Source organism: Canis lupus, chromosome 8 (assembly GCF_048164855.1).
Source record: "Canis lupus baileyi chromosome 8, mCanLup2.hap1, whole genome shotgun sequence".
In the NCBI taxonomy this organism is placed as follows: domain Eukaryota; kingdom Metazoa; phylum Chordata; class Mammalia; order Carnivora; family Canidae; genus Canis; species Canis lupus.
The window spans coordinates 13,170,061-13,314,239 of NC_132845.1; the positions used below are offsets into that span (position 1 = coordinate 13,170,061).

The 144,179-nt window shown below is 36.3% G+C and overlaps 1 long non-coding RNA gene across 1 annotated transcript; it reads left to right on the forward strand.

Annotated features, from left to right (window-relative positions):
* The first annotated feature begins 9,270 nt into the window (after nt 1-9,270).
* Nucleotides 9,271-92,771, forward strand: LOC140637541 (uncharacterized). Its single transcript, XR_012034635.1, has 3 exons — nt 9,271-9,577; nt 9,814-9,910; nt 92,518-92,771. It is a non-coding gene; the product is annotated as an uncharacterized lncRNA (long non-coding RNA).
* Nucleotides 92,772-144,179: the final 51,408 nt, after the last annotated feature.

Consider the following 144,179-nt stretch of genomic DNA (forward strand, 5'->3'; position numbering starts at 1 on the left):
CCAATCTGGATGCCTTTTATTTCTTTTTCTTTCCTGATTGTTGGGTCTAGAACTTCCAGTACTATATTGAATTTAAGCTGTGAGAGTGAGTGTCCTTGTCTTGTTCCTGATCTTACAGTAAAAGTTTTCAGCTTTTCTTTGCTGAGTACAATGTTAACTGTGGGTCTGTCATATATGACCTTCATTATGTTGAGATACATTCCCTCTATACCAAATTTGTTGAGAGGTCTTTTTTTTTATCATAAATGGGTGTTAAATTTTGCCAGATGCTTTTTTTTTGCATCTATTGAAATGATCATGTGATTTTTATCTTTCATTTTGTTATTATGATGAATCACTTTTGACTTGCAAATGTTTAACTATCATTGTGATCCTGGAATAAAGTTCACTTAATCATTGTGTATAATCCTTTTAATTTTTTTTGAATTTGGTTTGCTAATATATTGTCGAAGATTTTTGTATCTGTGTTCATTAGGGGTTATGAGCTTATAATTTACTTTTTTTGTGGTGTCTTTGATTTTGGTATCAGGGTAATGATGGTCTTGTAAAATGAGTTTGGAAGCATTCCCTACTCATCAATTTTTTGGAATAGTTTGGAATAGGTATTAACTCTGAATGTTTGCTAGAATTCACCAGTGAAGCTGTCTGGTACTGGACTTCTGTTAGTTGAAAGTTGTTTTTTGTTTTTGTTCTTGTTTTTGCTTTTGTTTTTGCTGATTCAATCTCATTACAGATAATAGATCTATTCAGATTTTCTATTTCTTCATGATTCATTGTTCGAAGATTGGATATTTCTAGGAATTATATATTTCTTCCAGGTTGTCCCATTTGTTGGTATATTATTACTCAATTTAGTCTCTTATAATTCTTTGCATTTCTGTGGTACCAGTTGTAACTTCTCTTTCATTTCTGATCTTACTTATTTGGACTCTCTCTCCTTTGTTTCTTGATGAGTCTGGCTGAAATTTACCAATTTTGTTTATCTTTTCAAAGAATTTGCTCTTAGTTTCCTTGATCTTTTCTATTTTTTTTTAGTCCTATTTCACTTATTTCTGTTCTGATCTTTATTATTTCCTTCCCTCGACTAACTTTAGACTCCATTTTTTTCTTTTATTTCTAGTTTCTTTAGGTATAAAGTTAGATTGTTTATCTGAGATTCTTCTTGGTTCTTGAGGTAAGCCTGTGTCACTATGAGCTTTCTTCTTACAACTGCTTTGCTGCATCACATAGGTTTTAGAATGTTGTGTTTCCACTTTCATTTGTCTCAAATGATTGATTCCCCTTTTGATTTCTTTGTTGACCCATTAGTTGTTTAGTAACAATTGTTTAATCTTCACATATTTGTGGGTTTTTTTCCCCCAATTTTCTTTTGGTAATTGATTTCTATTTTCACATCATCATGGTCAGAAAAGTTAACGATTTTAGTCTTCTTAAATTTATTGAGGTGTTGTTTGTTTTGTGTGTGGCCTAACCTGTAATCTATACTGGAGAATGTTCTGTGTGCACTTGAGATAATGTGCACAAAACAAGATAACTTGTTTTGAAATGGAATGTTCTACATATATCTGTTAAGACCATGTAGTCTAATACGTTGTTTAAGACTGATGTCTCCTTATTGATTTTTTTTGTCTTGATGATCTATTGATATAAGTGGGGTATTAAAGTTCCCTACTATTACTGTATTGATACCAGTTTCTCCCTCTGAGTCTGTTAGTATTTGTTTTATATATTTAGATGTTCCTGTGTTGGGTAAATGTTTACAATTGTTATATCCTCTTGTATTGACCTCTGTTTCACTATGTAATGTCGTTCTTGGTCTTTTGTTAGTCTTTGTTTTAAAGTCAATTTTGCATGTTATGTTGCCAACCTCAACTATTTTTCCTTATTATTTATTTATTTATTTATTTATTCATAGAATATCTTTTTCCATCCCTTCACTTTTGGTCTGTGTATATCTTTAGATATGAAGTGAGTCTTTTTTAAGCAGCTTAAGGATGGATCTTGTTTGTTTGTTTGTTTGTTTGTTTGTTTTAATCAGTTCAGCCACCCTATCTTTTGATTAGAGCATTTAGTCCATTTATATTTAGAGTAATTAATAATAGGCATGTATTTATTGACATTTTGTTGATTATTTTTATGATCATTTTGGAATTCTTCTCTGTTCCTTTCTTCTTCTCTTCCTCTCTTCCCTAGAGGTTTAATGACTTTCTTTAGTGTTATGTTTAGATTCCTTCCTCATTATTTTTGCATATCAATTATGTTTCCAATTTGTGGTTACCAAGAGATTTATATGTAATAACTTATAAATGTATAACTATCCTTTCTAAGTTGATAGTCACTTAAGTTCCACTGCATTCTAAAAGCACTACATTTTTACTTCTCCCTCAATGTTTTATGTTTTTGATATCATGTTTTCCATATTTTTATTTCGTGTATTCTTTAGTTAATTATTATAGTTGATTTTACTTTTGTCTTTTAATCTTCTTAGTCTTTAAGCAGTTGATGCATTGTCTTTACTATATATTTGCATTTATCAGTGAGATTTTTATCTTTCATATATATATTTACATTTGTTTGTGTTTATATCTTTATATATATTTCTAAAATTTCTAGTTTTGGCCTTTTCCTTTTAGCTTAAAGAAGTCCTTTTAATAATTCTTGTAAGGCTGATTTAGTGGTGATGACCTCTCTTAGTATTTGGTTGCTGGAAAAGTCTTAACCTCTCTTTCATCTGAATGGACAACTTTACTGAGTAGCATATGCTTAGTTCAATCTTTCTCTCCTTTTAGCATGTTGAGTATATTATGCAACTCCTTTCCAGCTTGCAAAGTTTACGCTGGAAAATCAGCTGATAGTCTTATAGAGGCTCCCTTGTATATAAATGGTTGTTTTTCTCTTGCTGCTTTTAAGAGTCTCTCTTTATTAACTTTTAATTATAATATGTCTTCATATAGATCTCTTCGGCTTCATCTCATTTGGAAATTTCCATGCCTCCTGTACCTGAATGTCTTTTTTTCCTTCATGTTAGAAAAATTTTCAGCCATTATTATTTTTTTTCAAGTAAGTTTTCGGCCCCTTTGCTCTCTCTTCTCCTCTTGGGATCCATGTCTTGTGAATGTTAGTATGATTGATGTTGCCCCACAGATCCTTTAAGCTCTCCTCATTTAAAATTGTTCTTTTCATTTTAATGTTCTCTTTGGGTGGTTTGCACAACTCTGTCTTCCGGGTCCCTAATACATTCTTCTTTGTCATCTAGTCTGCTGTTGATTCTCTTTAGTGCATTGTTCAGTTATGTTATTATATTCTTCAGCACTATGAGTTCTGTTTGATACTTTTTTATATTTCTATCTCTGTTGAAGTTCTTGGTAATTCATCCATTTCTTCCCTGAGATCATTGAGCATCTTTATGACGATTGCTTTGAACTCTTTACCAGGTAAATCACTTATCTCTTTCATGTCCCCCCTCCCCCCCCCCGGGATTTTATTTTGCTTTGTCATTTAGGTCATGTTCGTCTTTTTCCTCATTCTGCTTGACTCTCTGTTTGTTTCTGTGTATGAAGCAAAACAGCAATTTCTCCCTATCTTGAAAGAGTTGTTCTGTGTAGGATATGAGCCTTATCATTTAACCTTGCCCTATATTGTAATTGAGCTGTCTCTGGAGTTTTTCTGACCAATGGGGTCCAGAAAGGCAATCTCTTCAGCAATTTGAGCCTGGAACTCAAGAGTCAGCCTTTGTGAATTGTGCATCCTCATTTGTATTGATAAGACCATGCACAATATATTGAGGGGTGCAGGGCTGCTTACCCACTACATATATCTGGGCTATGAGTGGGGGGGGATGGGACAGTTTGAGTGCTGTGCCTGGTAGTCCCATGCCTATACAATTGGGAATTGGGGCTGTTCAACTTATCCTGTTGTGCAAGCAGGACTGGTGCATGGGAGGAGCAATGGTCTTGACCTATGGTCTAGGCTTTTCTCAAATGGCTACTTTTTGGACTAGGTCCCAGGGCAGTGGATCTGTGTGGGAGATCTTTAAGAGCAAAATCTTTTTTTTTTTCTACAGCTCTTTGTTCCCCTGCACATAATTACTGTTGGTTTTTAAAACCAGATATTTTGGGGGGCTTGTTTCTCTAGTGCAGGACCCAAGGGCTGGGGTTTCTTGCTCTTGGGAGAAGATCCATTCATATTTTGTTTTGTTTAAACTTCTCCTAATTGTGGGTTGCTGCACTGTGGGTAAATTTTGGCAAGAGCATGTCTCTGCCTCTCTTACTCTTCTTGGTGTAGTCCTTTTACCCTATGCTCTTGAGCAGGTGCTCAGTTAATTTTCAAGTTCTTTTTACAGGGAATTGTTCCATTTTTAGCTATATATTTGTTGTATCCATGGAAGCAAGTGAGTTCAGGATTTTCTTATGCTACCGTCTTGAGCCACCTTCCCAGGCATTATTTTTCTGTATATAGTTTTTTCTGCCCTGTTATCTCTCCCTTCTCCTTCTGGGATTCCAATTGCATGTATTTTAAATAGTTTGATATATGCTTATCAAGTAACTGAGGCTCTGTTCATTATTTCTTTTTTTTATCATGTTCTCTGTGCACCAGTCTATTAATATCTATTGATGAGTCTTTAAGTCCTTTGATCCTTTTTTTGTGCAGTGTCCCAATTTGCTTTTAATGTTCTTGAATGGATTATTTTCATTTTAGACACCCTTTTTAATTTTTTCTTTTTTTCCCATTCCTTCCTTCTTTCAGTCCTTCCTTCCTTCCTTTCTTCTTTTCTTTCTTTTTTACTTTCCATATTGATCCAGAACTCCCCATTTTCAACCATAATATATATCTTTACCTATACTTTCTTTAATATATTTTAGTAGCTATTTTAAAGTACGTGTCTGATAATCAAAAAATCTGCAATTGTTTTTGTGACTTTCTCTATATCTTTCTACGCAAGACATAAACATTAGAAATACAGAGATCATGACTGGTTGATTATTTTCCTTATCCAGAGAGAAAAGATCTATTTGTATTTATTGAGAGATCAGACCACCTAAGTACCACAGTTTTGTGAGAACAATGCCATTTAAAAAATGCCATTTAAAAAAAAAAGCTCATAAATACACTTGTAGCAAAGTTTTGAACTAAGAACAAAGTATCAAGATGGTTCCAATGGCATATCTGCCTTTCACTACCATAGCTATATAATATTGGATGTCATTTTATTCAAAGTATTTTTAATAAAGTTTTCATAGTTGATCTAATATAGAAAGGGATTTTGGCAGATAGAGTCAAAGATATAGCAGAATAAAGCAAGACAAAGCCCTTTTTAATTCTTGTAACTTCCTTAAAATTGGGAAACAGTAGTTATTATTTTTATGATTCCCTTTTTCTTGATCTTTCACAATATTTTCTAATGGTAATAAATCCCATGTGACTTATATATAAATAAACTATTAAGGTTAAGGCCATGAAACTGCAAAGTGGACAGTTATTCTTTCTCTGCTTCCTCCCTCCTTCTTTCCCACCTCCTTTATTTCCTTCCCTCCTTCCATCCATATTTCTCACACTGTCTCTCAAAACCTAATTCAACTGGTAAAACAATAGAAAGCAATACAAATCTGAGTAAAAAAGTCATTTTGTGTACTTGACCCTGGAAAATAGCTACTTCCTTTAAATCCATTAAGAATTTAACTTGATTGACAGATTTCAGAGTCACAAATAAAATGCCAAGTGGAAGTCAACCTTTTTGAGATATTCTCATAAATGTCTCTGTAGACTACATGCAATAAGAGAAGTTAAAAAAGAAAACTGTGTCAAGTAGAGTCAAATGACAAATCTCCAGTATCATTTTTAAAATGTTGCTGTAATTCAGGCAAATTTGAACAAAAAGTATGGAGTTGGGAAATCCCAACAATGAAAATGATTACATCCGTAACCATACATAGTTACAACTCAAGGAACCTAATGCCTCCAATTACTTTTATTTCATAATGTAGACTTCCTAAGAATCTTAAAAAATAAGAGACTGTATTTTGTTTTTGCTTCGTTAGAGTTGGGTGTAGTTACTGTTTATAGAATATCAATAATGCAGTTTGTAGCTCTGCATAATTAAAGGCACCCTTTATGTTAATAAAATAACACAAAAAGAAACTGCACAATCCAAGGCATAAATATGTTGATGCATTTGGTCTTATTTCAGGCAAGCTTAATTACAAGACATGGGTGCCTGCTATACCTATAAAAATATTTTTCTGTCACTTAGAGCTATCAAACCTTACACCTATTTATGATATTAGTGAGAAAAAGCAAATATCATCATAATGGCCCACCAGTGAATACTTGCAGCTGTGGCCGTCTAGACTATGAATCTGCAAATAGAAGCATATGTAAATGGAGAAAGGTTTTCCATACACACACACATGCAAAAGGAGACAGTAAATTATTCTCTGAGCCTATTTTAAAATGCCAACCAACAGAAAAAGCTGAGGAAATACATCTCTGATGTGCATCATTAGTGTCAGAGGCAGCAATTGTGATAATGCGAAATCCGCAGGACTTGAATCAGAAGACTGAGATGGAGTCCTAACTTCACTTGTTCTCAGCTGCATGCTATTGGGCAAGTCACTTAACCTCTCTGAGCCTTAAATTCATAATTTCTAAAGTCAAGATCAATAATTAATAAGTCACACATTTGGCATTAAGACTATCTGTGTCACAGTTGTTTATATTATATGTGAATTTTTTTAACGTCTAAGTCTAGCACCTACCGTGTAGCTAACAAATATTTATTCCACTAGCCCCATAGCCCCTATCTGACAGAATTGTGGTGATCAAATGAGATAGTGTCTATAAATGTGTTTTATCTAAGATGAATATCACTACTTTTTCTTATTTGTGTATCCAAAATTATGAGCTCATATTAGCTTCTTCCTCAGACGAAATTGTTGAATTGTAATTCACCTTAAACTTGGAAAATAACTCAGGAATGAATTGTCAAATAGAGAGCAGGCAAGTCCACATATAGTCAGACAAAATTTAATCCTGAGCATCCATTCAGAGAGTCAGCTGATTCTGAGACAATCATAGAAAGTTGGAGTAGCTTTTGGGATTCTAATGTTCACTGCAGTCCCAAGTAGGATAGTTTTATAGACATGCAGAATAAACAATAGCCTACCTCTGATTTGAGAGGTACTATTGCAGTCCTTGCATTTCCATAAATAGAGAGGTTCATTATCATTATCAAGATGACTGGATTTTTCAGTTAAGGCAGAACAATTCCTGGGTTTTTCACATCTGAATCACTAAGATATCAAATACAAAGTGACTTCCTTGGTCAGTTATGATGTACTTAGGTCATGGTGCCTTTGAGAACCTAAGCTATCCAAATTCTTCATGTATGTAGACTCAGTCAATGATACCCAGTTAGTATAGTTACTTTATGCAAATGACCAGTGTTTTCTTTAATGCTTTAATTTTCAGAAGAGAGGAAAAGGAATTAAATATGTTAAATCTATATTTGGATCCATATGATGGCACAGCCAGTTGTATGGAGGTGTTACTAAATGGCATTTTAACAGAATGGCTTAGTCCTGTTGATTCATTTTAGAAAACAGATTACCATAAAATATGTGGCAATTTGGAGAATCTCTGTAATGACTACTTTAAATATTTTCCAAATAAGTATTTACATGACTCTTTTCCCTTGAAGCTGTTAGTGCCTGTTAATTAGTACCTGTCTAAGTGTTCTAGCATAAGCAGCTGTACACCCAATGCTAAATGCAATAAAAAACACGACACATTTCATTTCAGAGGAGTCTTGACTTCTTCTCACGTTTTTACAGATTGAAGATTATTCTGATTTTTTCCCATTACATCAAAAGAGATCTTTTTTTTTTCTTCAGACCAACCATCAGGCATTTTGAGGAAGAAAAAAGATGATGATGATGATGATGATGGTGATAGTTACAATGATGATGATACTGATACTGATTATGGTGGTGGTGGTATTCCTAGTGTAGATGTTAGTGATCATAACTAATCTTCATTGACATACTGCCAATCTTCATTGACACACTACTATATCGCAAGCTTTAAGTTAGGAGCTTGAACTACATTATCACAACTCTGCAAAATGCCTATTATTTACTCATTTTGCCAGTAAAGAAGATAGAATTGCTTTAGAAGATTAGCACATTAAATCACTTGTTCAAACTCACTTGGTTAGTAAGGCTAGGATCTGAATATTGGTCAATGTAACTTCAAAGCATTTCATTCTTTTCACTTTATCATCTTGTGCATCATCTTGTCTCAATTCTCTGCCTTTATGCCTTTCACACATCTATGTTTAAAAGCAAATGAAGATAATTCCTAAGTCAAATGTGTGTGTATATGTGGGTTTAAATTCCTAAGGATATAGCACCAATTGCTATAAAACCCAAAAGAAATCTGGCTTTGCAAATTGTAGCAGATGCCTCATCTATAACACCCCAGGCCTCACTAAAGGCTCTATTGGACACCCAGTTGCCTACATCAGATTGGTAGTGTTAAACTGTAATCTCTTCTCCCCAACCAATGATAGATTCAGTATACAAATAGCACAACTCCTTGGCTCCTGGACTGAAATAACTGTGGAAGAATCTGTCCTATAGGGACCCCAGAGTTCTGGTTTGTCCCAGTGGTTTGTCCCAGTGGCTTGAAAATTTACCCTTTACTTTGTGCTTTCCCTTTCTTGCCTCGTTTTTACCAATGCCTAGTCTTCTACCAATGTTTTCTGAGATCACTTGCCAAATAGCTACTTCTCAGACTCTAGCCTTAGGGTCTACTTCTGAGGGAACTCAAATTAATCATGGACTTTTTTTTTTTTTTTTCTAACTAGGATTCTTATTTCTCATATATGTCCATGCTTTCATTCTGGCTTCAAAATTTTGGATCACCTATTGAGAATGTACAACAAAGAGAATATTTAACAGATTGCAGGCAATGTTGTATCCGCCATGGTAATCTTTCTTCACCTTTAATAAAATAAAGTTTCTACCATGCTCACTGCAGTCAGCTCTCAATCCCTGTCTATTAGGTCTGGGACAGCTTTACTTTCCAACTAAAGGTTATTTGCTTTTTGGCCACTAACAGTGCAATGCCTGGAACTCTCTATATTTCTCTAGTGCAGTCCTTTATGTGAAGTAAACAAGAGTCTAGGGCACAATGGAATCTCACTTTTCGTCGTGGTTGCTATAGCACTCCTGACCTCAGCCTGGAATTTTCAGAGCACAGGGCTATTCCCAAACAAGTGTGGTTGAGTTATTTCATTTACTTGACACTTTTGACAGAAGAGAGAGTGTTTCATTCTTAAGGACTAATTTCTATACATGTTTGATATATACGGTGTAGCACTTAAACATAATTCTGAATGCTTTGGGTTTACCTTCACCCATGTTTCTTTGTTCTACACAATTTTGAAAGTAATTTTATCATTTAGTTTTTAAATTAGCTAATGGATGTTCATTACCTTTTTTAGAGTAGTGGACAATGGTTTGTTTACACTAAGCTCATTTTGTGCTGCTGTATAATTGAAGAGTTTTCTTTTCTGAAAGTAAGTTTCCCTGAAGGCATTATTGGAGAAAATGCATCTGCAGTATTTGCTTTTTGTAACTCTGTTTTTAATTTACTAACACAGAGAAATTTTATTCTCTTAGCACATCTCGAGTTTGGTTCCTTCCTTTGTCTCTGAATCAAATAGATATCATAATTACTAGAATGTTTAATGTCCCATATGAATTTCTTATGTGCCTTGCTCTCTGAGAATTCATATGCATGATTTAACCACAGGAAGAAGTAAACATTTCTTTGGATCTATAAGAAGTAAAACATCCAAACCTTGAAAAAAGAAACCTTCCTATCATCTGAACATGTTCAAGTAGAAAAGGTAAGCCAAAAACCGTCCACTGACCCACAAAAAGCAATGGTCATACCTTTCATCTTTGGGTAGGAAATTACTTTCCAAGCAATGATTCCAACACCTAAAATATAGCTGCCATCACATTAACACCAGATATACAGCACTCTGTGCTAAAAGCATAAAGTGTATACATCTTGCTCTTCAGTAGCTCTGAAAAGGAAAAAGGGAGCAGGGTCAACAAGAATCTCTCCTGTGGAAGAGAGAAGCTACTCAATGAGAGGCAATTAAGGATATTGCTAGGGTGGTCCTGTTATTTTGTCAAGGTGTGACATAAACCTCTTGGGAATCCAGTGGGAAGACTTTCTTCTGTATGAAGAAAACTATTTTGTGTAGCTTTTGACATGCCTTGAAGGAGGGGCAAGATGGGGAAGAGAGAATAAGGAGAGCTAGCATCAAATATAACTCCTGGCTTTGTCATTTACAAGCTGTACAACCATTTGAACACTTGAGGAGCCACTTAAACACTTGATCCTTGGTTTTCTCAAATGTACAGTGGAGGATCATCATAACTTCTTTAGCCTACCCCCACAACGGTTTTATGGGAATAAATGAAGCGTATGGGGAAAAATTTTGTATATTGTAAAACTACATGCAGTTACCTTTATTGACTCTGTAGTGTGTGCTAGACATTCTTCCCAGTATTTCACATATAGCATATCATTAAATTTTCGTGACAACCTTTGAAGAAGGTATCAATGTTATTCTCATTTTACATTGAAGTAACTTGACCAAGGTGAGTGGAATCTAGCAGAGATGGGATTTGAATCCAAGCAACTGAGTACCAAAGACTATACTATACTTTAAAGCCATATTACTCAAAGAATGGTCCATCAGCTGGGGCATGTCCATAACAAAATAAGTGCAGAAACTGAGCATAAGTTTTGAAAACTTTTGTAACTATTTGATATAGTCTCAACATCCAAGTATATGATTATTTTTATAGTAATTTGTGTTTATTGTATTTTTACACAATATTGGCTTGCAGCGGATGGGAAATAACAACTACCTTTTCATCACAGATAGTCTAAGAAACACTGTTCTAAGTCACTACACAATGCAGTTATAGTTGATTATTTTATTGGAATATTGTGGAAAATTTGTAAGATAGACTAGCTATGGAAATTGAAAAGTAAGTTTTATAAATTACTATACCTAATTTAAGCTAAGGAATGTGCTTATGAATACTATGGAAATAAACAATAATTCATGAAGCTAAAGCCAGCTCCTTGACATCAGTCTTCCTGGTCTAGGCAAGGCTCTCCTCTTTCTCCCTCTGTCTTCCATTCTGGACATTAGGTAGGGTATTACCAAAAAAGTAGTTTTTTTATAAAATAAATACCTTATCATACATGGACTATATGGAGAGTTATGTGGGAGATTGACCTGTAGGAGAAAAGGACTTGCATATGCCAAATATTCCCCAAATCAGAAAAAGAGAGAAAATTGAACAGCTGTGGTTGGAAATCCTATATTTGATCAATTATAGAACAAATGAAAAATATCTTAATTATGCTTAGAGGTTTTATAGCAGCACTTGGAATTATATTGAAATTGCATTTTCTCACGAGATTGTTTCAGGTTTGACTTGTTAAGGAAGGATAAGTGTTACTCTTTCATTGCAATCTTTATACCAATTAAGTTCATTTCACTTTGAATATTTGCCATTTTCTTTTTTTCTTTAATTTTTGTCACAAACTTTTCTCATGAAAATCCTTCTCAAAGAAATAACCTCTGATAAAGCAAGAAATTCCAAGAAATTACTTTAATTCTCTTCTTTGGGTTACATATTAAGCCCATTATTCAGGTCTTGGAGGCACGTATGTGAAAACCAGACTTATGTTTAAAAACTGAACTCAAGACATGTTTGATAAATAATATGAAATCTGATTTTCATAAGAAAAATAAAGGGATGTTGGGGCACCTGGGTGGCTCAGTTGGTTAAGCATCTACCTTCAGCTCAGGTCGTGATCCCGGAGTCCTGGTATTGAATCCCAGCTCAGTGAGGAGCTTCCTGCTCAGTGAGGAGCCTGCTTCTTCCTCTCCCTCTGCCCCTCCTCTCTCCTTCTCTCTTCTCTCTCTCTCTCTTTCTTACTCACTCACTCTTTCAAATAAATAATAAAATCTTTAAAAAAAAAAAAGAACAACAAAGGGATGTGTAAGCTTCTTGGATTAAAAATAAATATTAAAACTTGTGAAGTGAGTTACATTTGGACATTTTGATCAATAATAAATGTTTTCATGCAGGATATAGAAATTTAATGGAGACTGATTCTTTGAAATATCAAGGTTTATTTTTCCCTTTCTTTTAGAGATACATAGTTTTACTTAGCACAACAGTCAAGACAACAGTTTATAATATCAGAGATGATAAATTCTACTTCCAAGTGCTCTATTAACTCAATACATGACATTGAGAATTCCTCTAAAATCCTTGGTGCCTCAGTTTCCTTTCTTAACAGACACAGATATCTGAAGTAACTAATTCACTTCACATTTTCTTTAGGAAAAATAGAGAAGGGAAAGAGAGGAGTAGACTGTCTGAGATCAATGGAAATTGGTATCCAAGTACTGTGTATCAGTCAAATTCTGAGATGTATTAAATTTAAATGGGAGTAACTAACTAATATAGAATTATTGTAAAATATTTAACAGAGTTTGGCACATGGTAAGCTTTAAAAAACCTTAGCATTTGCTTTTGTTTTTATTACCACCATTACTATTATTGGAAGGAATATAGGAATATAGGAATCAGAGGAGCAGAGTCCCTATGACTATTGTGGGGAAGGCAGTTTATCCTAAGAATTAGACCTTACACAATAGTTTAAGATGCTGAAGGAATTAAGGTTTAGAAGGGGAGATGGAGGCTATGAAAGTGGATCATCAATTAGTCAGTCTAAGAACTGATCACATAATCCACAAAAGTTAGAATAGTCTGATGAAGTTAAAATAGAAGCAAATGAAAAGTACAGGATTCTTTAATCAAATTGGAATTTCAGAAAAACAGTAAAACAACAACAAATTTTTAAAGGATAAGTATGTACTTACAGTAGAGGATACAGTATCAAGATTAATTTTCCAATGCATTCAGGTATATTCTCTATTATGGGATATTAGATTATTACCAGTTTTTCACTACTATAATCAACTCTTGAAGTAAGGGGACATATTTAGGCAAAAAATTATTTGTTGTTTATCTGAACTGTATTTTATATGGCAACCCTAGACTATGAAGGGCAAGTTCTTTGTGAAGTCTATGAGAAGATATCTTTTCAGTCTAGGTCTTACCACTATAGGTCTACAGACCAGCATTTAGTGGTAGGCCTGGAGCTGCTCTTGGTCAACATGGTCATCAGTTGTGAAGGAGAGCTGGACATGGAATAGAGGAGAGTAAGAAAAAAACAGGATCCCATTTCTGCATTTGTCCATCAAGACATCTGACTAAAACAGTCTTTAAAGGATAATGACCGGTGCTTCATTTCCACTTTCCAAATCTCATGCAAATATCTCTTTTTGGCCAACTGTAACCCAGAGAAGGGAATTTAGAGAGTAGTATATCCTGGCTTAACCAAATTGACAAAGTGAAAACCACCCCTTTGATGATGGTGATGATGATGATGATGATGATGATGATGATGATGATGATGATATAGGTGTTTTCTCAAGGGAAGCTACTTCTTTGTAGCAGTTCTAGAAAACATAAAGAAGTTTTACTTTACCCAGCATATGGTAAACTAAATTAATGTGACAGAGTTCAAATTATGTGATATAATAAAATCGCATTATGTCAAAAGCCATAGGACAGGAGTCTCGAATGTTTTCATAGGCCTCTGAATCTTCTATCATCTAGTTTCTCAATTCAAGCCTTGACTTGGCAGTTTGGAGATTCTACTTCTGAAAGCAACCTTGAACCCTGCAATGAAATGTTATATGTCTGAAGATAAATTAACAAAATTAATTTTCCAACCCACTGTGGTAATCCTCTCATGTGGGATATTTGGATTATTACCGATATTTCACTGCTATAATTAACTTGAGTAAATATCCTTACAAAATAAATATACAGAAAAACAAATATTCCATTAGAGTAACTTTCTTAGTATAGAAATGCTAGGATAAAGGTAGCAATGTTTGCAAGACAAATGAGCAATGTTTAATGCAAAATATCTATTACAAAATTGTTCTCCTGTAAGATCTTACCAATTATACACACACCAGTTCAGCAATGTAAGAGTATAAAATTTCTGACATCCTCACCCACCGGGACTTTTCATTAAAAAATAGATTTACTATTTAAAAAGAAAAAAATGTTTTAATTTTTATTTATCTGGTGATTTTGTACATACATGAAATATGTTCATATATCCTCCTGTGAGATATTTGTTATGTTATATACTGGTTTTCTATTGTAGCATTTATTTTCTTGTTAATCCACAATTACTTTCTCCCTGTTTTCATTCATTTGTGGCATTTGGTAGCATAACACTATCTTAAATAAGTATTCATAGTCAAATCTGTTAATTTATCTTTGTTTTTATCTTTGTTTTCATCTTGTAAATCCATGCATAGGAATGCCTCTCCCCTACTGAAAGTATTCTAAAGGCCATTTGTGTGTTTTCTACTTTTTAAGGATTTGCATTTTATATCCAAGTCTTTAGTTCATTTGACGTAAACCATAAAGAAAAAAATTATTTAACATTTTTCAAATAATATTTTAATCATCCTTTTTTAAACTAAAACTTCCTTATCTTGTTTTAAAGTGCCACCTTTATCATAAGATATGTTGTACATAATCATAGTTCTAGCACAGAGTTTGGTAGTATGGCCCCAGGAGACAGACCACAAGGTAATTGCAGTTACTTACAAGCTGTGTTACCTTAATTAATTTACTTAACATCCCAATGACTAAGTTTCCTTGTCTGTAAAATTGGAATAATGTTAGGATAAAATTGTCATGAGAATTACAAAGGTGAATTGATGCATGTAGAGCTCATAGAAGAGTTCCTGGTATATAGTAAACACTCAATAAATGTTGGTTGTCATTGTTGTGTGATGGGATATAAAATGAAATACTAACACAAATCCAGATGAGCATTTCTGGTTGTTAAAGACTGAACCTAAAAGTCAACTTGGAGATAGTCGCACATCTACCCTTTGTCTCATTGTGATGTGACCCCTCCACTTTGGTATGATGTTGTCACTTAGAGAACTTGTTATGTCTTCCATGGTTAGGGAGTGCCATAGACTAGAGTATTTGGAAGTGGTTTTTAGATGGAGTGTGACAGAAGAGCTAGGTCAGAATGAGAAACAAAGAGGGTTTGATACTTACCTTTTAATTAATTTATAGTTAAAAGATGGAAGGAAGAAAAGTGGAACTGTTGAAGAACATAGGAAACAAGAGTCCTTTGGGTTGAGCACCATTCTGAAATGAATTATGCCGCCTCCCCCCATTCATATGTTGGAGCCCTAATTCTCAATGTGACAGTAGAGATAGGGCCTTTAAAGAAGTAATTAAGGTTAAATGAAGTCAAAAGCAAAGGGACATAATCTGATAGGATTTATGTTTTTAAAAGAAGGGAATCCATTGATACATTATATTAATATGGATACAAATGGTATTTTTTTTTCAAGATTTTATTTATTTATTTGGAAGAGAGAGAGAGTGCATAGGCGCAAGCATGAGCAGGGGTAGGGGCAGAGGGAGAAGGTGAAGCAGAATCTCTGCTGAGCAGGGAGCCCAATGAGGGGCTCATCCCAGGACCCTGAGATTAGGGCCTGAGCTGCACGTCAGCACCTGGGTGGCTCAGGGAACAAATACTATCTTTAATAAACGGTATTGGAATAAATGAATATCCCAATAGAAAAAAAAAAGAGCCTTGGCCCTTATCTCAAACCATACACAAAAATTAACTCAGAATGGATCATAGACCTAAAAATTAGATCAAAAAGTCGGTTAAAGAGTTATACCTAACAATTTAGTGATATTTTAAATCTGTTAGTGTATATTGCTTATTTTCCCTCTCTCTATATTTTTCTTTTGAAAACTTCATTAATATGTACCTACCTGATGAACATTTTTAAGTTAATTGGATTTTTCAATATTCTTAAATCTCAGATTTATAAATCAATTCTATGTTTTTCCTTTTGTATTAATAAAATTCTGCTTTTATCAATTCATTATCATAGTTCGAGAAAATGATACCTATATGCTTTTGAGAATTGGATATAAGCCTCTTAGAGAAATATTAGAATTTAATAAAGTGATGGAATGGAAAGTTAATATATAAAAATCCCTAGATTGCCTATGTTCAAATAATACCAGTCAGAAAATAAAATATGAGAAAAAGTATATTATTTCAAAAAACAAGGAAACATGGTAAGATACTTAGATATAAATTTTATAATTATGGTATTAGACCAGATTTTAAAATCTTTTAAAAATCTATGAAAACTCAGTAAAGAGAATTTAAATAGCTGAAAAGATATATGCTTTTGGATTGGAAGATATAATCCCTGGTTATGTCACTTCTCACTAAACTAATCTATATATTCAACACAAACCTAATTAACAAACGAGGAATTGTTTGCATGCTTCTTTCTTTGTAGTTTTTAGTTTGGGATTTGATTTTGCCTGCCATATGAAACTAAACAAAATATATTAAGTTCATCTTGTAAAATAAATATGTGAGGATAGCTAGGACATCTTTTAACAATGAAGAAAATTAGAAAATTCTAATAATAGAGACGGATAGATATACAGCTTTAAAATATATTTGAAATATAAAGTTTTGAAACTTGAGCACTAGTGATGAATAAATGTTTATAATAACACCACAGGTAAGTTAAGCCAAACAATGAAACTGAATAGAAGGAAAATAAATAGATTCAAACATGATTGACTTACCTTTAAGGTAATGATGGTATTTCAAATTAGTGGCGAAGGCAGGGTTAATTCTATAAATCATCTGAGATAAAAGTAAAGCTGGATCCTAACCTCATTCCTCAAAACAAAATAAATTTTGATGGAGCAAAGACTTAATCTAAGCATAAAAGGCCTAGAAAGAAAGCACTGTTTATTTATTCGTAATATTGAAATAAGAAAGGCCTTTTTAAATTGGACATAAAATCTAGGAACCTCAAAGGAAAAAGAATATAGATACATCAACTACATACAAATAAAACATATGTTTAAGAAATTACCCTAAATGAAGTCAAAAGACTAACAGCAGACTGGAAAACAGTTTTTCAAAACACATAACAAACACAAAGTAAATTTTCAAATTCTCAAAATATATGTATGAAATCTCAAAGAGGAATCAAGAGCTACAAATAGGCAGTGTACAGAAAAACAATTACAAATGTACAAAAATATATGACGCAATATTGAGCCTCACTCATAATAATATAAAATAATTAATTCATTCAGCAAAAGTTATTGAGCACCTCTTCTATATGTTGGGAAAACAGCCATTAACAAAATAAACACAAATCTCAGCCCTAATGGAGCTTATATTTCAATGAGCTAACTATAGACAATAAAAAAAATGAGTAGACGAAATAAATGATTTGAACATAGTTTATTTGATGAGGATTGAGTGCTGTGAAGAAAATAAAGCAGAGAAAAGAGAATGTGATCTCTAAGAGAAAAGGAGGAAGATTGCAATTTTAAACATGGCACCCAGAGATGGCCTCCAATAAAGATAACAATGTAGTACTAAATTTTGCAATTTCACATCCAACAGAAATACCTGTGTGCAGCAAAAATATGTATGTGAATGTTTATAGAATCATTATTTGTAATAGTAAATAACTTGAAACACCTCTATCGAGTATATCAACACTAGAATAAAGAAGAACTTTAGGGGTGCCTGGGTGGCTCAGCAGTTGAGCGCCTGCTTTGGCTCAGGTCCTGATTCCGAGATCCGGGATTGAGTCCCACATCATGTTCCCTGCAAGGAGCCTGCTTCTCCCTCTGCCTATGTCTTTGCCTCTCATTCTCAGTCTGTGTCTCTCATGAATAAATAAATAAATAAATAAATAAATAAATAAATAAATAAATTTTTAAAAAAAGAATTTTAGTATGTTCACATGGTACAATTATATACAACAATGAACCTGAATCTACTACAATTATAATAAAACAAGTTGGAACCTCAACATAAAGGTAAGAGAAAAAAAAAGTATATGAGAGCTTCCATTATGTCGTTCCATTTATACCAAGTTTGAAACTAGGCAAAACTGATACAGGTTTAGAGGTTAAGATGGTGATTACCTTTGGGGAGGAGACTGCATAAGGATATCTTTAAGGGTACTGGGAATGTTCCATTTCTTAGCCTGAATCGTGAACACAAATGTCTTCTCATGGGGTAATTCATTGGGGTGTTCAATGATAATTTATACACTTTTTTAAATGTATATTTCAATTTCAGGAAAGTAAATTTTCCCTTTCTGCATACCCAGGTTTCTTTCATTATTCTTGAGGTTTTAAAATTGAGCCAGGATATATCTAGACATTTTAATCTTTTCATTAACTTTTCCTACTGCTCAGTGAGCATTTTGATCTCTACACATGGGCCTTTCTCAGACCAAAAGCTTCTTCAGTGTTTTTCCTCTCATCTTTATTAAGAAATATTGCATGTTTCATCTCCTGTCTCTGGTGTTCAGTAGCTACTGTATTCATTCTTATTATCTTTAGGGGTTATTTAAAATATTTCTACTGTACTTTGGGAGTAATTATCATTTGTCATTCAAATAAGTCATTTGATTTGCTGAATTTACAATTAATTTCTGAATTTCTACTGATGATTTTCATTTTGGATTTGCTTTTTCATTCCCTAATATGATATTAAGTAATTAAGGCTATTCACACATAGTAAGTCTTCCATTTTTGGTTACAGGGACTGTATTTTTTTTTTTCCCTAATCAGATTGTCATGACCATATCATTTGGTTAGACCCATGAAATGTGAGTGGAAGGCAAGCATAGATCTTACTACTTAACATGGGTTTAAGAGCCATGGGATATTTGTCATGTTCACTTTAAAATCCCTGTGCCTCTGTGATCAGCAATACTATAGGGTCCTAAAATGAAGACAACTTGGAATAGAGCCCATTTTCAACCTATGTTAAATCTGTGGAATAAACAAAAAATCAAATCATCCTGCTTTAGATCACTGAGATTTTAGACTGTTACTGCAGCAAAACCCTGCCTATCCTGACTAGCTTACCATATAACCATTCCTAATCTTTTCCTAACATTTCAGTAAGTTGTACAACTTAATTCTGTTGATTATCATAATTATTCTTAAATTGTGATCTGTTTCTTCATAATAACTGCTATTAGCTATTTTCTTATATTGTGAATCTCTTCACTGGTTCCCTATGATATTTATCTAAGATACATATATCTCTAAATAGAGCACATCTTGTCCCCCCTCACTATATGCCTGGCTATACTTAGAATTTTCAAACATGCTAACAAAACCAATAGATCTAAATTCAATTAATAATTAAGTTATACAACAACCTGAGAGGAGACAGTCCAAGTTGAAGACAGTCCCAGAGGAGGAACATTTTCTATTCTCATTTCCTCCTGTGTTTAGTAAAGCTACTTCACCGACAGTCAATTTTTGGTATCCAGTTTCTTTGGCTGGAGTGGGTTCACACTGGGTCCGTGGCCAGTTGCCTACCTGTCACCCACCACATAAGAGAGAAGCCCATGTTACTCCAATATTAAGCCCTTGCTTCTCTGCTGAGATTTGTGCTTTGTAAGCCTCCCAGGCCAAACTTGAAGCCTTTTGTTATTGCTGCTTTTATTTTTGTCATATTTTAAAGATATGTGTGAACAAATCAAATAATAATGTTAGCGTATCATAATTTCTATACCTCCCCATCCGATACCTGTTCAAACTCATAGTCCTACTCCCCAGGAGCAACCTGTTTTACTTTCTGTTACCTTCAAAACACTAAATAACATACATATATCTCTGCCTCAGTTAAATATTCCAAATAAATATTGATTTTCCTAAAATTAAAAATAGTTTTCCTTAGTAACCTTTTAATCCCTCTTCCCCTTCTCAGCACTTGATAGTAGCATTTGTGTGTGTGTGTGTGTTGTGTGTGAGTGTTGTGTTGTGTGTGTGTGTGATTCTTCTATTGGCTATTATATTTTATTTCATATTTTAAATATTAGTGCACCTCTATTCCCTTTCATAATTCCTCTGTCCTTCCACTTCCCATTGACTGTGTGCTATTATTTTACATGTATACTGGAATTTTGTTAGTATTTACATTCCAAGTTCTGCATTTACAACTAAGTTTTACAGAGTTTATCCATGGGCTGACTAAAGCTGAAAACCATTAAGACATTATTATATTATTATGAATAAGCACTAGGATTACATTCTTTTTTCCTATGTAAACAATACCATAACTCCTGAGCCACTTAGACGAGAATATTAAGAGCATCAAGACAAAGATGAATTGTCTTACATTCCAACAATTGCTTGAAATCAATTGTTTATATACAATTTAATTTTTCTCTTGAATTCTGTATTGTTTTTCCTTTTATCTTGAATAACACGCTTTATCTCATCTCAAATTTGTTCCATCCCCTTCATGACACAATTCCTTTTAAGACTTTTACATTAAGAGACCACTGTCACAGAGCCCACCATTCTTCTACTCCATTCTAAAAGAGCCTCTCTTAGACCTAATAAACCATTATCATCCCGAGGTGTTTTTTTTTTTTTCTTTATAACTGTCTGTTTCGTTGTTAGTATGTCTTTTTTCTTTCTTAATCTACTCACTCATTTATCTAGAGTACAAATTCAGCTAACTTTACAGAATGAGATTTGGGAGGCGTGGCTGCTCATTAGATGGTGTGGGACCTAGTGACCTCAATATCTACCCTACCTTCTTTACTTAAGAGCAGAGTCCCAATTTATTTTTTTAGACTGAAAAGTGCACAAATAAGTGCAGCTAAGTAATTCTAATAATTTAAGAGGGCATTGGGTGCAACTTCAGGGAAGACCCTTTCAATGGTTGAAATAGCTGGTAAGCACTCAGCAGACACACATGCACCTACTTCTAACCGGAATGCAGAAGTGACAGGAGGAACTCCAGCAGTCATTTGAAACATGAGGCAGTCTTGAGAATGGAAGCCATGCACCAAGAACAGCACAACAAAAAGAGGGGAATCTGTGTCCTTGTTGACATCATAGAACTGCTATACTAGCCGTGTTACAATATATTGTACATACAAATATGGATACTGACTACAAATACATTTGACAAGGAAGACAGAAAAACATATGCCACTTGAGCAACTGCTATTTCTGATCTCAGTTGCTAGCTACTGAATACAATTATATGTTGAAAATCATGGTAAGGTTTTTAGGCTCTTACACGTCTATAAATATCTTAGTTTTGTCATACCTGGTTATGGCTTTCTGTGACCTTAGAGTTCAAGGTTGAAACTTATTTTCCTTCGGTGTTGTAGGCATTGCAGACATCTTTTTTCTTTCTGAAAAATTTTAGAATGCTTTAGTTTTTCTTAATACTCTAAGACTTTACAAGAATGTGTCTGGATGCGGGCTTCTTTGATCTTTCATTCTTTTATTTTTGTGTATAGAAGTGCACCATCTTGCCCCAGATTTAAGGTATTTTCTTTGTTTGTTTGTTTTTCAGATTCCGTTTTTAAATGGAGATGATTCATGGTGGTAAAGTAGAATACAAGGGTATATTCCCTTTGTGTTTCCCTTAGCTCCAGCCCTCTCTTTTCGCCAATAAACTTTTCATTCTATGTAATAAAAACCCAACAAAAAGTTATTGACTTACTTAATTGAAATATCTCAGTCAAAATTCAGACATGGCTCTATTCCAGGCTTAGATGTTGTCAGTCCTCATCTCTCCATCTGTTAGATCAATTTTCTTCTTTGGCGTTTCTCTTATGGTGTTATGGTGGCGTCCAGCAGCTCCAGGCTTATGTTGACCCACCATTAAGTCTAGAAGAAGAGAGCTTCTCAGAATTTAGTCATATCTGTTTGGTCTATTTACCATTTCTCTTAAAATCATTGATACACTTTGCAGTACACAGGCTTTGGATGTGAACCTATCTCTGAACCAATCATAGCAGCCAAGAGGATACAGTGCTCTGATGGTCACTCTAGAACCAAGAGCTGAGTGGCAGAGATTGCTAGTTTCACTGAAAATCTATTCTCCTTTTTTTACCTTACAAAGACAACCCTTGGATTTTAGTTGGCCTCGTGGCTTAATTTTCCAGCCTCTATTGCAGCTAGATGTGTGCTTGTGGCTGCATTCTGATCAACAGCAGGTAAGAAGCGATACATGCCTCTTCAGAAAAGTGAATTTAATGGGACAGGACAGTAGATCAACAGAAATGGTGGAGCTTAGATCTGTAACATCATAAGATACATTGCCTGTCCTGGTCTTTCTGCGGTCTTCATTTGCATGAAAAAATACATTTCAGCCTTGTTTTAACTGTTATCTTGGGTTTTCCATCATTCACAGCTAAATCAAGTCTTTTTTTTTTTAAGATTTTATTTATTCATGAGAGAGAGAGAGAGAGAGGCAGAGACATAGGCAGAGGGAGAAGCAGACTCTGTCTGGGGATCCTGATGCAGGACTCATTCCTAGGACCCCGGGATCACGACCTGAACAGAAGGCAGACACTTTACCACTGAGCCACCCAGGTGACCCAAATCCAGTCTTTTTAAATACAGATATTACCAGCACCACCCCAACCACATGAACTAACAATGGAGATAAGTGGTTCACTGAAAAAAAAAAAAAAATGGTAGAACTGCTAAATTCGTTCTAAAAGTATAGGAAATTATCTCTGGTCAAGTAAATACAAAAGATGAATATGCAAGGAATATAGACAGGAGTCCTAAGTTAGGAGGGATTCCTTACTTAACTAGTGGTGAAGTGATTGCTTTGTAGTAGGATGCTCCGCATTCAGCTGTCCCTATCTGCATACACTTAGATGTTCCTGAAGGTTCTGCCATGAGGAAGGCAACCATCTCTAGTTTCTCGTGTAGATGCCAGCTCCTCTCCACTTCAATACTATTTGTCATTATAAATTGAATTTCAGCCCATAACCTCACCCTCACCTGGAAGTCTACAAAACATTTTCCTATAAACTTTTATAAAGCAATTCAATTAATAAAACCAATTGTACTGTTTAAAATAAAAGCCTTTAGAAGCTGGTCAGCTATTTTGATAAATATAATGTTTGAAGGAACTTCTTTCCTTTTTAGTTTCTTTAATGTATAATTAATTTTCTTAAAAGTGTTCAGATTTGGGGAAAAAGAAGCTACATTTTTTAATGTGTCATTTAGAAAACTATAATAAATTTTTTTCACTAGTTTCACATTTATCTTTTTCAAATGATATGTGTTTGCCTTATTATGATAAATTAAACTTTATATATATAAATATGCTTTATAAGGACGTTTTATACACATACACACACACACACATGCATATGGACTTTATAAGGACCAACCTGTAAATACATCAGCACTGACAATTTAAAAAGCAAAGATTTATAACCAGCTCTTATTCACCATCTGTGTGACCATGTAAGAGTTATTAGAGGATCCAAGATACTTCACGTCCATGTCACCTTTTGTCATAGCCAGAATCAAACTCCTCCAGCCATCTGTCCTCTTCTGTTAGCATAACACCCATACTACTCTGAGCTTCCTCTCTTCGAACCTCCAATCTTAGGTCTCTCCTCTCTTGGTATGCTATTCTGTCGAGATCCCTATTTTTTTTTTAAGATTTTATTTATTTATTCATGAGAGACACAGAGAGAGGCAGAGACACAGGCAGAGGGAGAAGCAGGCTCCATGCAAGGAGTCTGACATGGGACTTGATCCCGGGATTCCAGGATCACGCCCTGGGCCGAGGCGGCACTAAACCGCAGAGCCACCTGGGCTGCCTTCAAGATCCCTATGCAGATAAATTCTCTCATATTCTCAGTTTTCACAAATGTTTCCTTCACCTTCTCACCTTGACCCTATTTCACTCCTCCCAGAACTAGGCTATCTTTCCCTATGACACACACATCTCCTTTATCCTACATTTGTTCTTTGGGCTCATGATCAGATCGCTGATTCTTTTCTCATCATTCAGTTACTCTATTCTCTTCTTTGTCCTTTTAGCTTAACACCCATGGCCCATTACCCTGCTCAATACACAAATATCTAATCAACACACACATATCCTCTAATGTTTCATTAAACTACCCTGGAGCACACCTTCTTTCAGCACATCACTTTCTCTGATCTATTCTCCTTAATATTGTCCAGAGGTTACTTTCTAGGGCGCAAATATGTGTATGTCCCTCCTGTCTTCATATTTTCCCAGGATTCTGCATGGCTTTTAAGTTAAAGTCCAAATAGCAAAAGCAGGCCTCAACTGGCCTTCCCCCTGCTTTCCTTTCCATGCATCCCTCACTGTTTCCCCCATCAGATTCCATGTCTGATTTTGCCACATAAGCAACTAATCTCACCTCCCTGAACCTGTCTTGTTCTCTTCAATTTCAGGCCATTGTTCATGGATCTCTGCCTAGAATATCAATACACTTCTGTCTTGTCCAAACTTCAGCTTAGGACTCATTCCTTCTACCATTTCTGTCACTTCCCTCTTCCTCTCACCCTCTAGTCTGGAATAAAATCCTTTCCATACATAGCACCTTATTCACTCTTTTTCTAACACCAGTGACACCTGATTAAATTGTTTATTAGAGTCAGTCCTCCCCACCTCCTACTAAACAGTAAGTTCCTTGATGGCAAAAACTGCACTTATTCATGTGTTTTTTCCTCCTGTTTGTATAGTGCTCAATAAATATACAAGGAGCGAATTAATCCCATCTCTTCAGCTTTTGTTCTCTGCATGGTCCGATTCTCCCAGATGAAACAGTCAATGTTTTGGATTAGTTTCTTGCATTTTACTGTCACTTTCCAAATAAGTCTGGGTCATGGAAGATTTACTTAATGCAGGAAATGAATAGAATAAATGTGTACATAGATTGCATGCCATGGTAATTAAATCATTAGTGCTGAACACTAGTATTTAGACTAGAGCACGTTAACATATGTTTTTATTTGTCAGAAGCAATAAGTAAAGATGAAACCTAGTAATTATAGACTGTGAATAAAAAGGCATTTTCCGGGTGGTCTTGAATAAATCTTGAAGAAAAGAAAGCAAAAGGCAAATATTCACCAGTGTTTCTCCTGACTTCTTTATTAAATGTAACAATGACCTTCTGATATTCTGTGTTGCTTTTAAAAATTGAACTGATAGTATTTTTGTATGTCTAATAACATTGTCTCAGATATTCATCAGCAGTTTTGTTCACTTTTGTTGACTCCCTCTTCCATGTTCTCATGCTTCTCTGCCTTCCAATTACCTGTTCCCCACTTGGATGGTCTCAGCCAACCCCTCTCAGCCTCTCTTTCCCATTCATCTCCTATAAGCCATTGACCTCCTGCCATCCCCCTTTGCCTTTCCTCCATCAAATGATACTAGATTCATGTGGTGAGACATTTGTGTGGAAATATAATACATAGTTACTTTCATTTTTTAAAAATTGTAAATTGTGAACCTGTTTGTTACAAAAATACCAATATTTCTAGTGATATTTTAGTATTGCATGAAAAAAAATAACAAAATATTTAGTGTTGTCATTTCTTCTCTGGTATTAAAATCAACAACCCCATCCACAGGACAGGCATTGTTATGGCTATGGAGGTATAGTCTATTGTGGATTGAGTAGCCACGCATTCTTTTCTAGAACAGCCAGAAATAAGCATCCCTCCACATGCATATAGACCAAGCAGATATCTAGTTACTGATGCAGTTGACTGGATATTTGATATTGAGATATATGCTTTATTAGTGACTGAAATATTCTCGCCCTTGTTTAGGACATCACTAGGTAATTAACAAATTAGCATTTTTTATTTTTAAAATAAAGGGAATTTGTTTGATATTTCAGCTCCTTGTGAACTGTGCCCTGAACAGACAGTAGAGGAGCTTCCTCATCTGGGGCATTGAAATGCACCAGTAAGAGACTCTCGGACTATACATATTACTAGAACAGTATTCCCAGTTACATGAATGGGAGAATTTAGGGTGCAATAATCTAAACCTAATCTCATTTTAACCATCCTAAACCTAATCCCTCTGAGTAAATGAGAGAATTTTTCCCTTTCTAAACTTCTAAAATATAGTTTCTTCTTTATAGCTGGAAAGGCTATGACTCTGTTTGACTGCATATTACCACTTGGCTTTGAGAATGACCAAAGCTCAGGGTGTAGAGAAAGTGGGGTGTACACTGCATCCACTCATTGCATAGACACAGTTTTCTCCTAGCCTACTCGGTGATTTAACAATTTCTGGCTCAATACATTATAAATCACACATGACATCTCTTCTAAGACTGCAGCATCAGGGTGTGAGTTTGGGCCTCTGAGGAGAGTTGTAAGAAGAGCAAAAAGTTGTGAGCTGTGGACCTGAACAGCTGCTTGGTGGTGGCAACGGCAGCTGTTACCAAGAAATGCTTTTCCCCCCAATGTGCTTCTCTTGCTCTCCTGTCCCCTTTCTTGTCAATAGCCAGTCAACATTTATTGATTGTGCAGAGGCTAAGGGCTAATTCTTCTGGGGAGGCTTATCCATCTGCCCCTTTTCTTTTGGCTTACATTGTCTCTCCAGGGTTTTATTTTGTTTTTATAAACATCTTTCTATCTGCCTTCTCCTTCTCGCCATATGGCAATTCTGATATATATCTTTTTGTTGGAGGAGGAATGTGAGACAACAGGAGAGAAGAGGTCCCTAATGGAAAAAAAAAAAAAGATTTAGAACACTTATCAGAGGAGTGTATAGTTTAATAAATGCTGCTTTCTTCAGCATGATTTTAATCACATTACGATTAAACATTTTCCCCTCAAAACAAGGAAGACTGGTTTCCATAAATACAAATATTGTCTACAACCAGTGTCTCCAATTCTCTCTTACCTGTCAACGTGAAGCAATTCAATCAGGCATCCTCCCACAATAATAAAATTGTTCTTGCCTAAGTCACAAAAGACCTCCACATCTCAAATCTACAGAGTATTTTTCAATCCTCATCTTACTAGATTTCTCAGTAGCATTCAAGTCATTCAGGAGCATTCAGTCCTTCATGAAATACCACATGGCTCCCATGACTTCAGCCTCCTAGATTCCACTCCCCCACCCACTCTGTGACCAGCCTTTCTCATTCTCCTTCCACAGCATTATTGCCTCTAGCTCCATGTCCCAGAGTATTCCTGGCACTGAACTCTTCTCTAGCAACACCTGTCTCTGAGCTCATCCAGCATCACAGGTTTAAATACCATCTATTTGCTTCCAATTCCCCAAATTCTACCTTTAGATAAGATTCTTGTTTTTGAGCACCAGATTTTTCTATCAGACTGTTTTCTTGACAGCTCTATGAGGTTTTAAATTGAATAAAACCAAACTCAAACAATCCCAACACCATTTTACTCACTCAACTTTCTCATTTGGGGGGAACTATCAAAAACATGGGAGTCCTTGATTTATTTTCCTTCAATCCCTATATGAAAGCCTCATTAGTAAGTCACTATTGCCTCCTATTTGCATCACATATTCACATTTTCTCCCCCACTGTTTGTTATCACGACTCTAGTGTAAACACTGTTTTCTCTGGATTAGAATATGACAATAGTTTCCTAAGTTGTCTCTGCCATTCTTACCCTCTCCATTTTGTTATTTAGGAAACATCTATAATGAGCTTTTACATTTTAAACCCTCAGGATGTCACTTATCTGGCTTATAATCCTTCAGGTCTCCTATTCCACGTGTAATAAAATCCACTGTTCTTCACTCACCTGCAAGTTCCTGAGGGATTCAGCCCTCCTGACTTCCTCATTTTTGTCTTGTGGCCAGCTCCAGCAGACTCCCTCGCCATTCTTCATACATGCTGTCCCCTCCACCTGGAAGGTTCTTCCCTCAACTCCTCACATTCAGTCTTCTTCTCATCCTCCATCTGCCACCTTACATGCCAATTTCCCAGAGGGGCAGTTCTTGATAATCCTGTCTCCATCAGTTTCTCACAAACTGTCTTCTAGTCTCTATCATTTGATCCTATTCTTTTCCTTCATAGAACTCATCACTGTGTGTGTGTGTGTGTTCTCTCTTGTTTAAGGCTTGGCTAGCTGCTAAAATGCACTCAACCTTGCAATGGAAGTTTTTATTTGTTTGTTTTGTGACAAGAAGAAAAAAATGTAGGTTGGAGTACATTCATTAATTTATTCCTCCTCATAATCTGCCATCAGTTAATTGTAAGACATTACATCAATAATACTAGTTATAATTTTAATAACAGTGATAGAAACACCAACAGTAATAGCAAACATTTATATAGGTCGTATATGTGCTGAGCACTATTGTAAGCACTCTTAGCATTATTGCCTCCTTCAATCTGAATATAAAGTAGGTATTAGTCTCCCACTACTGCTGACAAGGAAATCAAGGCACATCAAGTAAGTGACTTGTTGCTGGCCATCATGCCTTTAAGTCGAAGAGCCTGTTTTTAATTTGACAGTTGAGATCTAGAACCTGGGGCTCTTAAGTACTACCCAAAACTGCAAGTTATTGTAGGACTGTAAACCGAAGGAAATAATGAAAAATTGATTTTGTTTTTCATGGCGCTTATAGTTTGTTGTGTTCTCTTTAAGCCCAGCAATAAGAATTCTTGCTTCCATTTTTAAGTACAGTAGAGACCATGTCTATATCATGTTATATATTCAATAATACTTTTGTGTCTGTTGGTAATTTCTTATTGATTGCATAGCTAATATAATTTTACATTTATGATACCCAACACTGCTTCTTATTTTCAAACTACATTAAAATAATAAAGAACATATACCACAATAAGCATTTCTAGGGAATCTAATACTTTCGTTATTAATTTAATCCTATAAGAGGATGATATATGTTTCATTTAAGGTTTTAATTATCAGGAAAAAATCCTTATATTTCATTTTCCAAAGACATATGAGGCAGTTTTTACCACATGAAAACCTAAGTCTCCTCTAAGAATCAGTGAGGAAGGGATTGTTTCCTGAGTCTACATAATGCAAGGCTAAATTATTATTCATAAAATCATTCAGGAAAACTTCATGTGTGACGGTATGAGCATGTAGATTGTAAAATAACAAATATGACTCTATTTAATAGGCTAACAGGGCTAGGCCATCATACAATTTAACCTAGGACATTATATAGGCTTGAGTGTTTTGGACCAAAGTGAGGAAAGACAATGCATTAAAACCCCCATAAGCCCCTTCAGACATTTGAATGTGGCATCCCTGTCATCTGTTAGAGTGGATGTAACTATAATTCCCCAGCTTCAGTAAACATTTAAATATGTTGGTTTTCTGCTCCCAGAGGTTTTCCAAGCTGCTCTGCCAAATCTGTTAATGTAGAAAAATGAAGTCAAGAAGAAAAACTTAAAAGACCTGAGAGCAAGTCTGAGATGTAGGAGAGAAGACAGGAGTAAGAATGGGAGTGATTAAAGATCCATTTATCATCATCCACAAAACTGGAGTCTTCCCATACAAGGAAATAGAATGGAAATGCTCCTTAAATTGGGAAAAATATGCTAGTCATTATGCATAGATCCCAAGAGAAGAGATTTTACATATTGACACTGCTTCTTCACAATACCACCCCTTTCTTCCAGTGATTAATATTAGAAAGATGTATTTTTAAAGCTCAGAGAGGTTCTTGGGAATACAGAGACTTTTAAAGATAAGCTATGATTGGTGAAGAGAACATTGGCTAAGTACTAATTAAAATTAGTTTCTTTGAAAAGTCTTTGTTGTGGCTGTACCAGTCTCCCTGCACAATTAACATGATCAGTTTATCTTCTAGAAGTCCAAACATTAAGTTCCTATATGATTCCCCGGGTCCAACCCAGTAGCTGTATCCACTGCTACCAAGGAAGTTTAATTCCTATTCCTTACAGTGAAAAGAACTCCTGAGTCAGACTCAGAAGCTATAGTTTACAATCCCATTTCTGCTCCTTTTAACTGTTTGATTTGGGCTGGGCACTTAATTTCATAAAGCATCAGTTTTCTTACTTGGAAAATGGCCTACTTCCTTCACAGAAGAGTCTCTGAAATACATGAAAGCATAGACCTTTGGTAGGCTTGTAAAACATGTTATAATTTCTTTCTTCCTTTTTTTCTTCCAAACGTGGGAAACAATTCTGGTCTTAGAATAGTAAACATTAAGGAAAGTGGATTATTTTTACAGTACTTTCCATCCAATCATTGTGAGTGTTGTTTTACTTACACTTTCCCATTTAATTATTAAAATAACCACTAAAGCGGTTGCTGCTTTTCCTATGTTACATATCATAAGGGTAAGACTCAAACAGTTTTATTAACTAGGCCATTTATTTATCTAACAGTATTTGTTAACTGTTTACTGTGTTCCAGGCATTAAGCCAAGGACCACAGATGCAAAAATGATTGTGGTTTGATTCTGCCCTCCTTGAAGTTCCAGTTTGGGAACAGAAAAAGATGACATACAACATTAATACTCTATTAATTTCCAAAGCAGTAGAGGCAAAGCCTTCTGGCCCTTTGACTATGGCAGCCCGATTTTTAGGTTCAGTAATGGGAAGTCAACCTCACTTTCACCCACTTTTATAGTATAATTGTGATCCTACTATTTCCCCCCTAGAACTCACCCCACAGTTAGAGAGTTATCTTCTCAGGATATTATATCTTCTCAGACCACACTGCCACACTTTCCCTACAGCCATTATCTGGTTTTGTCTCTTTCTTGGACTGATCCATTCAATGCAAATTGACATGAAGAACTTTCTGTGTGCCAGATCTTATACTGTATGCTGAGGATAAAATATTTACATAAGGATAAAAGAGAATAAAAATATTTTTTTAATTGCTGCTCTTGAGAAGGTTAGAATATAATAAGGGAAGACTGTCATTGAATAGAAAAGAGTAAAATACTATAGATGCTAGGATAGAGGTCTGCAAAAGATAGATGTGAAATGCAAATAAAGCACGGAGTATATTATCTGCTTGGTATCAGGATGGGCTAAGGTAAAAGATGAAGGGTTCAGTACATGTGGCACAGAGAAGGCCATCCCCAGGAGGATATTTAGACCGTGAGCTTAGGGGAAACACTTTGCTTAAAGATATATCTTTTCAGGGACTCCTGGGTGGCTCAGTGGTTGGGCGCCTGCCTTCGACTCAGGTCGTGATTCCGGGATCGGGGATCAAGTCCCGCATCAGGCTCCCTGTGAGGAGCCTGCTTCTCCCTCTGCCTATGTCTCTACCTCTCTCTCTCAGTCTGTGTCTCTCAAGAATAAATAAATAAAATCTTTTAAAAAAAGAGTTTAAAAAAAAGATATAACTTTTCAGATATATCAGATATATACAAATATCATATGAAGCTATGAAAGCTGGATTGTCCAAAAAGAATGTCTAGAGTGAAAGAGGAAAGAAGACCTCAAATATGGTAGAACTTGGAGGAAGAGCAGAGCTAAGGAACAGGAAGGGATAAGCAAGAACATAGACACCAGTTCTTACAAAGACATCCTCATCTCTTCCTGAGAAATCAGACTTCTTCATTCCTCAGATCTTTGCAAGAGCTATGTAACACAATGACATAACAGAAAAGACTTGAATAAAATCTGTTCACAATACTCTTAAGAAAACATACTGTCTAGTGCCTGGGTGACTCATTGGTTAAGCGTCTGCCTTTGGCTCAGGTTGTGTTCTTGGGGTCCTGGATCTTGCCCCACCTTGAACTCTCTGCTCAGTGGGGAGTCTGCTTGTCCCTCTCACTCCCCCTCTGTGCTCTCACTCTCTCTTTCAAATAAGTAAAATCTTAAAAAGAAAGAACTTACTGATTTGGCATCCCAATCAGAACATTTTTATAAGATTTTTAATTAAAGCAAATAAGGATAAAAAAACAGATAAATGGAACTGGAGGGTATTATGCTGAGTGAAATAAGTCAATCGGAGAAGGACAAACATTATATGTTCTCATTCATTTGGGGAATATAAATAATAGTGAAAGGGAATATAAGGGAAGGGAGAAGAAATGTGTGGGAAATATCAGAAAGGGAGACAGAACGTAAAGACTGCTAACTCTGGGAAACGAACTAGGGGTGGTGGAAGGGGAGGGGTGGGGTGGGGGTGAATGGGTGACGGGCACTGAGGGGGGCACTTGACGGGATGAGCACTAGGTGTTATTCTGTATGTTGGCAAATTGAACACCAATAAAAAATAAATTTATTATAAAAAGAACAGATAAATGAAAAAAATATGTCCTTCAAGAAATGAATAAAGGAAATGTGGTATATATGCAATGGAGTATTATTCAGTCCTGAGGAAGAAAGAAATCGGGCCCTTTGTGACAACATGGATGGATCTTGAGGGCATTAGGTAAGTGAAATCAGTCAGAGAAAAACAAATACTGTATGCTATCACTTTTATGTGGAATCTAAAACAAAACCGAAAACATATAAGAAACAAACAAAATGCTGATTTCATAGAGATAGAGAATACAATGGTGGCTGCCAGGGGCAAGGGGAGGGGCAATAGGGAGATATAGGTCAAAGGGTACAGATTTTTAAGTTACAAGAATAAATTCTGTGGACCTATTATACAGCATGGTGACTGTAGTTAATAGCATGATACACTTGAAGAGTGGCTGAGAATAGATCTTAAGCACTGTCACTACAAAAAAAAAAAGAGAGAGAGAGAGAGAGAGAGAGAGAGAACTATGTGAGGAGGTGATTATGCTGATTACTTGATCTTGGTAATCATTCCACAATGTATATGTATGTCAAATCATCACATTGTACACAAAAATATATATACAATTATATTTGTCAATTATTTCTCAACAAAGTTAAGAAAAAGGGAAAAAGTGGAATAAACCCATGAACTCTGCACCTCAATTCATGTCTTAATGTTTCATGAGAGCCTTAGTTTATGTGTTAAATAGTGATGTTTTATGTCAAGGTGATATCTTCAGAAGTTTTAGAAATATTACTAGATTACCTAGCTATATAATTCAATAGCTGTTATCATTTTAGCACCTTCCTCATACAATTAACCTTTTTTCTTTCAAACCATCAACATTTTTTAATACTACAGTGATTGCTGATCTGTTTAATTCTACTCTCAATTTATTTTGAATAAATATGCTAATCTTTAAAACAGATGCATTGTATTTCTTATCTTTCAGTAATTAAAAGAAATCATCTAATAACTATATATTTGCTATACATATATATGTATTTAACTTGGAAACATATTGCTAAGGGAAAAAATGTTCTTGTTTCAACCTTTTTATCAAGACCTTGCCTTTGAGAGAGACTTATGGGAAAGAGGTTAGTGGGGGTTTTGAAGACTGCTTAATGCAGCAGTTCCTAGAATGTGATACTCAGATAATAAGCACCAAGGGATAGTATTAGGGAAGATTTGAGGTGAAACACGATTTGTGGTCAAAATAAGTTTGGAAAACTCTTTGTTAAACTATGTTGAAGAGAGTTCTTTACTGTAGGACTTCTCAGAGCCTACAAACAAGGTTCGTTTTCATGGAAAATACTTTAAGAAAAAATTGCCTTACATACAGTGATCAAAAGACCAAAAAAAAAAAAAAATGACAAAACATGGCAGAGATCAGCATGGATGTGACAGGGAGTGCCACAGTTGAAGACCGACTGCATTACTCAAATCAGGAAAAATGAAAAGCAGGAATGGAAGGAAAACTCTTGCTCAGGTATACACCTGGAGAGAAAGAAAAAAGCAGGTGAAGGTAAATTTTTCTGCAACACACATAGAGCCTACCTCTGGCTTTCTGGAAAATTGCTACTTGCTTCACCAAAATTTCTCTTCGAGTCTGCTTCCTTTTCAAAGTAGAAGGACATGGTCTCTTACATTGCCACTGTAACTCCAGTGTGTAGAAAAGCATCTATCACAGAGAAAGTGCTAAAAAAATCATTGATCCAATTGGGCAAATAGTAAATCAATGGCGGTAGAACCATAAAAATAATGAAAATTCTATTTGGAGACTTTCCAATGGTTGGCGCACATGCAGAAACCAAGAGTTCCAGGTGTTTCCTAATCCTGTCTCTATTCTGAGAGATTACGCTTAAGGGGTTCCCCACAGGAAAACTTTGCAAAACCTTGGCAACTTGCCACTGCACATGAAGGCACAATCAAGGTTGGCTATTAATAGGAAAACAATACAATTTGAAGAGAGGCTGACTGTCCTTTGTGCAGTTTCTTCTAATTTATTAAAGAATGTTTATTATAAGCCTAACCTTAAAACTTGGATTTTTACATTAATAATGCCTCATATTTGTAAGATAGTTTTCAAGTCTCTTCAAAATTATCTAACTTTATTAATCCTGAAAAAAGTGACAAGTAGCCTGTCATAGGAAGACAAAAATTAAAGCAGATCAGATGAATGATTTGCCCAAGGTCACAACATTATTTTATGGAAGATCTAAGATTAGAACCTAACCAACTCTTCCATCTTTTATTCCTTACAACACAGAGAAGAGTAAACACTAATTCCATCTGGTTTGAGAAATCCCCTGACTTGGAATGGAAACTTTCTTTTAAAAATACCCTCTATAGAAAAAATTTAAAAAAGAAGTCTACATGACTAATTCTCCTAAAATAATAAAACAATTATAAGACCACATAAAAGTAATCTAAAAAGCTGGGTGAAGAGAAGATCAAAGATGCTTATGTAAGGACAAGATAGAAGCCAAGCTTCAAAATTCAAAGCTTTTGTGAGCTCTAATCATTTTGCTTGCATTCATAAAATCTTAAACATTTTCTCTCCACTTTTTGATGTATAATATTCAATCGATTGTAATGGAATATAAGTGGATATTACTTGTAATGGTCTCTGAGCTTGAAAGTGAAAACCATAGCACATGCACAGCACTGCCGCCTAGAGGAGAGTGGGCCTTTTTCTGCCAGTCCAGATGCTTTTAGAGAAGAAAAGAGAAGGGGCGTGTGATTGGTGCCATTGTTATTCCTCTCCTTCTAGATTATTTAAAATAGAAAAATTTTGGAGTTTCCTCTTTTCCATTCTAAAGACAAAGGCAATGATTAGATTTACTGCTAGTAAGTCTCTGTATGTTTCCTTTTCAATGGATTTATAAATTCTATTATGTTAATATTAAAAATATATAAACGACATAAAAGGGATGAAGGACCCTGCTGTGACTTCCTGGGGAGGAGCATGTTTCCAGTTTATTGAGATTTTGAATTATTGGTGGGGCTAAAGCTTCATGACTGACCTATGCTATTACCAGTGCAGAGAGTTGGCACTAAAACTCCATGTGATTAAAAAATTCTTAAGTCCTTTAAAATCATGCATTTTGACAGATAAAAAGAATACAAAAATATTCACAAACTACTTAGCTAGTGAACTGTGAGCTTTTGACAGGAAAAGAAAACCAAAGGAGGCATCCTTTCAAAGGTTTGACTGTATCTAACCACTTTCTCAATTTTTCTGGTGTATATTTGTGAGATTAAATGTATAAAAGTGCAGATGAAGTGTGGTGGTCTTCAAACAGTTAAATAGCACGTTCCTCTTGAGAAAACACCTTGTTGTAGCAAAATAGCTTCTAATCCTAAAATTTATAAATGGGTGGGGAGGTGGGGGTCCTTTTGATGGCAAAAATGGGAAAAGACAGAAGAAAGAAAATTTAAGTAATAGCAGAGGGAGTACAAAGTAGCACTCAGACTAGTAGATACTCATTTTGTACCCTTAAATGCAAGGAAAACTGTAACAATTCCTGCCATAGAAGCCCCAGAAAATTATCACAGTGTGATAATATTGTTTTTATAGAGAACAAAGATAGGCACATCTCCTGAATTTCCTTCTTGAGACATTTATGTAACAGCAATTAGGAGTAGACATCAAGATAGTTTCTAAGTTGTGAATAGTTTAGGCAGAAACCATCTGCATTTATGTGACTGAACACTGAACCAATACTGAGAACACCCTGTGGAAAGTATCTCCCTTGTCACAAAGAAATGATTGGTTCATCACGTGCCACCATGGGATCAAGAACTAGAACATTTAATTTTTTTTTTAATTTTTTTTTATTTATTTATGATAGTCACAGAGAGAGAGAGAGAGAGAGAGAGAAAGAGAGAGGCGGAGACACAGACAGAGGGAGAAGCAGGCTCCATGCACTGGGAGCCTGATGTGGGATTCGATCCCGGGTCTCCAGGATCGCGCCCTGGGCCAAAGGCAGGCGCCAAACCGCTGCGCCACCCAGGGATCCCAGAACTAGAACATTTAAATAAGAGAACATGCAGAGAAAGATAGTGGTAGAAAAGGACAAGAACAGAAATATGATCCAGTCAATCACCAGAATAATGAGGGATGGTAATCAACATTAAGAGTAATAGTAGTTGTTATCATTTATAATTTCACATATATGTGTGGTACTCCAGAGTGGGTATTCAGTTCCTCTTGAGTAATCCCTTGGTGTGTCTTTTTAAAGCTCCTATTTGGCAAAAGTTCTATCAACATTTATTAAAGAAAGGTGCTGTTTACTGAAGAAAGAGTAGATCTAGCCAACGTGTGTTATTTTTATCCTGGTACCCTGAGTGAAAAATCACATAAGCATAACACTTAAAGAATGATGTCTGAACAGAGTCTATTATTACTTGAGTGACTTCAGTCTGGAGTACTTTGGGAACTATAAAATGTCATAGTTTCCTTCATCATAAAGGCAGTGTGCTGCAGAGGAAATAATTCCTAGCTGTGCAGGAGAAGTCTTGACTCCCAGTTCTGCCACTTATTGACCAGCTTTGTCTCTATGGGAAGGTTACTTGTAATCTGATACTTTTCTTACATGTAAGAAGATAATTATTCTATCTTCTAGGACCACAGAGACTGAAATAAGCATGTGACTATTATTATTTTTTCTTATTAGCACCATAAATAATAATTTCTGTTTCATATCGCTTGAAAAGTGCCTCCAACTACTCGATCCCATTCAATGCTCACAGCAACCATCTGAAGCAGATTCTGTTGTCTCCATTTTTCCGATGAGGGAATGAAGTCAAAGAGGTCAGCATGTATGTTCATGTGACCAGGAATATAAAGTGCCAGGATTAAAGTTCTTATTTTCTGATATTTTGTGCCAGCATGTGCTACACCAAATCATTTTATCACAAATATTCTCATTTCATTCTACTTTACAAAGTCAACAAGGGATGCTGGGCATTCCACATCTACTTGTGTACCTCCGGCAATGAGGAGATCCTCACCTTCTAAGGAAATCCATTCCATTGTTTAATACCCTCATTATCCAAAATCCACCTCTTCACAACTTCCACTTGTTATTGCTCTATTTCTGTCCTCCAAAAATGCACAAAGTAAGTTAAATTCTTCTTCAGCTGGTTTTTTTTTTTTTCCCACAACAGGTTTGCCATTAGAACACAGATGTCATGCAAACCACTGCTAAACCTAAACCAAAATGGGAAAGGAAAAGACTCATGTTAACATTGTCATCATTGGACATGCAGATTTGGGCAAGTCTACCACTATTGGTCATCTGATCTACAAATGTGCAAGATTGACAAAAGAACTATTGAAAAATTTGAAAAGGGGGCTACTGAGATGGGAAATGGCTCCTTCAAGTTTGCCTGGGTCTTGGATAAACTGAAAGCTGAATGAGAATATGATATCACCATTGATATCTCCCTGTTTAAATTCAAGACCAGCAAGTTTTATGTGACCATCATCAAAGCCCCAGGACACATGGATTTTATCAAAAACATGATAACAAGCACATCTCAGGCTGATTGTGCTGTCCTGATTGTTGCTGGTGGTGCTGGTGAATTGAAGCAGGTGTCTCCAAGAATGGGCAGACCCATGAGCAAGCCCTTCTGGCTTATACAGTGGGTATAAAACACCTAATACTTGGTGTTAACAAAGTGGATTCCACTGAGCCACCCTACAGTCAGAAGAGATACCAAGAAATCATTAAGGAAGTCAGCACCTACATTAAGAAAATTGGCTACAATCCTGGCACAGTAGTAACATTTGTGTCAATTTCTGGTGGAATGGTGACTATGCTGGAGCCAAGTGCCTACATGCCTTGGTTCAAGGAATGGAAAGTCACCTGTAAAGATGGGAATGTCAATGGAACCACCTTGAAGCTCTGTATTGCATTCAATAACCAACTTGTCCAACTGACAAGCCTTGGCTTGTGTCTGCCTAGATCCCTAGGATGTCTACAAAATGTGTAGTATTGGTACTGTGGGCTGAGTGGAGATGGTGTTAAGCCTGGCATGGTAGTCACCTTTGCTCCAGTCAGTGTTACAACTGAAGTAAAGTCTGTTGAAATGCACCTGAAGCTTTGAGCAAGGCTATTCCTGGGGCAGTGTGGGCTTCAATGTCAAGAACATATCTGTCAAAGATGTTCGTTTTGGCAATATGACTGGTGACCTCAAAAATGACCCACCCATGGAAGCAGCTGGCTTCCTGGCTCAGGTGATTAACTTGAACCATCCAGGCCAAATCAATGCTAGATATGCACCTGTGCTGGATGATCACACAGCTCACATTGCTCGCAAGTTTGCTGAGCTGAAGGAGAAGACAGATTGTCATTCTGGAAAAAAGCTAGAAGATGGTTCCCAAGTTCTGGAAATCTGGTGATGCTGCCATCATTGATACAGTCCCTGGCAAGCCTATGTGTGTTGAGAGCTTCTCTGAGTATCCTCTTCTGGGCTGTTTTGCTCTTTGTTATATGAGACAGAAGGTTGCTGTGGTGTCATCAAAGCAGTGGCCAAAAAGGCAGCTGGAGCTGGCAAGGTCACCAAGTTTTCCCAGAACACTCAGAAGTCTAAATAAATATTATCCCAATACCTGCTGCCCCAGTCTTACTCAGTGGTGGAAGAATGGTCTCAGAATTGCCTGTGTCAATTGGCCATTTAAGTTTAATAATAAAAGACTGGCTCCTGATAACAGTGCATTGCAAAACCTTCAGAAGGAAAGGAGAAGGTTCTGTGGACCATTTGTTTTTTGTTTTTGTTTTTTTTTTTTTTTTGGGGGGGGGGTGTATGGCAGTTTTAATAGTTACTTTTTAAAAACAATACTTTTTAATGGAAACAACCTGACCAAAAATCTGTTAGAATTTTGAGACCCATTAAAACATGTTTAGAGGTGCTTAGGTATTTGCAGTCAGTTTAGTGTCTGCTTTTGGCTCAGGTTATGATCTCAGGGTCTTGAGAACGAGCCCTACAAGGGCTCCCTGCTCAGCAGGGAGGCTGCTTCTCCCTCTCCCTCCGTCCTTCCCTGCTTGTGCTGTTTCCTTCATTCTCTCTCTCTCAAATAAATAAAATTCATTTTAGAAATAACTAAATAAATAAATGTTTAATGAGGAAAAAATAAATTGTTCAGTTGAATGATTTTCAAGTTACTCTGTAGACTTTTCTGTTTTCTAAAACTAATTCTTTCCAAAACACTCAAGAGTTTACAGTTCCTAATTTCTTCATCATTATGATTTTTTTGACTCTATAGATATGTTAACTGTCAAAAACACTTTTTCCTTGTGTCTAGTACAATATTGACTTTAACTGTGTTTACTTTTCTATCTCCTCTGTTAAGTTATGTATGTCTCTGTGTGTGATGGGAGGGAGGAAAGAGTATTCATAATCAATCATTTTTATTTGTTTATTTCCCTGGGAAACATACATAGGTCTTGGTATATAAAAACCTTTAATCTATAGTACGTTAAACTAGTAAACTCAATATTAATTGAATTCAACAATGTTAAACAGCATCAAAAGAGTTGATATCTAATAATGGAAACTCAGTTTCTGGAATCAAAGAGGCTACAGTTCAACTTGATTGACCATTTATTCAGTCAAATGCCAGGGCATAACAAAGGACTCTTGATGTGCAGAGTACACAGAGACATCACCCTCTAAAATTGATGGTAGAGTCTAAAGAGATTTCACAAGAGAAGTGACAGGTCATCAGTTATTTAATCTGGAATTGGAAAGACAAGTATGCTTCTGTATAAAGCAGAAGTAGTAAGAAATTAATACTATGAAATACTTTGGGACCATATTATAAATATCTAGTGGGGGGGTGGGGAATACAGTTTAATAGTAATAAAAATAAAGCGTGACCAGTGAAAAACAGAGCCAGCTTCACAGACACATAGCCAGAACAGTCACACTGGGCCATATGCTTAGAAGGGCCAAGCTCTTGAAGTTTAAACCCTGCAGTGGCTGCCTTGAAAGGTTTAATGTTTTTGTTTTTGAATTTGCGTTTTATAAATAAAATCCAGTGGAACAATGGAACTTTTGTTGGCTCAGGCAGGCTGGCCTCTCACTGCTCACCTCCCTCCCCAGGAGGGTGCTTAGCTCCCAGCTTTCTTCCCTTTGGCACCCCAACCACTGCTGATCACCACTGGGATGGTAACAGGTCTCAGTGGCCAGTGAAAGCCTGCCTTCTGCCATTACATCCAGGGGTTGCCCATGTGTGAGCACAAAGAAAGTCAGGGACAGAAGCACAACTCAAGGCATCTTTGGGGAGGGGAGGGCATGTGTGTATGTGTAAGCAGCATGCATCCATGCCCTGGTTGGCAGAGCCATAGCAGGATTAGCAGATGACTTGATGAATACTTCGCATTCACACTCCATCAGGTATTTCCCAGGATGGAGATTGCATTGTTTGGGGGGCATTTATCCGACATGTGTAGAGAGAGATGACCACCTATGATAAAGGGAGATTGATTTCTCCTGCTGCTGCTAGGATCCTCCATTTACATTTTGCCATGGAACCTGTAAATGATATAGTAGGTCCCGGTTATAAAATAGCCGAAGTTGGGGATACTCTGTAAGCCCCTAACTCAGTGGGGGTGTGGAAGCCTAGTAGTTTTCTCAGGCATTTAATCTGAGACTCTGATGATAAATAAGAGTTATCCATGCAAAAAGAGAGAGAGAGAGAGAGAGAGAGAGAGAGAGAGAGAGAATGAAGAAAGCCTAAGGAGGAGGAAATAAATAACAAGTGAAGGCTGCAGTCAAATCAGGGCACAGGAAGGATGAGTATGATGGAAGGGGACAGTGAGCGCAAAATGAAGGACAGGCCCATCACAGTTAGGGAGGAGGTGAGCAGTGGTGCTAATCAATGGAAGGCCTTGAGAGGGAACTGAATTAGTGACAAAATACAAAGAGTTGTTTTTTTTCCTCTCCCCCAAGAGGTTGCTACTAATAAGACACATCTTTACTACCCTGTACCAGTAGAGTCCACTTTTGACCTTTAATTAAATGATACTGCAGTATTCTCTGTACAATGTCCTTTTGTTGAAATTAGCACATCATTGTCCCCTTGTCAAACTTAGATCCTAGATTCTTGTTAGCTGTGAATGTGATGAGCAGGAGTCCTTCTTCCTCACAATTGTACAAGTTGGATCATTGGAGGGAGAGGACTCATCAAGAAGTGAAATGAACACAAACCTTTCTAGCACTTCATTGCGATCCTCTACTGAAAGAACTGCTGTGGCTACTTTACCCAAACTCTCCCTGGAAGCCGATGCTAAACAAAAAGTAAATGAATGGACCCCAGTAGTATACCAAAAAGGACCTCTCAGAGCTGCAGCAAAGCGTATTTTTCAGATTTAGAATGAAGCAGATATTTTTTCTTTAGTAAGGATTTTTTTTATCACGTTGACATTTAGTTTATTAGAGCTAAGTTTACAAGACCAGTTCCAGAAGAGCTTTAACCTAAATCAGTTGCCATTTTATATAGATAAGATGAGAAAGTGCTGAAGAAATATGGCTTTTTCCCCCTTCAAAGTTTATTCAAAACAAATATCACATCAATTCCTTACCACCAAGAAGCAGCATATTTTACCTCAACTTTCAGGGAAACAAGTATACTCAGGAATAGGTTGAATGTAGGCTAAAAGTTGTTTTCTCAAATTGTTAGTTTTTCTCCTCCCTTGATGTGTTTAAAAAAAAAAAAACGAGAAAGAACATACTTCCACGTATAAACTCTTAAGAATATCAAGAGATAATTAGTAAGATTGTTATAAATGGGTAAGGAAAAGAAAAAAAAAAAGATACGTATAACAACTTTAAGGGGAGTACCCAATAAATGCCACTGGTTGAGTATCCAATAATCTCCATATAAAAGAGGTCAGATTTTCCTGGCACGTCTGCCATGCACCAGACAAGTGAGATATGACTACTCCAATTTAATGTTAAATCATCCCAATGACATTGGGCATTAAATTTCCTAATTCACACCCAAAAGAAGTCAAGCTCATGTAACTTGCCAGTTTCACATAATGATGACTGACAGAGCCACGCCTTAAACTTAGATGTGTCTTATTGCTAATGTAGCAATAATTTGCAGGATGGTCTTTAACTACCATGTCAGTACCTTATGCCATGGTTAATTTATCCCAGGCCAGTCAAATCCACCATACAGAATTATGGTGAAGATCATTTAATAAAGATAAGAAAAATGGGGTTTTGATTTGTTGAGTGACAGAGTTAGGCTCAATATTCATGATTATCAATATTGCAGGAAGCAATAGTGCAGTTTGAAAGGAATTCAATGAAGCTACCTGGGGAAAACGGGGAATTGGGTGGAGCTTAGAAAGGGAAAAAAATTAGGAAAGTGAAAATGGCAGAGGTGGCTCAAGGTCAAGCCTACCTTCCAAGAGGTAAAAAGATGACAGGATGGTGTGAGAAAAATCAAGTGAAATTTAATATGAAAAAAAATATATCATTTCAATAGCAGCAGTACCAAAAGCATAACCCAGAAGTGGGCACATACATGCTAAGTCCTGAATTCACCCCACGGAACACCAAGCCCAAACTTCCAGTCTCCCAGCCAAGCAACCACTACAAGTTGTTTATCTGCTGCTAATGAGATGTTGATGGATAAAGAAGAAAGCAGAAAGGGATGTTGCCATAGCAGAGTCTGAGGTTCAACATTATGTAAAAAACATGTATGGCTGCTTACTGCATGCTGTGTTCTGGCGATAAAGAGAAGCAGTAGGAAGAAAATCACAGTAGGGAAAGAGATCTGGGATTTGAAAGGAAATTTCCTGGGGACAAGCAAAATATATGTTTTCATGTTATTTGTGTTGCATGCTTCCACTTTAAGTCAGATTTCTTGGAACTTCGCATGTAAAGGTACTCCGTAAATATTGTTAACTTAATCAACAAACAGAATGAATACAGTGTGTGGGGGGGAGGGGGGGAGAGTTATGGAATCATTTAAGAAGAAGGACCTAAAGGGGAATTTACTTTCACATAGATAGGAACTTGGTTCAGGGCTTTATGCTAGCCAAAAGGGGAAAAAAAATCATAAAAGGAGAAGGGTTGCCAATCACACAAATGTAAATGTTCAAAGATATATGAGATTTGAAGTGGAAGATATATGATCGTATGTGTGATTTCCTCAGTGAGAGGAAATATCAGATTTATGAATATACTATGTTTCATCCTCATCCATAAGAGAAATTTGAAAAGGAAATATTATTTTGGGTCATGACTTATCTCCTGCATATAATAAGAATGGTTGGAAGAAGACTTTAACTGAATAACTAAAAACGTAGAAGGAAATTTGATTAGGGAAAAGAAAAAGTAATATATGAACATATTTAACTGCAAACAAACCCAAGGATATAGGCATAAAGATTGTCTATTAATTCTTTGCTGTGTAACATGAGTGGCCCAAGATACTTTTTCTAGGTCTTAGCGTCCTCATCTACAAAATGAGCAAATTAAATAGATAATCACTAACATCATTTTCAATTAGAAAAAAACAAAACAAATCTATTTAGATAAACAGGGTAGGAGTCTGAAATGTACTTAAAAGAAAAGGAAATGGACCAGTCAGGTTGAAAAGATCTATGTAAAAGAATTACTGCTGTATTATATAAAGTAAAATATCCTGTCCTTTTAAATAAGGCTAGACTAGTGACAGAAATTAATTTTTACAAAGGTTGGAGATGTGGCATATGTGTATGAAGGATGAGTAAATTACTGTTATAATAGGGATGACTTAAATTATGATATGAGGATGATAAGAGAAAATATTTTCTGTCCTTTCAAGATGTCAAAGCTTAACTGAACATGTGCTTAACAAATTAAAAATCTCAAGACAGAGTCTCTGGTAGAGACTATTGATTGCAGAGTTCTGATGCCTGTAATTCTCTTCTTCCTTAATAACCAAATCCCAATTGTATTCAGTTAACAAATAAACTACTACATTTCCTATCATCCCTTGTAGCAAGATGAAATTATATGTCTAAGCCCTAGACAATAAGATGCAGGCTTATGATTTTTGCAGTGGCCTTCCGGGAAGACTGCTTAAAGAAAGGGAGCCCACTGATTCAAGATTGGGAGATACTCTTTTATCCTTCCTCACCACTTCTGTTACCAACAGAAGTGATGAATGGAGCTACAGCAGCCATTTTATTCTATGAGGTAACGACAGAGAAGGAAGCCTTATCCTAAAAGTAGAGTAGCAGAAAAAGATAGACTGGTTTCTGATAACATCCTAATGCCTGTAGGGTGGCATTGGATGATTTATCTTCAAAATTCTCTTTTAAATGAGAGAGAAATAAGCTTCTATCTCAGTTAAGCCACTATCATTTCCAATAGTATTTCTTTTCTCAGTTATATGGATTTAACACTTAGTCCAACTGTTATGGTACCCAGAAGTGAAGTGCTTCAAGTAACAGAAGCTAAGAGTTGGTCCTAGATTGGAGGCAGAACTTAGGTAGGTGCAAATTAGTTCTGCAGATAATGAAAACTGAAAATGTCAAGACTGTTATTGTATAACAATAAAATATTTAGTCAAATCATCACCTGCCACATACTGGAAAGCCAACCATATGCTCACAAAAGTTATTATATGGTATCAGGAAAAATAGCAAAATATGTGCAAAATGTTAGCATGGGTTGTCAGCGAAATCCTAAAAGAATGATGAATTTAAGGTGGAACCAGCTGGCCAATCTGAGAGTTGAAAGAGAAAGTACTTGCATCTTTGAGATTAAAGGAACTCTTTGCCTATAACCTGCACTGTCAGCTGATTGAGAGACTGATAATTTGAAAACCTTCAGAAGAGAAAAGGCCAACTGCTTATATCCTAAATTGAGGCAGTTAAAAAAGTGTCTGCAAATTCTCCTCTTGGCAATAAATATGACTGGTGCCCCACCATTCAAAAGTGGTTGGCCTGCTGGCAAAGATAGTACATTATTTCAGATGTCTTCAATGCAGCAGACAACAAGCTGAGAATTATTTGGATGGGCAGAGCACAGAGGTCTATAAATAAAAAGACCAGTGTCCTTGAGCTTAAAAATTCCATTTATCCAAGAACTTTGTGTTTACTCACACTTGGAAATCACTAAAAAGCCAGTAATGCTATAAGCCTACCACATTTTTGAGGGTAACTCACTGTCCAAAAAGAATCCACTGTGTCCTGAGACCATACTAACAGGAACTGATTTGCTCTATAATATGACCCTTAGAAAAGACGTGCTCCTGGATGTCCACCTCAGATGTGGCCACAGGATGATAGAGAAGGAAAACTTGTTCAGAGGGCAAAGCCAGGGACCACCAAGGAAAATGGACAAGGGAGTTCTTACTGAAGAGCAAAACCTGGGTCTACCAGATGGACAGACAGAAGCGCTCACTCCACAGCCAGGGAACCTCATGTTTGATTGTTGCTGTGCCCAGAGAGGCTTTGTTGTATCTTTACATTAATAAAAGCATGTAACTAACTGAACCATGAGGCACCAAATCAAAATCTGATAGCGGAGACTATACACCACTGAGAGAAATTGAAAGCTGAGTATGATGCAGTGACTGCAGGGGGAGACATCAGGATTTTTCTGCTTAAGGAGCAAGAAGGCGGTACCTAGCCATAGGGTCTCCAAAGGAGCAGACTGTATACAGCTGTGGCAGACTGCATGCTTGTTCTCAATTCTTTAACCCCTCCTGTGCAGTAGCAGAGGAAGCAGTCTATCTGTGCTTGCTTTGGCTAGTGCAAAGTGAGAGGAAGGGGACATGGGCAGAGACTTCAAACAGACTTGTGTGGGCCTTTTGCGCTTCACCATGAGAAAAACATGGCCAGAACTGTTTGGTCCAAGGGCAATGAGAAGATGTGGAGCAGATGCAAAACCAATTCCAAAGGCTGGGCCCAAGGTCAGCCAATACTCAACCTAGAGCAGAAATGTCCCCACTGACTTACAGGCACATGGCTGAGAAAAAGAAACACTTGTTTTAGCAGACTATTGCATTTCAAGGTGGTTTGTTATACAGCATCATGGCCAATAAAGCAGACAGACCTATCTTAATTGCTACAGCTAAAAACAGAAATTTTGGAGGTCTTGTCAGCAGACGTGATTACTAAAGAGATAGAAATCAAACTGAGAAGGAAGCTTGGGTGGCTCAGTGGCTGAGCGTCTCCCTTCAGCTCAGGGCATGATCCCACATCCTGGGATCGAGTCCTGCCTCAGGGTCCCCTCAGGGAGCCTGCTTTTCCCTCTGCCTGTGTCTCTGCCTCTCTCTCTGTATCTCTCATGTAAATTAAAAAACAAAACAAAACAAAACAAAAAAACCCTGAGAAAACTGTAAACAAACTCTTGAACACCCAAAGCACAAATGAGAGAACAAAGACTGAGAAATTTCTAGAAACCTCCTAGAGTGATCAGGAAGACTGGAACACTGAGCCTAAGAGATAAAAATGGACAATCAGATTATGATTGTGTGTAAAAAAAGAAAGCAAATGATCAAAAAGCATTTTTTAAAGACTTGATTTATTTATTCATGAGAGACACAGAGAGAGAGGCAGAGAGACGGGCAGAGGGAGGAGCAGGCTCCATACAGGGAGCCTGATGCATGACTTGATCCCAGGACCCCAGGATCATGCCCTGAGCTGAAGGCAGACGTTCAACCGCTGAGCCACCCGGGTGTCCCCAAGCTTTGAGGTTTTGTTGTGTTTTATTTTTTTCTTTTTGTGGAACTACTTCAAAGTAAGTAATTAAATAGTTAAAAGTACAAAGTCGTTAATTCACCATAAGCAACTGGTCAAAATCAGGGGGAAAATTCTGGAAATGGACACAATACGCTCACATTTTTGATGAGTGGAGTACCTGCTTTTTAAAGAATTTAGGAGAAAAGTAAAAGGTCTAGAATATGGAAACAGAAGTGTAAATAAAACTATTAAAGGGGGCTAAAGAGAAAAGGCTAACTTTCCAAAAGAATAGGTTAAAGGAAGCAGAAAAAGGAATATAGGATGAGGTCCTTAAAAAAGAAGTCAGGAAAGTATTACATAGAGTAATTGCAAAGGCCTTTTCTCCTTATAACACGGAAATTGATGGATTTGAGAGTAAGGATATTAAAAAAGATGTTTAAGAGGCTGCAGGAAATAGAAGAGCTAGGACAAAGCATGGATGTCAGGTAGACTATTTTATGACAAACTGCTGGCCTGAGCCAATAATTCTTGGGCTGGAGAAGGAATTGTTGCCGTATAGAAAACTAGTGGATATGGGGTTGCAGCACAGTTTTTAAATAGATTTTCAAAGGAATGCTTGAAGGACACATAGAGAACTAGCTGCAGTATCTTTTGTAAACAAAAAGTAGAAAGAAAAAGAATAATATATTTTAAATGTGGTGATGCAGAAGGTGGTAGGCCATTTGTGCCCAGGAGGAAAGAGAGCAGGGTCCCTGGGTGGCTGCTGGGTGGCTCAGTGGTCGAGCGTCTGCCTTTGGCTTGGGTCCTGGGATCGAGCCCCGCATCAGGCTCCCTGCTCAGCGGGGAGTCTGCTTCTCCCTCTGCCTCTGCCCCTCACTCCTACCTGTGCTCTCGCTCTCTCAAATAAATAAATTAAAAAAAAATCTTTTTAAAGAAAGAGTAAAGAAGAACTGGCTATAAGGGTGAAACACAATTACAGAAGAAAAAAACCGTAGCGCAAAAAGAAATGGCAACAAAATGTGAAAACAGAGTTTATAAAAGGTGTGCAATTGTGTAAGCACAGGTGACTGCATTGCAGGGTATAACTGCAAAATATACTCACAGGTAAGACTTACAAATACTTTGTATAAACTGGAAAACATTTGAGGGACAAGTAAGAGCATGTGTTAGAAAAGGTTTTAGAAAAGTACAGAGCTTTCTACCCCTGAATGTAATTAATGGTCCCAATGTTAAGAGTTACTCCTTGAGGGTGAGTAACCTAGAAATACTGGTTCAATTCACCAAGTGTTTATTGAGCCACTACAATGTACGAAGCTAGTGTTAGACTCTGGGGGGACACATCAATAATGAAGACAGACATGTTAACTATTGCAAGTCAGACAACAGGCTTGAAGGGAATGGATACAGCTCTCTGAACAGAGAGACATTTGCTAACTTCCTCGAGGCAACTACTATCCAACGTCCTGCGAACTCTCCAGAAGCACATGTATATGCAAGTATATACACCTACACATATATGCATCTTTTAATTTTATATCATTGAGGGTATGTTATATATGCTATTCATGACCTCATGATTTTCTCTTAACACACCAATTTCAATATTATTCCGTATCAGAATCTACAGAGCTACCTCATATTTTTCTTTTCTTTTTTTTTAATTTTTATTTATTTATGATAGTCACACACAGAGAGAGAGAGAGAGAGAGAGAGAGAGAGAGAGGCAGAGACACAGGCAGAGGGAGAAGCAGGCTCCATGCAGGGAGCCCGACGTGGGCCTCGATCCTGGGACCCCAGGATCATGCCCTGGGCCAAAGGCAGGCGCTAAACCGCTGCGCCACCCAGGGATCCCCCTCATATTTTTCTTAATAACATATTTGGTTGTATGATTTGCCATAATGTATTGAGTCACTGTCCTTTAATGGACATTTATGCAGTTTCCTGCCCTTATTATATATAATGCTTATACATAATAGGCTTTATCCATGGATTAGTATACGTGCTCTACAAATTTATGGAAGCGAAATTTCTACTAAATGGCAAGTGAATTTTTAATTTTGATATTGCCAAATATCCTTCAAAGAGTTTATATCCCTTTATATTATGACCTACAGTACCCTAAAATGTCCTCGGACCACTGGTCAATGACATTTATTATCAAACCTTTTGATCCTTTCAAAAAGATATTTTATTGCAGTTTAAATTGTGTTGGTCTTATTATGAAAAAAAAATATGAAGATATGTTCACATATTTAAAGTTTTTTGTGTCCCTCCCCTTTTTAAAGATTCTGTTTATTTATTCATGAGAGACACAGAGAGAGAGGCAGAGACATAGGCAGAGAGAGAGGCAGGCTCACTGTGGGGAGCCTGATGCAGAACTTGATCCCAGGACCCTGGGATCACGACCTGAACCAAAGGCAGACGCTCAACCACTGAGCCAGCCAGGTGCCCCTTGTGTTTTCCTTTTCATCTGAATTATCTGTTCATAATCTTCCTCCTGTTCTCAAAATATGTTAGAAGCATTCAGCCCATTCTTATATGTCTTGTCAATTTTTTTAGTTTGTTATTTTTTTGTCAAAAATTTTTTTACCATAGTTTCACTTTTTAAACTTTTTATTTTGAGATTATTGTAGGTACATATGCAATTTTATGCAGTAATTACAGACATTCCATACATTCATCATCTAGTTTCCCTTACTAATGACATTTTGCATAGCTATAGTGTAGTATCACAGGTAGGAAGCTGACAAAGATATAATCCATCAACTTTATTCAGATTTCACCAGTTTTACATTAGTGTGTGTGTGTGTGTGTGTGTGTGTGTGTGTGTGTGTAATTTAAGCATTTATCAATGTAGATTTGTGTGAACACCACTATGGCCAAGTTACAGAATTTCGTCGCAAGGGTCCTCCTGCTACCCCTATATATTCACAGCCACCTCTTTCCTCTGCCTCTCCCTAACTCCTGAAAACCACAAATCTGTTCTCCATTTCTGTAATTTTGTCATTTAAAAAAATGTTTTATAAATGGAACCACAGTACGAAGTCTTCCGAAACTGGCTTTTTTCCACTCCATGTAATTTCCTTGAGATCCCTCCAAGTATGTGTCAATGGTCCATTCCTTTCTATTGCTGAGTAATATTCCATGGTGTGGATGTCTGAGTTTATTTAACCGTTCACTCACTGAAGGACATTTAAATTGTTTCCAGTTTGGGACCATTACAGTTAAAGGTTGTATGAGCAATTGTGTCCAGGTATTTGTGTGAGCAGAAGTCTTCCTTTCTCTGACATAAATGCTCAGCAAATTGCTGAGTCATATGATATGGTAAGCACACATTTAGCTTTGTAAGAAACTGCCATTCACTTTTCCAGAGTGGCCGCACCATTTTACATTTCTATCAGCAGCGCATGAGTGATCCGGCTTCAAGGCATGCCCATCAACATTTGGTGTTACATTTTTATTTTAGCGTTCTAATAACTATGTAGTGACATCTCCTTGTGGTTTTAGTTTTCATCTCCCTAATGACTTGAACATCTTTTCATGTGCTCCTTGTCATCTTTATATCCTCTTCAGTGAAATTCTCTTTATATCTTTAGACTATTTTCTAATTGTTTCCAACCTGTTGTGTTTACTATTGTATTTTGATAGTAATTTTATGTTCCAGGTAATCCTTTGTTGAATATGTGATTGTCAATTTTTTTTCTAATATATATATATTTTTATATTTTTATATATTATATTTATATTATATATTTTTATATATTATATTTATATTATATATTTTTATATATTTTATATGTATATATATTATATTTATATTATATATTTTTATATTTAAAATATTATATATTTTTTATATTTTATATATATTTATATATATATATTTCTTCTAATATATTTTATACCCCTCACAGGGTCTTTCACAGAGCAAACACTTTTAACTTTAATAATCTAATTTATCTATTTTTTCCTTTTATTAATCACGTTTTTGGTGTCCAGTCTAAGAACACTTTGCCAAGCCATAGATGTTGAAGATTTTTCTCCTGTGATTTTTTTCTGAGTTTTACTAGTTTTATGTTTTACATTTAAGGCTGATCCATTTATTATTTTTTTTAAAGATTTTATTTATTCATGAGAAGCAGAAACATAGGCAGAAGGAGAAGCAGGCTCCTTGAGGGGAGCCTGATCAGGACTCGATCCCAGGACCCCGGGATCACGCCCTGAACCAAAGGAAGACACTCAACCACTGAGCCCCCCACTGTCCCTAAGGCTAATCCATTTAAAGTTAAGTTTTGTACAAAGGTGAGGTTTAAGTTGAGGTTCATTTTTGCCTATAGAGGTCCAATTGCTGCATTGAAAAACTTATCCTTCTTCTATTGAATTACTTTTGCACTTTTGCCAAAAATCAGTTGGGCATTTTTGTGTGTAGCCATTCTGGGTTATCTACTCCGTTCTACTGATCTATTTATCTATTCCTTTGCCAATATCAAACCATTAGTGTAGTTATTTAATAAAACTAATTTCTTCAATGATATTCTTTTTGAAGATGGTTTCAGCTATTTTATTAGTTCTTTTGCATTTTCATAGAAATTTCAGGATGGTTTTGTCTACATTTACAAAAACTGTGCTAGGGTTTTATAGGAATTGTGTTGAAACTGTGTATCAGTTTGGGAATAAATGATATCTTTAATATGTTGATCCTTGCCTTACTTGGACAGGATCCTTATCTAATTTCTTTCATCAGCATTTTTTCAGCATACAGATCCTGTACATGTATTTTTAAGTTTATACTTAAGTATTTCATTTTCTTTGGAGTGAATGTAAATGGTAGTCTTTTTATTTTTTCTCTTTATATATCCATTGTTAATATATAAAAATGAAATTGATTTTTGCATGTTGATCCTATATCTTGAGACCTTGCTGAACTCACATCAGTTCTAGAAGTATTTAAAAAAATTTTTTAGTTTCCTCATAATTTTCCACATAGACATTCATACAAATAAGAACAAATTTATTTTTCCCTTTCCTGTCTGTATGCCCTTTTTTTTTTGTATGCCTTTTATTTATCTTGCATTAGTACAGTGGCTAGATCAGATAGTATTATGTTGAATAAGAGTGACAAGATAGGAATGGATATCTCTACCTTACTCCCCTAATCTTAGAAATCATTCAGCCTTTCAATATTAATTATAATGTTAGTTGTAGGAATTTTGTACATGTTCTTTATCAAGTTGAGGTAGTTTGCTTCTTTTCCTAACTTGTGAAGAGTATTGATCATGAATGTACGTTGGATTTTGTCAGGTACTTTTGCTGCATATGATGATGTGACCAAATAATGTTTGAATACTTGTATTTATTACCTTTTTTTCAAGATTCTGCTTTGTGTTTGGTCTTGTGTTTGTCTTGAATTTAATGAGAATTTTGGGGCACCTGGGTGGTTCAGTTGGTTAAGAATCTGACTCTAATTTTGGCTCATGTCATGATCTCATGGTTTTGAGATAGAGCCTCACCTGGGGTTCAGTGCTGGGTGTGGAGTCAGCTTAAGATTCTCTCTCTACTCTTCCTTTGCCCCTCCCTCCTCCCTCTCTATAAATAAATAAATAAATAAATAAATAAATAAATAAATAAATAAATAAGAAATTTTCTAGTGTTTCATTAATAAGGATGATGCTGCTGGCTTGTGTGTGTGTGTGCATGTGTGTGTGCATACATGTTAAGGAAATACCCATGTGTAAACTAATATTTTATTATAGATTATTTTAAAATAATTTTAATGGTAAATTAATTATTAATTAATTAATTAATTAATTTCTAATTTTAGGAAATTAATTTCTGAATTAATTTCAGAATCTATAGAAGTAACCAGTTTTGTTTTGTTTTTTTCTTTTTTACCCTAAGTTAGATGTAAACATTTTCCATCATGGAACCTTCTTGCATTCCTAGGGAAACCCATTTCTTGGACATGATATATGCTTCTTCTGAAGTACTTTTGGATTCTATTTGCCAGTGTATTGTTTAGGAATTTTGAGCCATTATTCATACATGCTATTTGTTAGTCTTTATTTGTGCTCTCTTTGCCAGATCTTGACATCAAGGTTATGGTGGTTACACAAAAAGAATTTAGAACTTGTCTTCCTGTCTCTCTCTCTGTTGCACTTGCTCTTACTCTCTTTCCCTCTCCCTCCCCTCTCTCTCCCTTTTTTCTTCTCCTTAATGCTTTTATGGAATTTGCCTGAGGCTGTCTGGTTTGGTGCTCTTTCAGGATATAATCAGCTTTTTTTAGAATTTCTAAATCCTCTGGCATCAGATTTGTTAATTTATGTTTTCCCAGAAGATCATTTATTTCATTCAGGTTTTTAAAAGTATCTATAGAGAATATGGAAACTTACTATTTTATAATTCTGTATCTGTGATTATATACCCATTTTCAGTTTGTATTTTGAGTAACTAACTTTCTTGTTTTTCTTACAAAATTAACATATCTAATGGATAACTTTTTTTTACAAAGATTTTCATCTTAGTTCTTAGTTTTATGTATTATTTTGTTATATTTCCATAGTAAATACTAGTTTACTGTAGTATCAGCTTATTGCCTCTCCTATATGCCTTTGTTTTTATTCTTTCTACTTATGTAATGCTTCTATTGGACTTTTATCTCACTTATTTAAAATTTTAATTCATTTATTTACTACCTTAGTAACACTATTATTTATTGTGATAGAATTTACTTTGAGCACTGGAACTCATCCATTATATAAGATTTGATAGAGTTATAAAGTTTTAAAATTAGTATTCCTACTTATACTACAATATATATTTTTTATTTCTCTACCTAAATATTGTTTTAATATATATTTTAATTTCTGTGCAGTTTAGGGTTTGTTTTCTATATTTGTCATTGGTTTCTGATATTTTGATTTAAGAATGTGGTGTGTATAATATCTCCTTGGTGGAATTTATTGGGGTTTTCTTTGTGGTTTGAAACATGATCAATACATAAATTTTCAACGGAATTTAAGAAAGGCTATAGTCTAATTGTAGGTATAAATTTTGTTGTTTATCAAGAATAATTATTTTAACTATGTTATTGATTTCCTCTAAACATTACTTAATATTTATTTAATATATCTGCCAAGGGCTGAGAGAGGTTAATTAAAGTCTCCTTCTATTATTGCATTTCTGTCTAGTGCTTATATTTACTGAAATTTTAGCATTTTGAATTTTGATGTTATGCTATTTAGCTTGTAAAGATTCACAACAAATCTTAATTGAAGATTCCAGACTTTTCATTATTAAATGTCTTTCATTTGGTAGTTTAATGTGCTTTTCACATTAAAATGACCCTGACTTGCTTTTAGTTTGAATTTTTTAACCTATATTTTACATCCAGCCCTTATTTTAATTTTAGATAAATATACTTTGCACCTATGTTGTTTTTTGATCCTAATGGAGGGCCTTTTACTTTTAATGGGTGATGTTATTCCACTTATATTTACTGGTATAACAAGTAGTTCTGGCATTTTATTTCATGTTATACTTTTGATGATTTAATGTTATTTGATTTTTTAATTTATTTTTGCTATATGTCTGTCTTTCCTGTATGTGTATGCTTTAGTCTTTTCAGTTTTTTAGTCCTTAATTTGGAAAGCATATTCTTTGCTTGTAGATTTTCTGGCAGTTAACTTGACTATACATATTTCAGAAAACTGTATTTTTAGAATTATCTTTGAATTCTCAGAAAAGAGTTTCCTCATAATCTGTATGTTTTCTATGACAAAATATTTTTTATGTGTTTTTGCCTTTTTTCTATTTTTTCTCTTCCAGAACGTTTTATGCTCTCTCATGTGCTTTCTTTCTGTTTATCTGTGTTGCTGTTTTCCCCAGGCCCACTGTGCATTAGAGGATGATGTTAGAAAGGATAACAGTGGAGTGAGTTGGATATTCAGATAGCTCAAATTCAGATCCCTTGTCCTGAAACATTTCCCAACAAAAGGCCATCCTAGAGTTTTGATTATTTTTTCCATTAGCATATGCTTTCCATGTCTCATGGTAAAGTATGCCACCAGCTTCTGAGTAGTGATTTGAAGTTTATATTACTTTTGTGCACCAAATAATGAACTGGACGATTGCTTACTACCCATGTTTCCCCTTCCACCCATCTATGCTGGTTGCCTTTTTTTCCCCCCTGCAAAGATGATATGGAGGCACTGTACTTAGGTTCACCTTTTATGTCATTCTGTTCTGCTGGACAGAATTGGTGATGGCTCAACATCCCACAAAGCCAAGGAGCCCTTGCTGTTCCAAAGAAGAGGTCACTGACTTGAACTTTCAGAAAGTGCAAGTTACCTTTGGAAAGTTCTGCCTGCTTCCTGCAACATGGAGACAAACACCTCCTGCTGCTTTCCTCATTCCACCTAGATATAAATTTCACAACACTTTGGCAGCCCTCCAAGTTTTCATCTCTGCGTCTTTGTTCTGCATTTTGGTTTTAAGTTGGTTTCAAAGAGCAGGGCAGAAATGTCTTTTTTCTGCCATCTTTAATTACTTCCTGTATTCTTTGTAAATTTCAAAATTAAAACCAGAGCAAGAACAATTAAACTTCCACGTTGCAACCAATAGAAGCTCTTGTTCCTTGTGTAGCCCCAGACTCCCCTTGCATTTTTCAGAAATTCTGTGCACTTTTAAGAAGGTATCACTGCCTTCTCCACAAGTCTGAAATAGACAGCCCTGCAGGGGTGCATGGAATTTTACTCAACAATCTGTGAGTCCACACCAAAAATTCATAAGATTACCCATGGTTCCTTCTACCCTTTTCTAAAAGATTTTATTATATTTTCTTGTAGGCTTATGAATAAATAACATGTTTCTGCTCACAGTTTGTATTAGAACATTTGCTATGCATTTTGTCTTCAATCATAATCCTTAGAGCCTTGAAACAAACAAATCACTTCTACTGTATAGAATGATATTGTCTTGGTATTACTGCCCTAGGAAATAGTGTTCATTTTTGTGGCTTCATTTAGATGTACAGCAGAATTTAGTAATGCCACAATCCCCTATGTAGTTCTAGTAATACTAAATGAAGCAGTGTGAAATTTCTAGCTTTATCTGAACTCCCATGTCTGAAATCCGTCATTTGGTGTTGTTTAGTTTGCCTGGCATATTTGTTTACCCACTGCCTATCGACTAGCTTCCAAATCCTCCTGATGAGGTGATTTCATAACAGCTGAAAATGATATTGCATTCCTCACCTGTAGCAGGTGGTCCCCAAGTGGCTGTTCATCTTCTCTTGTGGTCTCTACTGTGAACTGTAAATCATGTCAGGAAATGACAGCCTGTTAGGCAGTGTGATCTATCATTATTGCAAGTCACCAGTCACAACACGCATACACTTGATCCATTCTATGTGCAAGTGATGGATTTGGTCAGAAGATTGCCATTTCACATTTTGGAAAACATGAACTGATGTGAGTCCATAAATGAAATATTTTAACCTGTGATCTCATGTAGATGTCATTATGTCATCTCTCCTGAAATTCAGCTGCCAGAAATAAAGTTGAAGAAGTTGTTCATGTCATTTTGGATGAGAATGCCCCATAAACATGGATTCTGAATCTCTAACAGCTGTACATATATTAATTTGTTATTTCACAAACATTTTGAACATTTTATGTTACCAAGCCCTGTGCTAGGTTCTAAATATACCAAAAGTAATAATAATAATAAAGTCAGAATCTGAAGAAGGAGGTTGATTCATAAATAAACAGCTGTATAAAAGCATATTGTTTGGTATCTGGAGATATGGGATCATTTGGGCAGCACTTCATTCTGTGGTTAGGGGTTTGGAAGGATAAACATGGAGACCAAGATAAATTTCTTTGGAGATGTGGCTTGAGCTAAAGCTTAAAGGATGAGTAAGAAGCATGCTTGGTAAAGGAGTTGGGGGCGGCGGCAGGGTTGGGAATGGCATTTGATGTGTAGGAGAATGAGCAAAGGCATAGATTCAAGAAACAGTTTAGAATGTCTAAGGGATTGGCAGCAATACTACAAGAGTTTACTTGGTTATTATAAGTAATACGCTGTAAACATTTACGTCCAAGTCTTTGCACAGACGTATATTTTCTTTTCTCTAGGGTAGATACTTGAGGTCATACAGTAAATGTATACTCGTATACTTGACTTTTTAAGAAACTGCCAAACCATTTTTTTCAAAATAGCTATACCATTTTACCTTCCTACCAGCAATATATGAAGATTCCAGTTTATTTCTTATGAGCTTAAATTAGAGGGATGCTTTAAATGAATGAACCTGATTTATGATTTAAATAAATGAATCTGATAGCTATTAGAAATGAGACTGGAAATAAAGTGACCATTTAGAAAGCTGCTGTGATGATCCAAGGGAGTGCTACAAAAACCTTGAGCTAGACTAGTAGTGGTGACTAGAATGGAGAAGATGCATTTCAGAGGAAGAACAAAACTACTGAATAAGGAAAGGTCATTTGCTTCCTTCAGTTGTGCAGCTTGGGGAATATGATTCATGGAGGAGTGAGAACAGAGAGGGTGTCTGCTCAGCTAGCCAGAGAAGCTAAAGAAAACAGGTTCGAGGTCGTAAGCTTATTGTCTTCACATCTGAAACACCCAGTATTAACAAATGTAGCCCTAAACTTTCCAACATTTATCCAATCACTGTGTCCTCTTTTATTGGTTTACGAGCTATCCGCTGGGCACAGCATTACAAATATTTGAGCACTTCTGCTTTAGAGATTATGTTCACTTGGTTCTAAAAATAATTGCAGGAAATTTATTGTGTTATTATAAGTGCATAATGACAACGTATTTATAAACCCTCCATGTTAAAATTATATTATTTATATTATTAGCACGTGAAATATTATTTTGTAATATATTTTGCAGTATGTCACAGTTATGTTAGGATAACAGTAAATTAATATCCCAGTGAAAAAATATTTGGCAATATTCATAAGCCCACCAACAGTCTTTCCTGATGTTTCCCTCCAAACAACCCCACAGGATTGTTGTAATATGAGTTTAACTGAAAGATGAGATGATAAGGACCATATGATGTTTGGGTTCAAATATCTTTTGTATACACTGAAAACAAGCAGTTAGTCAAAAATACCTGTCTCTTCAATTAGACCAGGTTAAAGTCTTAACTTAATAATTGTCCAGTCACATGATATGTACAGCATGTAGATCAGACCATCTAAGAACAATGAATATGAATCTTGGGAAAGATTAAGTAGTATTTAGTAAGATTATATTTGGCTTTGTCATTTATTTCATTAAATTCTTTCTGTATTAGGCTAATTAAGTTACTGCCCAGTTTCAGACATAATCTTAATAGTTTATTCAACCAAACTTAATTCTCTCTAAAAGTCAAAAATACCTATATTGTACATATCTGGAAAGCATTTCTATAGATTGAAGCTGAGAAATCTGCAATGTTCTGGCAAGTATGAACCTCTCTGAGAGCAGCATCACACTGTTAAATGAATAGCAAATAGATCAGAGCCACAGGATTTGCTTATATTGAATCTTGCAACTGATAGCATTTTAATTGCTTAAAATTTTCTTTGAATAAAGCCAATGATTAGAACAGAAGGCTGAAGGTCAAACCTTATTTTCATCTCTACCAAGCAGAATGTTTGCAATACAAAATCAGTAAAGGACACACTTGCTCAATTCCTTTCATTTTAAATCAGTGTTTACTCATTCTAAACACTTAGAGACTTAGACACTGTATGGCAAATAAGTGAAAAATCCAGTCATCTGTCCAGTTACTTGCCAGTGTTTAAACTATTTGATATATTACTGGCACAACTTCAGTGACATAACTCAGGTACTTTATTTCATTAAAAATTGCAATAGATAAAACATTTAGCATGGGAAAATTAAAGGAAGCCCCAAATGTATATATGAGATTAAAATAATGTCATAAAAATAGCGGTCACAAAAATAATGAACAAAGTGTTAATAGATATACTACTAAAAAGCACACAAATATCAATATGAAAAACACCATAAATTATATGAATAAAAGATATGTTACAGAAAATGTACAGTCAATAAAAAAGTTCAGCACACAAAAAAGATGGAAATTAAGTATGAATATAATAACAATTTTGTTCTCCAAATTAGCAATTTTTTTGTTTTATCATTTTTCACGTTGGACAAAGGTATGAAATAATATTCTCACACCCTTCTGGTGAGACACCAATTTAGAACAACCTTTCAGAAAAGCAATTTTAAAATACATAAAAAGAAAGCTAAGAAATTTTCATTCTTTGACCCAGTAATTCTATTTATAAAAATAATCCTTAGGCACCTGGGTGGCTCAGTGGTTGAGCATCTTCCTTCAGCTCAGGTCGTGATCCTGGGGTCCTGGGATCAAGTCCCACATCAGGCTCCCTCCAGGAACCCTGCTTCTCCCTCTGCCTAATGTCTCTGCCTCTCTCTGTGTGTCTCTCATGAATAAATAAATAAAATCTTAGGGATCCCTGGGTGGCGCAGCGGTTTAGCGCCTGCCTTTGGCCCAGGGCGCGATCCTGGAGACCCGGGATCGAATCCCACGTCAGGCTCCCGGTACATGGAGCCTGCTTCTCCCTCTGCCTGTGTCTCTGCCTCTCTCTCTCTCTCTCTCTGACTATCATAAATAAATAAAAAAATTTTTTTAAATAAATAAATAAAAATAAAACAAAAACATTTATAAAAAAAAAAGAAAAAATCTTAAAAAATAATCCTCAAGTAATAATCAGAAATGTGAACAAGGATTTATGCATAGTGATTTTCTTATTTATCTGATTATAAAAATAAAATCTGAATATTACCTGCATGCACAGAAAAAAGGAATAGTGTAATTAACTAAAATGTACCCATAGGATGAATGTCCTATTTGACAGCTTTTTAAAAAGTCTTTAATAAAATATGGACATTTTTAAATTCAAGTAAAAAGTGAAGATGTCTAAAAATAGATACTTTTACTGCATCTATGTCTGTCTCTATCTAAATACATTCAACTATCAAGGTATCCATAACCATAAATTTATAAATTAAAGATTGGAAGGAAATATCTCAAAATAACAATTCTATTTACATCATAGTTTTGGGGACTTTTAAAAAATTTTATTTAAATTCAAGTTAGTAATCATAATGTGTTATTAGTTTCAGAGTAGAATTTAGTCATTCATCAGTTGCATATAATAGCCAGTGTTCATTCATTACATCAAATGCCCTCCTTAATGCTCATCACCCAATTACCCCATTCTCCTACCCACCTCCCCTCCAACAACCCTGTATGTTCCCTATAGTTAGGAGTCTCTATGGTTTGCCTCCCTCTCTGTTTTTATCCTATTTTATTTTTCCTTCCTTTCCCTTATGTTCATCTGTTTCATTTCTTAAATTCCACATATGAGTGAAATCATATGGTATTTTTCTTTCTCTTACTCATTTCACTTAACCCAATACACTCTAGTTCCATCCACATCATTACAAATGGCAAGATTTCATTCTTTTTAATGGCTTAGTAATATTCTGATTATATATATATAAAACAAAGCCACATCTTATTTATTGATTTATCAGTCAATGGACATCTAGGATCTTTCCATATTTTGGCTATTGTGGACATTGCTGCTATAAATATTGGAGTGCATGTGCCCCTCTGAAGAGTTTTTTACACTATTTTTGTATCCTTTGGATAAATACCTAATAGTGAAATTGCTGGGTAGCTCTATTTTTAACTTTTTGAGGAAACTCCATACTTGTTTTCCAGTGTGGCTGTACCAGTTTACTTTCCCACCAATAGTGTAAGAGGGTTCCCCTTTCTTCTCATCCTCACCAACACCTGTTGGTTCCTGATTTGTTAATTTTAGCCATTCTGACTGGTATCAAGTGTATCTCATTGTGGTTTTGATTTGTTTATATCATTGTTTTTGACACTGAAAACTTCTATTTCTTTTACCATTCAAAATTTTTTTTCACAAAAAAATTATTAGTTCAAAATGATATTGAGAGTAGGGGACATTTTGGAGGATTATAAAGTCAGAAAGTAAATGACAGTAGTCAGTTTGCTAACTTAACCAAAAGAGTAAATTCAAATTACTTTGCTGCTAATTAGTTTGGTTTACTTTAAAAGTATATGAATCTTTAGGTATTTTTAAATTTTTTTTAAAATTTAAATTCAATTAGCCAATGTATAGGACATCATTAGTTTCAAATGTAGAATTCAGTAATTCATTATTATTATTATTTAAACAGAAATTTAGTCAAAAGAACCAATAGCCAATTAACACAGCCAAGTTTACACAATTCTGAAGAACTGCCAGTGTTACAATCACAAATTTTCTACATAGTAGCTGCTTGAAAATATTAGTATGACATATTAAAAAATCATTTAATTCATACCTGTATTTATGGTAGGATTTGCTAGATTTATAATTTGCTTTATTTTGACATTTTATTTTATGTCATATAGGTATAGAAGTCATTTTTTTGTTTTATAGAATATAATCAGCAGGTTAAGTTTTAAGCTGTCTGAAGTAGAAATAAGCTGTCTAGATAGCAACAAAAAACTAGTTGGAAAAACTCAAACAACCTGTACAGCACATAAACATTTAAATAATTTTTTAAAAATAAGTGGACTTTGCACTGAGCTTTCTCATATTCAAGAAAGGCAGTATAAAGTAGTGGTTAATAGAATTGTGTTAAGAAGTCAGAGTACCCGGGACCGAACTCTTCTCTGGCATTTGTCAATTGTATAATTTAGGACAAGTTATTTAATTTCTCTGTTTTTTAGTTTCCTCATCAGTAAATTGGGGATAATAACTGTAGATATTTTAAAGAAGAATTATTTTGAAAGCTAATAAAATATTTGAGTTAATAAAATATAAAGCTCATAAAAGAGTACCTGGGTGTGGTAAGAGCTTAATGCTCATAATTAATGCTTGATTAATTAATTATTGAGCCTTATCTACACTCATTTCTTTCACAGCAAATATTCTTGAGTGAATCGTCTATACTGATCTATTTCTTTATCATTCAGAGAGCATTTAATAACATTTGTAGTTTGCCATTTTGAAGGCAAATACTGGACTAAACCCTGGAAAAACAAAGGGAAATGCAACTTATTCTGACTTGAAGTAATACATAGTTTTATAATGGCGAAAAGAACCATATAGAAAAAAATACAGAAGTACAGGAATGCACTAGCTGCAGTGGGGGCTGGGACTAGGAGAGTTGGGCTTTAGGAAAACCTTTCATATGCTGGGATTTGAGGTATGCATAGAATTGCCTTGGAAATAAAGTGAGAAAGAGATACATAGAGGGAATGTAATATACAACAACACAGATGGAAAAGAGATTGTGATGTATTCGAGTAAATGGGTGAGGACATAGAGCATATTCTGAAGGGCAAGGATTGTGAAGCCTCCCCTGGCAGAGGAGTAAGCCCCTTGGCCAACTGACCTGGCTCCCTCCAGGAGAGGCTTTTCCTTATCCATTGCCCTCTATTGCCACACAAAAAGGGAAAATGGGGAGTATTTTCCTTTTGGAGACTTTTCTGTTTCTGCAGATCAATCTCTGGTTAGGATTTGGAACCAAGAAATGGTATAAGCATTGAAGAAACATACGCTTCAGTTGGCTAAATTTGAGGATTTCTTGGCTGTATAACTTTTCTATGATTTTATACAACTGCTGGATTATTTGTATTTTTGTGACACCTGGGTTAGTAACCAAACTCAGAATTTTGATAATTCAAGACCTGTGAACCTAAGTGCTATCTTAAATCTCTCTAAGGCTAGAAAAATGCCAATATTAAGCAATAGGCAGCAATTGTAAAGCACTCTTACTTAATATTCTCACTGGCCACTAGGCCATATATCAGTGTATTTCTTTTTCTTTTTTTAATTTTTTTCACATTAGTGGTAATAATTTTTATTTATCAAGCAGAAGACATACAGCAGGAAATCTGTGATAGAAAACAAAGTGGTCAATTCCTCCCTTCCTTTTATCTTCTTTAGTTCCTCTTTGTCCCCAAATTTGTCTACCACCAATGTGTCTTTGCCCCTACTTAGATTCACATTAATTTTAGTGAGGGAAGATAACTGGCTTTTCCATTCAACAAAAGAGAATGATTAGCAAACTTTCAACCACCTTAAACAGCTAGCCAAAGTCGTAAATGACCTTTCCAAGGCAGACTAACATAGTCTTACTTTTCTGCTTCCACATGAACCAGCTCAGACTAAAATATTTCCTTTTCTTGTAGAACCATGTTAAAGACTACACTGAGAAATCTATACATTCCAACGTCCTGACATTTTTGATATTGAGTATTGTAAAGCTTCAACTTCATTAGCACATAGTCTAATTCGCAAAATGCAACAGATAATACCTTAAGCAAATGCTTTGTTGCCATTTTTAGAAGTTTGCCAATGTCTCTGGGAGGGAAAAATTAATCGTCCTGTACACTAAACCAACTCTAACACCATGTTAGACATGGTTAAATGTAACACTCCACTTCCAGTTACCTATTTTAGTATTTCTGGAGTTCTTTGGTTACAAGCAACAGAAACCTTAGATAACTTAAACCGAAAAAAAAAACAAAAAACAAAACAAAACAACACACAACAATAACAATAACAATAACAAAAAACAGCCTTATTGTAAGGTTACAGTTAACTCACAGAATCTAAGGAAAGACAGAATAACCAAGGCTGAAAAAATACAGGAATCAGGGTTGAGCCATAGATCTTAGTTAGGATCTTATGGATAATCCCTTTTGAACTTTGATATTAGAATAATTCACCTCTCACTACCATGCCTCCATGTGCCAATTAAGTCAAGATCAAAATGCCTTGGAGAAATGGATTTAAGTCATAAGACTACTCCTGATTTAATCATCATTATCTGGAACAGTTGGGCTATAATTGGCATCAAATGATCAATTGTGGTGTTGAGTGTGTGTGTGAGAGAGAGAGAAAGAGAGAGAGAGAGATAGAGACAGGAGTGCAGGGATAGGGTTCCCGCAGAAAAGGCAATTCTGTTACCAGATAAAGGGGATAGGCACTGTCAAACTTAAATATAAAATAGTCCATTATGAGCAAACTGAGCTTCTGGAAGAGCAGAGGAATTACAATTTGGGACATATGAATTATAACAAATCATAGACAATTCTGGAGAACAAAGGAGAACATTCTTTTATAGAGGAAAGGAGGAAGTTGGAAGAGGCCATGTGGAATGAAAGTTCATTGGAGGTCAGTGAGAGTTTGGGGCTGTGGAGACCTGTGATTTGCTGAGTTGTGGTTCTCACTGGGTGGTTTGTTGCTGGGAGAAGAGAAAATCTTCCCTCCTCCAGCTGGAGTACGTACTTGGCTTTGATGAGTGGTAGGTATATAAGAGCTTTCCCTTGAGGATTTCCCAAAGCCATTTTGAATAAAATTTTTCCTTTATTTATTTTCACAGGTATATAGACAAAACTAAAGATGGCTCTTCAGTATCTATCCTAAAATTTGGTTTCTTCCTGTCTCTTTGATTACTTTTTTCCCCTTGTTTTCATAGGATTCTCTTTTTCTAAATGACACGTTTGTTGTTATTCCTGAGAGTTCTCTTTTTGGTTATTGTCTCTTCCTGTATTCAGTGAGTCAAGAAGGCAAAAGTTACCCTCCCCACAGCTTGAACTCTCATCTTACTTTAATGATTTCCCAATTTTTATCTTAGTACTGAACATCTCACTGTTGATTCCCTAATCCACATTTCAGATGTCTATAGAAATGGCTACTTAAATTTCCTATAAGCGCCTTAAACTCAACATGTTTAAAATATAACTCCTTTTACCTCCCTAAAAGCCTGTTTCTTCCTCCATATTTCCTACCTCAGTGAAAGTCATCACTACTCCTCATGTAGTCTTGCCTACATGAGAAGCCTGAGGATATTACACTCTTTATCCTCAGTCGCCACTCCCAGAGCAGGTCAGCCAGTATATAGTGTTAATGCTGTGAAATAAAAAGCTCTTGAGATATATGCCAATTTGACTAGCATGGTGCCCACCATAGTTTACTCCCAAACAGTCCCCATTTATACCTGTTATCCATCACAGCTATTAATCATGCTCTCTTCCACTCTAAAATTTATTTCAATTTGGATGATACAGTTAATGAGTTAAATAGACACCTTACGATTAGCTAATTCTGTTCCTTAGTACCTTAATGTAGTTCCTCATGATTTTTACCCTGTTTACAATCTGGCTCCTACCTACCTCTTCACCTTAGCTTCCTTCCACACTGCTGCATGGATGATGCATTCTGGCTACCCTAACTATTTGCAGTTCCTTGAGTACATTCTTCAAGATTCAGATCAAGTGCTTCCTTCTCTATAGAATTTACTTTCTCTAACCCACTGGTAATCCACTACCATCAATTTTCAGACAGTTAGGCATCCCTGGAAGTACTGCCTGGCACATCTCTATTTAGCACTTATGACTGTACTTTGTAGCTGTTCAGTTACTTGTCCACTAATTGCCATCTCCATATGTTGGCTACACTGTAGGCAAAGATTATGCGGTGTCCCTCTTCTTCTATATTAAGTGTCTGTCATAGAGTCACACACAAATGATAGCATATAGGTACTTATTTTCTACAGCCTCTCCTACAGCACTGATACACCTAGACTGAGTATCAGAACAATACAGCTCATCACATATACATAGCAAAATATACTGTTACTTCTTTTGCATGTTTCTATTTCCTTCTAGTTGCATTTGCCTTCTATTCTTGCAATAAAATTGAGTAAAAGGGAATCATTTTTTGATTGATTTGTCATCTAAATTTATGTATGGCAATTAGGTTTATTGCCCTGCTCCTGCTCTATACTTTTAGGTACTCAGATATATTTCCAGAGTAAGATGTTTTTAAAGCCAAACAATCCATATGTGTCTTTGAATATCTCATATTTGCCCAGTAACTATAGCCTTATTAAAAAAATCATGGTTTGATAGTCAAATTTGGGCCCAATAAAATAACATAAAACTCATCTTAGACACCACAGTATGACTGTAAGATGTACATGTCATTAAAATATCATATTAGGAGGGAAGAGGAACATGAGAAAAATTCAAACAAGGAAGAGAAGTTTTTTTTTTTTTTTTTTTGGAAGAGAAGTTTTTTAATAAGATCCTATGTTGATGAATCCCACAAAAATACCTTTTTACAGTTCTTTTCTGCAAAAATCTGAAAATCCAATACAAAGTTACTTAAGCAGTAAGTAGAATCATTATTTCACATAATTAGAAGTCTGGAGGTAAAGTGGTTTGAGAGTTGAGTAATTCAGTGGTATATTGACATCATCAATGACCTAACTTATTTCTCTCTTTATGATCCGTCATCTTCAGTGAGTAGGTTTGTCTTTTATGGACCCAAGATGGTTACAAAATGTAGAAAGGTATAAAATGAGTCTTTTTCTTCTGTGTATCTCTTTAATGGACTCTATCCAGATGGTTCCCAGAAGATGTCTCTTCTCAACCTATTTGCCAGATCTGAATGATAAGACCTTAGTCTAAGCTATCAAGGGAGATGGGCTTGCCCTGGTCCCTTGGCCAATCATGATTTATTATTTGGAGCTGGGGGAATCTAGAAATGTATGAGTATGAGATACTTGAACAATTTTTTTTAATAAAGAAAAAGTTGGGGAATGGTGGTTAGTATGCAAGCAACAGTATCTGCCATTTTTATATTCCTTCTATATTTTAAAACATTCCCTTAGGTTAGAACCAGACAGGTCTAGAACCACACCAATCAAGATGCAGCTACACAGTGAGTGGTGTCTCTAAGGATCAGAAATCCACTGAATGAGTAGGCATGGCATATTAAAAACTTAAAAGGAATAAGCAGTAAAATGATTGGAGTTTTAATACAGACTGTTCCTCATATTAATCATTCTCTTGTAGTTGCTTATGTTTTTCACTAAGCCTCTGTTTCTTCATCTATAACATGGGGATAAAGGGATGAAAAGCCATTGTGGTGACACTTATATTCTACTAGAGTATGATTATTTGTGCCTTTCCCTTATGACATTGTAAGCTCTTTATAGTTAGGGATGCATCATCTTTAGAATATTCTTGCTAGCTAGTATAGCAGCAAAATTGATGGCAATAAGTTTAGCTAATGACTGAAGGATTATGTTATAAAAATATGTGTTAAAGACAGTTGCATAGTATTTAGCAAGTAATAGGCACTTAATAATTATTAGATCAGCAGTGATGATTTGACTCTTTTGGTAAATCTAATTGCTAATTGCATTTAAATAATGCTAATTAGAACTACAGGCTATTGGAAAACATGCAATATGTAGAAGTTAAAGCACGTAGATCCCGAGACTGCCTCTTTCACAGGTGTTTTACCCTAAAAAAAATCACTTTTACATGCTGACCTTCAGTCTCCTCACTTTTAAAATGGACACCATATTATCTACCTGATAGTGCTGTTCTGATGATATGATCACTAAATGTCTCTTATAGTTACTAAGTGATGCTATAGTCACTTCAATAAAACTGTGCTGAGGCTCTGCAAAATAAGGATAGATTGAGAATCACCAAAATGCCTGGCTTCATCCTAATCAGTTAATAATAATTTACTAATTCATCTGTGAGCTTATGTGACTTGATTCATCTCTTCCAATAAATGTAGCAAAAATTTGATTTATTTGACACCCATTGTAATAGCATTAGCTAACGTTTCTCGGGGGCTTGCTTTGTACTAAGCTCTTTTTTAAGTGTCCATCACTAACTCACTAATATACTTTTTTTATTGTTCCATTCCCCAGATAGCAAAACTGAGTTCTCAGGGGACAAAAGTATTTCCTCATAACTATACAACTTATGAGAGGCAAAAGTGGATTTTATACCCAACTATTTTTGATTCCAGAATTGGGTTGGTTATATACTTTATTATAAGGCCATTTAAGTAAGATTTACATATCTGGGAATGTCAAAAATTGCATGACAAGAATTAGGCTAATAAGCCATTTTTGGCTCTCTTAGTGAGGTATAAATTAAACAATTTATCTGGCAATTTCTCCTTGCTATAGTATAGAATACCATTTGATAAAGCATACATTAAAACTGGTCTGGTTTCACTGTTGAGAAATGATCTCCATTTAATACCTTATAATAACATCTTGTTCTTGTCATTTTAAAAAATGCCCATTAAGCTTATCTTACTTATAAGACAAAAGTGGTATTTTAATATACAACTAAAAACTAATGAAATCATTAAAGGCATTACAGTAAAAACAAAACCCTTGGGAGATGATTCAGAGTTTTCCATTTCTAGTTCATAGAGTAATGCAATTCCCACTCAACAAAGAAAAAGTACAAAATGGTAGTCATCAGTACTAAAGATCTTGTAACTATAGAAATTACACAATGTAAATGTTCTAATATTATAGATACAAATTACAGTGTGAAAATATTTCAGTAGAGTGCACTATTCAACTCAGTTGCCAATGAGTTTTCCTTAGAGTTCTTACCTTATTGAAACAATAAATATCTTAAACAGGAAATCATATTCAGTTGCTCCTATGCACCAGCACTGAGGATACTATTTAAACATAATAGTTACTCAAGTAGTTGCTGAATGAACAAATGACTAAGACAGAGATACAAGGAATGCAAATTTCTCCCTGTTTTGAAGGACTCACAGTCTGTTTGGATACAGCATAGATGTGAAAAGGTTTGTAAGAATTGAGGGGCAGACACAAATATTTAGATGATCTGTGAAGCGAAATTTTGGACTAAAGCAAATGGTGGAACCATCCTAAGAATCAAAGATCTATATGGTGGGATGATACTTGGAAGGCTTGTTGCCCATTTATGACATAGCCTCTTCTACTGGCTAAGGGAGGAAGTAGGAACACACCACACAGAAACACAAAGAAAGTAGAAATTAATGACGAGACAAAGTTCACCTGGCCAGTGGTCCCTGAACTCGGTAGGAATCATTTCAAAGTACTAGAAAGATGAGCATAGCAGAGAAACCACAGTCATAAGTAGCTTGCTCAAAACTTTTAAAATGCACATCAAAGGATAAGCTATTGCAACACATTCTTTAAAATTCTAGCCATCTCTGGCTTCATGGAAACTGTGTCAGCCTCCTGCAAAGTTACAGTTCAATCTGCTTCAGATTGGATAACACAATACTCAAGGTACAGAGGTGCAGAAAGGCTTAGTTATTGCTAGTTAAAGGAGTTGACAATCGTGGATAAAAAGTGCTTTTAGTGCAAAGTAGAATTGTAATCAATGTCATTGTCATTTGAACCACATTGTTTGCAGTGTAACCAATTGTGAAACCAACATAAATTCAAAAACTAAATTAGAAAAACAGATGCTTCTTTTGTTTGGAAATTTTAGTCCCATCTAGTCATATTGTATATCATTTTCTTTGACTTACACCACATAGAAAGAAAAATCACAGAGCATAATACAAAAATACAGAAACATATTTAGCAAATTTGTGGATTTCATAAGTCATTTATAAACTTTGGATTTACAAACAATTTCAAAGGCTTTTGAAAATATTTATAAACACAAAAGTCTCATAATGCTACATATAATTATACCATGTCTTTTTCAAAAGCATATTGCAGTGATAGAGTTTATGCAGAATATCAAGTTTCCTATTTGGGGTTTGTCTTGGAGACAGTGAACAATTTATTTTTCAAACTCTGTCTCCACTGATGCTCACGATTAAGCTAAATACATTGGTGCAATGATAGGAAAGAGATTTATCTTGTGCATAATTTCTAAATTGACTTGTGACATTAGGAAGCCAATCTATACAGAGTGGGATTTATTTCCTCAGTTCACCAGTGTCCAGCCAATTTTTGTTTCCTCCACAGTCTCAAGTTTTTTTTTTTTTTAAAGAGAATTGGGAAATTTACTTTTAATGTTTCTTAAGTATCAGACTTCTTATAATTTTAAAGCGAATGTCTTTAACTTTGCCTGAAATCGTTGGCATTGTATATTCAAGTATGACTTCAATCATGGGCCTACATACAACGCTGACTTGTATAGAAGAAAAGGTTCTAGAAATATTGGTATTTTTTTAAAGTAGATATTTGCCAATGAATTTTCAAGAGAAAATACACACACACACACACACACACACACACACACCTGATAAGTGCTAAGGAGAAAAAACACACTGTGTTTAAAATGTTAATTTTAGGCAATCAAAAGTATAAACAATAAAATATGCTTTGCTGTACTTATAGCATATCATCATGACTATAAACTTAGGGATTTAAGTCTTGCTTTTAATCCAATAGTCTGAGGTGCTTCCCTTTTGTTTACATCAACATTTGACTGCCAGGAACTTAAAAAAAATTAAAAAGTCATCTGGCTTGCAGTTCAAAAAGCTCTTGATAAAACATCAGACCTCTTTCTGAGTAAAGTATACATGAATCAGAACCACAAGGAATAAATTTCCTGTTTCTTATAAATGGCATAAAAATGGATGTACTTGGGCTATGGGGAGAGTTAATAAGGTTAAGAAACCTACCGTCCTAAACATATTTATCTTATAATAGGAATAAGGTTAGGAGACGGGAGGAGGGGGTGAGTGGGTCTCTGAAGTAAACTTGGTCTTTGGAACCTATCTCCTTCCCAGTAGAGAAGTATTTACTTATACTACTTGTATGGCCTTAAACAAATGCTTTTGCTGAGTCTATTTTCTTATCCATAGGAATAATAAAATCATGCATTTTTTTTAGATTATTTTGATGATTTGGTGGCACAACACATAGGATTACTGGCATAGGATAACTGCTAGGAAAATCTTAAATTTCTCTTTCATCTTCCTGTTCTACATGTTCTCGTTTCTCACAAAACAAAACAAAATAAAACAAACAAACAAACAAAAAAACTTAAACTGTTTCATGAAAGTAAGTAAAATAAAGTATATTTTATTTTGTCTTATTTTAAGGTTAGTCAACTAAAAGATACTTATCATATCAATATATTGTTTTCTGCATGTGTAGTCACTTGATTTAAATTATTCAAATTCAGCTATCTTTGACAAAAGGAGAGAGTAAGCAAGTCAAGGAGAAAAGAAAAAAACAATTTTGTAACAGCAGAAAATTTTTGCCAACCATTCCAATTAAAGAAGCCTGAGTTTTTTAACAAGAGATGGAGAAATGATTTCACTTTCTATTCAATATTGTCTATCACTGAGTGAAGCACAATTTTATCATTTAAAGACACTTATTTTTAGTACAACATACCCCCCAAATTCATGCTGGCCATTTCCTCTGAAACTTAACCAGGGAAACAATAATCTGTTCCAATGCTGAATAAAAATATTGATTTGTCAGTTTTCAGCATGACCTTTCTTTAAGAGACTTTTCATGAAAAGATATAATAATGCAAATAGGCATATAATATTATAATATATAATAATTATATATAATAGTGGGTATGTATATTATCTTCTCAATGATTTAAGAGCCTGCTCACATTTAAGAGCCTGCTTACATTCATTTTGCTGTAAGATTAAAGTACATAACAGAAAATAACATGTTAGTCTTCAGGAGAACATAGGCAAAGTCAAAATGCTATATAAGCAATATGAATACATTCAGATAATTTTTAATTATGGTCATTGAAAAGAGAGGGTAAAAGAGAATTTGTACTGATGAGTTGCCCAATTTGTGCAGTTAAAGAAATATTTTCAGATCTTGTGGTTTGGAACTGAAGTTGAAGGAGAATATAGATATTAATGAAAGTAAATATTAATGAAAATGTTGAACTAATTAGGGAGATGTTGATTAACTGGGAAATTTCTAAGGTGAAAATCAAGTGTATTTGCTACATTTAATAGGGCAATAAGAAATCAAAATAATAGTTATGAGTTTCATAATGAACAAAGAGGAAAGCATAGAAGAACATTTAGAAAAATATAATAACCAAAGAGAACCACTCCATACATGCATGTGCCCGTGCCACCTCTCCCCCCAATTACTCAAGTTTTCAGATCTAAAGAAACTAGACACATAGTAATAACAAAAGATAGATACTATTAGAGTAGACCAAGGGTTATTGAGGTTCTTGAACTCAATTATTCTTTTGGATAAGGCCAAAGATAGAACTCTCTTTGAACCTTGTTATCTGGAAGATAAGACAAACCTCTTGCCCTTCTTGACACCTAGAAGCCATGTGGCGATTTAAGGCAAATGTCATTAGATTAGTCGTAGCTTATTCTGGCTGCTGTAACAAGAATTCCATAGACTGGTGGCTTAAACAATAAATATTTATTTCTCACAGACCTGGAGGCTGGGAAATCCAAGATAAAGTGCAATCAGATTCAGTGCTTGGTGAGGGATGACTTCCTAGTTCATAGACAGCTGTGGTTTTGCTGTGTCCTCACCTGGTGGAAGGGGTAAGGGAGCTCGCTGGGGTCTTTTTATAAGGCACTATTCCATTTGTGAGGGCTCTATCCTTATCACCTAATCACCTTCCAAAGTTCCCATCTTCACATACTTTCACATTGAATATTCGGTTTCAACATATGAATGGGGGGTGTGTGTAAAAATTCAGCCTAAAGAAGATATTAATCTTTGATATTTATAGCCTAGATCACCAGCCATATTAAAATCAGATAGTTTTCAAGGTATAACTCCTCAGTTTTCATTAAAAGTACAAAAGAGAAGGGAATATGTCATCGTTTACTAAGATTACATTAATGAGATGTGGGTAGGGAGATCTAATTAGGGAAGGAGCAAGCAAAGGAGACTGGGAAGGAATGGCTAGTGTTTTCAGCAGCAAAAGGAGGAGAATGTGGCAGCAATCATCTAGTGGTGACTTGTTCATTCAGAAGTTGCTAGTTCGTGAACAAGATTTGTGCAATATGGTAAGCTTCTGAGAGTTACCCGACTGTCTAACTATTACCTACAATTGCTTATTCATGCAGGATAAGCAAAAGCAACAGAAATGGGTTAACAAATACCTTCTTCTGGAATATACTACTGAAGGATTTGTGGTGCCAGATAACACCTCCACCTTTTCATCCATTTTAAGGATGATGGACTAAGATAGCTGATCAAAGAATGAGTGCTACAGAACTGTACAAGCTGAAAATAAAATATAGAAGAAATGGAAAAAAATCTGTACTACCAATTATTAAGACAAAGAACATGAGTCAGAAAGATAACAGTAGAGAAGATGCCTGGTAATTCTCAAGAAAAAAGCAAATGAGAAAAGAGGTCATAATCAATAGTTGGGGTCAATCAGTATATCAATACTGGGGTTTGGGTAATCAACAAAGTAAACTTATAATTTGAGTGGGAAAAGGTAGTTATCATAAGTAATCAGCTATGTTGTATGTCTCATGCTTAGAATTTAGGTTTGCAATTTCATATTTTAATGAAAAGGTCCAAGGCAAGTGAAAAAAATGTGAGATAGATCTTTATGTCCATAAAATATGAATTTGTAGGGAATCCATGAATCAGAGTACTCTGCATGCTGGCAGCATCTTATTGGAAACAAAGAAAAGGAGGCATGCAAGTAATATTTATGTAGGATACTTAAACCTGTTCAGCCAGAGAAAACAGAAAATACATTACTGACATATATTACAAAATGCATATAAAAGCAAAATATGGGGGACGCCTGGGTGGCTCAGTGGTTGAGCATCTGCTTTCAGCTCAGGGCATGATCCCTGGGATCAAGTTCCACGTTAGGCTCCCTACATAGAGCCTGCTTCTCCTTCTGCCTGTGTCTCTTCCTCTCTTTGTGTGTCTCTCATGAGTAAATAAATAAAATCTTAAAAAATAAAATAAAAGCAAAATATGGCAAAAGATGGTGAGCTTTGGTCATCCGGATTTATTAGGGTTTTATTGTCTAACAAATTACTACACACTTAGCGGCCTAAAAAGATATCTATTTGCTTAGAGTTCTATCATCAGTAATTTGTTACAATGTTACTCTCTTCTCTGCTTAGGGTCCTATAATGCCCAAATCAATGTGTTAGCCTGACAAAGTTTTCATCTCAAAACACTGAAAAAGGATACACCTACCAAGATTATTCAGGTTTTTTGGCCAAACTAAGTTTCGGTGGTTTTAGGACTAAGGTTCCTGTTTCCTTGCGGGCTATCAGCCAAGGCTGCTCTCAGCCACTGAAAATCACTTACATGCCTTGCTGCGTGGCCCCCTCCATCTGAAAGCCAACAACAGCTCTTTGCATCTTTTTCCTGCTTTGGATCTCTGACTTACTGGTCTGGGAGCAGGGAGGGAAAACTCTCTGCTTTTAAAAGGCTGATGTGACTCTCTTGGGCCCACCCTAATTTAAGGCCAACTGCACCATATAGTAATGAATTATAGGGGTAAAATTCATCAGATTCGTAGTCCCAGGGACTGTTTAGGGGATGAAGAAGAGGCAGGCAGGAGATTTGGGGCCATCTTAGAATTCTACCTACCGTACTGGACATCTGCCCAAGTCTTCTTTAGCAAAAGCAGAGCAAGTAATCTTGACTATATGATAAATTACTAACTACTCGATAGGGAAGGTAGTAGTTTCCCTCTACTCTGTTCTGTTCTACCCCCTTGGGATACTATATTCTTCATTAGTGCTGCCTCTAAGAGTAGTGGTAAATTGGAGCATATTCAGAGAAGGGGACTCTTCTTGAAACTGTGGCAAGAAGAGATGTCTAAAGGACTAAGATTTTTAGCAAGCAGGAGAGATGTCATAGAGAAAAAAATGAATTCTTGTTTTGATTTAAAATATTCGGAATATTGCCACAAGGTCGATATTCATTGTGTATCTTTAAGATATGTAGTAACAATGAATAGGTGAAGGCAATAAGAAGTTCAATGTATGGAAGAACTTCCTGGGAAAAAAGGCGCAATTTCCTGGAAAACCTCTGAGTGTCCATACTACGGAGGGTGCCTGGCTGCTTTATTCGAGGCTTTAGGATACAAATACATAGGTATTAAAAAAGAAAAATAGATTTATGATCAAATTTGGGTAGATTAAGCAAATAACCTACATTACTGTAGATTAAGCAAATTAACAATGTTTGCCTCCCACTTTAGGATTTCCCAAAAACTTTATTATGGTCTGAGATTCTCTAATTGGAGGGTCTATCATACAACATTCCCTAGACTAACAGAACACCAAACTTCTTCTTTTTTTTTTTTTTTTCATTGAGACACTCCCAGGACTAGAATTTTACAAACTTTACTTGGTGAACTTCCGTGTTTTTAGAGAATTCATGAATCAAAGATAGTTTGACACAACCACTGCAGTCTCTTCCATGATTTTATGACACATCCAAGTACTTTCCTAGCACTGGATCTTCTTTACTGTATAAGCTGAACCTATGAACAACAGCCATAGAAAAAAGAAAGGAGACTATTTGAATGCCTATGGGACTTAAATGGGTTATACATATTCTCATAGAAATCAATTGGAGAATAGTGCTTGGAACCTTGCCTCCTCAAAGCCTTCACTGTAAGTAATTGAATGAAAGATTGCCTGCATAAAATAAATTGCAAAATGCCAGTCCCAAATTCAACAAAAATTATTAACAATCAAGGTGGAGAATAAGAAAGTATTGTGATCTGTTTCTCTCAGTAAATAATTCAGGAAAAAAAACTCAATCTTTCTGATTTGTAAGTGGTTGGAAGCTAATGCACTTTATCATTTGAGACACTGCATCTTTGTGGTCTTGACTGCTGTGTTGAGAAAGTTTCATTGCTATAAAAATGTTAGAGGTTTTGACCACTGTTTGTCTCAATACTACTCAACAAGTCCACTTTTCTTCTTTGTGGCACTGTGGCCAAATGAAACTAAAACTATCAGTATCTGGTTAAATATTTTTCATAGTGAATCCTCTGAGATTCATTTTAGAAAACCCTGTAATCCAATAAATTCAGTAGGCTTTGTCATTTTAGGATTTTTGTAAAATTCTTGAGGACAAAATATATCTGACCCTTCCCATCCCAGTACACCAAAAGTAGACAAGAGTAGAAAGAAAATTCCAAAGGAATCTTTTCTAAAAGAATCCCACAATTGCTGAGCTAAAAAGAGGTGGTGTAGGCACTTATTTCTAGGTTTGCAGGTAAAAAAAAAAAAAATGAGGACCAAAGAGATAGCAATGATATGCCTGGAGCCCAGCCTTTCTCTTAGTCCAGTTCTTTTGTATTAGATTTTATTTTTTTATTATGCTGTTCTACAGCCTTTATTATCTTGTGTGTGTGTCAGATATTGTACCATAAATGTAATGAATTTATCTTGCAATACTCTGTATCATCCTTTTCTTTATAGTCAAATGTCTAAGATAGACATATTTAGTTAAAGTGTCATTACTGGTAGCAAATCTAGGATTCTGCATAAATATGTTCCCCTTATTTATGACTCTTGGCTGATTTTGAATTTTTCTACAACTTTCAATATGATAATTTATGGAAAATTCATTATCTTAAAAGATTAATTTCAGATCAATTTTCAACAGAAAAGTACTCAAATAATTCTAAGTCTCTTATATATTTATTTGAATACTGTGGAAATCTATCACTGCAGAATTTCCTATCATATCCAGCATAGTAACAAGGCCATCAACCCATTAATTTTAGTGAAGAAACAATTTCCCTTTTAATCTGGGTCTGTCTTTTGGGTAGCATCAATATCTGTAATTCAGGTTTCTAATTTTGAGATGATAAAGTTTCATATTCTTCCTGTTAATTATTGCAAGTTTGGGAAAGGACCTGAAAAAAAAAGGGGGGGGGGGAGGAGAGGAGAGAGATTTTAATAAGAAAGTCCTAAATGGAACTTAATTTAAAAAAAGAACTTGCCACCAATATGATATCCTTAAATATAGAACATTTCAATTAATCCAAAGACAGGTAATATCTATGTAAAAATTTTATATTAACCCACCAATGTCCTTCAGCCCGTGCTGAGAAGCACCAACTCTCAGGCTGGGGATATAGCTTAGCCTCCCAGGTCCACTCAATTCTTGGCCTATAGGCTGAGATTGCCACCAAGGGAGCCAATTAGTGCCAAATATGTTGGTGGTTTTTTGATGTAGGAAAATCTCCCCTAAGAACTGGACTGAGATGAGCCATCAAATGATAGTGATTTTCAGTCACTAATGATCTGGGATTTAAATAGAGACTTTTAATTGGGTTACCAAGCAACCTGCAAATATTTTGGTGATACCTGCTGAGTCAATTGGGTAGTTTGTAACCCACTCTCCTCTGATTATGTTATCTTTGATATGAGTACATTACATATGATAAATGATCAGCATGGGTTTTTTCCTTTGTCATTACCCAAGAAAAGACATCATTGAGTCTTCTGTTCATTCCCCATTATGTTTCCATATGTCCAAAAGAGGGTGAGCAGAGTAAAGCATGGCTATAGGGAATATAGAGAAAAAGTATTTATTAAGCTCTCTTCTTATGCCCTGGGCTTCTTCTAAGTGGAATAAGACCTCGTTGAAATCAGAAAGGTTACAAGGGATTGTTTGGGAAATCATAATTCCCCTTAATTAACAAAACCAGACTTTTGTGTTTGTTTCTTACATCAATTTTTAAAACACAAAAAGTGAAATGTTAAGGATATTATTATGGTTTTTGTTCCACTGGAGAGTTATTTTCAAAGAAAACTTCTAGAGAAAAATAAATTCTGTTTTTCATTGTTTCCAGATGCCTCTGCCAGTGCCTGTGGTCAAATATATTAACTTTTTTCTAACTGCTACCGTCATTTACTTCAGTCCTTCTTGCTCAACTGCCCCGCATGGGTCTCCCTCAGTTTGGTTCCTTAAACTACATCCTTTTGGGATTTGGCCCCGTTTTGGGATTGGCATTGCTTTTCCCAGTGCTGCTGCTGTTCTATCCCTGTGGCTTTTAGGTAACATTTCACATTGCCTTTCAACTTCCACTTCTCTGGTACGTGGTGGGCTCTTCAGAAAGGCTGTTTTCTCCCTTTGACATGTGTGTGGTGTAACTCCCCCACTGTAGATGAAGCAGTGGCCAGACCTTTGCTTCTCCCAGCTTTTCTTCCACAACCAGCTTTGCCTTTCTATCGGTCGCTTATTTAAACTCTTTTTGAGGAGGTATTCCAATGAGAATGTGTGCTCTGCTTGCCTGGCTTGATGTTTCTTTGAGCACCTTTTCCTCTCCCTTTGAGAACTTGTCCACACAAGAAATAACATCAAGAGACCTCACTTTTCCATTCCTACTTCTATTCCCAATTCAAGCAATTGAGCAAATGATAACATAAATCCTGGTGCCATTTCAAAGATCACATTAAAAGGACCCTTAGAGCTCTCCATTGCAATTTACAAATGAAGAAGCTGAGGAGCCAACATATTAAAAGGCTGACAAATGTTACATAAATAGTGCAAATGGCTAGAAATGAAATCCTGTCTAATCACTCCTAATCAGATGTTTTGTGCAGTACATCATAGCAGCTGTCATTTGATCGCTGATTCCTCATTCAGTTTCATTTGCCACAGGTGGTCAAAGAACAAGTCAAAGTGGCAGGAGATTCTATGTGTTTTATGTGGAATCATTTCATCCATACAATACAAAATAAAGAAAATGTTACTGAAAAGGGAAATTGAAATGGAGAGAATGGGGAGAAAATAATGAGAAACATCTCAGTTATGAGTTGTAGCTCTAAATGCTTATATAAGAGGAAAAAATATTCCACGTGATTGGGTCTTGTACACTTGTGAATAAGTGCCCTCCTACCTGCCAAAGTGTCAAAAGTGAAAACACACACACACACACACACACACACACACACACACACACCTAACAGGAGACTCTGAAAGGAATTTCATACTAAGAAGTATCTTTCTGATTTTTTTTTCCCTCAATTTAACACAGACGCTTGGAAAGATTTCTTGGGAAGTCCCATGTAATTCTCCTTTACAGACTTTACCAAATGTGGTTTTTCATGTTGCATTCCTTAAAAGATCATTTCTGAGTTCATTTTGAGCTGAATGATCAGCTGGGCTCCCATTAAGAGCCTCTGCAAAGACAACTGTTAAATGTAAGGTTGCTGAAGTATGAGATTCGATTTCTGGTTGATTTTTTCGTTTTTATTGTTTTCCCTCTTCTTTCTCATCTCTGACCAGCCTGAAGCGTGATACAGACCAGGCTAGAAACTGAGCTCACAATAAAACGATATTCTAATTATCCTCCTTTTCGTAAGTTGACAGATGTCAACTAGATTTAAAATGCTTGACTGCTGGGCTTTCTTTCTCTTTTTCCCCTTTTTTCTGCATTGTCATTCCTTGAAGTAGGGTTAAATGCTGACATCTTTTTGTGCTAAACTAGAGAAACTATCAAAGAAATGTATAAATTACAGCTCCAGTTACACTGACATTTAGGATGCTCGTCTACCTCTAATGACAAAATGCATGATTGACCTTGGTTATGTTTTTTGTGAACAGAGTTGTGAATTTTAGTTTGCAAAATCTCGGTTCCATGTGGTTCCTTCTCATTCTTTCAGGTACTTTTACAAGTGGGATATCCTCACTAGTTATTCTTTTTATCTCTTGCATGAATAAATTACAGAGTTCTGCTTCTTATCAAAGAAAACATTCGACTCATCATCGAGAAAACACAAAATATTTTTTTGATCATAAATTATTCCTAAAGAAAATCTTGGATGAGTTGGACACTCTTTGTGGTGTATGTATATGTGTATGTGAGAGAAAAAAAGAATGTATCTGCTTGATGGCATTAGTTCTAAATAGTCATAGACAAAAATTTCAGATTGTCATTGTATCTGTCAGTCCTTAAAATAAACTAGCTTAAAACAAACAAAGGAACAAGCCAGCAAGCAACCACCAATAATACCCTTTCCGACTCCTTGACCAACAACTGTGAATGACAAAATATGCCTGGCTCGTCTGCTATAGTATTTTCTTCCTGCTTATTGGCAGAGAATGTGATTTCGTCGTAGAAGGTTGGAAAATGACCCCTTGTAATGATGGAATTTACATAAATAAATGCTGATAGCACAAAACAGATAATATGCTGTGGGTATCATCACAATAAGTTGTTTCCTACTGACACTGAGTGTAAGTTGGAAGCACACAATTATGCAAATCAAACTAATGCCAGTTGCTCATTACTGTCATGGTGGTAAAGGCAAAAACATACCCTCCATAGACAGCTCGACGCTGGGCCACAAGCCAAAATGTTTGGTTTTGCTGACATAGTAACTGAGTCAACAAAAATACGATATAATAGTAATATATCAAAGGAATCCACATCAGGGCAGACCTGAAGCTTAATGGACTGTGAATCCTATATCTGTACAGAGAGTCCTTTCACTGGTATTGACCCATAATACGTTCGCTTCCACATTTGCCGATCCTATAGAAATAGATTACAGAAGCATTTTTGGGGGGACCTGAAATGTCTGCAAGACATTCTATTAGCTTTTTCTAAAACAGATGATATGACATTTATAAATACTTAAATAATGCCATCTATCCTATGCTTAAATACTTCCCAGAATATTTCAGAGTACCTGCTGCTATTTGATCTAGGTTTGTCCTGACTTCTCATTATGGCACTGGAGATGTTTTCAAACAATAGAATATTCATTTGACACAGAAATAGCTTTTCTATTTTCCAAAAAATAGAATTGTTGTTACCAGGAGAATATCTAACCCTAGAGAATAGCTAATGAATCTAATAGCTAATGTTTCTCACACAGGCAAAACCAAGAATAAATGTGGCCCTGGTGTAGGAGGTCAGTGAAGCAACAGCTTCAGACCTACCAATTTAATCCATCTCTCTTCTGAGTGACAGCATAATATATGTGGTAGACGGATACCATGAATAGCCTAGAAGCTTCACCAACGTGGTATCCAAGCCCTTTGTCATGAGACCTTGCAGTTCTTCCAATCAAGAAGTGGATGTATTTCCTTGCCACTTGGTTCTGAGTTTAGTCATGGGACTTGCTTGGCCATTGAGGTGTAAGCACTTGTACCAGAAGCAAAGGAGGCATGGAAAAGCATTTGTATTTACCACTGTCTGGGAAGAATATTGCTGGTTCTATTTGCTGGAAGGCAGGAAACACATGGAGGCCAGTGGAGTTGTCCTATCAGGGCCAGCCTAGATCAGCCAATAATCAGCTAACCTGCAAGCCTCTGAATGAGCTCAGGTCAGAACTACCTAGCGAAGCCCAACCTAAATTGTGGGTTCACAAGCTAATAGATGCTTAATATTTCAAGTCCTTGAATTTTGTACTATATATTTGGCACGTATTGTACTAATGTATGACTGATGGGTTTTCACAAAGTTTTACAAGATTAAAAAAAGCTGCAAGAGATGGAGCACCTGGGTGGTGCAGTTAGTTAAGTGTCCGCCTCTTGGTGTCAGCTGAGGTCATGATCTCAGGGTCATGAGATCGAACCCCAAGTCAGGCTCTGCACTGGGTGTGGAGTCTGCTTTAAGAATCTCTCTCCCTCTGCCCCTCACCCTACTCTCTCTCTCTCTCTCTCAAATAAATAAATAAATATTTTTTATAAAAAATGCAAGTGAAATATATTCCATAAATAATGAAAAAGAGATTGAGTCAACAGATTTAAAATACAAACATAGGAAAATGCAAATCAATACCACAATGAGATACCACTTTATACACACTAGAATAACTATAATCAGACAGACAATAACAAACATTAGCTGGGATGTAGAGAACTGGAGCTCTCATGCATTGTTAGTAGGAATGTAAAATAGTGCAGCCACTTTGAAAAACAGTTTAGCAGTTCATTGAGATGTTAGTCATACCAACTCCACTCCTAAATATATATTCAAGAGAAAAGAAAACCTAGGTCCATGCAAAAACTTGTACACAAATGCTCATAATAATATTATACAAATGGCCAAAAAGTGGAAACAATTCAAATGCCCATCAATTGATGAATGAATAATAAAATTTGGCATATCCATACAATGAAATATTATTCAGCAATAAAAAGAAATGAAATAATGATCTAGAGGTAACCTAGCACTGGAGTAGCAGCAGTGGGTCATGAGGAGTGACAACTAATGAGTACAAGGATTTCTTTTTGGGTGATAAAAGCATAAAATTAGATCATAGAATGTGTGTACAGTTCTGTGAAAATACTAAGACCTATTTGATTGTGAACTTTAATGAGTGATTTTTATGTATATGTAAATTATATCTCAATAAAGCTATTTCATAATATGTGTATATAAAGATTTATCCCATCTCTGACCAAAGCATGACTTAATATTTATCTTAGCCTCTTATTCTATCCCTCTTGAATTCCTGGACCTTGGCCATTCTTCATCTATTTTCAGTGATTGGAAGAGCTATATAGCCAAAATAAAACAAAACTCTTAGGATTGTTTCTCTAGAACTATGCTTATTGACTACATTTAACATGTTTTAAAAATGAAATAATGGAGAATTTTTGATATTCAGTACTAGACACTGATTTTCAAAGAGCTCTAGCTCTGCCTTTTCCTTATTTTCTGTGATACTCACTCATGCTCTGCTTGTTCTTAAAACTGATCTATGGGAAAGAAAGGACACCCATTGTAAGTTTTTAGAGTTTGCATATGAAGGTCAACTTCAGTGTATAAACTATAGGCAAACTGGGCATGCTCAGAGTTGCTCCTGATTTAGTGTCCAGTGCCTCCCTTCAAGCAGTAGGCTTGAGATTGAACTTGCTTTATCTTGTGAGACTGTGTAAATGGACATTCCACAATACTGTCACTTGTCCTGCCCCCATCCCCACATTTTTTTCTTATCCAAGAGCCTGTCTTACTGCCTCTCCTCACCTCCATCATAGCCATACCTTCCTTTAGTCCCTCATTATTTTTTTCTCAATTAGCACTTCTTTCAGACTGGTTCCCTTGCTTCTGGTTTCCCCCTCCCAATTGTCCCCAGAGTGATAGTTGTAAAGGAGCTATTTTGACCATTTCATGCCCCTTAACAAAAAACTTTACTGGCTTCCTTCCACTCCAGATAAAATAAAATTTTCTTAGAGTAATTTGTAAGGCCTTTAATGGTCAGACAATCTCATGAGATCTTGCCAGCCCTCCCCTCTGACATAGTAACTACTTACTCATTATGTTCTCCCCTAATGCTTTTTAAGTAAGTGCTCCCTTGTCTTTGTGGGTGGTGGGGAAGGGGTAGAAATTGAAATTGAAAATGAAAATAGGTAAATATCCTGGGGAACGAAGTGACGAGGGCCTGCTTACAGCAGCTGTGACAAAAGACTGGACTGAGACTTTGTGAGAAAGTTTTTGACCCTCAGAATGATAAACCAAGCAAGGGGTGGACTTGCTTTGTGAAGGGACAGTTCATGAACAAGAATCTTTCAGGACCTGGACAGTGAAAGGAGCCTGGACAGACACTTCCCACAGCCGTGGGCAGCATTTTACAGCAAGATGTACACAGTTCTTTGCCTTTATTTAAAAAAGTTTTATACAGAAGAAAAAAGAGACCGTGTCTTCACTTGAAGAGCTCTTTATCAAGAATTTGGGTGGGGGGAGGGAAGAATGGGTTGTTGAAGGGTGATTTGAAATTTTCTGCAGTATTAAGCTGGAGCTTAATAAGTAATAATAAAGAAATTTCTAAAATTCCAAAAAAAAAATATCCTGGGGGAGGTGCAAAATGGGGACTTGCTGTTACCTGAGTATAAAGTTTCAATCATGCAAAATGAAAAAGTCCTAGGGATCTACTGTTCAACACTGTGCTTGTAGTTAACAATTCTGAACTGTATGCTAAAAAATTTGCTAAGAGGGTGGATATCATAATACACATCTTTTACCACAATAAAAAATATAGATAAGTATATTCATATGTATATAGATACAATATATCTTTATTGATCTCTCTTCACCTGATAACCCTTGCTCATCCTCCAGAAATTCCTTGAGTGCTGCTTCTGTCAAGAGGTCTCTCCTAAAGCCATCTGAGCTAAGTACCTCTCCTCATCCAGTTGTTAGCAGCAATGTGTGCTGTGATGTCTAGTTTTTTTTTTTCCAAATTCAGTCCTTAGCAGACCATTATCAGTCTATGCAATGTCTTTCTTTTTTCCCCTGTTATTCATTTATTTATTCTCTTCTCCCCATTTCTTCCTGCCACTTCACCCATAGAATATAATGTGTTCTTTGGATCCATAAATGTGAATGGATTCTTGGTTTATAGGTTAAGTCCTTCTGAATGACATGTCTTTCCTAACCCAAACATCTTTCATAGTGAAACACAGTAAGGGATACACAGTAAGAACTCAGTAAATGTTTATGAAATCTACTCATGAGACAGTAAATTAATGAGGTAAAAGGTGTACATTTTAATTGCCCTTCTAGTGACCTTTGGTGGACTTTTCAGGTTTCATATCTCTTGTCAGGAATCTAACCATGAGTACTTGCAATAAAAGCTGAAATCTTAAAATATGAAACCATTGAATCTTAGCCTCTTTTGCTACCCATTTCTTCCATTTCTGAGATGTTGCTTAAATACTCTCTCCCTACAATGCTAGTGGCTATTGTAGACCATCGTGTGGACAGTGGCTAAAGTGTTTAGTAGATTTCTACTTCTTTCTCATAATGGTTGCTGATTCATAGCTAAAGTGATCAACCTCAGAGGGAACTGAGGTTTCCAACCAAACCAAAGCCACTTTTGTCATTCCCATTACCCACTAGAGGACTACAAAGATTCCTTCCTTGACTTTGAACCATTGCTTGGTTTTACAGTTCACTTGCCTGTGGTTTAAAAACTGAGCATGTCAGCACTACTTTTTACTGCCTCAGTGTAGCAGCAAATGTGTTTTGTTCTTTCCTTTCAAAAGTGAAGATTGTATTTTAAAATCACTCTCTCCCCCAGGGAACCACTCATTCCTAATTCCCTGACAGGCCATGAGGACCTCAAAATTAAGAAAGATGTCAAGAAATGTGAGTTTGTACAGAAAGGACTAGAAAACCACCCAGACACGAAACGACTCAGTTACGTGCCTGGCTTTTGTTGGGAGAAATGTGTGTCTGAATTTTGAGGCTCATAATAGACATGTGCAGCTAACTGACTTTTATCTTGCCTCTGTCATATTGATCTATCAGTGAATCTATAATAGAAGATGGGAGCCTGGAACAGTAAAAAGTAATAACCATTGAGATGGATAGCCCGAGCAAAAATGTAGTTTCATGGGGACACTTAGTGTAAAGAACTGTAGATTCATGTCAAGGGGGCATAAGTATCCCCTTCAAAGCCAACTGTTAAAAACACCTAGTGCACAGATGACCTGCCTCAGAATATGATATGTTTCTGTATTGATTTTCAGAGTTTCAAAACAACAGGAAATAGCCAAGTGAAAGTTTCTTTGCAGAGCACTAAAAGTAATTTACCTTCTTCCTTTGATTTCAGCTTCAGATTTTGTTTTATGGTTCAAAGTACAAGTGCTTATTTTAAAAAATTCATTTCTAACTTATGGTAGGAAGCAGCACTGAAGACCAAGGCAGCATGGAGTAAGAAATGAGCTACAGAATGAAATAAAACAAGCACCTCAAATTGCATTAATGGAGATAGTGGCAAGTTGTTACATGATGAACGTTGTCATCCAAGCACAGGCCCATTTATGGAGAGCAGGACTTTACCATTATCAGGAGTATTCTGAAGAAGAGAATGAAGACATCTAAAATGATCAATACTGAGACTTTGAAGTCATCTGGGAGTGACTTCTGCCATTCCATCTTTTGTGTGTCTCTTTGCATGAAAACATTGGCATATTTTTAAATAAAGGCTGTCTAGAAGAGAAAAAAACAATTTACTTTTCAGTGCAAATTGATGCCACTTGCATGTTTTTAATGTACAGCAAACACTAAACATGGTGTAATATGACCAAGTTAAAATTCCAAGACAGGAATCTCTTTTTTCCAAAGATCAAATACTTCGTAATCACATGTATTTGCTGCATGCAGGGTATGGAGACGCAGGAAAATAAACTTCAGATGATTCACTGCCCAAGTTTGATATTTATTCCTACTGTTTTCTTCACGTTTGGCTTTGGGAAGTTGTATCAGTCAGAGTTCTGGCAAGAAACAGATAGCACACTCAAAGGAAGTGATTAAAGAGAGTTTTAATGAAGACGCAAAGGGTGAGCAATATTGAGGGAAACCAAATGAGGAGGGTAAAGTAGGCATTCCTAAGCCTCTCCACCACCACCAGGGCTGAAGTAACAAGAAGAGGTATGTTTAGATTAGAGTGTGAGGCTGTGTCTGATGAGAGGGTCTCACGACAGGAGCTATGGCCCAGGGAAGAGCCACTCAGACACTGCCAGCCCATGAACCAATGAGAGGAAGCCAAGGGAACAAACACCCTAGTGTTTCCTTCCTCTTGTCCACTTTGTGACCAGGGCCTCCCATTGGCTGAGCCTCACTGAGAGCCAGAGGAAAAGAAGCTTTGCTTCACATTGCCTTCAGATTAGTTCTTGGAATATAGGACAAGGGGAGAAACCTGGAGAATGATTTGGAGGGGCAGATGCAAAATACCCCATTGCAGGGCATAGAGTCATATTTTTAGACAGATGCTCTGTGCTTCTAGAGAAGGCAATACAATTGCAGTTTTTCAGCTGCTGTAGAACTAGAAAATGCCAGCCTTTTATGGTACATACAACATATCCTGACCAAATTTAAAAGGATAGTTGGCTTTGGGAGTTATGAATATGAAATAAGAATATAAGCATGTAAGGGGCCCCTGGGTGGCTCAGTTGGTTAAGGGTTTGCCTTTGGTTCAGGTCATTATCTCCGGGTCCTGGGATCGAGTCCTGCATCAGGCTCCCTGCTCAATGGGGAGATTACTCTCCCTCTCCCTCTGCCTGCCACTTTGCCTACTTGTGCTCTCTCTCTTTCTCTGTGAAATAAATAAATAACATCTTTTAAAAAAGAATATAAACTGTTAAGAAATTGAGAAATAGAAGTTAAACAAAATTAAGCAAAGGAGTACAAAAGAGATGGGAATCTGTTAACCTCTGCCTTCTACTTCTTAACAAATACAACAATATAGCAAGTACAAATACTGCAATAATGTTCCCAGGAGCCATGGGAATGACTAACCTCTTCTTCACCTCCCCTTACTGCTCCCATTATAAAAAACAAAAACAAAAACAAAAACAGAAAAACCCAACTTTCTAATTCAGATTATTTCTTCCAGTTTACAAGAAAAACAGGAAACATGGATTATTCTTTAGAGATTAAATCATAGATTATATTTTTAAATAATGGGTTGTAATCATTAAGGGAGAAATTATTAATGTCCTATGTTTGCCAGAAAAAGGTTAAAATGCATGTGAACTCTAGGCTATTCTTTCTAAATCACACCCTTGTAAGGAGTCCATTTACTATAAATATTTCAATCTGTTAAATTTTAGATATGAGCTAGATTATTTTTGTGTATGTATTTTTTTTCATTCTCAAATATTTTCATTGCACCTGCTGCAATCAAATGGCCTGGATTGGAAGATTAGAATAACACAGAGTCTCTCTTGAAATATACAATTTTATCTATTCTCATTAGGAAAGTAACATTCTGGACCAGAAAATTTACATTTTATACAGAATCCAGGTCCTATGTTACACACATTGGTTGTGTTTCAAAGGACACATGTTAACAGCTCCTTCCTTATATAGATAAATTACCTATCTATCCATTATCCACCTATCTATGAATCTAAATTTATAATTATTCAAGTGCAAAAGGTAGGCTACTTGCAATTCTGTCTACAAATTGCCAATCAGTGGAGAAATGTTTACAGCTTCTAAGTCCATTAGGATGGTTGGTTCTCACCTCAGATAAAATGATAACTATATGCTGTCCAGGTGTGCTTTGCCTTCTTTCTTTGCTTGTACTCTTTCTCATCAAAGACTTTTTAAAGCTGAAATATTTCACAAACAGCTTCTAATGGTTTGAATTGTTCCTTTTTTTTTTTAAGTACAGATAACGGGAAGTAAAAATATAGCTAAAGGCTTATTTCAAAGTATGTTGACATTTCTGTTCCATTAGAACAGGATTGTAATGTGTATCCACATGTTAGCTGTAAAAAAAAAAGTACCATCTCTTGAGTGGTAAAAATATATGTGAAGTGCTTATTCCAGACATATGACTATACACATGTACACACACACAGGCACACTCATGCACATTCATATGTGCGCCCACTGTGCACATGCTGGGCTGGGAGGGGACTGTGATGAGAAAGGATAAGATTTGAAATCAGAAAATCTACATTCAGATCCTGATTCCTTCCTGATTATGATCCTAAACCTCTCCTATCCCTACTCCACCAACTCCTTCTCTAGTCAGTCCCCCGAATCCTGTGTTCTCATCCATAACTTATATAGGTCCCTGAATTCTCTTTGTGACCATCTGCTATTACTCATTTGCTTCCTGAATATTGTTGCCCTAACCTCACCTGTCTTTTGATTTAGTTAACTTATCCCTCCTTTTAAGATCCAGCTTAATCTTGACTCTCTCCAGGATTCCTTCCTGAATTCCTGCAACCTGAGTCAGGTGACCCCCTCCTCTAGCCGCCATACATACCACAGTGCTTATCCTATTGTCTTGTGGTTTTTCTCTTGCCTTGACCATCTTCACAGGATCAAAACTCCCTAGAGCATTTGGGCAGCATCTTGTTTGTCTTTGTATTTCTAATATCTTAAAATAAGGGGCACATAGTAGTTGAATGCCAATGAGAGTTTGGTGAATGAATGGATCCTGAGCTCAACTCAGTTTAACCCTTGACTCTGAGTCTCACCAAATTTGGGGACACTATCATTCTATAAATAAATGAGGGAAAATAAAACTCCAAGTGTTTCGGGAACATTCCAGTTATACAATAGAAAGCGTGGAGCAGAAATTGAATGCCTGGCTGTCTGACTCCAAAGACTGTGCTTTTTTCTACTGTGCCATGTTCCCTCTCTAGGTAACTCCCCAAGCCTGTCTCTCAAAGAAATGGGGCAAAGAGAACTGTGTATGCCACAGGGTTGATAAAAGGAACAAAGGAAATCATGTCAGTTAATGTGGAACGGAGTAACAGAAAAGTCTACTACTTTTATGGTTAGGGAGAAAAATAACTTTAAATAACACAAGAATAAGTGAACTCTAAGGGATTACCGAGCCATGCTACCTTCTCCCGCCCCACACTGAAGGTTTTCTTTAGAACCAGCCAAGCTCTATCCAGTCACCTTAAATTAGTCTCCCTTAGCATGTATAATAAGCACAGTTACACTCCTAGGGTTTCTCTACACCAACATTGACAAGAAAATGTATAGTAGCAGTGGCATAATGGAAAGAGTATGAGGCTCAGGAAGGCTGCTCATTCTATTAGTCTGCAAAATGCCATCAGCCTACAGTTTAAAGAGAGAAAGACACAGGGAGAGTAAAGTTCAATTGCCCTCTAATTAGCCCTAATTAGCAGATTGAAAGCTGTTTGTATATAACAAAAGACACCTATTTTTGTGGTTCAGCAACTAAAATGAATAGTCCAAATGGATAGTAGCTACTAGAGTAGAAAGCAATTTGGAAACAAGTACATACAATTTCAATACTGTTTTATAGGACGGATAACTAGTTTGGAAAAGTTGGGTTTTTTTCTTCCAATTGAATAATAAAAAAGAAGAGTTGAACAAATATGAATTACTCTATAGCTATCTAAAGGTAACAAAAATCCAAGACAATCTATAGAAATTAGCACAACCAAGAGTTTTGCAAAAACAACTTATGAATCGATTGTGCTTTCCAAATCTCCTTTGAAATGAAGTATTTTGGAAACCCAAAATGTATTACTTCATAAGAGTAATGTCACATCTAGTGACAGTTTAATTTCTAATGGCTCTGTCTTGAGTCTAAAAGCAGTTTTCCAACAAGGATACTTTGCGAACTTTCAATGATTCCCAAAATGGGGCATGTCAGAAGCAAGTTTCTCTGGGTGCTGAAGTCAGGGTATCCTCTTCCTTCTTCCTTCCCCTAGTCTCATGTCTGTAAATGACAGGAACAAAATAGAATTTTCAGGGACAAGGGCTTGGCATGAAGGCAGAAACTCGGGACGGGGCTCCAAAGTAGAGATAAGTAGAATTGAGTGGGGAGCCCTGAGCAACGGAAGCTCACGGTAGAGCCACCAGTGCTTTTCACCTGGTTCTCAGTCACTTTCTATCTCTTATAACCAAATTCCCAGCCAGCTAAGATGGGCTGGCCTTGAATATCACTTTCGCTACTAAATTCCTTCTTTCTTAACCGGCATTTTGTGGTTGAACAGATGAATCCCAGATGTGAGAAGAATAGTTCACATTCACAGTGAATGAAGTCCTGGCTCATTAAGGGAAAGATACTATTCCTCCCTGGCTCAGAATACCGAGATAGCATTTCCTGGAATTGAGAGGGAATTGGGAACTTTAACAAAAGCCATAAGGAAAACTTCCTGGGTCACCAAGAAAGTCATAATAAGAGAATATCATTTAATGTCTTGTCCAGTTCCAAGTGTTTCCTTGAGGATTATTTCCTCGGTGTTTCAAGACTTACTTACACTAGTGTTCACACCCACATCCTCTCTTATCTAGTTTGAAAAGGCTGGCACAGAAAAAGCAGTAGCAGAACCTCCATCTTCATTGAGTGTTGGACTGAGAGAGAGTAAGGACTAAGAGGAAGACATGATGAGTGCGTGCCTAACATTCACTCAGGACGTGGTTATAGTCCTCAAGGGGCAGAAGATTAACCCTGAAGTTACTTGAAGAAGAAACTGCCACCATATGCTGCAGCCATTATCAACTTTGTAAAGGCTGAGAATGGTCTGAGCTTGTTCCTCCAATTATAAACATCTCATTCACAGTTCAAGAAATCTCAAGAGCTTGCTCGCTGCTCTATTGCCGCTCACACAGCCAGTCTTGCTCAGAGCATTGCTGCAAGTGCTGAGTCCTCCCGTGGCAAAGAGAACGCCTCCCATGGAATGTCTTGGCAGGGGTGGGGGAGAAGGGACTCTTCTGCTTGGCCTCATGTTTCTTAATAAAATTCAATTATTTAAAACAAGAAGAGGGTTGACCCAAGAAGACAGAAAAAAGAGGAACCCCATCCCTGCAAATGACACATTTTTCACTGGCCACCAAGATTCATTTTGATTCCCCAACTTTCAGGAATGCAGACTCTCTCATCAAATAGCCACGCTGCCCAATGAGAGTAAACAGTGAACTCTCCAGTGGCAGAGCATGCCCTGAGATGAAAATGTGTGAGGGAAGGAATTTACATGCGAGGCGTAACCTGACTGACTGCTAACAGAAGATTCCCAAATAAAAGTCTGGTGAACTAATTATTTTCTTCATAATTAAAAGCAAATGCTTTAAAAATATTTTATAAGACTTATTACTATCTCTTTTCTGTATGCTTAAGTCCATTGTCTCATTCATATCCTATTTGTTTATTTAAAGGAATTTTGTTGGGAGGGCATTGCCAGAAAGATCTGACCTATGACCAGAGTCATACATTCCAATATAAGTATTAATTCTGCTGACAGTCTGAAACACAAGAACATTTGTGACCCTAATTGTTGGGACAGGTAATGTCCAATATCACAGAGGAAGAGCTGAATGAGACTAGAGATTTGAGAGAAAGTGATCAAGCCACAGATGGGTCTATCCCTGCAAATTTTTTCTGCGCTTTATGTGAATACATCTGGGTTTCTGAGTTAACCATACAATGACTTGTTTTAATATTCCTTGTCACTCATGTAGTCCTGATCATGAGTTTACTTTTTTTCCTACTTTAGAATCTATTGGATTGCTATGAAAGAAAACTCTGATGCTTGGAACAACAATAACAGAAACCAAAATTTTATGCTTTGTTCTTTTATAGGCCTCTTCAAGCCCTGGGAACAGGTGCTTTAAATTAGGCTGCTGAAGGCCAGCAGGGCCTGGCTTTATTATACTTTGGTAAATAACAGTCACTGTTGTCATCGGAGTTTTCTACACTTCCAGAAAATGTCACTAGCCACATGTCAGCAGGGTTCTTTGTCTAATTTCTACAGCTAAGGTGGCAAGAAGGTTATTAGAAGTAATAGCAAATTTAAAGTTTTATTAGCAGTAAACTGCAAAAGCTAATGGTGATGCCAACACTAGATAAAATCATTGTCACAGTTAATTCTGAACTCCTTATTTCAAGCTTAATAATAGGAAACTCAATGGAAAGGATATTACACGCCCCATATCACTCATGAGTGCCGCAGGCCTGAGTAACTTGTTATTTTGCTCATGAGTGAAATAAAATGCAGATTATACTGCCTGCTATCAGGGGCATTGTTTTAATTGAGGGTGTATGCATGGTGATGAGGGGGGCTCCGAGTAGGTTCTCATTTTTGTAAATGTTATAAGAATGCTCTGCTTGTTTATAACTGACTTGGCACGTCACCTTCCTATTCCGTGGGTGTGCGTTTAAAGTTATCTTTTGTTTCAGCTCCGGAAAAATGAAAGCAAGCTGGGGAAAAGGGGAAGAGAGCATTCGGTGTTTCTCACCAGCATTTCGACAAAAGTGCTTCTCCAGCATTCTAGGGCCTTTGTCTCCAGCCCCTCCAGTCTACAGAGGCAAACAATGGAATATTTGTGTTGCTCTGTTTGTCTCATTCCAATCCGGTATGCCAGCACAGAAAAGCCCTTCCACTCTGACGTCCACGCCCGGCCAGGAATAAATAATACAAGATGCACTGCGCCATGCTTTACATTTACTAAGAAAATAGGTATTTCCAAGAATCAAGATCACATGGGATTTTGTGTTCTTTTTCTAAAGTATGTTGCTCTTTCCTTTCAAACAAGTTGAAGCGGTTTCTGATCCTGTGCCACAAATCATCCAAATGTGCTGCCTCGTGAGCCGCGTGTGCATGCCTGCTTTAAGGGGCGCCTTCCACCGACTTGACAGGGGCTGTCGGTGATTATGCAGGTCTAACTTGAGGCTGCAGTGTATCGAGATGACTATTTCTAAGCAGGTCCTATTCCCTTTGATTGGAGTTGAAATCCTAAGACATCCACAGCCAAGATCATTTGTGCTTCTCTAAGTTTCAGTATTCTCTTTGAAATATTCGTCTGATGATACGCTCTTATGGACAGAGCTGCCTATAGTTCAATTCCGAGCAATTATCACTCCACAGCAATCTGACTTTATCGAGCAGGGAAGAACCAGGCTGCCTAAGAAAGATTTCACGTAGGTTGAGGACACAGATAGGGACAGGGAAAAGTAGACCAATCTTTGCTTTTGTGTTTAAATTTGTAAAAGATAAAAAATCTGATCTCAAAACCTTAGGAGTTGTGAGTGGCCTACTCATTAGCAGGTGAAATCAGCCTCCAAATTGCAATCTTGATTGGTTCAATAATGCTGTTAAACTTGTCGTAGGATGAGTTTCATTTTCAATAATTTCCTCATTGCTGTTTTTCTGCATCGTATTTCAATTTGCAGGCTCTGTCCTTTAAATGGCATTTCCACTTTGCCAAAGCACCAAGCTGTGAATTTATTGAGAAATGTTTGTGTTCACAATAAGACGATGCCATTGCTAATAAGGCCCATTAGTCTCAGGAAAAATGAAACACTATATTCCTAAATTATAAACAAGCAGTCCCGAATTCCAAAGATTATTATTACCAGGAATGCAAAGTGCAGCACCATGAGAGTTTGTAAATGTGCACAACTTCACAAATTTCACATGGACAATCATCCATACCGTGCTCATCTCCACTTATTTCCCATGCATGCACACCATTCTTATGTTTGACAATGAATATGGTATTGTGGCACTGGAAATCCTTTTTTTATTAAAAAAAATAGAAAGGATGTCAGCCAGTTAAACATGATATTAGGATTTTATTCCTTTTTCCTTTTATTTTGCAGTACTGAATTTAAGGGAACCATCAATTCTCCCCAAAAGATAAAACTTTTTAATGAATCGTCATGCCTAATTTTTCATGGATGCCATGATGTCTGACCTGTTTCAATTTAGAGCCCCACAGGACTTGTAGAGATTTTTAATGGTCGTGAGAAATTGTCTCATACCGTGGATTATAGAATTGTCTTCTGTGATAGTCAGCTATCTACACTATTTAAGACAGATTTGGCTCTGGAAGTTTGTTTCATCATTTTTGGGTATTTTCAGTGATTTATTAACACATTGAATTCTGTTGGTAATCTCATGTTAACCTAAGTAGCAAACATTTTAAACTTAAATGATATTTTTAGAGAAATAATTTTTTGACATTTTTTGTGATTGTTTAAATATACCCTTAAAGTCTGAAAGCAGAAGTCTTGATCTTTAAGACACCTTATGAATCTTAACTGCATACAATTTGCTTCAAGGCCAAATCCACATGCAGTCTTCACTATACCATATACCTCATTGAGTTCTTGTATGTGTAATATGCATGCTTCTTCATGTGTGCATATTAGTAACTTTTCCCTAAAATTTAGTTCAACGTGGAGAAACAGCAGTGACAAAATCTGACCAAATATTTGCCACAATAAGGCTTACATTGTAGTAGAGAGATGCAGTACACCATATGGTATGTTGGCAGATGATAGCATTATGGAGAAAAAGCAGGAAAGAAAAAGAAGAGAACCTCTCTAAAAAGGTGACATGTGAGCAAAGGGTACTGAAAGAGTGAGGAAACAAGCCACTCAGCTGGTGGCTGGAAGAGAGTGTTCTACACAGAGCACAAAGCAAATGCAAAAGCCCCCAGACAGGAGCATCTCTGGAGTGTGTGAAGAATAGTGGAGGGGTCAGTGTGAAAAGGCAGAAAGACTGAGGGAGAAAGAGCTGCAGTTGATGAGGTCAGACAGATGGTGATGGTAGGGGAATGTGTGTGTGGAGTTGAGGGCGATCAGGAGCCATTGAGTGGATTTTATCCTGATTCAGGTAGGAAATTATCAAAAGCTTGTGAGTACAAGAGTGACATGATGGGCCTCATGACTTTGGTGCACTCAAGCTACCTTGAGAAAACACTATTGGGAATAAGAAAAGAAATGAAGATGGTAGTTAAGAAGCTATTAAAATAATCCAGATAAGAGATAATACAGGCCTATGTCATCAGTAGAGGTAGAATGAAGAAGTTGGACTCTGGATAGATTTAGAAGTTTGAGTATACAGGATTTGTTGGCAAATTGGATAAAAAATGTGAAAGAAAACAGTCGAGGATACTTCCAAATTTTTAACCTGAGGAAATGGAAACGGAAGGATAGAGTTGCCATTTATGAAATGGAGAAAAATTGGGGAGAAGCACCATTTAGTGAGGGCAAGTAGGTCCGAAGTTTGGACATTAGCTATATAGGAGGAGAGATTGAGTAACCGATTGTCAGTAGGAGTCTGTATATTAGGCAAATCTTCACTACAGACCTCTTAATCCTTGAGACTCTGAGGTTAGGAGAGCAGATAAGGGAGAGAAGTTCAAGGATGAGGTTCTTGAGCACTTATTATTTAGAGTTCAAGGTGATGAGAAGAATGAAACAAGTGGGCCTAAGAAGGAGTGGTCAGTTAGGAAAGAAAGAATTTGGGAAAGAGCATGGAGTCCTAGAAGACAAATGAAGAAAATCATTTTAAAAATGATGAACACTATGTGCTTATTTCTAAAAAAGAAATCATTTATTCATCCCCAAATAGCATGGCATTTTAACATAATGAATATATTTAAATGTGTTTAAACAAAAATTTTTACTTTGGAATCTAAAGTATCTGAGTTGTACAGTCATTGATTAAAACATGCACAGAACTGAGAGTGAAATCTCCTCTTTATTTAAAATAGTGTCATGAGCATTCAAAAGTGTGTCCTAATTCTTTTGAGATTCCAAAAATCTCTTCTGAAATTCCTTTAATCTTTTTATAGTGTTACGTGTATGTAACATTAATCAAATATAAGCACATATATGTATGTTTGCTTTGGGCCAGTCATGTATATACTTTTTAATATTAGTATAAAAATTCTCCAATTTTAGAATTTCCTATTAACCATTTACTTTATGTTTGTTCTGACTTTTGATTCTGTCAACCTGAAGGTTTCATCTTTGGATTTCCTACTCCTGACACTGTGAAAGTCTGAACTCTGCAATATTTAGGCCACGAGAGACATTTTGTGAGTTGGGCTTTATATACTCCCTATGATTTTACACACCAATTTCAGAGCTGTATCAGTGCCCTTATAACTTGAAATACCACCAGATAGGAGACCATTTTTATTGAAGAAAATGCTTATATTTCATCTGCTTTTGGCTTTAGTGGGGACAAAAGAGTAGGTAGGAAAAGAAAGTAGAACAAAACAATTTGACAACTATCCTGTTAGTTTAATTCCAGATTAAACCCAACTGCATAATTCAGAACCCAAGTTGAGTCTCAAAGAAGCCTGTTTTTAAGGGGTTCCTGGGCTCTTCCGTTATAGAAGTCCTCTGCTGAACTTCCTCTCCTGGTTTCCTGCGAGCACATTGCCTTTTGGCAGACTGCCTCTTGTTCCAGCTTGAGTCTCTAACTTATTCCAATTATTGGTAGCAGACTTTAAGTGGCAGGATAAGTGCATAAATGAGGAACATAGCACTACAGGGCTCCCAGAACTGCCCATGCCCATCCAGTCCCTCTGTTATTAGCTCCTTTGATTCCTGTACTTCTCCTTTGCTACAGCTACTTTTCAAATACCCCAAGTCCAGGACTCTGAGTCCCAGGGAAGCTCAAATCTTCTATGTTGTTATAGTCCCATTAGCTGGCACTGTATCAGCCACACTTGCATACCTGTTGAAGAAAAGAGTGAGAGATCCAATCTGCCCTGGTAAAAAGTGTCAAAAAATTTTTTGCAGAGGATGACAAGGTTTGAATATACTCCAAGTCACAATCATAATAATTTTTACAACTCTATAAAATTAAACATTACCTGGCAAATAAATTACTGAATGGATCTCATATAGTCTATAAGCAGTAAAATTCACAGTACTGAACAGGAATGAAGTCACCAGATACAAAGTGAACAGATGTGTGAGTAGACAAAGTGTGGAACAGGAAGTAGCTTCATAACAGATTATAAAGTCAGTTGCTGTGGGAAGTGTCAAGTAATTTACACATATTCTGATGAGCCCCAACTTACTCACCTTTACCGTGTTTTTTCCAATAATGGTGACTCACATTTTCTTCATAGCCCGAATGAAAAAGATAGCATAAAATAAGACTCAACCAAGTAAGAGCCTTCCTGCTACTAATAATACATGACAGGGTCAGGGTCCTCACAAGTTCAACAGGCTCCTTTAAAGAAAGTACATCATTAAGGGTATGCCCCTCCAGGTGAACAGGATGTAAGTTTTCCTTGCAGTATGATGTGTTTAGGCTAATAGATGACAGAGCTCCAGAGACTGAAGGGAGACTCAGGGGGGAGGAAAAAAAAAGAGGGAAATGGTGTGATGTGACATATACATAGGTATGAGAATCCCATCTTCTGAAGGTTCTCAGCTTTCTAGTATCTTCCCATCACTGCTTATATGGCCAAAGTTCATAGTAGACTATATTTCAATGGATGCTATGCTAGAGGAGGAAATGGAGGAGAATGAAAGCATTAAAAAGTGAAATGCAGAAAACTTAGATGGATGGATGGAGAGATATAGATGATATAGATATAGGTGATATAGATATAGATAAGAGGCTTAGTCTTTTGATCCATTACATTCTCTTGAATACCTGCCAAGACCATGAGAGGTCAGCATTATGAGCCACACTTACAAATGAGAGCCCAAAGATACTAAATATGCTGACAGAGCCACTAAAGCCTCTATTCCATCAGCCCAATTATCTCTATAAATTTACTTCCTATCACTCTTTTCCACATTCATTCTGCTCCAGCCCCACCAGACACCTGATACTCCTCAAGTGTGTCAGGCAAACTTCCACAGGGTTTTTGTGCTTATAGTTCCACCTGCCTTCATTGTTCATCCACTGAATATCCACATGCTTATTTTCATGCTTAGGTCTCTCCTTAAATATCACCAATTCTTCTGTCTCTCTCTCTCTCTTTCACTCAACTCCTATACCCCATTCCCTACTTGACTTTTCTTTACAACAATTCTCGCCATTTTTCCTATATCACCACTTCTCTCCAAAAAGCCTGGGACAGGACCTTGAATGTAGGCAAGTATTTTTGGAAGTAATAGCAAGACACAGAAGCAGGAAAATGAAAAGAATGAAATGGGAAAGAAAGGAAAGCTGATGTAGCAGCGCATTATCAAGTTGCTGACCCCTGTAGATAATTAGGGCTCAGCATCATTAGGAATCCTCTGGGGAGCCTTGTGTAATACACTTCAGAATTACCTACCTGAGTCATATGCTCTTATCTTCATTGTTCAAGGGTCGTCCCATGGAGTTTAGTTAGTTGGTTCCACACAAAATAGCCCTTGGGCAAAGGTTGGAACTAGATGATGCCTGCTTATACCTGCAATCAGTTAGTTGCTGTATCAATGTTGAAATAAAAAGGTTAGATGAGAGGGTGTGGGATGAGACATAAGAGGTTTCCAAAAAGGCCACCGCTTGCATCACTCATACCTTTCAGAGAACCTTCACCGTAGTGGCCAGCAGCAATTTCTACAATCAACTCAATATAGAAAAGTTAGTGGAAAAGACTGGAGACCCTTCTGTTGCAACTTGTCCCTGGGCCATAACTGATATTAATTATCTTTTTTCTCCACTCATCCCATTCATTGTTTCCTCCATTCTTACTTGCCATCCCAGTTGGTTCAGACTTACTTGTCTGGAGATAACCCAGACCCTCATCCTCGAGTGGTCAGACTTGTTAATTACTTTATCCCGGTTAGGCCATTGTCTTTATGATGGTCCATTTTCTGTTTTCATGAGGAAAGCTCCAGTGAAGCCCCTGGATTCTAAATATACTTTTTCAGAGCACTATTATGGAGCAGCAGTCATAGCTGCTCATAGTAATCAGGTTCAGTTATCCTCACCAACGTGATCACTTTCTTCTCTTCTTTTGGGTCCACTTAAATGAGAAGCCCAAAAGCATTAGTCGTAGTTTCAAGGTTGTAAGGCACTTACTATGCCTCCTAATGAAGTGTTCTCCTGCCCCATGGCAACCAGACTCCTAATCCAGAAGAGTAACTTACAGCATGGGAAGCACAAACTCCACAAATTATATCTTTTTATATCTTTTATCTAAATTATATCTTTTTGTCATTCTCTGAGGCAGACACCTGTGCCCTCTCATTATCATACTCCCAGAACGTAGATTAGGCAGGCACATACTAGGCAAGCAACACATATCTCTGAATGAATGAATGAATGAATGAATGAAAGGTTCAATTAATCACTTTAAATCTTTGGATATCCAGGAACATTCAAAGTCACAGAACAAAGAGATGGAAATTCATTATAAACTAGTACCTCACATGATTAAAATGTGAGCAATTACTTTTAGACATATATATATATATATATATATAATTAGCACATATGATGTCAAAAAATAAATTAGGAAAATTGAGTTCACTCTAATAATGTATGTGGAATTAATCTATTAGTGCATACACCATATTTATTTACTTTAGTGTACCAACATATCATAAACTTGACAATATAGCACATATTCACTTATTTTTCTTTGTCTTAAATACTAATGAATTTCATGTATGAAAACCTCATTAAGAAACATTATGTTCAAGAATAAATTGTCAAAGTCCTACTCTACCAGATTAAATATATGATAAAATATTTAAAATGACATTTATTGCATCAATTTTTTTAAATAAAGCTAGAGAAAGCTGTTAATATAACTTAATAGCCCCAACCCTTGTTCTCTTTACTATTCCAGCCTATTTCTCCAATAATATATTTTGCCCACTCTTGCTAAAATAGCAGAAAATAGTACCTACAGGACTAAAATGAAGTTTTGCAGGATTAAAGGGGAAGCTGTAAATGTGTAATGTTTCATATGAATTTCAGTTCACTATATGATAGATCATATTGGGTTACCTGCCAAAGGGATTTCGAGTTCTTGGGAAAACAAAGTCACTATACCTCCATTTTTTGCAGAGTCACTTTATCATGAATCATGGAACAGTTATTGAGCTCTGACAGCTCCAACTGTTGAAAAAAATTAGAGAAGATCCATTTTTTTGTCCAATTATGAACTACAAATTGGTATTGAAGACCTATGGAATCTATTTACATAACCTAATGTGAATGCTTCATTTTAGTTAAAATGTGCACATACATTAGTCTTTGTACATATTTTATCAGCATCCAAATTCCACAGGGTTGAAAAACAATCTTGTGAAATCTCATATTATTGTAAGGAAAAAAAAATACAAGGACTCAGGATCTCTGGGTGGCTCAGTGGTTTAGCTCCTGCCTTCCACCCAGGGCATGATCCTGGAGACCTGGGATCCAGTCCCACATTGGGCTCCCGGCTCCCTGCGTGGAGCCTACTTCTCCCTCTGCCTGTGTCTCTGCCTTTCTCTCTCCCATTCTCTCTCTCTCTCTCTCTCTCTCTCTCTCTCTCTCTCTCTCCCTCATAATAAATAAAATATTAAAACAATACAAGGACTCATTCATGAATATAAAGATAGCCTGTCCAAAAATCCTGGTCACAAATAGAACAAGTTCCTAAAAGTTGTTTTAATTTCTTCTACTCCCTTCACAGTCAGAATGCAATTCATTTATTCAAGGGAGCAGTGCAGGTAGTCCAATTAGAAAGTTAAGTTAATTCCCTTCTCTCTTTGCAGTTTCTCACCTTTGAAACCAGTCATCTAACTGAATATCATCTTCTCAATTAAGGAGGTTATCTACACAGTTTTCAAAATGTGACATTGGTCCTACTGTCTGTGAGCTTGTTAATATTATTGAAAAGACAGTAATAATTTGAAACAACGGTAAAAAATAATTAAACAATAATTTAAGTCACTAACACTGCCTTTCTGAAACAGGAAAAGTCACAAAACTTGGTGCTTTATGTCGACCCAGGGCCACATTGATCACACAAACATGGCAAAATCAGCCGTTCTTGGATCTCAAAAGACACTGTGATTTTGTGCACCTATTCAAAAGATAGCCAAGATTTTAATCTAGACCAATTCATGGCAAACAGTCAATGAAAATAGAAAACTAGGAAGAATGGAGGAATTCTTTCCTATTGGCTCAAATAGCCAAAGAGTGCTTAAGAGTTATGAAGGATAACTCAGTTTAAAATGAGTATGCATTTCTAATTTCACTCACTAGGAAATGTTTGTGCTTTAAAAAAATTTCATGTTGACTCCCAAAATAGTGATCGGGTAAAGCTCTGAGAAGGACATTGCTAGAAAGTGAATAACTTATCTTCACTTATCAGCTGTCTTCAAGTCTCACGAAGTTGCAAAGGACTCTTTTCATTAGTGTCACAGGATGCCTGGTGCAAAATTTGTAGGATCAACCCTGGCAGAGTAAGTTTGAATTCTGGAAGCTCCTGGGTCCCTTTTCCTTTGAATGTTCCTGCTTCGGAGTCTTTCTTTGCATTTTCAAGACAGAGAAATGGAAAATCATTCTCAGGTTTACTGTAGCTCTTCTATCTAAAGGTTTCTTGCAAAGAATCCACATGTTGCAGTTATACCTCAAATTAGACATTTTAAGTTTCCCTGCCTGGTCAATTATAAGACCCTCGGCCTCAACCAGAGAACATACGCTTTCGACTTTGCGGAGGTCTGAGTCAACAGCTTGTTGGGCTTTGAAGAACCTTGGCCTTTTTTGTAGCTGGTGCTTTTTCTCCTTTTGCATGTTTCACGACCACTGCTGGTTTTCATTCATCTCCATTCAGTGGTTTCAGGTGACATTTTGGGGCTGGAAACATAATGTGTCAGAAGATAGCTATAGCTTCCTACTGTGTTAGTTATTGTTTCCTTTGTCAGGAGGTGAGTGAGCACAAACATTTTCCAATTGCTCTGATTTTCAGACAGGTTTAGATCTACTGAGCCATCACTGATGCACACGCCTATACTATTTGGAAACACTTGATACAGATTTCAGAGACGATTTCTAAGTTCAGTTCTATACAAATAAAGGTACTCTGATTTATCCTTTTTCCAGAAGAGGAATAGATTTCACATCCTCTTCTTGGTTTACTCCTGCTCAGTATAAAAGGAATAGATGGGGTGCTTCTGAAAACGCTTCTCATTTGGGTTCAAAACAGCAGCTCACCTTTTTGCAAAAGGCAAAACATTATCATGATCAATAGAATCTGGCTCTTGGGATTTAGTTCTGCAGCCCTTTCTTGGGCAAAATTCCCATCAGAATCAGAATGTAGTCCTTAGTGAAAACTTAAATTACATTACAATATTCAGTTTCCTAATTTCCACCAAGGCTTTGCCAAAGGCATTGAATGATTTATGATAAACTTGAAAACCTCAGTTCCCCTCTTCCCAGGGTGTCTTCAATTATCTTTGTGATGAACTCCGCTCTTGATTCCTTGTTGAACCGAAGTAATAAGGGGTTTAGGGCCTTTATATTTTTCCTCAAACTTTTCCTTTTTAACTTTAGAATATCTGCAAGTGAAATGTCATTGAGCGGATCTTTTTAAATGTACCTCTTATAAAATTGTAGTTAAATATATCTTATTCCTACAGAATTTGTATGACTTATAAATGTAAATTTCCTGTCATTTTAGTTATAAAAATTGTACTATGAAAATTCGCTAAAATTCATTATACTTGAGCCTGAGGAGTTTGCTCAGTTAGTTAGAAAATAAGTTCTGATAAAATCTCATATTGGTTTCTATTTGATTCCCTTGTCTCTTAGGGTGCAATCACACAGTACTAGCCATAATAAGAATTAGATGTATGAAAATAGATAGTAGAATTTTAAACTTTGATTTGCCTCCTCATATAAAGAAACTCAGTCCTAGGCAAACTGTGGGACCCATGCAAAGTCACATTTTTCTCTAATTTATCACATAATTTTCAGAATATTTCTCTAGAACACAAGCCATAGCATGATTTTCCTTACTTTGAATCCCTCTATGCCATCCTCACATAGATCAAATTAAGTTAAAATGTCTCCCTTTACCATGGTAGGCCTTGCACATGAGGCCACCCACAGCTCACCTTTCCAAAAAGCATTTCAACTTCCTTCCTATACTTACATTGCTTTCAACTCTAGTTAAGCTGCTTTCTGTTCCACAGACATTTCCCCACATTGTTCTTACCAAAATGGCATCTTGTCCATAAAGGGCTTTACTTATTCTTCTAACCAGATATGCCATTTCCCACCCTGGTGAGGAGGAGAGAGAAACCAGCATCCACGAGCATATACTCTCTGGAGTTCTGTGCCTGGCACTTTGAACATATTACTTCACTAACGCTGTCCTTATGGCATGTGTCATATTCTACTTTGTGGCATAGTCATTTTGGTCCTTGTTTAATTCTCCCTTAGTTTTTGAAGGGCAGGAATTATGTCTTAATTTCTAGCATAATATACTTAGAAGTAATAGGTACTAGGGAAATTGCTAATTGAATACCTCCAAATATACTAGGGAAGAACATCAGCCAAAATAAGGATTTGCTGGGCATCTGAAGCAATATAGAGAACCATGACAGCTTATTTGGGATAGGAAAACTTTTTAAATCTATCTTAAAACATCATTGGACTTATAGGGTTTTTTTGTTTGTTTGATTGATTTTTAGCAAACGGGAATGGAATACACAATGTCACTTGGCATGTTGCAGTCAGAAGAGGTCATCAATTTTCTCTCTTCTTTCCCAGGCCTAACAGTTATACAGTTGGATGAAGTAAAAAGAAAAGAAAAGAAAACAAAATCAAAACCACAAAATCAGCACTGAAAGACACATAGAAATACTTGTACCACCACCATGTGATAATTTTAAAAGTTCAAAAAATATAAAAACAATTTCTAAGGACATTTTTTGGATGCAATTGTAAGCATCTTCTCCCATATTTCAGAAAATGGGAGATGTAGGGAGTTGAGAAGATGAGTTAACGGAAAGAATTTGACTGGGTGTTAACTTTATGTGTGTTTATGATCACAAGCTGCCCCTTAAAAATATACATCCATTTATATACTATTATTCATGTCATAGAAGTTGAACACACATTAGTATATAAATGGATGTGACTGATAAAAAGGTGAGTCACATGAATAGCAAAACATACTTTAATTTAGAGAATAATTTCTTACCACTGGAACTTAGAAGTTCTAAAGTCATACATAGGACAGTCTTTCCAGTCCTTCCACACCTTTAGCTACACTAGACTATAAACTCCAAGGCAAAGAAAAGAATATGGCTGTTTTGGTCAATAAAAATGCACTCCCAGAAAGCAGGTTTTTTAAATAAATCAAGCTGGGATTCAAAATGGAGACCAGCTTTCATTAAACCATAATAACCTCCAAAATGGAAACTTATAAACTAACAATAAAAACAGTAAAAGTTCACATTAGGACTAAGTAAACAGGTTAAAAGCTGAAGCAGGAGCTAATGAAGGGGTGGTTGGGGGGAGCAAAATGGAATGGAAAGGAAAGGAAAGGAAAGGAAAGGAAAGGAAAGGAAAGGAAAGGGGAATGGAAAAATGAAAGGACAGAGATATTTAGAAGGGACCCATCTGAGTGCAGAAAAATGGATTCTATCTTTTCAAGAGATAGGAAATTAACTGACCCCTTTGAAGAGAGCGCCCCCCTCAAAGGCGGGACTACTGCATACAATTACTCAAGGAAGTAACAAGTTTAGATTCCTTCCTGACAGCCTATTATCATTTTATTTTATTTTATTTTATTTTATTTTATTTTATTTTATTTTATTTTATTTTATTATTTATTTTATTTTATTTTATTTTATTGAGCCAGGGTCTCCCTATACCCTGAGAGAAGCTGGCTGTTAACTCTTTCAGCTCGTTAGGGTACCCTTCGGGAAACCAATGCAGTGCTTTAGTTCATAAGCCCTCGGGTCAGCTACCAGGAGGTTCTGGATCGATATGGTTTATGCCTCTGAAACTTAGGGAGCAAAAGAAGAATGCTTTTGTTATAAACATGTGAAGTCCACATTTCTCATCATCTTTCTGTAGAAACAGAAGTTTCCCTCTTTTGAACCCAAATTGGGCAATTCAATTACAAAGTCATTAGATCCCACTGTAAGATGATTCGGGGGGAGTTCCTGTCTTCATAAAAAGCCTTTTCTGTGTTCATCCAACACACATTCTGGCCTCTTGCACTCAGTTTACAAGGTTTCTAATTAAGCTCCAGAGAGGATTATATAGTTCAGTGAACTGAGTCACTATGCTGCAACTGGGAGAGAGGAGACACTCCTATTTTATCAGAAAAATAAACACTTTAGTTTCATTTCCTCTGCCACACATGTTATCTCTTTGTCCTGTCACAGCGTTTTTTATAGGTTTTTATTTCAAAGGATTACCTTGAGATTACTGTCAACACAAGCCAGAGGGAAGTCTCCATACAGAATATAGCAAGTGGTTTTGTCTTCTAAAAAACCTCACTCCAGACAATATAATAATATCATATGATATCACTGAAATCATCTCGTATAATTTAAGAACAAAGAGACAGTTTTTCAGCAATACTTTAGCCCCAAACCTGAGGAAAATAAAATGTTTATCGGTGACAAAAGCACAATTTACCAACTTGATTCTTAAGTCAAAATTTTAACCTTTTAAATTGTTTCTGAAGCTCCACTGGTTCCTGCAGTTCCCTCTAACATCTGTAGGCAAAATGCAATCTGCTGGGTCACAATTCTTAGCTTGGCAAGAAAATGCTGCTTAAGAGCATAAAGGTTGTTCACTTTCTTCTGCAAGGGGAAAACACTTTAGTTGTTATTCAACTCAAGTAAATGCTTCATAACCATCGAATTAAATATTTCTGAAGGGTTCATTCCTGAGCTTTCTGGGTTGAATTAGGTTTTTCTCAGAACTATACTTCATGTCACCCACATGTCTTAAGAACTGGTGCCTTCTGCTCAGCTGTGCATTTCTTTCCAGACATGCCGGATGTCTATGCAATAAGCACTCTGAAAGTTCAAAGAGACACAGCACATTCTGTGCTTTCTCTTCCCACCATTCCACGTAAACACCATTAATAACCAGACCACTCGTATGCCAAAAGGCTCCGATGGCTTGACTTTGGTCTGTTAATAGTTCACACTCACTCTGCCTTCACTGTGCTCAATAGAACCATCTACCTAGGGCCAGAATCCAGCCACTTACCACCACACATGCTTCTACAGGAGCATAAATACTGACCCAGAGCCTGGGAAAAACATGCCCATCACCCTAGTCTCTCACTCTCTACTGCCACAAGCCCACCCTCCGTCAGAGTATATTCATTCACAAATTAAACAGACATGTCTTCAGACTCTACCATTTATCAAGCATTAAAGTTGATACCAGTTAAAGATCAGTGAACAACAACAAAAAAAAAATGATAAAAATCTAAGCTTCCCAGGAACTTAAATTCTGGTGGAGACAAATACAGAGATAAGTAAGTAAACAAATAAAATAATTCTGGATAATACAGTAGTCCTCTCTTATCTGCAGTTTACTTTGCACAGTTTCAATTACCCACAGTCAATCACGGTTTGGAAGTAGACGATCCTTCTCCTGACACATGGTGAGAAGGCCAATAGTAGCCTAACACTATGTCACAGTGCCTAAGCCATTCACTTCACTTTATCTCATAAGTTATTTTATCATCTCATATCATAAGCAGTGAGTACAATACACGGTATTTTGATAGAGCACATTCACAAGCTTTTATTACCAAATAGTGTTATAATATTGTTCTATTTTGTTATTGTTATTGTTGTTAATAACTTACAGTGCCTAACTTGAGTTAAACTTCATCATAGGTGTATGTGCATAGAAAACAGCACGTACAGGGTTTGCTACTATCAGTGGTTTCAGGCATCCATTGAGGCTCTTGGACTGTAACCCCATGGACAGGGCGGGGACTACTGTAATAAGCTACAAAGGTAGGAAACCCCAGAATAATACCATAGTGACTTAAGGATAGTCAGCACCCAGGTGGGGAGTTCATGGAAGGCTTTTCTGAGCAGATGGCATTTGAGCTGAAACCTGAAGGAAGAGAATAATTTGGACAGCCAAAACACCAGATAAAACATTTCAAAACAGAGGAAACAACAAGAACAAAGCCCCAAGGAGTGTTAGAGCAACCAAGAGAAGCCTAGAAGGATGGAAGCGGGAAAACATTCATAAACTGAAGAAAATTGCAAAGCACAAACAATTCTAAGCCTGCGAAGGTTTCTTATGATTTTTCCATATGTCTTTGAAGCACATCAATGATAAGTTGGTTGTAATAGTTCCCCTCCTATATGACTTCTTAGGTGCAAACTTAATTTTTGCAACTTATTTGAAAGATTGTTTAACTTTTCTTTTATTGTTCTTGACAGGAAATATTAACACCCATCCTCTAGGACTTTTATAAAGGTTCCTATGTTACTATGTATGGCAGACCCTATGTGTTTCCCATTCCAGTGCTAGTCTCTCTGTCCTTCTATCAGAATCCCTTTGTGGCAGCAAAGTGTTCTCCTTAAAAATGTGTGCAAGCCTGTGTGCGTGCATACCTATGTACATAGACCTCCACCTCCTTCTTTGCAGCTAGGCAACGGACAAGTGTGTCATATCTGGCACAGTGCTGGCCAATGAGATAGAAGCAGAAGATTAGAACTTTAAAAGAAAGCTATTTAAAATATTTTCAGGGGGCATCAGAGTGGTTCAATCAGTTAAGCATCTGCCTTTGGCTCAGGTCATGATCTCAGAGTCCTGGGTCGGGCTCCCAGCTCAGTAGGGTATCTGCTTCTCCCTCTCACCTTCCTGCTCATGTTCTCTCTCTCTCTCTCTTCTCTCTCTCATAAATAAAATATAAAAAAAAAATATTTTCAGAAGGCGAAAGTTCTGACCTGCACCTTGTATTTTTCTCCTTACTATACTGTATTTTTGCCAGAAAGGAAAGGTGATGCTGAAAGTGAAACAGTTATCTTTTGATTCTAAGGCAGCTATAAGAATAAAGCCACAAATAAGGAGAGTTGAGTGGAAAGCTTAAGGAGCCTGAGTCGCTAATGCCATCATGGAGCCACTACAGAAACTTGGACTATCTCCAAACTTCTTGCCGAGAAAAATAACCCCGCATCTGTTTAAGTTGTTGTTAAGTTTTCTACCTGGCTGCATATAGCCAAATGCAGAATTATTATTATATGAGGTGCCACAAAACAAGTAAAAAGATAAATGACAATTCAATGTCTCCATCATCATTTCTATTACTGGTGGACTTTAATGAGGCTGGAATTATTTACATAAGGGGACATGTGAAATCTGGAAAATACTCCATTCAGATATTTTCAATTTAAGCTATCAAGGAATTTGAACAGGTATGGAATATAAAACCGTTCCCATTCTTTTTTTTTTTTTATAACATATCCAGTAGCTATTTACTTCCATAACCATTATGTTTTGCTGTAGTGTGAAAATATCTGGAGTTCTAAGGATGCACAGTTAAGTATTATTTCTTTGTTGACCTAGTATCTGGCCAGCAAAAGAAAACAAGAGAGAGATTCTGCTCTTGCTTTTCTTTCTATCAGTGACAATGGCATCTGGCATTTCTCCTATATTCCAAATAATTAAAAAGAAATGCTTTTGTAGATCTAAGCATTTGGAAATTCTCTTAGGGATCTGACAAGAGCAAGAAGATTGATCAGGTCTGCAGCCTTAAGATTTGAAGGGTCGTTTGTGGACTCCACTTGGAGCAAGGCAAGTCTGAAAGGATAGTACTGAGGGTGCAGAAGTCTTCTACAAAAATAAATGTCTGCTGCCCAAAGGTCCATGCCAGTGCACTCCATCCATCTTCCACTAGAAACTCCCCAAGGGAATCTTCATAATCAACTAAGCAGCACTCTCAAGAATAAATAGTTGCTATATATTGATGGGCCAAACATTGAAATAATAATTAGCAGCTGTTTTTTTATAAAGCACCCATGTGCTTAGTTTAGCATCATGGTATGTGGTACACATACATTATCTTTTCTCTTTTGCTCAATAATATGATCAATAATTTTAAAAATACATAAAATTAGTTGAAATTATGGCATGCATAAGAGAAATTCAATTTTTTTAAGATTTTATTTATTCATGAAAGACACAGAGAGAGAGAGATAGATAGAGAGAGAGAGAGAGAGAGAGAGGCAGAGACACAGGCAGAGGGAGAAGTAGGCTCCATGCAGGGAACCTGATGTAAGACTCAATCCCGGGACCCAGGTCACATCCTAGGCCACAGGCATAGATAGGCTCAACTACTGAGCGACTCAGGGGCCCCCACTAATGGATTTTTAAATGTCTTCTGTATTGTATTGAGCTAGATAACTATGTAATCAAATTGTTCTTATATAATACTTTCATTGACTTATTGATGAATGTATGCAGATGCTTTTTCACAGGGACACTTGTTTTTTCAGGCTGCTTAACTGTGTATAGCAATCTTGCACACTTTTTGGGGGAGACAGGGTGGAAAGGACTGCCAGATTTCATTAGGATAAGATATATCTGATACACTCAGTATGATCAGATATAGTGTGAAGCTCTCACCCATTCTTTGTAATACTGCTCTAGGTTTGTGCCTACAAATAAAATAAATCTGATAAACTCTGCTTTACATAATCCCTGTGTGTGTGTATGTATATACATATATATATATACACAGAGAATATAATTATATATATATATATATATATATATATATATATATATATATATATACAGAGAATATAATTATATGTACTTCAGGTGTTTCTAATGGGAGAGAAACTTTCTTTTGACTAGCTATTTACAAAAAGTTAATTCTAACCTCCATCCTATAATTGTTCATGTCTGAGGTTCAGAAGAATTCTCAAAGACTAGTTTCTAGCTCCACATATTTAAAATTTTATTTCTCTCCAAATATTTTTTTCTGGGCTCTATAGTTCATGTCCATATCACAACGTGATCTTGCCCCAGTACCTTTATATCAGAATGTAGATAAGTCAGCATAGTGAATCACAGGAATAATCCCGGAAGACATTCAAACTCGGGTTAACAATAAATTAATTATACTTGGAGGTGACTAAAAATGTCAAACTGTCCCTCCAACTCAACTGTCCCTTAGCAAAATGCAGAAAGGAAAAAAAAGGGGGGGGGGGGAGATGGAAGGAGAAAGGGAGAAAAGGATGAAGGGAGAAAAAAAAGACCTATTGCCACTCTAAAACTACCCAACATGACAGAGGGCACAATGGAAAGAGGTGGTGGGTTTTCACAACTGTGGTAAAATATTCTACTTTTACAAATTTTACAGCAAGCTATGATAATGTGAATACTTTGCTGGGTCTCCTTCCAGGGACCTTGAAAGAAACCAGTGCAAGTGAGGGGATCTGAAGATTAGTCTTCTTTATAGTGAGTCTGCTTCAATCCCTAAAGTACCTACGTGTTAACAAAAGGGAATTGGGGAGCTGGCATATTTATCTCACTGTGAAGACAATGCTTCCAGCCAAGCCTCCACAGTTGCACTCATGAGGTAAAATGAGGGATGCCCACTTCTGAGGCTGATACATCAGAATACATATCCAAGACACAGTAATAACTTAAGTCTCTAGAGAGTACCCAGGAAAAGAAAGGGTTTATAATGTCACACATAAAAAGACCTATTTCAGTTCCAGAACATTTTGTGGTAGGGGAGAGGGAACAGAAGGGAACTGGGAATTACAATTTATGACTCTCTAACAAATAACAAATGCCAGTGACAACAGTTACCATTTATTGAGCACTTCCCCTATATTGGTACTGTCACCTCATTTAATTCATGAAACAACCCTTTGAAGTCAGTGCTTTATTATGTACACTTTTTAAAGTCCGATTTATTAAAGTATAATTTATTCACCCTTTTGGCAAATAAAGCCTTGAAATCAGGTAGCATGAGTCTACCAGCTTTGTCCTTTTTAAAAATTGTGTGGCTAGTCTTGGCCCTTGGCTTTTCCACATAAAATTTAAAATGGGCTTGACAAGTTCTACTAAAAAGTCTTGAGCTTTTGATTGGGATTGCATTGAATCTGATAGGTGAGTTGGGGGAAATCTATATTTTTAAAATGGTGAGTCTTCTAAAACCATGAACACGGTATATATCTCCATTTATTTGGGTCTTTTAAAATATCTCTTAGCAAAATTTTGTCATTTTCACGGTATAGATCCTGCAGATATATTGTTACATATATCCTTAAGTATTTCATATTTTCGAAGGATGAGATATGAGGGGGTCACCTGTTCTTTCATTGGTAGCTTATGACTTTTACTTCATTTGAGAGAATTGTAGATACACCGCTGAGGGGACAGTTCACTTAATTTTCCTTCTTGCCCCAGAATATTTCTGGTGAGTGCCTTTGCTCACAAGAAGAACACTTCTGAGAAAGTAAAAACTCTACTTGTATCTGCAACTCCTGGGGATTTTACTCTGTCATACTAACTCATACTTAGCTTTTCTCCTTACCTGCTGTAGTCGGCAGTCACCTCTTTCTTCTGAAGGGGAAATAGTTTATTGGCTTCACCTCTCTCTGGAGGGGGTTTCTTAGTCTTTAGAAATCAGTTCATCTGGTTAGAAGTCTCATCTCCCTAATGATTTTAAGAAGAATAAGGGCTTCATAGATTTTTTTTTCCTTAATGTTACGATAAAGTGTCATTCTCTTCCATCTTTCTACATTTGAAGCAAAAAAGTAGCCAACCAGGACCACTTTATATGGAAACACTGAGACTTGCCAAAGCCAAGTAACTTGTTGTGTGTCATTCATTGATCTGTTAAATATCATGGCCAAAACTCACAATCAAGTTTTTCTGAAATAATAGTCTGTTGTGTTAAACACAACACTAAAATGCATCCTGGAAGATCTTTTAGCCAAAAGATCATATTTTACCTGTCTACATGAGTCTAATCAGACTTAGATATTTCCCTTTTTATTTCAGTGGAGCACTGGAAGGAATGCTACAATTATCTGGAGAGTCAAGGTTCTTACCCCCAAACAAATCTAGATGGAACTTTTTTTCTTTTTTTTTTAAGTTACTATCCTAGAAAATCTCTACCCTTTTGAGAGGCCTGAGCCATTTTCGAAAGTAAATGCTTAGTACTTCTGCCATTATTAAATAGGGTTGGATAATTCTAAAAATTTATGTAAAATGTATATACTATTGGCTATAGCAACATTTTTCTGGCTGACGTCAGAAAAATGACTGCCTGTGCTCTTCTAAGATTTGTATGGATTCAGGTCTCACATTTAGGTCTATAATCCATTTTTAGTTTATTTTTGTGTATGGTGTAAGAAAGTGGTCCAGTTTCATTCTTTTGTCTGTAGCTGTACAGTTTTCCCAGCACAATTTTTTGAAGACTGTCTTTTTCCATTGTATAGTCTTGCTTCCTTTGTCAAAGATTAATTGACCATATAATTGTGAGTTTAATCCTGGGCTTTCCATTGTGTTCTGTTGATCTACATATCTACTTTTCTGTCAGTACTATACTATTTTGATAACCACAGCTTTGTAGCATATCTTGAAATCTGGGATTGTGATACTTGCAGTTTTGTTCTTCTTTTTCAAGATTGCTTGGGCTACTGGGGTCTTTTGTGGTTCCATACAAATTTCAGAACTGTTTGTTCCAGTTCTGAGAAAAATCTGGTTTGTATTTTCATAGGGATTGCATTAAATCTATAGATTGTTTTGGGTAGTATAGACATTTTAACAATATTTATTTTCTCAATCCATGAGTATGAAATTCCTGTCCATTTGTGTCATCTGCAATTTCTTTCATCAGTGTTTCACAGTTATCAGGGTACAGGTCTTTCACCTTCTTGGTGAAATTATTCCTAGATATTTTATTATTTTTGGTGCAATTATAAATGGGATTGTTTTCTTAATTTCCCTTTATGCTGCTTTATTATTAGTGTATAAGAATGCAACGGATTTCTGTACATAGATTTTATACACTGTGACTTTATTGAATTCATTTACCAGTCCTAGAAGGTTTTTGATGGAGTCTTTAGGGTTTTCTATATATAGTATCCTGTCATCTGCAAGTAGAGTTTTGCTTCTTCCTTACCAGTTTTAATGCACTTTACTTCTTTATGGTGTCCAATTTCTGTGGCTAAGATTTTCAGTACTATGTTGAAAAGAAGTAGTGAAAGTGGACATCCTTGTCTTGTTCCCGCCCTTAGGGGAAAAGCTCTCAGGTTTTCACTATTGAGTATAATGTTAGCTGTGGGTTTTTCATATATGGCCTTGATTATATTGAAGTATGTTCCCTCTAAACCTACTTTTTTTGAGGGTTTTTATCATGAGTGGATGTTGTGCTTTGTCAGATGCCTTTTCTGCATCTGTTGAAATAACCATGACTTTTATCCTTTCTCATGTTGATGTGTTGTATCACAGTGATTAATTTATGAATATTGAACCACCCTTATGTCCCAGGAATAAATCCCACATGATTGTGATGAATGATTTTTAAATGTACATGGTTTTCTAATATTCTGTTGAAGATTTTTACATCTAAGTTAATCAGCTATTGGCTTATAGATCTCTTTTAGTGTTGTTATCTGGTTTTTGGTATCAGGTTAATGCTGGCCTCATAGAATGAATTTGGATGCTTTCATTCCTCTCCTATTTGTTGGAATAGTTTGAGAAGAATAGGTATTAACTCTTTAAATGTTTGGCGAAATTCACCTGTGAAGCCATCTGGTCCTGGACTTTTGTTTGTTGGAACTTTTTTGATTACTGCTTCAATTTCATTATTAGTAGTAAGTCTACTCAAATTTTCCACTTCTCCTTTAGTTTTGGGAGATTATATGTTTCTAACAATTTATTCATTTCTTCTAGGTTGTCCAATTTGCTGACATATATAATTTCACATAGTATTCTCATAATCATTTGTATTTCTGTGGTGTTGGTTGTTATTTCTCCTTTCATTTTTCATCTTGTTTTTTTGAGTCTTCTCTTTGTTATGAGTCTGGATAAAGGTTTATCAATTTTGTCAATCTGTTCAAATAAGTAGCTCCTGGTTTCATTGATCTGTTCTATTGATGGTTTTAGTTTCTGTTTTATTTCTGCCGTAATCTTTATTATTTCCTTCTACTGATTTTGGTTTTGTTTGTTCTTATTTTTCTAGCTCTGTTAGTGTAAGGTCAGGTTGTCTATTTGAGATTTTTCTTGCTTCTAAAGGTAGGTCTGTGTTGCTAATCTACTTTCTTAGAACAACTTTTGCTGCATCCCAAAGACTTTGGACCACTGTATTTTCATTTGCCTCCACGTATTTTTTTAATTTCCTCTTTGATATCTTAGTTGGTATTAATATCTTGGTAATTATATCTTGGCATTAATTTTTTAGCAGCATGTTATTTAACGTCCATGTATTTGTGTTCTTTCCAGATTTTTTTCTTGTGGTTGATTTTTAGTTTCATAATGTGATCAGGAAAGATGCATGGTATGACTTCAATCTTTTTTAATTTGTTGAGTCTTGTTTTGTGGTCTAACATGTGACATTTCCTGAGAATGTTCCATGTGCACTTGAAAAGAATGTGTATTCTACTATTTTAGGATAGAATGTTCTGGTCCGGTGTGTCATTCAAAGCCACTGTTTTCTTGTTGATTTTCTATTAGTATGACTTATCTATTGTTGTAAGTGAAGTGTTAAAGTTCTCTACTATTATTGTATTACTACTGATTACTTCCTTTATGTTATTAACACTTTATGTATCTCGTTCTTTGTTCCTATGGCAGGTGCATAAATACTTACAATTGTTTTATTTTCTTGTTAGATTGTTTTCTTTATGATTATATAGTATCCTTTGGTGTCTCTTGGTACAATTTTGTTTTAAAGTCTACTTTCTTGAGACGCCTGGGTGGCTCAGAGGTTGAGTGTCTGCCTTTGGCTCAGGGCGTGATCCTGGAGTCCCAGGATTGAGTCCCACATCAGGCTCCCTCTGTGGAGCCTGGTTCTCCCTCTGCCTATGCCTCTGCCTCTCTGTGTGTGTGTGCCTTTCACACAGAATAAACAAATAAAATCTTAAAAAGAATAAAATAGTCTGTTTTGTCCAGTATCAGTATTGCTATCCCAGCTTTCTCTTCACTCCATTTGCATAAAAAATGCTTTTTCATCCCTTCACTTTCAATCTGTATGTGTCTTTAAGTCTGAAATGAGTCTCTTATAGGCAGCCTACAGATGGATTTTGTTTTTATGCCTTCCATCATCCTGTCTTTTGTTTGGATTGTTTAGTCCATTTACATTCAAAGTAAGTATTGATGAGTATGTACTTATTGCCATTTTGTTACTTGTTTTATGGTTGTTTTTGTAGTTCTTCTGTTCTTTTCTTCTCCTGCTCTCTTCTCTCATGGATTGTTGGCTTTCTTTAGTGATATACTTGGATTCCTTTCTATTTAATTTTGTTTTGCATATCTATTACCAGTTTTTGATTTGTGATTACAATTAGGTTTATATACCTTTACATATATATTAAGTTGCTGGTCACTTAAATTTGAACCCATTCTAAAAGTGCTAAATTTTTACTTCTCTCTCCCACTCCATATTTTGGATATATGATGTCATACATCATATCCTTTTATTTTTTTAATCCCTTGACTGATTTTTATAGATATACTTAATTTCACTGCTTTTGTGCTTCCTGCTTTTCTTACTTCTACTTATGTTCTTTCCCGTCCACTCAAATTGTTTCCTATTTTAAAAAATATTTCTTGTAAGACTGGTTTAGTAGTGATGAATTACTTTAGTTTTTGTTTGTCTGAGAAACTATCTCTCCTTCTATTCTTAATGATAGCCTTGATGGATGGAGTATTCTAGGTTGCAGGTTTCTTTCTTTCAGCACTTTGAATATATCAAGCCACTCTCTTCTGGCCTGCAAAATTTCTGCTGAAAAATCAGTTGATAGTCTTAAGGAGTTTCCCTTTTTTATATCTATATTCTCTTACTACTTTTAAAATTCTCTTTATCAGGGGCTCCTGGGTGGCACAGTAGGTTAAGCAACTGCCTTAGACTCAGGTCATGATGTCAGGGTCCTGGAATTGAGCCCCAAGTAGGGAATCCCTGCTCAGCAGGTAGTCTGCTTTTTCCTCTCTCTCCCTGCCCTTCCCCTGGCTTGTGCTTCTCTCTTTCTCTCAAATAAACAAAATCTTTTAGAGAAAATTTCTCTTTCTCACTACTTTTTTCCATTTTAATTTCTATGTGTCTTAGTGTGGACCTCCTTAGGTTGATTTTGTTGGGGGCCTTCTGTGCATCCTGGATCTGGATTTCTGTGCCTCCCAGGTTCAGGAAATTTTCAGCTATTATTTCTTCAAATAAATTCTTTGTCCCATTCTCTCTCTTTGTTTTCTGGGATCCCTGTAATATGAATGTTATCATACTTGATGGTATCACTGGGTTCCCTTAGTCTGTTTTCATTTTTTATTATTTTTCTGTCTCTCTTCTTCATCTTAATTGCTTTCAATTAGTGTGTCCTCCAGGTCACTGATCTGTTTTTCTGTTTTCTTTAGTCTACCACTTTTTCCAGTTAGTGTATTTTTAATGTCACTTATTGAATTCTTCATATCTGGTTGATTCTTTTTTTATGTTTTCTATCTCTTTGTATCCTCCATTTTTTCTCATTGAGTATTTATGACTATTATATTAAATTCTCTATCAGATATATTACTTTTCTCTATTTTGTTTAACTCTTTTACTGTGATTTTGTCTTGCTCTTTCATTTGGGACATATTCTTTGCCTTCTCATTTTGTTTAACTCTGTCTGTTTCTACATGTTAGGAAAATCAGCTCTGTCTGTTGCTCTTAAGAGTAGTGGGCTTATAAAGAAGATGTTCTGGAGTGCCCTGCAGTACAAAGCCCCCTGTTCACCAGAACCTGGCACTTCAGAGGTGTCTCATACATGTGTTGTGCCCTGCTATTGTGACTGAGCCATGTTTGCTTTTAGTCCAGTTATCTGTAGTGACTCTTTTTGCCTGTTGTAGTCAGGGTTTGGTCCCTGTGTTGTTAGTGAACCACTCTAGGGTTGCTTTCAGTTTGAGTTGGGTCAGATCAGGAGTTTGCCAGAGCTCTGTCTCACCTAACTGCAGGGTGCTTTCCCTGTGTTGTCCCCTGAAAAGCCTTCATTGGTGGGCAGGCCCTGCAGTCAGACTGTATGTCTGCCCCCAGCCCCCTGTTGGGGTCACAGTCAGATTGGTGTCTGTGGTTATCATTCCCTCTCCCCAGGAAAGGAGTTGCTTTGAGGTGGTGCTGACCCCTGTCAGGCCTGCTTGCATACCACCACACTTATGGGACAGCTTTGGATGGACTCCTACCAAGGGCATGTTGGAGGGGGCTAGTCCAAAGAAGAACACAGAGGCAGGACATGTAGTGTTAGCAGGGTTTGCACAGATCTGCTGTGGGAGGAGGCCAAGTTGGAGGGAATGGATTGCAGAAGTATGTAGGAGCAGGGTATGCTGTTAGCAAACTAGGTGGAGAGTATGCTTGCTGCATTGATTCTCACAAGTTTCCATGCTGGTGGGGACAGGGAGGGAAACGGCACCCATCAGCTCCTTTGTTCTTATAGAAGTCTCTCAAAGATCCCTGCCCCTCTCCAGCACAGGTCCTGAGATTAACAAACAAATCTCCCTCCAGTACATCTTGGGCATCTTTCAAACTGCTGCTTCTGTGCTGTATGTCAGTGAGGCTGTTTGTTGTGCTATCTTTTTGAGTTTCCCATCCTCCAACTCTCTTGGAGTTGAGCACACTGATTTTTAAAGTTTTATGTGTTAAGCCCCACTGATTGTAAAAACTCGGAAGTTAAGCCCCTCTGATTTTCAAAGCCAGTGTTATGGGGGGATTCTTCTTCCCAGTGCAAGTCCTCTGTGCTAGGGTGCCTGATGTGGAGTATGCTTCTTTCCCTTTTCTGTGCCCACAGTGTTCCTCCACAGTCCTGCAGATCTCTTTGGTTCCTGACCACACCTCTGCCCTTCCTAATTTCTGAAGTGGCCTCTTCTCTACATTCAGCTGTGGAGAGTCTATTCTGGCAGTCTACAAGACATTTTCTGGGTTATTTTTACTAATGTGGATGTTACCTAGTTATATCCAAGGGACAAGGTAAGCCTGGGATCTTCCTACTCCACAATCTTCCCCCCTATTGGCAATCTTTAGAAATATTTGAGAAAACCTAGTAAAAATTTCATATGACCACAGAAGCTTGGGCTTGAAAGAAGAGGTGGATTCTCAGTGAAAGAATTCTGCATCAACCTAAGGAAAGTGATAGAGGGACAGGATTGGGTTGCCTACTCAAATGTTACTTAGGAGGAATCAATGTTGGTACCAGAGAAAGCATCAAATTCAAAGACAGAAGCAAAGATAGAAACTAGAACACATACAAGAAGGTCAGGAAAGAGCACAGAATTGGGCTTTTGAAAAATGTGGAAAAGTAATTTGGAAGAGAACTATATCAAATATATGCTTGAGCTTCCTTGTAGTCACCTGTAGAAGCCATTCTGGTAGTTTAGGAACCTGTGAAAATCTGACATGCAGCCAGATGGCCTTCACATCTTGGCCAGACATGTATTTGCATAGTATATTTTACCTCATAAACCACTTACTCATATTATCTTATGTGAAATTCATGGCAATCCTGTGTAACAGGAAGGGAAGGGAATGTAGTTCCATTTTACAGATGGAAAACTCTAAGACACTTAGAATAGAATATATTAAATTTTCCAACCGTCCCTGTACTCATATACATCATGGTACAAATAGCTGTGCTATACTTTTTTATCATCTGGATATGCATATGTTTGTGTGTATATTTACATTCCAGGTGTATACAGTTTCATATACTCTCTAAATGTTGCTAAGATATTTATAAATAGCATGACACAAGAAAATCACAAGAAAATCATTAATGAATCATTGTATTGGGCAGCCTGGGTGGCTTAGCGGTTTAGCGCCACCTTTTGCCCAGGGCCTGATCCTGGAGACCTGGGATCGAGTCCCACATTGGGCTCCCTGCATGGAGCCTCATTCTCCCTCTGCCTGTGTCTCTGTCTCTGTCTGTCTCTCTCTCTGTCTCTCTCTGTGCCTCTTATGAATAAATAAATAAAATCTTTTAAAAAAATGAATCATTGTATTTCACAAATTGCAACATGATAAAAGGGAAGAAATTCAAAAGGGAAGAAACCTCTTGAAAATTCAAGCAACAAATTTTCATGTGATGTTAGAAAAAGCAAAAAAATGCAATAGCTCTTAGAGGCATAAATCAAAATTTTGCCACCAACATTTGCAAATATTTTGAGATTTTTATCAAGGTAAAAATTTTCTGCAAGCTCATTACTTGGAAGATGGATAGATTAGATAAAAGAGGAAAGACCTGCGTATAATAAATGGAAGACACTGGTAAATGTTTGGAACATTCTTTTCTTGAGGGTTTCTAGGAAGTATTTGCCTGTATCATCATTAAATTGTTTATGGGTTTGTTTCTTTCTTCCCTAGTAAGTTGTGATTTTCTTGCAGACAGGGTCTGGAAAAGATTTACTTTCTATATTCTAAGTGCCTAGTAGAATGCTTAGATACAATAAATATTCAATAATAATTGGTGAATAAAGCAATGGTGTCATTATAAAATATATACCTATATAGCATATATATGTATATGCATATGTGTATATATATACATACACATACTTACATAATCCATACAATTTCATATTATATGTATTCCATATTTACATGTGTATACACATATACATATTAATATATACTGTGAAGTATATGTTATATATGATATGAAATTATATAAGCATTCCTTTATAGAAGTATATGTGTATGTGCTCATACATAATTATGTTTTATGCATGTGTGCATCTGTATGTGTGTGTGTGTATATAGATATTTTGATCTTTGAATTTTTCATGTTTTTAATCTCAAATAACCTTTAGTCAAATTCAATTATAAAACTGAGAATAACAACAACAACCAAACAAAAAAACTGAGAATAACTGATGTTAGTCTTGGCCTGTGAAAATCACAACTAGAAATGTAAATCTGATGCATAGCATATCAAACCTAAAACAAATGACTTTGCAAATGCCTATTACTTTGCATGGTCTGATCATTTGTGGAATCACGGGTGACTGAAAGTTACTAGAAATTTTTAAAACTATGCATTTATGAAACTATGGGAACTCTAACACAACAATTGGCTAGAATCACTTTCTGAGATAACCTGTACAGTCACGTGGCAACTCTTCAGGTCTCCCTGCCTCTCTACAGCCTGCCACCATCCTGATGATAATTTACCTGTGCCATCTTATGTACTCTGCAGCTTGACTAACGTCTTATTCTGATTCATAGGGGAGTGTTGAGCAAAGTCTATCTGGAATAAGCTGTGGATGCATTCAAGAATATTTCATTTTCATTCATTCATTCATTTCCTCATCCTGAAACATTGAACATCTGTGCTTGACAGTTACAACTTTGAATACTGGGGCGCCAAGGTGAATAAAGAACAAACCTTGCCTGACCACTGCTGAGGTTTCACGATGCCATTTTTTGAACTCCAAGTTGTACAGAGTGTTTTCAGAGTAGCACTGAACATGCTCTAAAAAGATGTACCATGACCTAAAACCCAAGTGATTTTGTTTAATAACTTTAACAAAAATCCAGTTTGTAAATCAAACTAAAAAGTTTTGTGCAGTGAAGGAAACTATTAACAAAATGAAAAAGCAGTCTATGAAATAGGAAAACAGTATTTGCAAATCATTTATCTGACTAGGAGCTAATATATATAATATATATAAAATATATAAGTATATAAATAATAACATACAGCTCAATAACCAAAACAAACAGCTTAATTAAAAACTGAACAGATTTGAATAGATATTTTTCCAAAGAAGACATACAGGTGGCCAACAGGCACATGGAAAGATACTCAATCATTAGAAAAATACAAATTAAACCCACAATGAGATACCATCTCATACCTGTTAAAATGGCTATTAAACAAAAAATAAATAAATAAGAAATAACAAGTGTTGGCAAGAACATAGAGCAAAGAGAACCCTGTGCACTCATGGTGGGAATGTAAATTGGGGTACCCAGTATGGAAAACAGTATCGAGGTTTCTCAAAAAATTAGGAGTGGAACTACTGTATCAGTTCACATCAGTTTCACTTCTAGGCATTTATCTGAAGGAAATGAAAACATTAAGTTGAAAAGATATCTGCACCCTTATGCTCATTACATCATTATTTACAATAGCCAAGACATGGAAACAACCTAAGCATCCACTGATGGATGATGGATAAAGAAAATGCTATATATATATATATATATATATATATATATATATACACACACATATATATATATCTCACATATATCACATATTTATATTATTTATCTACAGAATGCAATATTAGTCAGCTATAAAAAAGAAAGAAATGTTGCCACTTGTAATGTAACAATGTGGATAGACCTTTAGGGCATTACAGTAAGTGAAATAAGTCAGACAGAGAAAAATACTGGGTGATCTCATTATATGTAGAATCTAACCCCCTCCCAAAAGAAAATCTTTGAACTCATAGATACAGAGAAGAGGCGGGTAGTTGCTAGAGGCAGAGGGTTTGGGGTGAGTTAAATGGATGAGGGGGTCAAAAGTTACAGCTTTTCAGGTTACAAAATAAATAAGTTATTAGGATATAATGTACAACATGTAGTTAATAAATAGGGCATTGTATTTTTGAAAGTTACTAAGATAGTAGATCTTCAAAGTTTTCATCACAAGGAAAAAATTTAACTATGTGTGGTGATGGATGTTAACTTGACTTATTGTGGTGATCATTTCATAAAATACACAGATATTTAATCATGTTACACAGCTGAAACTAATATAAGGTTATATCTCAGTTATATATCAATTATATCTCAAAACTTCCAGTTTGAAAAATAAACCAGAATACAAATACATGACATTTAATGACAAAAAAATAATAAAGGCATAAAATTTTTAGAAGAAATATTTCAGCCTTTGAAGAACACTCAGAGTGCGTGGTTGGAGTTACAGGTGATGTGAGCATGCTTCAGCTGATTCTACATTACAGAATCTGTACTCAGCTTTGTACTAGAAGAGATTTTGTTTTCCTCAGTTTAAGCTAAGACCAGAACCCCAAGTCTTAGGCTTGACATAAGTATACTATAAATGAAGTGCTAATGAGATGGAAATTCTCCAGGTTGCTTTTGAGATTCATTGCATCAATGTGGACCTGCCTAAAATATCTAAGAGCTGAGAATCATTTTGGAATGATTCCAACCTCTTGAGCCTGAAAATTTAGCGGGAATTACTTTCCTAAAGTCTTGTGGATTTTTTTGGCACTTCAGTTTATAATCCTAGCTGGACCTCATCTGAAGTTCTAACGCCCATAAAATAAGAATGGATGGTCAATGTAAATAAGGCAAACTTGAGAAACTTCAGACCCTATGTGGCTGAATATTTCTGCTAATCTACCGTGTCTATACTGGTTTAACTTCTTCTGGCTAGAACTGCCTTTCTGCTATAACTTCTTCCCAGATAAGAAAATTTCCCTTTCATCATACAGGGATCTTTCTCTCCAAAGGCTGTGGTGCATTGTGCTATATTGAAATTCAATTGTTTGGATATGTTTTTGTCTGAATACTGATAAAAGTATGATATAAACTGTGTTATCTTTAATCAAAGGTTACTTTTATTTGTAGATTTTAAGAGCAACTAAAATTTTTATTTGACAGGTTCCAATAGTTCTAGTTTGGCATACCTGCACATTTTTATTGTATCCTGGGATCAGGCATAAATCAAGTGATTTCCCACAGACAAATAAAAGTGGTGGAGTAATATAGTTCCTGGAATTTAACACTTCACGGTCAGGGGGTCACATATGCTAAGTTGCTTATTTATATGCCTCTTAAAGTTTAAGTCTGTGGGCAGGAGACATGAAGAAATGTGACTTACTATATCAATGAAGAATGTATTGTTCTTTTTCTCCATGTAGATAAAATTAGCAGTGTTGGAATAGCAGATCATACAAAAATGTCATCAGGAACACAGCATTTGCCAATCTTTTGAAATGTGCTTGCTTTATGAGTCTCTTTTTAAATTTTAATAATCACTTTTAAACAATGAAATTTATTGAACTTTTTAACGTGGAAGAGAGAGTTAGTATGCACCAATTATTGACATATTTGCTGATGCCTCCCAGCCTAACTTTGCAGTTCGGTTAGAATCATTGTAGCCTGTGTGGAGGTGATGCATGTCACTTCTGGGTTGAGACAACTAGGAGCCCTCTCTCTCACTGACAGAAGTGACCTTAGAGACTACATATTCCAGATGGTGATTGTAAAATGGAGATAACCATTTGACTCACATTTAACTATGACACAAGACAAGAGATGGACATTTTCACATCGTATGGCATAAAGGACTATAATGAGAATAAAGATAGGCATGAACAAACTTTTATGGGATAACTAAGTCATTTATGCAATGCAAGTATTTTGAATTCCTAGCATATAACTTATACTAAGCATTTCTTTCTACATTATCCCCTCTGCACATATTTACCAATTTAAATGTCATTGTGTTCTTTAGATCATGATACTAAGGCTCAGAAAAGTTTTGACTTCCTCAAGACCTAGCTAGAAAAGAAATGAGTCAGGATTTTATTTTATTTTATTTTATTTTATTTTATTTTATTTTATTTTATTGAGTCAGGATTTTAATCCAGACCTCCTGACTCAGTGTCCAGACAGGCCTTCTCTGAAGAATGCCTGAAAAGGTTGAGATGATCATATTCCACTAAACCTCAGGTCATTTTTATCCCAGGGCTCTAGTTTCCCTCCTTAGAAATGTATCTCCCTCTAAATGCACCTGGAATTTATAGGTGAAACCCTGGAAAATTAATAAAGGAAATCACATCACTGGTCTAAGAAGGGCAGGCCAGGGGTCGTGGTAGAAACTGCTTGGAAAAAAGAAAATCCCTGCTGCTTTATCATAGTCCATGTGCAGTTACTTATTGCCGCATTTAAAACCTTGAGCACTTGTTTTTCTCTTCCCTGGTGGCCTCACTGGCTACTAGCAATGAGAAAGGAGAAAGAAAGAGGGACTTCTCTCCCTTTCATGTTAAGAAGGCCAACTGCATTGCCAGGATCTCCTGGAGGCAAACTGGGGAATTGAGGCTCTGTTTTTCTGTGCAGAACAATGTTGAACTTTCTGAGAACTGGCATAATGCAGTCACGTGTCTTGTTTCTGCATTTAGAATATTGTCTTTTCATAGTCCTTCAGAATATGTTAAGGAGGGCTCACTGTACATCACAAATCATGGTTTAAATTTCAAAGCATTAGATAAAAATGACCTTACACTACATTTGTAGATGTCACTCTCAAGCCATCCCAATGAGTTTCCATGGGAACTAATGTACATCAAAAGAGAAAGAAAAAGAAAGAGAGTGTAAGACCAAATTTTCAGTCACTGCCTCTTCTTTCTTTGGGGAAACCAAAATGAGCCCCATGTTAAATGCTGATGAAATTAGACTGTGTCTTATTCCCAATGTAAATGCAGCTTTTTCTCTTAAGAATCTACCTTTTAGCACTACATGCATGATTATGCAAAAACTTCCCAAAGATTCCATCCATATGATTTACAAGTTGTAGTCAGAGCCACAGAAGGCATATGTGCCTACTTAGGAGGAGAGTCATCATCATCCATTATTATTGTTGTTATGATATTGTGTTCAGAATTATTATTATGTAGATTTGCCATTTGTAGATTTACCTCTATACCAGGCACTTGAATGGAACCGTGAATAAAAATTTGCAGTCATTGTCACATAAGAACACATCTCAAGACTGTGTTCTATTGGTATTTGTACAGTGTTTTTGTACATTTGTACATTGTATAGAGACAATGTAATGTGAATAGCTCTTGCTAATAAGAACAACTACTGAACAGCATTGTCAAAGGAACAGGTTGCAGCTATCATTCCAAAACCCAAAACCATACTTCAAGGCCAACATGATCTCATTCTGTCTCACAGGGCTCACCTGGAATGTAAAATAAACTCTACACTTTACTTTTTGAGCGGCTGGAGAGAAGCAATGATATATTATATTTCCATTCATAATGGAGGATAATGATATGAAACATATCTATAGTCCACAGAAACTTAAATAAAAAAATAAAGAGAAAAATTCTTAGCTACTGGAGCTGAAAGAATATTGGATCATGTGATACCAATAACAATTATATTAAGATCTCCAACAATTAAGATTTTTTTTCCAAACTGGAAGCTATTCTAATCTTTTCAAAAAGCTAAAGAATAAGGTCATCATCACCACCACGATCACCATCTTACCTCACTCAATACATCTGTTTTGATAAATAATTTGGGCCAGGCACTTTGCTTAGGCACAAGAGATATAGCTGTGACAAAGGCAGATAAATCATTAATTTCCATGTCACTTGCAGTTTAGCAATTTAGAGATAAAATGAAAAGAAAACATTGGAGTTGCAAAAGAATGGGTTAGGGAGTCCAAAATTATTTTGGGGATAGCAGAAGCTAAAAGACCCAAGAATAGTAAGAATCTGTGAAAGGAAAAGCTAAGATTAGAAACATAGTAATGTATACTGTGTTCTTAAGTGAAAACTGAGCAAATGACCCAGTCAGAGATTTTTCTGCCATGAAATGATCCAATAGGAACTGCCATCACATAAAGAATATTATGAAACACAGGTAAGGAACAATAAATAATATGAAGCAGATGATGAAAAAGGATTCAGGAGAAAAATATTTCCCTTAGCCACAAAGGGCCACAGTTTTTCCAATTTAACTATGCTGAGATTCAAGCTAAAATGATCAATCACATTGGATATTCCCTGTGGTCCACTGTGTATCTTTGTATGTATTTCTGTGACCCACTAATATACTATACACAGTATAGGGGCAATTTTTTAAGCAATGCTTTTTGTTGTCATTATAAAGGTCCAAATTTAAAAATTAAAAGAAATAAAATTCCTTTATCTATATAGATGTAACTTACTATTATTTGTGCCAAAGAGAGGAGGTGGCATTCCATCACAGAGGACTTTGGATTTAATTTATGCCTCTTCTACCTGCTGCTAGGTTACATCAGGTAAGTTAATTAACTTTCCAGGGCCATAGATCCTTCATCTTTTGAATGATGGTAATAATTATGCCTGTCACAGATTCATTTTAAAGATTAGAGATAATACATATAAAACGTATGAAGTGAGGAGTTCTCTTGTATGTTTGGGGGATATTTTTCCTCCCCTTTTCCTCTTACTTCCATGTGGAAGAGCTCCTTGGGCCTCTCTTCACTCTCACTCACATGTTGAGAAAGTGGTGGGGGAGAGCACAAGGGAGCTGAGGAAGTGATATTATCTAACTGGAGCATTTGGAAAGAATTAGGCATATATGGCTCTCTTCTTTTGGCACTAGATGTCTGCAAAGAGCTCTATGTTCTCAGCTGTGTCTGAGACTGGATGGAAAGGCTCAGGTCTGGGCTGGAGTATTGGGAGGTCCTTTATTGCCAAACATCTAAGCTGTGTTTTCCCACAATTTTATCAGAAATAAAACATGAAGTTTAACTTTTGCCTGTCTGATTAATATATTTACCTACAGTTCTGATCTCTGGTGGGAAAAAGTGGTTATTGACTAAACCTCAGAGCCACACATAATATAATTCTTATTCCACAAGGACAACTAATAAGAATAATAGTAAGAGTAGTCAAAAAGATGATAGCCAATGAAAAGTAACCATTTAATTTGTATCAGTCACTACGGATTTTTTAAATTTTATCTTCACAACTCTATAAATTAGAAACTCATTGTCATTTAATGGATGAAGAAATTGAAGGACAGGGAAGTTAAGTAAAGGACTCAAAATCACATAACTCCTAATTGAAGCAAGTTGGTTTCAAACCCTGCCTCCTTATCTACATGCTAAAAATATCTGAATGAGATATTTATATTGACAAATTACTGTCAAGTTTCTGGAACTCAAGAAGAGTACAAGAATAAAAAAAAAAGATTTGCAACATTAATTACCAAATAGTTTATTCCTCTCTGAAATAGTTTATTCAGCACCATTTATTTATAGATAATAGGTACCAGGCAGTGGGAAATTCAGGGCGGATAAGATAATGGAACGACGTGACAAATCCTATAGTAGCAGCATAAACAAAGGGTTATAAATAAACCTAGAATGGATTGATTCATTTCAAGGAGGGAATAGGGCTTGGGTGAGCTACAGCTAGAAAATATGTAAGGGCTCAAACGTTTTAACAGTCATAGTGATAGGCCCATGGGGTCTATGATAGAGACAATGAAAGAACATGCTGGCAAGAAACATGGAATCTAAAATGAGAATGGCCTGAAATACAATTCTGAAGATTTTATCTGAAGGAGAGAGTGGGCAGATTTTTTTTTATTATTATTATTTCAAGTGTGAATGATCTGATACGTGTTTTAGAAAGCCAACTAGATGGTACAAGGAGGATGGATTAGAGGAAGGAAACACTGGTGATAGGAAGGTCCATCAGGGTATTGATTATTATGGGTTGAATTATGTCCCCCCAAAAGATATCTTAAAGTCCTAACTTTCAGTACCTGTGAATATAACTAACTTGGAAATAGGGTCTTTGCAGATGTAATTAAATTAAGATGAAGTCATTAGAGTGAGCCCTAATTCAATATGACTATTGTCCTTACAAGAAAAAAGAAAGAGACACAAGGATGCCAGGTGACCACAGAGGCAGAGATTGAAGTTATGCAGCTGCAAGCCAAGGAAAGCCAAGTATTGTCACCAACACCAAAAGCTAAGAAAAAGGCATGGAATAGATTCTTCACTAGAGCCTTTAGAGGAAACATGGCCCCACTAACACTGTGATTTCTGACTTTTAGCCTCCAAAACTATGAGAAGATAAATTTCTGTTGTTTTAAGCCACCTAGCTTGTGGTACTCTTCTTATAGCAGCACCAGGAAACTAATACAAGTACTAGAAAACTTCAGTCAAAAAATAGTGAGGACATTAAGGTGGAGGCAGTAATTGTGGAAAGGAGGAGGTGGGTGGTGGGCCAGGGTTGTTAGGCTGGCTGCAGGTCTCAGGAAGCCGTGAGAAGTAGGCACAGAATGGTGGAATCACAGGACTCCCTTAAATGGTCACAGAATGACTAATAGAGTGATTACACCCTTAAATTTTGAAGGGCCCCTTTCCACAGCCCTCCAAAACTGCTTCCATGTCCCAATAGGGAGGGGACTGTTAAGAAGGTGGGACCAGTTCCTTGACCAGCTAGTCCAGCTTCAGTAGCTCTGGAGGTTTGGCTAATCTTGGAGATGATTTGGAGTTTCAGGACTGGGGCTCTGGCCACCAAGCTAGAGCAGGGGACCTCAATATGAAGTTGGGCCTTGGTTTGATTTTTTCCATCTTTCCATATTATCACCAAAATTTTAGTAAAATGTGTTAAGTGATTTATTACAAGTGAGAAACCAGAAACAATATGTCTAATCTACTCATTCTAGAGATTGGGAAATAATATAAAACATAAGAAGAAAATTGCCCAAGTGCAAGACCAGTAAATAAGAAAAAAAGGCCCAAGGCAACAGAACAAAGGTTCAGTAAAGAGAGATGCTACTTGGAGAGATGGCATTTGTCCTTCCTTCTATTACTGGTCAGAGAAAACCCAAACCCTAGACAGACAATCACTCTACTAAGTGCCCTTGGAAAGGTACACTGGGATCGACAACAAAGCCAGGTCATTAAATAAAAAAAAAGAAAAAAGAAAGAAAAGAAATAAGGAGAAGATTAAAGAGGAGAAAAGAGAATGGTGGGAAAAATAATTTTCTGTCAAAAAAATCAGAGAAGGGTAGAAGTACCTCTAGAAGAAAGCATAGCAGGTAGTTAGGGAGAAAGGGCTGATAACCTTTTTGAAGCTCTGACTACATAAGAAAGCCTTGTAAGACAGTCCTTGCTTCCATAAGCAGGGAAAGCTCCTTCCCTATCTGATTGTTCTTCTGGATTCTAAACCACTGATGTCTCCATGCTTCCGAAAGGGAAAATGACTTCAACTTAAAAGTTCCCCCAAAGCATTCTCTGTATAAAAATGGGTTTGTCTTTGTGCATTTTATCTAAAGTGACATGAAGTCTCTGTCACCCTCTTCCTTTCTCCAACGATTGAGTAAAGGGTTAGCAGCAATAAGGATCAGTGGAAGTGGGATGATAAACCCAAAATAAGATGAGGAGGGCACTTAGACCTTCTGACTGTGCACACTATGATGCTGAGGACTCTAACAACACTCCAACTGTAAATATAAATATAAATATAAATCCTATGCAGACTATTGAATTTCTTATCATGTCTGAATATTATATCTTTTTTTAATAAATTTATTTTTTATTGGTGTTCAATTTGCCAACATATAGAATAACACCCAGTGCTCATCCCATCAAGTGCCTCCCTCAGTGCCCGTCACCCAGTCACCCCCACCTCCCGCCCACCTCCCCTTCTACCACTCCTAGTTCGTTTCCCAGAGTTAGGAGTCTCTCATGTTCTGTCTCCCTTTCTGATATTTCCCACTCATTTTTTCTCCTTTCCCCTTTATTCCCTTTCACTATTTTTTATATTCCCCAAATGAATGAGACCATATAATGTTTGTTCTTCTCCGATTGACTTATTTCACTCAACATAATACCCTCCAGTTCCATCCACGTCGAAGCAAATGGTGGGTATTTGTCATTTCTAATGGCTGAGTAATATTCCATTGTATACATAAACCACAGCTTCTTTATCCATTCATCTTTCGATGGACACCGAGGCTCCTTCCACAGTTTGGCTATTGTGGACATTGCTGCTAGAAACATCGGGGTGCAGGTGTCCCGGCGTTTCATTGCATCTGTATCTTTGGGGTAAATCCCCAGCAGTGCAATTGCTGGGTCGTAGGGCAGGTCTGTTTTTAACTCTTTGAGGAACCTCCACACAGTTTTCCAGAGTGGCTGCACCAGTTCACATTCCCACCAACAGTGCAAGAGGGTTCCCCTTTCTCCACATCTTCTCCAACATTTGTGGTTTCCTGCCTTGTTAATTTTCCCCATTCTCACTGGTGTGAGGTGGGATCTCACTGTGGTTTTGATTTGTATTTCCCTGATGGCAAGTGATGCAGAACATTTTCTCATGTGCTTGTTGGCCATGTCTGTGTCTTCCTCTGTGAGATTTCTGTTCCTGTCTTTTGCTCATTTCATGATTGAACAGACACATAGATCAATGGAACAGAATAGAGAATCCAGAAGTGGACTCTGAACTTTATGGTCAACTAATTAATTTTCGACAAAGGAGGAAAGACTATCCACTGGAAGAAAGACAGACTCTTCAATAAATGGTGCTGGGAAAATTGGACATCCACGTGCAGAAGAATGAAACTAGACCACTCACTTGCACCAGACACAAAGATAAACTCAAAATAGATGAAAGATCTAAATGTGAGACAAGATTCCATCAAAATCCTAGAGGAGAACACAGGCAACACCCTTTTTGAACTTGGCCACAGTAACTTCTTGCAAGATACATCCAGAAGGCAAGAGAAACAAAAGCAAAAATGAACTATTGGGACTTCATCAAGATAAGAAGCTTTTGCACAGCAAAGGATACAGTCAACAAAACTCAAAGACAACCTACAGAATGGGAGAAGATATTTGCAAATGACATATCAGATAAAGGACTAATTTCCAAGATCTATAAAGAACTTATTAAACTCAACAGCAAGGAAACAAACAATCCACCCATGAATATTATATCTAAACATGGACATTATAAAGCTGAATGGAAATAAAAAGAATAGTTGAATTAATCCATTTAAACATGTATTGAATTCTTAATAAACAACCATATCATAAGATAATTGAATATTTGTCATATATCAGCTTCTATGCTAAGTGTTTTGCATGGTTTAAGTTATTTAAGAACAAATAATTCTATGAGACAGGTGATCTTTTTATGTTTACTTTATAGATGAAGAAACTGAGGCCTTAGCTCCCATAGATAGGATGGGATCAAAGTTAAGACCCTATAACTAGGATGAGATGGAACCAAGTTTGGAACCCAGATAATAGAAGTCAAGAAGCTGTGTGTTTAAATTAACCTTTTTATAATGTTACCCTGAATCGTGTACTGTGTTGGGAAAGAAGAGTCAAGGCTATAGGGTTTCAGAAAAGGTGAAGGTCGACAAGGAAAGATCTAGTTAAGATATGCGTCAAGTAAGAGATAGTATGTGATCTTGGCCTTGAGGGATAGGCAAATTTGGTCAGTGGAGAGTGAAACAGAGTGTTGGGAGGTAGGAATGAGAAAGCACTGAAGGCAATGTAAAGTCAGCATAGACAGGACGATAATAAGGAGAGTACTTTGAATAGGATGGGGGCTCCATGAGAAGTAAAATGAGTCAGACAAATAGAGCTGGATTAAAGACCTTGGCCATCAGGCAGTGTCTGACATGGTGGGAAATAGGAAACCATGGATGGTGGTGTTACTGTAACTGAAGTGTTAAAGGCACAGACAATGGTACACAGCATGGATTGTACCTGTAGAGACACCTAGAGCCCAGAGATTTGTAAGGAGGAGATTCGTAAGAAGGAATGATATGAAAAGTGTTTTAAAAGAAAAGTGATAGGACTCACTGACTATGATGTGTTTAAAGAAAGTAGATGAACTCATCATACAATAACCAACATTTTTGAGGATGTACGACATGCTACAATCATGTATGTGTAATCACACATTGATTCTCATTAAAAAAAAACATGATTTAGAAATTAAAGCTAGGCCTATTCTAATCCTAGAATTTCTGTGATTATCAAAATCAACAAAGACATCTTTTTTTTTTTCAAATTGTGTTATAAGGGATATTGTGATACCATTAAACAGGGTGAAGGAGTATGGAGGTTTAAGGGTAGGGAATGACAATTTTGTTTTTGTTTTTTTTAAACATTTTATTTATTTATTCATGAGAGACACAGAAAGAGGGAGGCAGAGACACAGGCAGAGGGAGAAGCAGGCTCCATGTGGGGAGCCTGATGTGGGACTCGACCCCTAGACCCCAGGATCATACCCTGGGCCAAAGGCAGGCACTAAACCGCTGACCCACCCAGGGATCCCGGGAATGTCAATTTTGATTAAAGGCAGGCATACTATTCAAGTGTAGTGTAACCTATTGGGCAATAATAATCATAAACATAATAGCACAGGGTGCTTAGAGTATACCAAATAATGTTCTATATGCACGTTATAGCTCAGTTACGATAGAAATAATTATAGTGCTCACTAAATAATAATAGAGCTTATATGTGTTTACAGTGTGCCAGAATGTATGATAAGTCTTTAAATGTATTAACTCATTTAATCCTCAAAAACAAAGCAAAAAACAGCATATAAAGTAAATACTAATATCTTAAGTTCACTTTTCAGATGAGGAAGCTCTAGTTCAGAGAAATTAAGTAACTTGCCCAACATCACAGAACTAATGAGTAGCAGAGTCCAGATGTGAAGCCAATTGCTCTACATCTAGCCTCTGTGCTCTTAACAGCTCTACGAGATCATGAACTTTGGGGTCACACCGGCCTGGGTTCAAATATCAGCTTTGCAATTTATAGTTTGTGAGACATTGAGTATGTTCTGTTTTGTTTCTAAGCCTCAGTTATTCCACAGCAAAAATAGAGGTGACTGTGAAGATTAAGCTCCAGTACCCATCTGTGTTTAGCACAGTGCTTCTGCATAGGAAGCACTCATTGTGTGTTTTATGAATAAATAAATGGATAAAACATACCATTCATGCTACACAATTTACATTTTGTTTGTATATTACTTAACATTATTTAATTTTTTTTTGCAAATGTTCTTGTGAATCCATCTAGACTATATGCATTTGGAGGGCAAACCACATGGTTTTTTCTTCCTTATTTGGCCCAGCGCTCCAAATAGATAGTAATGCACACGTAATAAGCTGCTCCATAACAACACCCTCCATGAATGAAACACTCACTATGAGCCAGACATTGCATTAAGTATTTCATTCTCATAGCAATCCTATATGTCGGGAGTACTAATATGAATTCCAAAATAGGACTGTATCTTATGGACATAAAGTGGTTCTCCAATAGTCCCATAATTAGTCCATGCCATATCAGGTATCAGATCCAGCTCTATGTGTCTCCAAAGCCCTTGAGCTTAACCCCTATGCCTTACTGCCCCCCCAAAGCCCTGATTCATGAGTAATCTGACAGTGTGCAGCGCCCTTCATCATCTGCTCTTGGAGAGGAACTTCCTGTGTCTGTAGTCCTGGTCAGTTTGTCAGACTTCCAAGCTCACAGCTTTTCTGTAGGTCCCTACTCTTATCAGCTCAGGCACAGCCCCACAGAACCAAAGGACAGAGAAGACACACAAAGAGGTTGCTGTTATGAGTGGCCTCCAGGACATGGATGCAGGAACACACGTGAGTTTCCTGCCTTCTCAGTACATTATGACTTGAGCATCCTGTGCTTCGTAGCCTCTAACTGATCCACTGTGAAAATTCAGTATCCAACAGTCCTCGACATTTCTGATTTTTTATCTGTAGTGAAGCGACCTTGTGGCTGATCAAAGAGAGAATCTTTAAAGCTCACAGTGGAAAGAGCGTGGCTCCTTACCTTCTGCAGAATTATTGGTGGTATTGGTGTCCTGCAAGCTGTTATTGGTGTCCTTATTTAGGCTGTATTTCTTCATTTCAGTGTCTGTGTTTAGCGGATAGATAAAGGAGCAAATGGGTTTAATGGCCTGAAGTGGCAAAGCAGTGATATGTGGGCCCCCTCAGAGAAACAAAAGATCAAAAGACCTTGGGGGAGACTTCCTATTTCCTGGTGACTAGGAGTCAGATTTCTTTTACCTGTGAGTTGAGGGGAAATTCACGATCACCCTGTATACTTTGAGTCGTTCCTTTGAAAATCTCTTCCTGCAGATAGAGTATGTCAGAGTAGGGGTTGGGGAATTTCCTTAAAGGGCCCTGAAGATAATCCTCTCATATGTTGATTTACTTTGTCTCCTTGTGGGTGGTATAGAAGTCACATTCCCTTCAGGGGTGATGCAAGGTTTTAAGCAAACTAAACAGATAAACACTGAATCTGGGCATCTACATAATCTAGGAACTGTGGGCTTCTCTAGTCCTCTGCAGCCCAGATCCCAGAGAGTGGTGTGGGCACTATTAGATCCATTTGGAATCACTCCTCTGCTTTCACTAGACTTGCCATTCCTCAGCCCTGCCTCAGTGCTCCCACCAGATAGGATATGAGTTACTCATCAGGTAGCTCTGGCTCTGATTCCAGGTTCTTTCTCTTATTGACTATGTGATCTCAAGTAAGACATTTGACTTTCCATGTTCTATGTCTTCATCTGAAAATGGAGACAATAATTGTACCAACCTAATGGATATATTGTGAAGAATAGAACTAAGTACATAAAATTCTTTGGACAATAACTGGACATATTAAGACCCCAATGAATGGATGCTATTAGCTAGAACACTTTTCACCAGACTGATCAGCTCTGCATTTCTGTTTGAAGGCAGCCTGAATAGACACTCAGAAGCAATTCTCAGTTTATTCATAGTAGAATCAAAATAATCAGGGGAAAGAAAAATTTAGTCATAAATTATTTAGTCTAAACTTCCCTTATGTCCACCTTGAACTAGTCATGAACACTAAAACTACCTTTTCTCACTTTCTTATTTTTACCATTGATTAATGGGAACAAAAAGTCAAGTTCTTCTCCAACAATTGTATCATAGGATTAACTAATGTTCTAAATCTGATTCCCTCCTCCTCCTTTCTTTTCCTCCACAAACAACATACTTTCCTAAGCATAGAGCAAAGGAACTTCCTTTTGTTGCTGCTAGACAACCTCCTATGCATCTCTCCTGTGTATAAAAAGCAATCAAAAGCCAACCAACATATAAGGGTCTTACCAACTGTGATGGTCTGTCACCAGCTCTGACTGCCCAACTGCCCTGAGCCATGCTACCTTTGAGTTACTAGGGTGATACAGGGACCTATGACCATTTTTCCCTGGCTCTACATTACTGAACCATCCTGAGGGTATGTGTGGATATGTTTGTATCCTTTCAACGATTATAGTTAGTTTTTAGTACTTATGAAATTTTCCATTTTCACAGTTGCCCTACTTCTAAGTCAGTCATTAAAGAGAAGGGTACGAATATGCTGGTATATTCCCAAGTGTATCTGTAACATTTTTTAATGCCAAAATAATCCAGTATTCTTTGGTTTCACAGATGGTTTATACTATCACCCAGGCTTGGTGCCCACCCTTTAGAAACATAAAAGTTCATTCCTTTGTCTTTACCATGACCTGACTGGCAGAGCGCTCTTGGAAGATTTGGATTAAGATGAGGGATGTTAAATATCTTATAATAAGAACGTTAAGACACAGTGAAAATTGTTGTGCCCCAATGCCAACACATCCTTTGTTAGGAAAGCTGCAATTATTTGTTCCTTTTCTTTTTCCTATAGAAGAAATTAACTAAGTCTGTGTATCTCACTTAATCGGCATCCTTCATTCATATTCAAACTCAAATTCAAGTCTTCACTACTAAACCCCTATAACTCTTTAGTACTTTCTTATTCATTATCTTCTTTAGCTCCCTAAAAGACTTCTTGTAAGCTTCTTGTTATTTCTTACTGATGGAGAAACTAAAGGTTGAAGAAAGCAAATGATACAGATCCATATTTTGGTATTGGGTTTAGCACAATACCTTCTGTTGCTTCTATGATATTAACTTTATAGCATTATCAGGATTACTAAAAATGTTCAAGGTAGTGTTTCTCAAAGAAAAGAGGACAATATGAAAGAAAATAGAGTAAAAAAAGTAAGTAAAAACAATTTAAGAAAAACTAGAGTCTCATTTATGTATGAAAGAACATCTGAAAAAATGTCTAGGTGAATTTATGTCTATGCTCACATCACAAAATAACAACTTTCAATTCAAACCCCTGCTATATATTTTTCTCGTATCTATTTTAATCAAAAGGTTTAACTTGAATATTAAACTTTTATGTCATCCTTACCTATTTGACCCTCTGAAATACTGCTGAGTAATATGATATTCACAAGATTACGATTGTGTCCACTTACATAATTTAGAATGTATTCTCAATAACCAAAGTATCCTCCTAACTCTTTGAAGCTCAGCTCAAAGCTCAGGTCTCTGTTTTAGAGAGCCTTTCACTCAGGCTTTCAAACCACTCTACAGACATCTCTTTATTCTCCTTTATTTTATAAATTGTGAAATAGATCAAATACAAGTTAAGTGGCATATAGAGGTCAATAGCAGATTACATGAAGAACCAGGGAAAGACATCACCATGGACTCACTTACAGTTATCACTCAAATAATTTGACATTTCTTCAGAAGGCTGAGATAGCCTATGAATGTAGGAGGCAGATTAAAGAGATTATTTTTCCGTGAAGCGTTCTCAAGAAGATTCACAATTAACTCCAGTTCAGCCAGCACCTCCTTTCTCCCTGCCCCAAAATATCTATACTGAGATCAGGTTGACTGTCCATCTGTTCTTTTTATTTGTTAATCTGGTACAGACCAATGAACGCAAAAAATATTTAGAGTTTTGGTCATGAATAAATAGTAAAAATAAAATCTTTAAAAAAATTATTTAGAGTTTTGGTTCCAGTACAAGTTCCTATATGTGATTGCTTGATATAATGATTTTGTAAGCAAGTAACCAAAGTATCTTTGCAGTGTTTTTTTTTTTTTTTAAGATTTTATTCATTTATTCATGAGAGACACAGAGAGAGAGGCAGAGACACAGGCAGAGGGAGAAGCAGGCCCCTCACAAGAAACGCAACAGAGACCCCAATGCCAGGACCCTGGAACCACACCCCGAGCTGAAGGCAGACACTCAACCGCTGAGCCACCTAGGCATCCAGTTTTTGCAGTGTTTTTGATAAAGAACTGCTCTTTACTGGTGCCCATTTCTTCATGACTAACTGACAAAATTTTTCAAAGTAATTACTCACACTTAAAAATGATTCTTGGGATGCCTGGGTGGCTCAGTCAGTTAAGTATCTGCCTTTAGGTCAGGTCATGATCTCTGGGGTCCTGGGATGGAGCCTGGGTTGGGCTCCCTGCTCAGCAGAGAGCTTGCTTCTCCCTCTCCCTCTGCCATTCCCACCACTTGTGCTCTCTGGCTCTATCTGTCAAGTCAATTAACAAAATAAAATAAAATGATTCTTAAAAGCCCTAATGGCATTAAACAGATAACACCGTTGAGGGGGTCTAGCTCAGGGGTCTGCAAACTATGGCCCTGTGACCAAATCTAACTGTTGCCTGCTTTTGTAAATAAACTTGGAATACAACCTTCTCACTTACTCACTTGCATATTGTTTGTGGCTGCTTTCATGCTACAACATCAGGGTTGAGTAACGGGGACAGAGACTATATGGCTTGCAAAGTCTAAAATATTTACAATCCAACCATTTACAGAAAAAGCTGCCAACAATTGTTCTAGATTAAATAATAGATCAGTCCTGGCAGGTATGAATAGTAACCTTGACTATTTTATAGCACTCATAAAATTTAATTTTCTATGTCCCAAGCAAAACTTTCCAACTGTCCTTCCTTAAGACCACACATCAAGTTTTAAACTCTTCTCTTAACAGGTCACTTTGTAAAAAAAGGAAGAAAGCAGATGATGACAATTTTGCTGAAATTCTACTTCTGTCAGGGAAAATAAGCTAGTGGGAATATATTTGGGGACCTTGATTTTCCATACTTTGCTCTAATTACTAGAATACCATAAATGCATGTCTCTTATCTCTGAATTTCTTGGCATGAATTTGGTAGTACAGTATTACTTTGATTATGGCTTCTTATATCTGGCACAAATATATTCCCTCTGTGAATATTCTTTGTAGATGCAGTACAAAAAAAAAAAAAAAGCATGACTCTTCCTTTTTTTCTCTCTCTTGCTTTTTTCTTTAGGAGAAGCAGCTGTGAAGTCATAATTATGTTCACTTCCCACTGGCAACTGGCAAGCCCTTTATTTTTGTGTATTTGGAACTCACCAAGAATAAAGTCCATTCCCTCCTTGAGGGGCTATTATGCCATTCCATCTAGGAATTCACAGTTTGCCAATTCCTAAAACATCTATTGTTATAAATAGCTTTGTACTCTTAAAAGGGGGGCCTTATGAAATGAAGTAAGGGGAAAATCTCAAAAAAATATGGAAAAAAATCAACATCATCTCCAAGACACAGCAACAAATTTGCTAGCTTTTAAAAACTTATAATTATCATTGTTGGTTAATTGGTGCCATAGATTACACAGTACTGACATGTAATTTTCTAAAACAAAGAGCTTTTATCATGTTACATTGTGCTGTAGATTTAGGGACCTTTTATTTTATTTTTACACATTGAAGAACAAAGGGCAAAAGTCTTGAAACATGCAAGGATTTAGATAATGAATTGTATCCTAAATTTAGAAAACATATCAGACAATTCAGAATGATTCATGGTAGGAATCTGTGATCCTGCAAAAGCAAGTTATTGGGACTTTTGTTTATAAATAAACCAACTTCTCTTGGCTCAGACCTGGATGCGGGCCAGTAACATTAATGAACATTTCTTCTGCTTCACACAGACCTTCAAAAAGGTCAGAACCAGAGTACTTTATTTATGTTTTATGGGAAGATGTATTTAATGTTTGTGAATCCATTTGGATAATAACATTGCTTTTAATGGGCTGACAGATGTATTTGTCTTTTAATGTCCATTACAATAATGATCACCTAGAGCCTATGAAAAATTCAGCATTTACTTGTTGATTAATCTGTTTTTTTATTCATAGGATCTATTGCTTCTTAGCCAATATTTTTTAGGAATCACTAGCCTCTCAAAAGGTAACCATGTTTGTTTGAGATTAGAAACAGACTGTAGATTCGAGATTCTGGCTTTATACTTTGTCTGGAAAAGCAAACTTAGATTTGATATTTAATGTCTTCTTTGCTGTCTGGCCTGTGAAGAAACACTTCTGAGGGGAGATGGATGTTTGTCTAGGACTCTATTGTTTAAAGAGCAAGGCTCTTTCTGTAACAGCAGGTATGAAGGTCAGAAAGAAAGACTGGGAGCCCAAATGAAGGCATTAGTACTTTGTAAACATAGACCTCATGCCCCAGTCTGAATTGAATTGATGGTAATACTTCAAAGCAAAATGTAGCACAGGAAACTTGGGAATGAACCCAAAAGACACAGGGCCTGAGTAAACTAAAAAGAAAGCAAAGGGAGACCTTTAAAGACTTCTGCATCTAAGATGAGTTTCTCTTTTGAATTTTATTCCTTAAGGAAAAATAACACACACAGAGATGAACTCATGGAATTTGCATTCAGTAAGTGATGACTTTTTGACATTTATTTCAAGCTTTCTTTCAGGGGAAATGGTCCAACTGGTACTTTGGACTTACTTCATAATTAAGTAGACATTTTGGTGTCTTATGCAACCACCAAATCTAAGGTGGTATATCTATAGCCTTTCCAACATTTTTAAATCTCAGGTTTTAGTGATTTAATATGTTATTTAGAGAAAGACAGTGAAATTCAGACAGTGACAATTGAAGCACAAAAAATAGCCTCTCGCTCAGATGGTGAGGACTCCAACCCCAATGATGCTATTCCAGTGGTAGCTGCAACCAGCAACCTAGAGACATCACTATACCACCCATAATAGCCAATGTATGGCCATGCCATAGTGGGCTTCACTTGAAGTCAATAGATACAGCCAGGAGGCAGAGCAAGAAACCACAAATGATGACAGTAGTAAATAAACAAAATAAACAAATGATAAAGTGATAAAATAAATTAATAAAAATAGTGAAAACAAGTGGCACTAAAGCATCAATTTTTCATCCAATTACATTACTTCATTTGCACTTTTATACCAGTTTGCCCTAAAATGGTAGATGTGAGGGGTTGAATTGGTGCTGTAGTCACTAGTTATTTATCAGTAGGAATATTACATGGTACCACAGGGTTACCTTGCTTTCTCATCTCTTAAGATCTTTTAGTTTTTCCATTTATTCACTAATTTATTTATTCAACAAGCCTCCATTAAACATCTGCTATGATTCAAATTTTGAGCCCCCTCTGATCTTAAAATTGTGACTTTTATATGTAAGAGATCAATTTTGAAAAAAAATCATTGTGTTTTTAATTTTCATCTCTATTAAGATGAAGAGATTTAGGGGTTTCTTTTGTTTTTTTGTTTTCAGAAATAAATAGGCTACTCTGTACATTTTAACTTCAACAGAGACATTTTGGAAAGTTTTGTGGGAGGGCAGAATTTATTATATTAACTTCAAAAGGTCAGGTGTGTACCTCAATCCTCATTTGTTTACATTAAGAACATGGTATGAATCCATAAACTGACATAGGCTTTCAAATATTCTGAGATTGGGTGAGAAAGTCTATGTCTACCCTGTTCAAACATTTATTATGTGCCAAACACCAATTGTTTTATCTTAAATTTCACAAATGTAAGGCCCACAATTGCCCACCAAAAAACAAGTTTACAAAGACTTTGACAATTTATAAACAATCTTGCTTAACCCTGATAAACTGTCGTATTTTCTCTTATTTTTGCCATTATTTGTTAAAGAAAATTATCATATTGGGTTTTGTCTTCACTTAATAGATTGTCTATGAACCTTATTGTTTAGTGCTTAGAAGAATGTTGCTAAAACTCATATTGAATTTTTTACTGAAAGAAAGCTAGATATTGTGACTTCATGAGTAGAAGCATGTTATGGCTGATGGGTCCATATTTCAGAATGTAATATAGTCAACATACCCTAGTATTTGTATTCCCTGGCCATAGAAACAGTGTTACAGAAACATGTTTTCCCCTTAGAATACAATTAGCTCAGCTGTCATTTAAAAACCAGTCAACCAATCAACCAACTGCAGATAAGGGAAAAAAAGAAAAAAAAAAAAAAACTAACAAAGTCAAACCTTTGTTAAATCTGGTGCAGAGTAAACATTGTTATTAAAAAAGGGCAAATTTTTACTGAGATAACTGGTTTGATATCTTTTCAGAATAATTCTTGAGAGTCATTCCGTTGGGAAAAGAGAAAAAGGAATTAAGAACTACTTATTGAGCAAATATTGAGTCAGTTAACCACAGTATTCCCCAAAAATTAATTACTAAAATCCCCATGAGGACATTAGACATGAGGAAACAGGCCAAAGAACCTAAGAACTTCATCTATACTCATCTGTGCAGTGAGAATACACCAATGACTATTACACCTAAAATCTCTAATTACATGCCAGGTATTTGCTATCCAAACTCTTAGAACAAGTAAGAACACTATGGTTAGAGAGACTTTGTCTCTTGCCCAAAATATCTCCAGATCTGGTTATTTAATCTCTTTGGTATGTCATTTGCCTCCTGGAACAAGACTAATGATTCCCCCCCCCCCCATCTATCCCTTAACAGAAATATGAAGTAATCAGAATATAGTATACTCGTTGTCAGCTTCTTTTTCTGCGTTCCTTTCTCTTCTACATTTCCAACTGATTTTCCACTTTTAGGAGGGTATGACTCAGAGGAAATGAAGAAATGTTGTATTTCCTATACCCAGTACTGTGGAGTAAATTAAAATCCACAACAGTTGTTTATTGTGTACATACAATGGAGAAGAGAGCTAAGGTCTGGGGGTTCAAAGTTAACAAACGTAGTACATACTCCTGAGCAAATATGCAATCTCAGGGATGGGAGAGACATGATTAATCAAGCCCAATGTGATGTACTATAATTTAGTCACAGGAAACATGCTCTTAGGGCAAAAAAGGAAGGAATAATTCCAACTGGGATGGGAATAGATGGGAGGTGCTGAGGCAAACTTCTTGGAGTCTGGAGCATTTGAACTGATCTGGAAGGATGACTATAAAGGATTCCACTTGACAAAGAAAGCAAAGGTGGGGAAAACTGCATGAGCCAAAGCAAGAACACTCTTAGATTCTCAGCTTTTTATACTCTCATAGGACATTATCTCTAGCAATGTAAAAATGATTACACAAGGTAATAAACAAGCAGTGATCAAGAGAAAGCCCTCTGGGACTAAATGTTCTGCCTTCAATCACTAGACTAAGGCCTGGACTAAGGGGATTAACTCTATTCTGTAATATTGCCAATTATGCAATAAGGATAAGGAGAACACTTCCCCCATCTGAGCATTCTTTATAGTTACATTTATGAAGACTTAAGTGTATAGAAAGCTAGACCCAGTGAATGACACATAACAAACACTCAATAAATGATTCTATTATTCTTTAATCATCATCATTACCAATAATTGTGTAAATAATAAAAATATTATTTCTTCTCCAAATCAAGAGAGAATATAAATATAAAACAAAGTTTTAAACTAAAAGTATATATATATATTTAATAATAGAATTTTTAACTCTGTTTCCTGTTGGGGAAAGGATTTAGGAAACATAAGGGAACATTCTAGCATCTTTCAAATAATCTGATGTAATTGGCTCTGTATTCCATTGGCTTACTTTCCTTGCTCAGTGGCATTCATAGTGCCACAGAGAAGATCTCCTGGCATCAGGGTATTATGCTGATGTATGGGATATTCCATCTACATAAAGATTTGGGTCATGGAGCTTTAAAATTATTTTTCCCAGTTATGGCAGTATAATTCTTTGGGTTGCCAATTAAAGTATGGAATAAGAAGGACAACAAACATGCTATGTTGTTCACTAAAGAAAAACTTAGCATTTTTAAAGAGCTATTAAACCAAACTCTATTAAGTATTTTTGAAATATGTGTTAATTCTTTCCACTAATTTTCTAAATAAGAAGGATGGAAAACCTTAAAAATATTCAAGCAAATACTGTGACCCTTTGGGTTGCTGTCAGGCCCCTCCTCTGTTCTGTAATGGGTCTAGCAGAAGGAATTTGGAAAAAACACACTAATCCTCATCACACTGGTGGCCCTATCCAACTGCTGTACAAGCTTCAGCATCAGGGACAAGCTTCTGCTAACACTCTCCTATCTGAACTTCATTTAAGGAGAATTCTATCACTTGTCCTGATATAAGCATCAGGCACACACAGTCAGCACACACTTTCTTTTGCCTCTCCACAGAAATTCTGGAAGCACCAGTATCTCTTCAGCACTACTAAATCAGTTCTTGATAATTAACTCAATCCATAATATAGTTTGCACATACAGGCTCTACTTGTATCCAATAAAATTTATTTAATTAACAAATAAATAATTCCTATGTCTTCGACCTATATCTAGGAAAATTTTCCCTTTACTATACCATTTTAGAGCATTTATTTACAATGTACTGGAAATAACAATCATATTCTTAACTTAGCAATTTTTAATTGAGATAAAAAGGTATAGTTTCTGTAAGTTTTCTTTGTGGTGGCTGCATCTGACATTTTTTAAAAAGGAAGCCTCTGCTCAGAAAATGCAGAAGAAATAATCTATCTGAAGATCTTGGTGTTCTTGACTATTCTGAAATTCTTTAAATAAAATATAATATGGAAGATGTGTTCTGCATGTTAAGAATGTTTCTCTGTGAGGCCTTCAGAGCCAGAAAACAGGCTTAAGGTAATTAGATATAAACAAAATACTTTAGCCACTTTTTTTTTTCATCTAATAAGGAAGTGATTATTTATAAAAGGGGCCATGAGTGCCCGGACAGCAGATAGAGATTCTTTATGAAATTAACTAAAAAATTGGCAATATCTTCTTAAAAATCTCTTGCACTTAAATCATCTCTCTCTCTCTACATGTTTTTTTCAAGAAACATGGAGTGTATGGAAGAAAATGAACATAATCAATAGTAGTTTCATAACACTTTGACTTGAATTAATGAGATTATATACAAACGCTCATTGGAGGCAATACAAGTCTATGGAGAATGATCCTAATATGGTGATGTATGTAGGTCTCTAATATTTC